This window comes from Hibiscus syriacus, unplaced genomic scaffold (assembly GCF_006381635.1).
Source record: "Hibiscus syriacus cultivar Baekdansim isolate YM2019G1 unplaced genomic scaffold, ASM638163v2 tig00109921_pilon, whole genome shotgun sequence".
Classification (NCBI taxonomy): domain Eukaryota; kingdom Viridiplantae; phylum Streptophyta; class Magnoliopsida; order Malvales; family Malvaceae; genus Hibiscus; species Hibiscus syriacus.
The window spans coordinates 118,044-260,615 of NW_024062528.1; the positions used below are offsets into that span (position 1 = coordinate 118,044).

Consider the following 142,572-nt stretch of genomic DNA (forward strand, 5'->3'; position numbering starts at 1 on the left):
AAGAAAAAAAGTACATTACAATAATTTTGTGCAGCATCAATGGGAGTATAGGACCCCACCCAAATGTACCACATAGCCAACATCCATATAATAATAATCATTAATAATATTGATTTCCTGACTTTAAGAAAGATTTGCTCATTGCTTAAATGGATAATTTGATTAGTGGTATTTCATTTAATACGTTGTTGGTTTAGAGGACTTCAATTCAAGTCCTTTTAAATCACGGACGAAAACAAGGTTTTATATTATGGATGAAATTCTAAATTTTTAAAAGAAAATACACTTACAAAATATATTATTAGCTTATTTGAGAAATTGAAAATACGATAATATTAAATATGTAATACGAGAGCTTTGTTGCCCATGTGGTCCTATGCAACATGACAATATTAGTCTATACTTATTTCGTTAAAACTTATAGACAAGAGGACAATCGTGATTCATAAAAAAAAAAAAGTGATTCAAATCTTTTTCAAACATTGAAGATAAATTTAACTCTTTTTAAAAAGTTTAAAACCAAATTTAACCTACAAAAGATTAGGGTAAATTACAAGTTTTTATCATTCAATTTTAATCTTATTCGTATTTGATCACTAAACTTTAAAAAATCAAAACTTAACTTTGAAGATTGATTTTTTCTTAATCACTCCATCATTATCTTAACAACTCAGCATGACATGACTTTTTTTATACATGTAGCTACCAAGTCAAATTTTAGAGTTAAAAAAGCTAAAATCCCTTTTTCATATTTAAAATCCCTTTTTCATATTTAAAATACATAACCTTAATTAACGTCCTTAAAAACCCAGAATTTTAAAATTTAATAATAATAAAATTATACTTTTTTTAAGTTTAATGAGTAAAACATGAATGTAAAATCGAACGAAATTTATAATTTATTCACACAATTAAAAAAAAACATGTTGGCAACATATATAAACATGATAGAGTAAACTTATCGTTATATCAATTACAATAATCCATAAAAGCTATGTTCGTAGCCATTAATTATAAAATATTTAATTATTATTTTGAAAATTTTGTATTTAATATATTAATTATATTGTAAGATTACCAGTGGGAATAAAAGATTACCAGGGGAATAAAGATTACCAGGGAATAGGATTACTGGGAATGTTGTATTTTGTGTTTGTTTGGTTTAGCAGGAATGTAAGATTACCGTGTTTGGTTAAAGGAATAAAATATTATTTGAATGTATATTTAACCAAATTGTCCTTATTATATATTTGTTTTTTAACTAGTTGGAAAATATTTATATATTTTCTTTAAAAAATTAAATTCATAATATTTATATAAATATTTTACAAAATTAAAAATATAAAAATGTTTAATGAAAGGGTAAAAAAATTTAATCCCTGAACTTCATATAAAATTTTAATTATAGAAATTTTTTTGTAAATCTAAAATAATTTAAGGATAAATTTGTAATTTAACCTTCGTAGAATTTTTATTATTCAATGATAGAAGAATGATATTTTTGAAAAAAAAAAAATTTAAGGGCATTTTAGTCCAAAACGCCGGTAATGTTATAATACCTAAGGGAAAGGAGGTAATGACATTCCAAGTAATATACTCCAAAAATATACTATTAGTAATAAAACATTACCGGAAATGAGTTTCCCGGCCAACGAAACATGAGAATGTGGGATTCCCATCCTATGAAAATCCTACAATCCTTGAACCAAACACCCCTTAAACATTTTCCAATAACAAAACCCTGAACCCCACCATAAACTGCATCACACAAAGGACGTCACCCAAATCTTTATAGCTGCGGTTTTGGTAAACTAAAACCAGACAACCTCGGGAAGGATCTTCCATTACTGTCCGGAGAATCAAATATTTGAATCAGATCCTATGTTGATTAAACTTTATAATATATATATATGAGACAATATTTATTTATATTTAGTAAAACTTTAAATTTTATATTTTAGAATTATTGTATGAGTACAAATAGACAACTAAAATTAACATGATAATATAAGAAGATATTTGCGAAAGAAAAACAAGGAAATAATTTGTAGGTATAACCCTTTAAGTTCAAGTGAATCATAACTATATATAAAACTAGAGTTGATACATTGCACGCGTCGGGGATTTTATAAACTTTTTGATGATTTATTCTATTCAATAATAATAATAATTTAATTAATTAGTAAATATATATTTTATTATTTTAGTTGAAATTTATTAAACCTAAATTTATAATAATAAGTCAGGGTTGATTAAGTATATTAAGTCGATTTATGGGTCAAATTTAAAACAATAATTTTAAACAGTTTAATATGATTACAGAGTAATATCAATTCAAAATTTTCTTATTCTATTGACAATCCACGTACATTATGGATGTAACTGTACAAATACAAATTCTTTTAAAAAAACAACATTTTATTTTTATTATTGAAACCGATTAATATGTTTTAAATTTTATGTTTCTTACATAATGTTTCTATATGAATATTTTGATGCTCTGAAATGCTATAAGTAGGGTTTTTTTCAAACTGTGATGATGGGCGTCCGGTACTTCCATTCTCCAATTATAAAAGTAAGCCCTTACTTTAAACAGCTATGGAAAATAGTATTTTCAATTTAGTTAACCCACTTGAAATAAATTATTTATAAATGTAGCAGAATGGTTGGGATAACATGAAACCAAGGGTCAATGTTCCTCTGTAAAAGTTAAAGATGATAAAATAAAATAACTAGGGCATGCATGCATGTAACATTTATTTGAAACTTTAATGGAAAAAGGCAGCCTTCCGACGTGCCTGCATGACAAATCAATATATAATAAGAAAAACGCAGTGCAATGTTCGTAGATTCACCTCCACATTTTGTATATTGCTCACCAACTCTAGATCTTCCTACAGGACCCAATTCAAGGGAGAGAGAGAAACAAAGTTAACGGAGGATGGTAATTGAAGTAATATTTTCTTTACAATTTTACGAGTATATCATATTAAAAGTATTTTACAAATAAAATCTTAAAAAGTTAACTATTTGATATATTGATCGTGGTTTAATATAATTTTATATGATGACCCTGGAATCAGGACGGGCGTACGAAATTGCCCCTCCCACCTTTGATGGTTTAATAACATTTTAGGTCATTGGTAGTTTTGAAATCATTATAATTAAGTTTTTGTTATTCCCAAAAAAATTTATATAATTGTTTTTTAGGACATTGTTAGTTTTCAATTAATGAAATTAAGCCTTTATCCTCAATTTATATGATTTAATTACTTTTTAAGACATTTGAATTTTAAATTTAATGAAACTAAACTTTTCATCTCTTAATTTTTATAATTTAATTATTTTTAGGATCCTATTTATTTTAAAGTTAAGTAATTTGACCTGCTCATGATTCAGTCCTAGCTGCATCCCTGCCTGAAATGATAAATTTCTTTCTAAGTCCATTTACTTCTTTTTGTTGAATATTTATAACTACATTTATAAATTTTTAAAATATTAATTAATATACAATAAAATTGGATTTTGAACCCTTAAATGATAAAATTTTAATCCAATCTTAAAATTATAATGTTAAAAGTTAATATAATAATAAAATTATATTTTATCATTTATAAAAAAAATCAAATTTAACCCCTAAAAAAGTTATAGTATTGCCCACAAAATCATTCGTAAACTACCAGATCCAAATGATATGCATCATTAACAAAAAAACTACCCATATGATATTCCAACTTTTAGGATATTTTCATTTTGATCACCAAGGTCATTCTCTCAATTTAGTCACTGTCATTAGATAGATTATTCATTTTAGTCACTCAAGGGTTGAATCCCTAATAATATTAATGATAAAATACTCATATAGTCACCCAACTTTAAAGTTGCTTTCATTTTGGTCTATGATAATTGAGAGGATTGTAACTATTGGGTGACCAAAATGAACAATTTCTCTAACTACAATTAAATTGAGAGGATATTTTATGATAAAAAAGAAAGCACCTAAAAGTTAGGTGGGACCATCTGTATAGTTATCCCATTATTAAAAATAAAGTTAAAAGTAAATTTATGTATCATTCCTCGAGCGTAAAAGTTAAAGTAGATTACCAAAGTTAGTCCACAAAAAAACAAAACATAGCGTGTTATTTTTAATATATAAAAAAAGATTATGAGTAAATTAAGACCGGTTTATAAAATATATGTTAATTTGTACTTACAAGAGGACAATCCGAATAATAAAAAAACCCCGCGTGGTAGAAGGAATATTTAGTCAATTAATCACGTTGTCTTTGTCGTTTAATTCACCAAATCAATTTTGTCATTTTCACTAATTAATAGTAATTTTTTATCATTAAAACACTAAATATTAAGTAGTGAAAATAATTAGTAGGTTCCAAAACAAAAGAAAATGAGGTTCGGGAGACACGATTGGCACATGGCGCAAGACCACGTCAGGAGCTTTCAAAACGACAGCCTTGGTCACCGCTTTGGACATTTATTATTGTTATTCTCACAGTTTAATAATACCAACGGTAGGGATGGCAAACGGGCGGGTCGGGTGCAGATACCTCCTCCTCCATTCTCATCTCCATACCCACATAATATTTTTCAATCGACCACCAACCCACCACCCATGATAGGTACAAATTTTTAAATTCACACCCGCCCACGCGGGTACATTCTCAAATCTATCCACACACCTACTAGCGACATACCCGTCTAGACCCGCTTGACAGCAAACTTAAGTTATACATAAGCAACAAACTTAAAAAAAACATGTCCATTAAGAAACATAATAAAATAATCCAAGGATTATCTAAGTTAAGTGTTAATATAGATCTTAAAATACTTAAAACACCATAATAAATGACATAATTAAAGTCTATAAATATAAATGACAAACACATAATATTTTTGTTCTTTGGCACAACATTCTAAAATTTCAGGCAATATTTGTGATATATAACACTTCAGTATTACAATCATCATTCTCTGTTTCCTCCAACTGAGAGCGCTCTAATTTAAATTCACTACTACTTACATATATAATAGAAAGTAAAACTAATATAAGTTAGTAACTAAACTTTAATAACATAATTAAACACAATTTTACAATTAATGTAAACTAAATAATAATATTACCTTTAATATCGGCCCAAAGTCAATTTTGAACATACATTAATGTTTCAATAGTCTCCGAATGTAGTCGACTACGATAAGGACCAATTACTCTTCCACCTATACTGAATACAAATTTTGATGGGACAGTTGAGACATAAATGCCCAAAATATCATTTGTTATTTGTTGGAGAGTTTGATAAATTATATGTTATATCTTATACAATATTAGAATTTATAAATTAGTCTCTAAAATTACACCTAAATTCATAATGGTCCAAAATTTAATAGATATTTAACTGGGCGGGCAGATGTGGGGCGGACAGATGCAGGTAAAGTCTCAAACCCATTACCCGCCCACCACCTGCTACAGGTACCACTTTTTAAATCCACATCCGCCCACTACCCGCTAAAATTATACCAATCTCCGCCCCAATTGGAGCGGATGCAGTACGGAATCCACGAAACTGTACCCGTTTGCCATCTCTAACCAACGGTTACTTGGCACTTGGCAGTTGGGGGCCACCGTGTAGGTGGTGCTGTGGGTGGTTGGCGGTGACGTGCGCCGCTGAGGGAGACGGAAGGAAACGTTAGCCCATTGGGGAAAGTGTACTGTGGTGTTGACGGTGACGGGTGAAGGAGATGCATAACGGCAAGTGGGTGCCACCGTCAGCGGTGAAGGTGGGCCCCGTGAACTCTGATCTGGTGTACGTGGGTCCCACACCGGCTTGCGGGGTTGGGCACATGTGGGTGCGGTTCGAAAAATAAAATGGGAGGAGACAGGAAAGGGCGTGTATTTAGAAATTTTTTACGAATTCTGGGTTCTTTAATGTTTGCATCCGATTTATCATATTTTCACACATTAATAAATTTTTTATTACTCGTATATTAATAATTAAATGATTAATTTAATTATATTTTTTTAAAAATATAATATGATTAAAAAATAATATTTATTCATAATTTTTAATCATTAAGAATACACACAGATATAACTATCTCAAATTTCGATTTTTAAGAAAAATAATATTTTATTTTATCACGATTTTCACTTAATAAATTTAGTTTAATCATAAAAATAAATAAGTTAAATCAATTTTAAACCTAAATCAAAGTAAGTAAATTAAAATCATTGAATTTTATTTTTCTACTATCTAATAATTAGTTATAATTTGTATATGTTTATTAATAATAATTTTAATTTAATAGTTAAATGGTTTAAAATAAAAAAGTCATAAATTATATCTATTTTTTTGTTTTAAGTCTTTAAAATATTTTTAGCCGAAACATGTTCTTAAATTATTATATATAACTATCTTAAGTAGATAAATTATTTTTAATCAAAATATGTCCTAAATTTATATTTTTGTTACTTTAAGTATTTAAATTATATTTTAACCAAGTATATATTTAATTTTGATTGATATATCAATATTTCGTTATTAAAAAAATAACCAAAGAATAATAAAATCTAAAATAGTTATATAAAATAATTTAAATTCATATTTTGAGCAAATAATATTTTAAAGTAATCAAAGTGATAATAATAATCTAGATACAATTATGGTTTCTTTAAAAGAAAAATAGTAACATCATAGTCTTGGAAAATTGTAAAAGCTTGAAAGAGGCAGCTGATCCGATGAAAGTGGTCCAATGTAGTGTAGTCCACTCCCAGTCCATCGAACTCTGAATGCGACGTGACAGTACATACTACACCGTATAGCAGCCGGCGCGGGAACCTGTGCGCCACCCCACCCCACCCCGTGCCTCCGCCGCCTAATTTTTCCGCAAACGACAACTCTACTCAATTATTAAATCAATCACCAATTCACATTTTCCAACATAAAATCTATATTTTTAAAGAAATTCCATTAATATTTTCAAAATTTGAATTTATTATTAACAATTAAATTAAATATTTGTATTTAAAATACCGAGTAAATCTTTTAAATCGAACGAAAAATTCGAGACATAAACAATACTTTTTTTTGGGGGATAAAGATGCTCCTCCTATCTTTCAAAACTTGACATTAAAATATAAAATGTCATTTAACGTAAACCCAATCTCCTCGAAATTCCACCCAACTTCAAGGGGTACTGTCGTAATATCACTACACCTTCCATCACCGTTCTTCTCCCTCTCCCCCATTAAACTACGAGTAAATAAATCGAACATTTGTTAATTTATTTTAATTATTAAGGAGAAAAATAAACAGTTTTTATGTCTAAATACTCAATTGTACTTGAATTATACTTTTTGTATTTTAATACTTTGAATTTTTATCATATTTTAATATTTAAAGTATTAATTTATTTTGATTTATCTCAAAGTTAGATATGTTGAATTAGATTGTGAGCTCGAATTTTGAAATTAAAATGATTATCTATTAATCATAGATACAATAGACATTCTATAATATTTATTATTTGAATTAGTATTATTTATGTAAATATGAATTATAAATTTATATATTTAAATTTGATTTTAGATTATAAAGTGAAAATATATTTATTAAATTTTAAATTTAATTATTCATAATTTTAATAGATTTATATTTAAATTTTTACAAATTGATACATGATTTAAAATTTTGAATTTAAATATCTTAATTTTTCATCGAATCAAGGAATACGATGTTGGATATTATTATTATCACACATTTTTAATAATTTTGATACTTTTTGTAATATATTTTTTATAATTTTTAATAATAATTTTTATAATTTATTTTATAATTTCCAAAGTTTTTAATGATTTTTATAATTTCATGCTAAAATTTATATTTTTATTATTCCTATAATTTTATATAAATTTCATGGATTTAACATATATTTTATAATTTTATGACATAAAATTTTAGGATATACAGTAAAACGTCTATAAATTAATATTTGATAAATTAATAACTTCTCTAATTTTCTCAATCTCAACTTCGCCCCATGTCTAAATTAATAATTTTATAAATTAATAAGATAATAATTTTTCGGAAGAGCTTTATATAAATTTATGGTACATTCAATATTATAAATTAATAATTCTTTACAATTTTAAATATAACTAGGACAACTTAGCAAAATACAATTATATTGTTGTTTGCTTCTTCTTAAAATTTAAATCTATACGTATTTTATCTCTAATTTTCTTTACTGCATCCAAAAATTCTAGTGTTGCATTTTGTTGCTGCTATGACTACCTCCTTTCATGTAATTGGTTGCAAATGCATTGTATCATATTCAGTTGTTGCCGAAAGGTATTTAGATGATCGCTTAAATGTGTTCGATATTATACTTTGACTAGTTTTCAAATGAAAATTTTCATCAATCCACTATTACAAATATTTTTGAGTGCATGTGGGATGATGTCTCTTATACTCACATAGTACTTTACGTATTTGATATGTCATGATTGATTTTTGAACATCTTTTAGATGTGAAACTTGGTTGATTGGTTTGATTTAGATTGACTAATTAGGAATGTTTGACGCCGTTTATATAGTGATCGATTTTCTTACTATATATGAACCTGTATAAAGTTTTAACTAGTATTATGTATTGCAATAAACTTTGTTTTTTTAAGGGTATATATTACATTTAATTAATCAAGTTGTACATAAAAATCATTTAATTAGTTAATATAATATATATGTTTTGTTTATGAAAAATAATGTAAGTTCGTTGAAATGAAAAAAAATCTCTTTAAGCAAATAAATTATTAATATCGATTAATTAATACTCCTTTAAATTAATAAAATTATGTTATATGACGTTATTAACTTATAGAGGTTTTACCGTATATCGTATTATAATTTTATAAGTTACTTATTAATTAATAATTAGAAGTTATCGTATTATTAAAATTTCTTCAATAACAAATTAATTGAATATAAATTTATAAAAAATATTATAAAAAGTTATTTCCATTTTCTGGCTCTCATTTCTTGTTTTCTTAGTAGAAAAATCTTTTTTCTTGACATTATTGTATTTAAACGAAGAACTAATTAGAGTACAAAGAAATATTTATCCTTAATAGTTCTTCAAGCTTTGTTTCTTTTTCCTTTATTGCTGCTCAGATGATGTGAAAGAAGAAGAGAGAAGAATTTAGGTAAAAATAAATAAAGAATAAATAAAATGAAAACAAATGAACAACTATTTCGTGTATTTTCTTATATATTTATTCAACAAAGACATCCTTCCTTCTTTTCCTTTTTTTTTCAAATGAAAGCGGTTTCCTTTTTGTCAACGGGCGTCTGGGTTTTTGTTTAAAAACAAATTTATGGGGTTTGGATTGTTAAGGGAAGTTAGCTGGTAATGTTTGGTTTTGTATATCTTCTTCTTCGTTTATATTTTAAATGTTTTTTTATGCCTGTTGTTTTGTCTACTTTGTTGTTTAGTTAATGAGAAGATTGATGAACCTTGAATATTAAAATCAAGGGCACTTCTGGGCTTAGGCGATCTTTATTATTATTTTATGGTTCAAAGAGTTGCAAGGGATCTGATTTTGTTTTCTTACGTTTTCTTACTATTTTCTTTGATTTTGCTGGTTTGTCGTTATGGGTTTTTGTTTATTGAAAAGAAAAGAAGGGGGAGAAAAGCATGTTGTTAGTTTGGTAATTCTGGTCGTTCTTGTTGTTTTCTTGCATTTTCTAGCCAAACAAGCATACTATTTTCTCTTTTTCTTTTGAATGTGTGTTTTAATTTTTAAAGTATTGATCTCTCTATATATTTTGTACAAATTTTGCAGGATTTGAACTTGGGGTTTGTGGCTTAAAAACGGTGCTTCCTCTTTTCTTTTTACGGTTCCGGATGTGAGATTCAATAGTCAAATCCATCTGCCAAGAAAGCTGTTGCCTGGCAATCATTTACCAACCCTGTCATCATTGTGATTTGATCATCTGTGTACGGACGCTTACACAAAAGAATCGAAGAGCTGAATTTTTGTTCTGTTTGTCTAAAGAATTGGACAAGAAAAAAAAGGTGGGAAAACTGATCTTTTGGATCCGAAATTTCTCAGTTCATTTTTTCTTATTGTTTTGTTGCTTCTCTGCTGACCTCAAGAGTTGAATCCCTAGTTATACAAAAAAAGAAGAAGCAAAACTAGTTGTGTTGATTGGATGTATTGAAGTTCACTTTCAGGGGTTGCTGTCTTTTTGCAGTAAAACAATGGTTATCTTCTTAATACGGCGCCTAAAGGACTTATTTTCTTTTCTTTTTTTCAGAGACAAAAGGCTAGCTAGTTCTTCAATTTTGCAATTAGGAAAATGGGTTTTCTTTTTCACTGGAAGGTGACCAATTATTAGGAGCTCATGTGAATTAGTGAAAAGGGTCTTGTCCTGGATGCTGGTATCTGTCTGTCTTTCTGCAGATTATCTGGAATGAAATAGTTAGCCATGTCGGTAGTACATGTCCTAGAAGCCATTATGGTGGGGGCAGATCAATAATGCAAATGTTTTGTTTTGTTCGTGCCTTTTTAAGACTTGTTGTTTTGGCTTCTACAATGGTCATTGGTTTTTGAGTGTTGAATCTGTTAAGTGAGGAAAGTTCTGTAGAAATTCTTGGTGCCAAATGAGTCGAGAACAGAAGAAGGGGAAACAGGAAAAAGGCGTCTTGAATGCGGCCGAGAAAGTTGTGGTTGCTGTTAAGGCATCGAAAGAAATTCCTAAGACTGCTCTAGTGTGGGCGTTGACCCATGTTGTTCAACCTGGAGATTGCATTACATTGCTTGTTGTTGTTCCTTCACCTGGCTCAGGTACTATGGCTTGTTCTTTTACTGGTTCTGATTCTACCTGTAATATTTTCTGTATTACTTCTCATGTTAATAGTGATTTATGTTATTTATTGAGCTTTGAAAACATTGATTACTGCACATGGTAACCTTGAACTTCACTGTCCAAGTGGTTTGGTTATACTTTGTTCCACAATTAGTGTCAGTCTGAAGAAGTTAGTGTTTCTTGTTTCCATGAGCATGTTAAGTTATATCATGGCACAGAGAAAAGTGATCAAGGCTTGAAAGGATCATAATTAGGAATGATTGTGGTGTGTAACTTGTGAAAAATCCTCTTTATCTTCATTTTCTTCTATAACCCCTGCTTGTCGGCTAAATTCTTTTACTCATTCAGGTAGAAAATGGAGTTTTCCAAGATTTGCTGGGGACTGCGCCAGTAGGAAGTCTCACGCAGGATCAAATTCAGAGCAAAAGTCTGATATCACTGATTCCTTCTCCCAAATGATTCTCCAGCTTCATGATGTTTATGATCCAAACAAGGTAAATAACTTGCTCTGGGTGCTAGTGTAGATACTGTTATATCTAAATGTCCTTGCCTGCTAATTTTTTGTTTACCAACTCAACTGCACAGATCAATGTCAAGATAAAAATTGTTTCTGGATTACCATCTGGAGCAGTGGCTTCCGAGGCCAAGCAAGCCCTTGCTAGTTGGGTTGTATTGGACAAGTAACATCCTGTTTCCTCTGTTTCTTCTTCATTTCTTTTCCTTTCCCCCTTTTTCTCTTGTGTATGATCTAAAAGGGTATATACTCACACTTTGGGTATACCCCTTCCTTTTGTCTTTGTTTCTTGGATTTTATAGGCAGCTCAAGCATGAGGAAAAACGGTGCATCGAGGAGTTGCAATGCAACATTGTGGTTATGAAGAATTCACAGGCAAAAGTTCTCCGCTTAAATTTGGTTGGATCACCCGAGAAGGAAACTGAATCTTCTCGTAAGTTAAATTCTGCGAGAGATGAAGCTTCCGAAAAGTATCCCCAAAACAAAGATGCATCATCTGGTTCTATTCAAGGGCCAGTTGTCACTCCCACTAGTAGTCCAGAGCTCGGGACATCATTTACTGCTACTGAAGCAGGAACTTCTTCAGTGTCAAGCTCTGATCCAGGCACTTCTCCATTTTTCAACTCAGAAGGGAATAAAGACCTGAAGAAGGAGGAATCATTGGCCATTAAAGAAATTGAGGATCTTAATGAATGTGGTTCAGACCCAGAGAGTGAAAATTTATCTTTATCTTCAACGAGTTTAAGGTTCCAACCATGGATAACAGAGTATCTTAATTCTCATCATCAATCTTCACATCGCCTTGAAGAAACTTCAGGAAGAGCTCATGACGGAGCTCAAGCTTCAACAACGAAAGCTTTGCTGGAGAAATTTTCGAAACTTGATAGAGAGGCTGGCATTGGAATATCAAGTTTTAGGAGTGATATTGAATTTAGTGGAAACGTAAGGGAAGCAGTTTCATTATTGAGAAATGCCCCTCCTGGCCCTCCTCCATTGTGTTCAATCTGTCAGCATAAGGCACCTGTATTTGGAAAACCACCAAGGTGGTTTACCTATGCTGAATTGGAGCTTGCAACTGGTGGGTTTTCACAAGCTAATTTCCTGGCTGAGGGTGGGTTTGGTTCTGTTCATAGAGGACTACTCCCTGATGGTCAGGCAATTGCAGTCAAGCAACATAAATTGGCTAGTTCTCAAGGAGATATTGAATTTTGCTCAGAGGTTGAAGTTCTGAGCTGTGCCCAGCACAGAAATGTTGTTATGCTGATTGGATTCTGCATTGAGGATAGAAGGCGCTTGCTGGTTTATGAGTACATATGCAATGGATCTCTGGATTCTCATCTATATGGTATTTTTTCTGTTTGGAAATTATTTTTCATGTTGATCCAATGCAACTGTGATATGTATGTGCTTATTATTGGCCTTGATCAATTAACTTGATACAGTTATCATGTCAGTCCCTTCAAAGGGTTTGCTGTGATTGCTTTAGACTTGAAAGATCATGTAATCTTTGTTTATTGAAAATGTGTCTCCGTAATTCCCTAACTGTTAGGATTTAGTGATTGAATTAGAAAAAGTGTTCTCCAATCACTTTTCCCTCTAGCCTGACTTGCCCCCCAAAAGACTGCAAGGAAAAGAAATGAAAACTCAAAAACTACTGATAGCTGAAGTTACTTGTAGCTAGGTTTAACATAATCAGAATCAAGCTTCTAGGAAGAAAAAAACTTGTCAATCTTAGATTCGCATGGTTTTGACTGTAGCATAAATTCATGTCTTTCAGGGCGTCATCGGGAACCTCTAGAATGGTCTGCACGGCAAAAGATTGCAGTAGGAGCTGCTAGAGGTCTGAGATATCTTCATGAAGAATGCAGAGTTGGCTGCATTGTGCACCGTGACATGCGTCCGAACAACATCCTCATCACCCATGATTTTGAACCTTTGGTATGCAGAGTTTGTAACTCTTTGGTTTTGAATTGGTATTTACAAGTTAAAAGATCTTCATTCATCATTTCTTGCATTAACATTAGAGAGAATCCTTTAGTTTTTCCTTTTTGTTGTAGTAAAATATTGTTTATGTGAAAACTATGAAAATGATTATTTTAAACTCCGATCTATCACCTTAAATTTTTTAAAATAGATAACAGTAGAAGCCATTAACCCAATAGTGTAACTAAACCTTCCATAGCTTTCTTGAATGGTTTTATCTGCAGGTGGTGTTCATTCAGTTTTTGTTTTTGACAGGTTGGTGATTTTGGCCTTGCAAGATGGCAACCTGATGGCGATACTGGAGTGGAAACCAGAGTGATTGGAACATTTGGGTATTATTCAAAAACTTTTCCCCCTTCTATAATTTACTTTCCCCGTATGCCATTGCAGAATTCAATAATGTTTAATGCTGTGATTAGGTATTTGGCACCAGAATATGCTCAAAGTGGCCAAATCACAGAAAAAGCCGATGTATACTCCTTTGGAGTGGTGTTAATTGAACTAGTTACTGGACGGAAAGCCGTGGACCTTAATAGGCCAAAGGGCCAGCAATGTCTAACTGAATGGGTAATCTTGAAACTCTGCTTGTATATCTTGCTACAAGATCCTAGTCTTTACTCCTATGTAATTTTAAGAAGAATTTTTAAAATAAACGGTGCCATCTTCCATAGGAATGAAAAGCCAAAACAAGATTACTTAATTCTTATGTTACGATCTTGAATAGGCACGTCCACTTTTGGAAGAATATGCCATAGATGAACTGGTGGACCCTAGATTGGAGGACCGCTATTCTGAACACGAGGTCTATTGCATGCTTCATGCTGCATCATTATGCGTAAGGCGGGATCCTCATTCTAGGCCTCGCATGTCTCAGGTAATAAGAAACATTATACCAGACGAGACATATTTTACCTGCAATATACTGCTTCCTTAGTGTTATTTTTTTATACACGATCTTTGTTGCCTTAAAATCAATTCGAACACAAAACATGGTTTGATTTTCGAAGTTGTGTTGAAATCTTTATTCAAGTAATTAATCGTCTCTGATTGTTATTTTTTATATATAGCTGTATATATTTCCGATTTAATATTTGGAATGGAAGAAAAATGGTTAGATATCATATTATGTGCTTAGAATGTAATGTATTTGGATCCAATGCCTTTTGGGTTCATGAAAAACTCTTCTTTGTTAAATCATGAGTTTTTAAGTCACTGCTGAATAAGATTTGGAAGTTTTTGTTGGTTGGTTGAATGCATTTTCGGAACAGGTGCTCCGAATTTTGGAAGGTGATGTGCTCATGAACGCGAATTACACATCGCCAAGTTATGATGTTGGCAACCGTAGTGGCCGGTTATGGACAGAGCAACAATGGCATCACAGTGGACCGCTAACAAGCAATTCATTAGACGGGTTCAGTGGAAAGCTCTCTCTCAAAGGACTAAGGCCAGGAACAAGGCGGACTTCATGTGAAGATCATTTGTAAAAGGCTCGCTTATCATATGGTAAGCTATATATGTTACATACGTGGCCTACCAAGTTTTAGCAGTATCTTTTCTCTCTTTCCAAGTTTAGGTTTTGCTTTTGTATAGAAGCAGCAGTAGTATTTTAGCATTGGAAGCAAGAGTTTTAGTGAGTTTTTGTTATTCATTTTGGAAATGCCCATTTTCAAAAGATACGGTGAATACGCCTCTAATTAAATCAATGAATCAGCTTGTAAAATTTGCGTCTTTCACTCTCTTTATGTGCTGGATATTGGTGCAATTGTAAGGCACATTATACTTTCAAAGAACCCAGATTTGCACCTAGACAGAAGATGGACCATAAAAACGATGACATGGATGTTGACCATACAGTTTAGCATGCATATGGGTTCAGGGTTTTGTTTCATAGTGCAAAGGCAGGGGAGGGACCGGTTGCTTTGAATCTTTTATTGGTGAGCAGTCCAGGGTAAAAGACTGGTTTTGCTTTCCCCATTGTTTGGTTTTTGTGTAGGAATGAAACAGGCAAAACAAACAAATAATCTGGTCTGTAGTTTTGTCTTTGCGTCAAGAAAGACGTGAAACATCCTTGTCCGTAACATGAAAACTTGCCTTGGCATTGCATTTTTTCTCATGATGACAAGTCTGAAGGTTGCAGAAAGATGGGTCATCCAGGAGGTAAAAGCAATTAAATTTGTTTTACCCTCCCTTTAATGGGGTGCTTTGACACAAGTGAAGCCAATGGGGTTGGTTGGTTTTGTTGTCTTGATGTTACCTCTGTAACATGATAATGATCCAACGTACACTTGTCTTTTTGTGTTATTTTGGTCTGGTTTTGAACAATCATATGCTTTCTTTTGTGAAATCTTAGCCATTTCATAAATTTCAGTGTAGTGTTAGCCCCATTTCCAACGTCTATGAAACCTTCAACTGCCTGTTTTCAAACTTTCATTCCAATACTACAAGTTAATCGGATTTTACCGGATTAGACCTGTTTTCTGGTTTTTCAGTTCAACATAGATGGTTGAACTACTCAACCAAATCGGCTCTTAGCTCAACTGGTTGATATTAGCATATTTAGCTATGGATATATAATTAACCACGAAATTCCACACTCAAGTCCATAGCAGCATAAGCAGAAAGTGATCATTAATGCAAAAAAGTTAACAGTTTGCCTGGTGAATAAGCTTGTATCCATTTCATAAATGCACTGAAATTTGCCTTTTGCCCTTTTTCCAGGGTTCACAACATGATTTATGAGAATAAGATTGATTTGATGAGATCAGAAATGAGAGTAGTAATAAGGTAGCCTTTACATTGATGGAAAATTAAGTCACCCTTCAAATAGTGTCACGAGACTGTGCTTTTATAAGACAACTGGGATAGTGCCCTGCTGGACCATTTTGCGCAAGTTTGCCAGCTCCATTCCCTTTTTCCTAGGGCTCCCTCATTTTGGACCTTGCATATCTACAAAACCAGTAAGATGTGTCTGGTTATCAAATGAGTCTACCGGACAATAGTATTAAAGGCAGTTATATGTATTCTATGTGCATGCCGCCTCGGTCTGATGAAGGCAACAGACTGCTCTGAAGATCTGTCAGCACTTTTGTGGCTTGTTCTATTTGCTGTGATGCAACGTGTGTGTGTGAGAGAGAGAGAGAGAGAGAGATTAACGAGATAGGGCATTAAAATACAACATTGATATTCTATAAATTGTTCAAATGATGGCCACGGAACCAACATATTGCAGGCTTAATGACCAACCAATTGCTAAAAGTGATCAAACTACTAAAGATGCATGTAAAATAATTCAGGATGTTTGGATGTTGGTTAGCAAATCCAGTTGCATAAAAGTGAACTAACCATCTTGAAATTCAAGAAGGAAAAAGATTCTGCTATAGAAGGTCTCTTATCAGAGAGAGATGCTTGCTGTTATGTTTGTAGGTTACTTGCAAAAATACATCTCAGTATTCCATAATGCAAGTATGTGTTTTTATCACCTATTTCGCTTTCTTTTCTATTTTAAGTTTTACACACTCTTTCTTACATTATGAACCAGTCTTGCAGTGTATGCTTTTCAACAAAAAAAAACTTGAGTACATTTTACATTCCAGGTTTTATAATGCTTTCAAATTTCTAATATGGTCCAAAAATACACACAATATGGGAAAAACAAAGAGTTCAATTATCCTAAAGCTAAATATGATTCATAGGAAATGGGAATCAATAAGAAAGTGTATTGTAATGAAAGGGTTATGCTGTGAATCAAGGTCTAAGAATTACAGGAATTAAGTAAGGATACCTCAAAATCAGCAAATGCAACCAGCATTCCTCCTTTAGCCCGAATCTTGAACATATTGAAACCAGGATACCTGGACCAGTAAAATGAAAATGAAATCAATTACTCTTGAACGACGGTAAGGATATGCTTAGAGGAAAAAAAATATAAAATTCAGAATTTGGTTCTAACAGAAAACATTTACAACAAATATATTACTAGCACCTAATGATTAGAACTGCAGCTTACTTAGATAGAACTTCCTTCAGTTCATATTCAGTGCAATTTGGACCTAGATTTGCTATGAACAAAGTGGAGCATGGTTGAGCACCTTCATTGATAGTCCTTTCCAACTGCTCCTGTAATAGTAATGAAATTTAGCTCAACTTAGACTTCAAGTCATTCTTTCTTGGCTACATCACGTACACTTTCTATAAAATAGCCTTGAATGCTTATCTGATGATTCATGCCGAAACCCAAATGTAAGTGGCTTACATTTAACTTACATTTGCAGCTGGTACAGAGTGTTCTGGATCCATTACCGTATCACTGCACGTCACCATACCATGAGCTAAACTTAGATATCCTATAAAAGTTAAACACAACTAATTAAAAACAAGTTTCTTCATTATTACTAGTAGTATTAAGCTTTCCACACTGGTGCTAGACATGGGGGAAACCTAAAACATTATACTTTTAATTGAAACAATAATGTATCTCCATAGAGTTTCCAACCTCTTTACAGTTTGCAATTCATCATTGTTTGAAGAATCAGCATTTTCAGCCCCAGATGGTTCTTCAGGGTCACTGTCTCCTGAAGATGGAAAATCTTGCTAACGTGAGTAGGTGATAAACGACCATGATATGAGAGCAGAGGCTCCCACATCTAGAGCCCATAGATATGCACTTCTTTGTTCTCCTTTTTAACACAATAAATAGGGAAAATGTAGAGAGGATGATTGTATGAGCTTACCATCATCACTTGATGTTTCCTGGGTATTATTAGCTGAGGCATTGGTTCTATTTTTTTTTTGTGTGGATAAAATAAGGCCTCATTAAAAACCCCCTTCTTATCCTACATGTTACAAACATAACATGAAGGACATTAGAAGGAGGAAAAGAGTGCCTCTGACTTTTATTAATTAGAACAATAATACACCTCCACACCTCAACAGCTAACAACTTCTTACAAAGCAGAAAACCATAATTCTAAAAACACAACACACCCTGATACTCCCTAAATAAGAACAACCAAGGCATAACACCTTAACCATTACACAAACCTAAAAATCAGCCTATACCAGCTTTGGCTAATTCATCCGCTTCCCAATTTGCTGCTCTCGAGATGAGCCTTGTGATAATACCCTTCCTCTCCACACTAGAAGCTATATCCCTTACCAAGGATTGAAACAAAATAGTACTAAGGTTCGGATTATTAATCCACTTCAGAGCATTAAAAGAATCCGATTCCAAAATGATCCACTGATTTGAAAAGAAATCAGCTTCAACTTCCTCAATAAGAATCAACCCTCTATTAATCGCCAAAAGCTCTGCGAGTAAGGGAGGACCTCCCCCTACCTTCTCTGAAAATGACCCAAGCACCAACCCACTGCCATCCCTAATCAAGCCACCAATTCCACCCTTATCCCAACCTTTGACCATTGCACCATCTACATTTACTTTTAAGAACCCTTCCGGAGGAGGACTCCACCTAGAAGGAAGATACCTCTTATTCAGATTGACATGTTGATCTGCTAGTTTTAAATCCCCCATCAAGGAATCGAAATGAAAATGAACATCCTTAACTGATGTTTCAAACCAAGAAACAATTCTGAAACGTGAAATGAAGAACAACAACGCTGAATCTACCTTCCCATTCTGAAAAATCACCTCATTCCTACATTTCCAAACAGACCACAACACTGCTCTTGAAATAAACTTCCATATATGAGATCGCGGCACTAGGTCATCCCAGGCAATTAAGAAATCCATCAACGAACCAGGAACCACAAAGAAAACATTCCATAACTTTAAAAACTTAGCCCACAAAACCCATACCACTTCACAGTGAAGAAACAAATGAGAGACCGACTCATTGTACTTCCTGCACATAGGGCAAACAGAGTCTTCAACCCCAGTAACTCCTCTCTTCAGCAGTTCCTCTTTCACCGCAACTCTATGATGAGCAAGTTGCCAAACAAAAGATTCCACACGTGGTGGAGCTACTCCTTTCCAAACATACCTTTCCCAATTACTTTCTAATTGATCATTACCCTGTCTATCAAAATAAGTTTTCATGCATGATTTTGCTGTAAAGCAACCCTCTCCATTTCCCAACCAAATCCAACAATCTTCCTCTACTAGAGACAAAGAAGAGCTATTCAACAGAGAGATAATTTGCAGCCACTGCTCAACCTCCCAATCCATCAAATTCCTTCTCATTTGAATATCCCAAACCCAACCCGAATCATTGAACAATATGAATTTTGCAACCTTACCCTCTTTGTTATTTGAGAGAGCAAATAACCTTGGAAACCTATATTTTAGAGGAACCGAACCCAACCAAACATCATGCCAAAACTGAATAGTTTCTCCATTTCCAGCTCTAACACACAAATTTCTCCTAAAACAGTCCCCAAATGCATCACTTGAAAAGAAGTTCTTAACAACTCCTCTCCAAATCCAGGAAGTACGAGTTGTCCAAGTATTCCGGATCATCAATGAATTAGGATCCATATTGTAAACACAACACACAACTAATTTCCACCAAGAATTTTTCTCTGTAGCAAATTTCCACACCCATTTCCCCATAAGAGCCCTGTTTAATAGCAACAGATTCGGAATCCCTAAACCCCCCAACTTCTTTGGCTTACACACCGAATCCCACTTGATCCAATGAATGTTCTTTTTATCTGATGATCCCCCCCATAGAAACGATGCCATGATAGAGTTTAGTTTGTTGAGAACACTAATAGGGATCCGAAAAATAGAAAGATAGTGAATTGGAAGAGAGCACAACACCGATTTGACCAAGACAGCCCTTCCAGCTAGAGATAAAGACTTAGCCTTCCAACCAACCAAACTATTATAAAATTTTTGTACAACCGGTTCCCACAGGGAAAAAGAATTCCTCTTGGCCCCCAATGGAAGACCTAAGTACTCCGAAGGAAAAACTACCCTTACGCACCTTATTTCCTTTGCCCATGAAACTAGTTCCTCCTCCCCCACATTAATTCCAAAAATTCTGCTCTTAGACAGATTCAACTTCAAACCCACCATCAGTTCATAAATTAAAAGCACCCTTCTAATATTCACCAAATCATGAATACAAGCCTTACTAAAAATTATTAAGTCATCCGCAAACTGCAATTGAGATAACATGAAAGAACGATCATTAGAGCCTAATTCAAAACCCGAAAACAGCCCCTTTTTCACTACTTTTACCAACATTAAATGTAGCAATTCCCCTCCCAAATTGAACAACAAAGGGGATAACGAGCAGCCCTGCCTTAGTCCTCTAATAAAGTGAATTTTCTCCGTAGGTGTGCCATTTACCAAAACTGAAATGGAAGCTGTTGAAACACACTTGTACATCCAAGAACTCCATCTAGCTCCAAACCCCATTTTACTCATTATTTTCAGCAAGATCCTCCAATCAACCAAATCAAAAGCTCTTTTGAAATCCACCTTAAAAACAACTCCCTTCAATCCTTTTTTCCTCCAACAATCAATGCCTTCATTTGCTATAAACGAGCAATCTAAAATGTGCCTCCCCGGTATAAATGCGAACTATGAAGGACTAATAACTTCATTAATGCATAAGCTTAACCTTCTAGCCAGAACTTTTGAGAGAATTTTGTAGAAACCCCCAACTAGACTAATATGCCTAAAGTCTTCAAGCCCCTCCAGATTGTCCCTCTTGGGAATAAGAGAGAGGAAAGAATAATTGGTTTCCATGTCCCATTCCTTTCCCTCATAAAATTCCTTAAAAAACAGCAGCAAAACTTTCTTCAGACTTGACCAAAACTTCTTAAAAAAGCTTAAATTCAGTCCATCTGGGCCAGGTGCTTTATTACAATCCGAATTAGCGATTACACCCCAAATTTCCTCTTCAGAAAAAGGCTTCTCGAGTGCCATACTCCGCTGATTCGAGAGCTGTAAAAAATCCTTATGAGCAAATAAGACACTTACATGGTTTACGTTTTCTCCTTGAGTTTGATCTGGCTATTTCAATATGCAAAACAGATCCTGCTTGAGGATCAAACTTCACACCCTAAATATGGTTAATCAAAAGAATCAACATAATATAAGGTCATAGAAATCTCCAAAAGCTTCAACAATTCTTTTTATGCAATTATACTCACATTTAATGCATGCATTGCTGCAATTGCAGATTGATGATTGATAAAGGTAGCAAATGCAACAACCTGCGACCATAAGATGCAGTCCCCTGCTATTTTACTTTTCCAAGTACAATTTCTCTTAAAAATGCAAACAACAACAAGCTTCCGCTCAGTAAAACACAAGTCTCGATGAGTATATAAGAGGTGAACTTAGAGATTAGCCCAGTAAGTTCATGCAGCTGTACTTAGGAGGTCGCCTCCAACAAGTCCGGGATTAGAATCCCAGCATCCCCAACCATTCTCTTATCCCCAATTTCCCAACCTTTGTACAAAAAACAAGGACTATATAAATGGGGCAGCAACATTAATATTCCCCTTTGTATATATGTTCTCAAGAAGTGTTCTTTCGTCGAAGAACCATGGAGAACAATGATGTGATCATAAAAAAAATGCTGAGTTCATAAGCATATCAAAATTGCCCAATACCATCATTAGATAGCAATAAAGATGCCACCCTTTCTTTCTACAAAATAGCTGAACATAGTTCAGATGTAAAATAAATTCAAACTGAACAGTCCCATCTAAAAAGTAGGATTTCTGGAAAAAAGAAGCAAGTAGCAAAATTAGCTATTAATAGAACGCCTAAACTTTACATTGCTTATCAAATTTTTACTAAATAACTCTAAAATTTAACTAATTGTAAATTCAAAACACCTTCATATTTCCTCAAGATAATAAATAAGAAGAGTGCTCTAAGCTCCGGGTCCTTATTACCATGTTCACTGCTACGAACGGAAATTTCTCGGAAACCAAACAGAAAGTAAAAGAATTGGCAAAAATTAGAAATGTTAATTTACCTGGTTGCCACGGCCACTGTATTTTAGTTGACAATAATCGAAGCCAGCGCGTCGTCGAAATAGGTTGTGAATCTCACGAGCCTTGACGTCGTCCGGGAGTCCCGAAATGAAGAGTGTGTTGATCAAGTTACGGTCTTGGTCAGGTTGAAGGAAATAGAGATCGAATTCGTACGGCGGCAGAGCCATTGGATTCTTATAGTGGAGACTTCTCGCGGCTATGATTTTTAGATAGCGCGGTGGCCGGCTGTGGAGACGATTAGGCTATAGAGTTTCAGCCTTTAGGGGTTTAGAACTGAAAATTGTGAAATAAAAAATTGTTTTTTTAATGTTTTCAACAAAAGTTATTTTTTTAGTAATATTGTTTCAAATTATTTTTTACTAAAATCATATCTAAATAATAATATTAATCAAAATAATATTATTTTGATAAAGACGGAATAATATCATCATTTAAAATAAAAAAATCAAAAATATAAAAAAATCAAAAATATAAAAAAATATGAATTCTATTAAAAAAAGCTGTACATTATAGGTATTGAAAATATATATTATACAAATATGAGCACAAGCTGATCCACGTGTGTATATTAATTTATATTCATAATAAAATACTAAAATAATAACATAATATTTATTTTGTCCTCCTGATTCTAAGAACTCGAATTCAAGACATTATTTTAGCAATATCAAATTACTTATCATTTAAATCAACATCTGTCGATATAACATAATAATTTTTAAATAATCATGAATAAGTTTTCACATGATCATAATTCTATCATTAAAAAAATTATAAAATAAATTTATATTATGAATGGTTAATGATGCAATCAATTTTGATATATAATTCAAATAAAATTATTATTATAAGAATTAATTACATTATATGTTCTCAAAGTATGACCTTCATTTTAAATTGATCTCTAAATTTTTAAATATTTCATTTTCATACCTAAACTATGACTATCATTCTAAATTAATCCTCAAACTTTTGAATGTTTTAATTCATCCTCAAACTATTGCATTCATTATAAATTGGTCCCTAAACTTTTTGAACATTTCAATTTCCTCCTGAACTATACATATATACTAATCACATTCCTTGTTAATAAAATCTTTAGAAGAAAACATATTATTATATGTTTGAAAAGAAATTGATTAAATTATGATTGAAACTAATGATATATTTGCATGAATTTGAAGATGAAATTGGACTATTCAAAAAGTTTGGATACCAATTTAGAAAGAGGCATATTTTAGGGATAAAATCAGAATGTTTAAAAGTTTAATTATTATTTTAGAATGAAAGACATAGTTTAAAGATGAAATTAAATAATTAAAAAAATGTAAGAATCAAGTTATAATGAGGATTTTAATTTAGAAACATATGATACAATTAACCCGTCTCACGAACCAAAACATCTCAAATGTCAATTCGCCAATTTGGCTTAAAACTTTAGCTCGTTTTATTTCGTACAATAAATATGCAAGAAACGTTAAGACACCGTATCGGTCGGGCTCTCTTTATTTAATTAATCAATGTGTTTTTTTTAATATCGAATTTGAATTTCGAGAAAATATACGAATGGTGGCCTCAGTGAATTTTATTTTCCTTTATTGTCCTAAGTTCGAACAACTGAATTTGTAAGATATTAACGATCATTCCATACTATTAAAAAAACCCCATTTAATGATAAATGTTTAGCCTCTTACATATGTAATGGCTTCAAATCCCAAATCACATGTTGCTTTTTCGACTAATGTCGGGAATTGGTGTGAAAGAAAAGAGGAAAAATACACATAAATCTTCAAGAACAAGAACCATAACCACACTGGTTCAATCTACAGTTTACTACCCCAATTGTCAATCAATTGTTCACTTAAACAATGCATGTGATTTAGAGGATCAACATCTTTCAGTTGGCACCTTGGCACCTAACAATGTTAAATTAAACAACATTCATAAAAAAATACCAAATATATAACTCAATTTAAGCCTCGAAAGAGAAAAAAGAAACCCAGAACTATGAAGATGATGATGAAGGTCCAGAAATCGAGATGGTAGTTTCTTCATCATAAAATCATCAATCTTCCTCAACGAAGCGTGGACCAAGATGACAACAGCACCGATCAAAACCGACACCAAGATATTTCTGGCGGCATCAGTTAACAGCAAGAACACAAAGGTCAAAACCCCCAACACCACGAGCAACATGCGATCGTAGGTCATCCGGTTGAAAATAACCAAGGGTTTGTCCCGTAGGAAGTACAGGACCAACCAGAGGGCCATCATGATAACAAGGACTATGAGGGAGATCAAGTGCCATAGTAGGCCGAGGAAAAGGATGAAAAGCACGATCATGGCATAGTTCATTCGGAAGTAAGCCACGTTAGTTCTAAACCTGGAAATGGATTCAGAGACGGTTCGAGGGCAGTTGATGGAGTGGATGTTGAACATGAATTTCCATGGACGTCGAGCTCTGAGGCCGTCTTTGATACGGTCTTTAGCTCGTGATAGGTATTCCGAGTGGGTTGAGGAAGTTGGGATCGTTCCACAGGTTGTCAAGAGTAAGGGAGGAACGTGATAGTGGTTAAGCAATAAAGTATTTATGAAGGGACGATGGTTTTAAATATGATATGTATTTCAGTTACTATCTTTTATTTTTTTTAGATATATCATTTTTACGAGATGCACTAATTTTACTGGTGATTTTTTAGTACTTGTTTAAATATATATTTTATATATTTCCTAAACTCCAAAAATATTCCGAACTTCAAATTAAAATTAATATATTTGCAAGTACACATACTCAAACCTACTCACAACTTCTACGTAATGACTATAACAACTATATTAACTGAGTTAAGAAACATACTGCAATCCCTTAGAAAAGTGGGTGAATTTTTTTTTTTTTTAAATCTAAATATAAAAGTGCACTCTTTTCAAAAGAAAACGGAAGAAGGATTTTTTTTAAAGCATAATTCCTAACATTGCACGTGAAATATTATTATATAATAAATTTGTGTTAATGTAATCATAGTATTATACACAAAAACAAATAAAATTAAAAGAGAAAAGACCACACCAGGTTGTAGGGACAGCAATAGTGATGGGGTTCAAAACAGAGATATTGCAGATCCTAAACAAGCAATGCAAGAGGCTGTAATGATATGACTTTTGTGTATGCCAGTTTGTTCTTGACAACGTTACGTGTATATATTTTATGTTTTGTAACTTAGAGGGTTGGCGTTTCATGGAAATAGCATATCAAATTATTTAGGTCTACTTTTTCTATCATGCATGCAAGCTAATAATGCAGGTGAATTTGACTGATTTAAAGGGGGGGGGGGAAGGAGAAACAAGACTTCGGTTTCTAGAGATATTTTCTTATAATCGGAAACATGGCAAGTAAAATAATTTTTTTTTGTAAAAGTTAAATAAAAAAATTCTTGAAACAAGTTTTCATCAATGTTATTCACTTTCCAGAAATATGAAAACGAAAATGACCCGTTTCTTGAAACTAAACGAACCCTAGATTTTATCAGTATGAACCTTGTTTTTTATTGATTTATTATTAGCAAGACTGAGAGACATTTTATGGAAATCTTAGCTTAACTAAAACAAGCTTGTATGCAAACCTAATTGGTTTATCAATGATCATACCCAGGAATTGCAATGTCAAAATCATGCCATTACTAGAGATTGCAGGAGACCTGGGAATGAGAAGGTAAAACAGAGATGGTTGATATAGTGTAGCCTACGCCTAGGATTAGGAGAATAACTTACAAACCTGATTTTCACAGGCTTGGAACTTTAGCCTAGCAGACCACATGGACTTGGCTGAAAGTCACTTCCGAGTATGTCTAAGTTTAGCCTATAAACACTTGTCTTGGGGCCAAGAGGAGAGTAACTGTCTCATCGACTTGCAGCACCTTTAAGATTTATGCATGAATATCAATTTCACACTCACATTCGGAAAGAGGGTTCTTTTTTAATTATTATTTTCTTCATGTTTGTCTAGAAGCGAATGAAACTTTACCTCATTCATCATACGTCCTCAATCTCATGTAAGGTTACTACATGTTCTTTCTTCACTTTATGGATGATGCATACCAGATCCCCCATCTGCAAACAATTAAAAACACAAATTAGTAAGAATCTTGAATAAAAAAGTAGGAATCTTCTTTAGGTGAGTGGTAAACAAAAAACAATTTTATTTAATCACCAGAATGATCCAAGGAAACTACAACTATTCATTAACTGGTATAAAAGAACTTGCAAGGAAAGCAGCGGTCCACGAATACATGTACTCATGCCTCCACTTCTACAATTACGTAAGCAATCTTATTATCATGACATTCCTAATTAAAAATTTCAGATCAGCAACAAGTTAACTCTTCAGAACTGCTAGCATCATTTTCCATATATCTTTGGTTACATGAAGGAAAGCCTTAAGAAGCAAATGGCAACTCTCTAACAATGTACATCCAACAGTCCATGCTCAAGAACACATCTTTGTAGACCAAAAGATCCTATTTTTCTTCACATTGTTAGCATGATGCAGGGGAAACATCATCCCATAAATGAGGAAACCATTTTTGGATGTGGTTTGCATCCAGCAAATTCCACCTTTCACAGACTCCATATTTAGTATAAAACAACTACTTTCTCCCATAAATACAGTACTCTAGCTATAGAACCAGAATGATTCAGACCTTGATCTCATTAAGAATAAAGATACCGCAATATACAGGCAGAGATACAAGTTTGTCACTTCCTCTAAGAGCCTGGCATCAAAATAAATCATAAAGCCAGAAAAAAATTAGCTTTTACAAATGATACATCAATCCAACAGATTTTCTCTATCTAGTTAGAGAAGCCATTCAAGTTGTTCTTAGATATCTTTGTAGATTGTTGCTTGGGCAGCTTCTTCTTTTCACTAAAATAGGGAAGAAACAACTATCCTCAGCATTGACGCTATGTGTATTCCCTTCTATACGATATATGAATTCTAAATCAACTTTAATGAATATCTTATTTGTATGAAGTGTGTATTTTCAAGTGAATCGTATCAGTCCAGAAGTATCCAACCAAATGTTCCAAATAGAACTAACATCTTCTATCATCCTTGAGCACTTAGAATAAAACGTTTCCCCTTCCAATCCAAGACCACTAGTTCCAGCACAACCAATGGAATATTTCACCACAAACTGGTACAAACAAGTGCCTGATAGCATGATCTCTCTTCGATTTTTTTTTTTGGCAAGACCTAATCCTCATACAAAGCCTTGGCAAATGACAAATGCATATCCACTAATACAGCTATATATTGATTAACCAGAGCAAGGTATAAATCTAAGGAACTCAGCAAGGATACAGGTATATCTATATAAAGCAGGAAATGTCAAATTAAGAGAATGAAATCAATGATAGTCTCAGTGAAGTTCAACTTAAAAAGAAATTGAAGATCCACGGAACACATAAAAAAGACAAAACTTGCCTAAGTACCGATCAGTAGTCAACCTCTTCCACATGGCTTCCCATCATCTTTCAAATATCTTTCCATGCCAATGAATAACAGAACTACTTGTAATTATGTAGGGGCTGCCTGGAATACGTTGACCACTGAGTAACTTTGCAGAACAAAAACAGACAGCAGAGCTGTAGAGTTGCACCAGATGATTCTATGGGCAGGAATAAAACTGCAAATGATGGCTATAAGATTTAATCAAAGGATGAATTGAAAACTTCATCCGATCAAGGAGCCAAAAGTTTTTTCTTCAAGCGCTGTGTGTTCTGAAAGGATCCATCCGTGGAAGTGGACCATTTATGCAAGTAGATTCAATAGCTGACTTAATATTCCAAAACCTAAATCCTTTTTTCTATGTATACAAAATATTCCATTGCATATGCCACCTGCTGGATAAGCTTAATACAAGAATTCCCTCAATCATAGAAAATACGATCAATCCCTATTGCTATACTTTCTTGTAATTCTGGCAAGAGTGGGAGAAAATGTTAACAACTACTGATGAGTAGTGCTACTGCAGACACAAATGTGTACATTTGGCTCACACTTCTTAGCTGGGAAAATCTGCTAAAAGTCAAAATTACTTCAACAGACCATAAGAATACTTTCTCCATCCAAATTAATACTTCTACTATCAACGTCAAAATTAATACTTTCTCCATCCAAGATACCTCGAGTCAAAATCCACTAAAAGTCAAAGTCAATTATGGTCTAGCTCTTTAGCACATTCTCAACAGACCATAAGAATAAATGCAAAGAATTACTTCAGCTCCACTTTTCCAATATATTCCCAAATGGAAGAATAACATAGAAACCCCATTCCAAGAAAGATATCTAAATAGGTCCTTGGTCACACACACCATACCATTTTCTGTTATTGCCTAAAACATTTGAACTCCAAGTTTCAAACACACCATATGGAAATGGATACCAAAGGCAGCCTACAGTAAATTTAAGACAAATGATTCTCTTCTAGGTCGCCAAATACCGAAAAGCATGTCCTCTAATTTTGCAGCAACCATACATCATTCACCACAACAGCATAAATCAAGAAATAAGAGCTAATAAAAGCAAGCGAAAGGGAAGCCCCTGAATGCTTTAAACAATGTACTTCTAGATGATGAGACCATTCTCACTATTCAACTGAATGCCTACATCACTTGAGAGAAGAACCCATTCTCACATATTTCTTTTCCAGACAAAACTCCAACTTATAACACCTTGAATTACATGCCAGAACTGCACAACTTTGAAGGAATAGCATGCAGTCAAAATTTAATTCAACTCCCAATAGTGCCCATAATGTGACCGTTGGAAGCAAGTTGAATCATATCCATCCACAGACTTCTTGCTTCCAGGTCAATACTTAAAATGCATATATTCACAACCAAAATCTACCATGACAGATGATATCCCCTCCATCTCACAAGGAAAATAATACACTCAAGATTAACAAATTGCCCTCTAATGATATCCACGAAATTATAACTATCAATTTTCAAGAGAAAAATGCCCTCCACCAAAAACGCTAATATTCAAGTGTCGCATGAGATGACCTAGAAAGTAGAAAATAAAGTAATCTACTAAGATATGGAGTTTGTTTCCAATTGGCTGTTACATTATCTTTCTGCAACAAGCAAAAACTTCATTGCGGTCTTCTATGATCTACTACCCAAGAGAAATTGTTCCGGGAGATTGTCCGAATAGGTCAAAAAGGTAGCATGTATATTAACATGTAGGTTGTAACCAAAAGCTTAATTCATGGATCGTAAATTTCAAATGGACCAAAGACAACTACCTTATTTAGGGGGCAGCATTTATACCTAAAGTAATATTAGTTATATTCAAGCAAAACGATAAATAAAATAAAACAAACGACAATAAAAAATGGTGATGAAGGATTGGACCCGATAGAAGTTGAAATTATCATATTACGATCTCATGTATATATAAAGGGTATCGCTTCCTCTACCAATGAAAAGAAAGCAACACAGAATCTTATATAAGAAGCTTAAGATGACTAACTACATATTAAGATAAAAATTACTTATGTAGCATGCACACATAGATGATGAGTTCCATGCTGGCCAATATTTTGCACTTCAGAACAGAGCAACAATTTTGCCTTTCTTCCATCAAGCAAAAACTCTCCTAGCGACGAGTATTAAGAGGCTTCTCCCAAGTCCCAGGACGAGGACCATGAAAAGGACCCTTATCAGCAGCAACCTGTACAGGAAAAACAAGTGTTTTTTTTTTTTTGATAGGAATAGTAGGCCTCACTAAAAACCCCCTTCATGATTAACGGAACTTGAAAATAGTTCCTTAATCAGCGGAAGGAGGAAAAGAGTGCCCTAGGATTTCATTAATCTTAAAACATTACAAAGTAATACAATGTCTAATCTCCCTCCAGAGATAAAAAGCCAAAAAGAACCAGCCCTTAATAGAACATAATACTCAACCAATACCAGACTTAGCTAGAACATCCGCCTCTATATTGGCTGTTCTACTAACCCATCTAATAATACCTTCATAAACACTAAGCTTTTGAATAATTTCCTTAACAACTTGAACATAAACGACAGGACAAGAACCAACATCCTTGACCCAACCAATTGCCACCTTACTATCACTCTCGATAATCAATCTCTCTTTAAATTTGTGGCGAATAGATTCATAATAAAATAACCCCTTTAGGATAGCTTTCAATTCCATCAAAGTTGGAGGTCCCGGACCAGCAGGGTCTTTGAAGGAGCCGAGAATCGAACCAGAACTATCTTTCAGAACGCCACCTAAACCACTCCTCTTCCAATCACTAGAAGTAGCCGCATCCACATTAAGTTTAATAAAACCTTCTGGAGGAGGGGACCAAGGAACCTTAGATGAAATCCGATTAGTATAAGACGAGCAAGAATCCACTAAGGACGGGTCGGCAATAAGAGCATCCTTGGAAATAGAAATCTGAGTTTCCCTAGCTAGAAACCATGAAGCAAGCCTGCACCTAGCTAGATAGAATATTTCTGCTCGATCAAACTTCCCTCCTTCAAACACTATATAATTCCTAGTTTTCCATATTGTCCATAAGACCACTCCAGGGATAAATGACCACATCAGAGAGTTGGTCTTTAGGTTAGTCCATGCTACTAGGAATTTTTTGCATCTTCATGAAAAACAGACTGAAAATTCCAATAACCCATGAATTTAGTCCATATTGGCCAAACAACCGAACATGAAAAAAATAGATGAGATGAAGACTCTTCTTCTAGATTACAAAAAGGACACATAGAATCATTTATGCCCTGAACACCTCTCTTAACCAGAGCTGTCTTCACTGCCAGCTTCTTTAAGATAACTTGCCAAAGAAAAGTCTCCACTCTTGGAGGCAGCATGCCCCTCCAAACAATAGATTTCCAAAAATTAGCTTCCTCCAAATCAGAAATACCCGAATAATATAGATTGGCACATGATTTAACATTGAAAACCCCTTCTCCATTCCCCTTCCACAACAGTCCATCAACCGCATCAGTAGAAACAGAAAATTCTGAAATAACAGCCATCAAGTTTAACCATTGTTCAAATTCCCAGTCATTCAACTCCCTTCTCAACTGGACGTTCCAAAACCAGCCCCCAGAACTGTAATCCCCAAACTGAAATAATCTTCCGGTTTTGTTCACTGCAATAGAGAATAGTCTAGGGAACATGACCCTCAAAGGATGATCCAATGCCCAATTGTCTTGCCAAAACCGAATATTCCTCCCATTGCCAATTTTGTAGCTATAATTGCTTCTGATACTACAGCCCATCGAATCAGCTTTAAAATGATTATTCACCAAAGATCTCCATATCCAAGAAGATTTAGGAGAAACCTTACTATCAAGCTGCATCAATGAAGAATCCAATTTGTATTTAGTGCAATCATTTCCCTCCAAACTGCCTTCCTCTCCATAGCAAACCTCCAAGCCCACTTTTCCAATAAAGCCCTATTCATCGTATTTAAATTAGGAACTCCCAAGCCTCCTTCAATTTTTGGTTTACAAACGTTGGACCAGCTTACCCAATGGATTTTCTTTCTCCCACCTCCTCCACCCCATAAAAAATTTGACATAATAGAGTTTAGGGTCTTGTATACTGAAGCTGGTACCTTAAATAATGACAAATAGTATATAGGAAGTGAACATAGGACTGATTTAATCAAAACCAGCCTGCCCGCCAGTGACAAAGAAGAGCCTTTCCAGCCTGCTAACCTCTTATTGAAGCTTTGAACCACTGGATCCCACAGAATGTTAGAGTTCCTGTGTGGACCAAGAGGGAGTCCCAAATATTCAGAGGGAAAATAACCCACTGAACATCCAATCGTAGTTGCCCAATCCTTAATTTCCTCTTCCCTTAAATTCACCCCAAACAATTTGCACTTCTTCAAGTTCAACTGAAGTCCAGAAATAATCTCAAACACTCGAAGCACCCTCTTCACATTCAAGATCTGTTTTTTCGACGCACCACAGAATATTATAAGGTCGTCAGCAAATTGTATATGTGTTAAATTAAAATTCTTCTCCCCATTTGTAATCATCAAACTCGAAAAGAGACCCCCTGAAACAGCTTTAAGTATCAATAAATTCAATAGTTCCCCAACTATATTAAACAACAACGGAGACAACGAACAGCCTTGACGAAGACCCTTAGCCATTGGGATTTCCTCGATTGGAACCCCATTCACCAAGACTGAAACAGTTGCTGAAGTGATGCACTTCGAAATCCACCCTATCCATCTAGAACCAAATCCCATTTCCTTCATAATTCTGAACAAAATAGGCCAGTCAAGAGTATCATATGCCTTCTTGAAATCAGCTTTAAAAACACATCCTTTTAAACCATTCTTCTTCCAAAAGTCAATCCCTTCATTGGCTATAAGGGAACAATCCAAGATTTGTCGACCGGGAATAAAAGCGAATTGACATGGACTGATCAAATCTGAAATGCAGCTCCTAAGTCTCCTTGACAGACATTTAGAGAGGATCTTGTACAAACCACCCACTAAGCTAATAGGTCTAAAATCGTCCAAACCACCAATGTTTGAAATTTTCGGAATAAGAGTGATGAAAGTGTGATTTATTCCATGTTCCCAATCCTTTCCCAAGTAAAACTTCTTAAAGAAGGTCATAATATCTTCCTTAAGTACCTGCCAAAACCTCTTGAAAAAACCCATATTAAAGCCATCGGGACCCGGAGCTTTGTTACTTCCACAAGACTTCACAACATCCCAAACTTCCTCCTCTGAAAATTCCTGCTCTAAGAACTGATTCTGCTCCAAAGAAATTCTGGAAAAATCCAGATTTAATTCATCAATTTCTAGAGTAGATCGGTTATTGTAGATCTTAAAAAAATAATCCTTCACAATGTCCTTAATAGCAATTGGGTCTTCAACTATTTCTCCTCTAAAATTAAGTGCCACCAGTGCATTCCTCTTCTTCCTAACCGTAGCACAGGAATGGAAGTATTTAGTGTTGCGATCCCCGTCTTCAATCCATTTAGATCTCGAATACTGAAACCAAATCTGCTCTTGGATCTTGTGCAGCTTCCACAATTCTGCTCTACAATTATTCAACTCAGTTAATACCTCACTATCGACAGCACCCTGCTTTTGTTGAATATCAGCCTCTATCTTCGAAATTTTCTTCTCTAACTCAGAAATCAAGTCTCCTGGATACTTATCTCTGTTTCCAGACCACTTTTTAATTGCATGTTTGGCACTCCTTAAAAGACTAAAAGCACCTGCCTTCTTCTGACTTTTCTTAGAACTCTGAATAGAAGAAATAACCATATCCTCAAAACCCTCCTCATCCATCAAATAGTTGAACATTCTAAACGGTTTTTGACCCCAGTCCACTCCTTTATTCACAAGAATTATGGCATTGTGATCTGACAATGATCTTGGTAGAAGAGACTGTGAAATGTCCGGAAATAACGCTAGAAATTGACTGTCAACCAAAAAACGATCTAATCTTACAAACGTGGGATTCTCTTGGTTATTACACCAAGTGAACCTTCCCCCATTCAAAGGAAGATCAATTAAGCCCGTATGAAGAATGAAGTCATTAAAGATCTCCATTGAGCTCCTACTTTGGCCTCTGCCCATCTTCTCATTTTCTTGTAAATAAACATTGAAGTCCCCTCCCACACAAACTGGAAAATTCTGTCCACTAAGAAAACTGCTTAATTCTTCAAAAAAATCAGCTTTCTCTTCCTCCACTGCTGGACCGTATACATTAATGAAACCACAACTGAAGTTTTTATTCCGGAATTTACCAAAGGTAGCTATAAATCTCCTACTAATAAACTGACTCTCCAACTCAAAGATATTGTCATCCCAACAACACAACAGGCCCCCCGCTGATCCAACTGAAGGAGATTCCAAAACTCCTTTAAGCTTATTAATCCCACTTCTCCTAAAGAAAGACCTCTTAAATTTTTCAGTCTTAGTTTCTTGTAACCAAAGGAAAGTAGGATTTAAGCTAGTGACTAAATTCTGAACAGCCCTCTTTTTTTCATTTTTCCCCAGACCCCTAACATTCCATGAACATATTACTAACTTTGACATCTTCATAAAGGGAACAAGGTACAAACAAAACCCTCAATCAACCAAACCTTGATTAATCCCAATCAAGCCTTTCTCTAGAGCTATGATTTTTTCCAAAAATGCTTCTTTCCCTTCCTTAAAAGATACTCCCAAAAGCTTACTAACCTCCCAAGTTTCAACAGCTTCTTTCAATAAACTCGAGAAAGCTGAGGAGGATGCTATATCAATGCTCACCTGGTCAAGAGCTTCTCGAAACAGGATCCTTCTAGCTCTCCTCTTCCTTCTAATTAACAAACCAGATTTGGGTCTTAAGCATTCACCTTCAGAACAGTAACCTTCAATCTCCCGCTCTACGGTCCCATCCCCAAGACCATTAACAGAGCTAGGAAGAAGACTCCCATCAGCAATGAGCTCTGTTGAAAAACAAATCTGATTTGCAATGCTGGAGTCCACATCCAACTTCCTCTGCCCCACCTTGGTGCCACCTTTTTCATTCGTAAAGTTCAACAAATCTCCATACCAATATCTTCTATCCCTCGACCTGCTATAGACCCTTTTGCAACTGCTCAAACTTCTAGTTTCCAGCACCTCACTCTCAGATGAGACCTTTCTTCTAGAGCGGTGTAACTGTCTCCCCCTTGAGATGTTTCCTAAATTAGTTGTAACCGGATCAACCAACCTTAAACTTTCTTCTTCAGCCTCTATTTCTGCATTAACCACCTTCTCTGTAATTGGGCTCTTCTCCAATACTTTAAACGTTTTCCTGTTTTTCCCATCTAAATTAAGGTTCTCCACAAAATCCCCAAACTTATTAACTATATATGCTGGCCCAGAAATGAAACCCGAAAAATCTTTTGACCCAGACTGCCCAGAATTTTCAGAATGGGCTTGAGACCCATCAGCCGAATAATGTTGACTTCTAATCCCCAAACCTGCAAACTCACCAACTTGTAGACTCCCAACCTTTTGACTTTCTGGCATACTACATTTAATACCTTTCCTATCTAAGGGAAGCCTTGCTAGCTGTCTATTCTCACTAACTCCTCCAGAACCACTGAACACACCCTGCTCAATCCAATTGTCCACTGACAGACGATTTTTCCTTGCTGCACCTGCCTCCCCTTCCCCATGATCTGACAACAGCCTGTCTACCTCCTCCTCAGACCTAATTTCTTCAGAAAATGCCTCATCGGAATCCTCCACCGGAAAATTACTGAAAAACGAACTTGAATACTCACTTGCTGATCCAATCTTAATACTTACTTTGAATGATCTTCCATAAGATCCAAGAGTGATCACCTCTGGAACATCAAAGGGGCTTTCCACCCTCAATAAAATTCTTGCCATTGTAAGGTCTTCTCTTTTCCTTGTACTCTCATGAATACCTACCACTTTGCCCCATCTCCCAGCCATTTTCTCAAAGAAAGATTCATTCCAGCATAACAAAGGAACCCCTATTAATTCTGTCATGCAGAAGGCCATGGGAACTCCGGCCTCATTCAGTAAAGGTTCCACTCGTTCAAACCACTGTTTTAAAACCTCTTCCTTTTGCTCCATAAATCCAGCATCTCCTCATGGGAATTGAGAACTAAAACGCAAGAGTTCCAAACATAACCCCATCTAGCAATTTGAACATCATAGCCTTCCTTAAATAAGGCATTCCGAATGAACTCAACTTGAAACGAGTATTTGATAATCCCTGTTAACGACCTCTTCACCCAATTGGCACTTTCTGATGGAATATGCATCTCCATAATGTTTTTCTTGACATTCCTCCTTTGGACATCCTCAGACAATAGTTCTTTATACCCCCTTGTAATCCCATTTGACATCAGAGCATCCCTATAAGTTCTATCGTCCCTTCTACTTCTGATAATATTTTCTCTTTCTCTTGATTTCGAAGAATCTGCAAAAATCTGACCTGAAGCCTCGTTTGAAGAAGTAAGCACCACCCTTGACCGTGAACGATCATCCTTAAATCTGGCAGGACTAACTAAGATCTTCCTTCCATCAATCACAATCCCATTTAACTCATCAACAGCCCTCCTTAAATCTTCCTCCCTCTTAAAATGAACAAAAGCAAAGGTGGAAAATCTGTACTTAGGATTTCTAATTTGATTGGGAATGAAAACTCTCATAACCGGACCATGGACTAAGAATAATTCCTTAAGAGTATGACGAGAAACCCTCCTGCTCAGATTGTCGATAAACGCCGACCAACACTCATCGGGAACTGACTTTTTTTTAAAATTCTCTCTCTCTACGTTTTTCTCTCTCTCACTCATTTTTGGCTCTATTGTCAAAGTTTCATAATTAGTTTTGGATAAAAAAAAAAAAAAAAAAAAAAAAAAAAAACAAGTGTTAATTGGGAAAAAAATCCCAACGCAATAGATTTATGGTCAAACAAATAAAACAAACAAGAAAATGAGCATAAATACCAGATGAGCCCCATATCCTTCATATGAAGCAGGAAAAGCCCCCTCTGAACTGTTGAATTTCATTCCATATGGTCCACCTTGAGCCATCAATTATCAAGACATTGAGATTAGAGGGGAGCCAAATTTAATTATGATCATTCAATTGAGCAGATCAAAAGAGTAAGGGAAAAGCCAGGAAACATCAATGCAGGTTCAATGGAATCCACAAAATGCACCTGACCATTTGAACTTCAGACTTTCAACAAGAAGGTCCCAAGTTCTAACCTTTATAGTTCTAAAAAGATGAAGGAGCAAGAAGGGGAATATAACCAGCCAGCAAATTAAGAAAAATCACTCTACTCAAGTTTGATAAAGAAACTTTAACCATATAATAAAAGTAAGATCTACCATCCACAATGGTAAGTTCTGCATGCAGCTTTTCAACTTCATGTGCCATGGAGACCATGTTCTTCTCCATTGCTTGTCTCTGCTCCATCAGCTCAATATTTGCCTTCTTTTCATAATCAATGGCATTCCTGTGAAATAAATTTCTAATTTAGCATTTAAATATATAATTGGATATATTAATGATTAGTACTGCAAGTTAAATGCTCAACAGAAGCATCCATTCGTTTGGATTTTTTTTTCTTAGAAAATAATACGGGTGAAAAAGGATGCAGGTATCTACCTCGAACGCACCAACTCCTGGTGCAGGCCATCAATTTCTGCTCTTAAAACAGATATTTGTTGATTACCAGCTTGCAGCCTGGCAATATCTTGCTTGAGAGTCTGCACTTGGCCAGCCAGTCCCTGCTTAACATTATTCAGTTTCTGAACTTCTGCACGGAGTTGCACAGCCTCCTTCTTCAATGGCTCAGTTGCACGGAGATCTGCCTCCAGCTTCAAGCCTTTATCAATGAGTCCCCTTGAGTGCAGCTCTTGTTCAGCACGAATTTCACCAATGACAAGATTCAAATGATGAATTTCATCTTTCGCAGCACCAAGCTCTTGTTGTATAGCCATTCGATCTTCTACAAGCCTGCTGTTATCACTCAAAAGCCTCCGAATCTCTGCATGCTGCATTTCAAGTTCTTCCTCCAACAATGCAGGATGAGGAGGTCGATGTGGCAGAGGTGGACCACGGTGGAAAGGTCTTTCAGGAGGAAATCCGCGCTGGTCATTGAAGGCTTCTCGACGAACGCGGTTTCTCCCAACCATTTTCAATTATTCTGGGAAAAAGTAACACAATAAAAAAATCTTTAGTAAGATTTTATGAATATTTGGTTTACTTATATATAAGATTTTATGAATATGGTACCGGTGAAAGAAATAGTATACACTAGAAGAATTTTCACACAAAAAGAATTGATCAAAACCTTCATGAAATTTTGTGGTCTACTTCCAAGAGGAAATTTATACATTAACCACACAGCAAGTGGCAACTAGATCCAAAGATGTTCTGTAGTTAATAACCAGAACAAAAGGAGCTCAACTGAGTCTAGCATGCAACTATTCAAGATAATCCAAATGAATAGTATATATGATACTGAAAATCAGAAGCACCAAAGTCCAGACCTTTAAACATTTTCCTGTTTTTAAATCAATAAGTGTGGATTATCAGATATTAATTCAACCTTCAAATTCTCTTAACTACATCTAAGGCGGAAATTTAAAAGCAAAGTCACCATTTTTAGATTGGCCCCCACCGATAGCAGGGGAAAAAAAAGAAATAAGAAGCACGGGATCCCTTAGGTTCTCATCAAATACCATCTGCAAAACACTAGAAACCATACTCCATTTAAACCAACTTGAAATTCTAATCATCTATCTCCGATTGCAATATCGAGTTCTCTTTTTGCAAGTTGTGGCAGGCAAAATCTATACATAAAATTACTTTTCAATACATACAAGCGCGAGCAAACACACACATGCATATAAATTAACAAACACAAATTAAAATATGCAAGGAATAAGTTAGAAGATGAAAATAATATATTTCATTAAGAAAATAGCTAAATAACTCGAACTCCCAACGTAAAACAGTGAAAAAAATACATTTATCTCCGTACTCGAGCAAATTGAGTGGGGGGATCTCACTACGTCTCTTTGCTTCAGAACCGTTTACCTTCACAACCAAACAGAGAATTAAGCAAAAGCTAACAACCCAAAAAAAAAGAAGAAGAAAGAAACTCTGTCTTGGAAACATCCGAGTCCTAAGTTTCAGTTAATGTTACTGAAAGAAAAACAATAAAAAGAAGATGAATTGAAACCTGGGAAAGATTAGGGTTAGTAAGAAGGAACTTGATTGAAATATAACATAACCCTTTTTTCGGGAGAGAAAATTTGTGAGGAAGAAATTAGCTTTACACCCCAAGATGAATTAAGCGAAGCTGCTCGCTTAGAGTCGGCCAGATCCATGAGAGAATTAAAATTAAAATTAACTCCATCATTAGTCATAAATTTAGATGTTATCTCATTTTGGACATTAAATTATAAAAAAATTGGTTAAAATACTAAATATTTTGAATAAATTTATATTGGTCCATTAAATAAACAATAATGTTAATGATATAGTTGTTATCCTTTTTAAAAAAATAATTATCTTTAATTTTATCGTCGTTTCGATCGTTATATTTTTGTAGTTCACTATAAAAATTAATATTTTTTTATTGTTCTAATTTTTTAAAGTATACCTCAAAATTCTCAAATTCAAGAAAGCTTGAAACTTAAACAATAATGGATTTTTATATTTTAATTTTACAAATTTTAAAGAGAGATTAAAAAAATCAATTTTAGATAGTGAGAAAATGAAGATAAGATGAAATCGTTTGGATCTATTGCGTTCGTAAAAGATACTGAAGAACCGAAAATGAAAAAAATCTAAATTTTGATGAAGTCAACGATTAAAATGAGAAAGTAGTTGTCAAGAAAATTATACATTCCACAAACCTAAAGGGAAACACAAAACATGAAATTCAGGAAACCAAACTTCCAAAACTCTAAAACAAAGTCAAAGTAAAATATATCCAGGTTTTCAGCAATGGATTATCGAGTCATAATTGCGGTATCGATTTCGCTCGGATGAATTGTTTCAGTATAGCTTTCTCTTCATCCAGCCTCTTCTTCTCCTCGGGATCTTTTGGTTTGACTTTCCTCTTCTCTTCCAATATATACTTAAAAAGTTCAAGCTGCTGGCTCTCTGGGATCGGTTCAGACGAATTCAAATGCTGTGTGATGATGGGTGGTGCGGGTAATGAGTTTTCAGTAACTTGAGTAGTGATAGTTGTAGTTGAAACAGGAGGACTCGAATCGACATCTTCTTCCGTTCCGTTCGTGTCCTTTTTCTTCGTTCTCGTGAAAAGATAAGCTGTGCATTGATCATTCAGATTTTTACCAGAGTAGAAGTAAATCATGTCTCTAAAACACCAAATTGTCAAGAGCCAACCTAAAATTTCCAGGCTTTACAAGTTTGACAGTATAAAAAAAGCTTATGTTAAAAGGTTGAGTTCAGAACAGGGGAAAGCAGCGAAAGTTGGACCACGATTCAGTGCATGAGTTTGCCGGACAAGATGAATCTATATGAACTGTTAATACAACCAGATACCAAGAGTAAAGAAGTGATACGGTCCATTCTAATTATTATGGCCCGACAACAAAAATCAATCAAGATATGATCCTCAAGCAAACAACATGCGTAGAAAAACTATTTGATCACTTGTGAACAATAGCTAGTTCTCTCTTCTATGATATCTAAAAGTAATTATCAGAACACGGAATTGTTAAAATTCCATACACCACAGATAAGCAACCTCTCATCTTACTCTCATTTAAGCGAGATTCAGGCTCCCTCTCGGTAATTATCAGAGCTGATAAAAAATAGAAAGAAAACTGAAATGAGCATGAAAGAAAAACTTTCACTGATTTGAGAACTAGGAATCCAACTTTTCCCCAAAAGTAATTGCTATATGAATGCTATCGATATTATTTACTCCTCTGTAATCACTCATTAGTTATAACTTACGACAAATTCATTTTGCAATTTATCATAGAAATGTTGATGCAGATAAGAAATCAGTCACCAGCTTTCAAACAGTCATTGCTCGTACAATGCTCGGTAAGCAGGAGACATATTGGTAATCACATCACTCGTCGTTATTGTTACAAGTCCCAAAGAATATAGAGATAATCACTCCACAATGTTCGGTACTTCAGTTTGGTAACTATGCATTTAAGAGAATACCGTAACATGGAGGTCGGATGTAAATATTTTCTAACCCTCAAGTGAGTCTGGATACCCATCAGTCCAATACACTATTCGATTGTGAATGTAACTTAAGTTAAGGATTACTCAACCATATATCCATACATATAATCAAAACTCCTCTTTTGGATGAATACCAGAAAAATCAGCTAATTTTCCCCAAAAGTTCAACTAAATATTTTAAATGGTTGAAAAACAATCTACTTGGGTCAATTGGATGAAATCATCATTGTTCTGGGGATTAAAGTGAACAATTACCCATCAAAAACAGAATCGAGAACAACAATTAAAAAGCATAAAAATTCAATATTCAACCCAAATTAAAAAGAACCCATTTGAACTACTGATCATTCAACAACTAAAACAAAGAAAGGGAATCATCACCTCCGACAGCAAAGTTGACAGCCAATAGAAGGGGCCAAAGGAACTTGTAACGCCTTGCAAACGATTCCTTTGGAGGCTGAGGTGGCGGCGGCGGCGGCTGGCCCATCGTGTATGATGCTGCTGCTGCTGCACCAGATGAATTTGAAGGAAAATCCTTTCCTTTCTGTTGAAATTGTTTCAATTGAGCTGCAGATTGTTTTTGCAATAAGAAAAGGAATCAAATTTCAAACACCCATAAACCCCTATTATTTGAGAAGCAAATGGAATTTAGATTAGTTTTGAGTTTTGTTATACCTTTCTTGGGTTTGTGGTCGTACAGCTTGGGACCCTCGCTCATTGTTGAGATTCGTTTTCCAGCGAAGCTTCGATTTTTCTGAGTTCTCCCTTACGTTTCCCTCTTTTGCTTGCGCCCATTATTATTTGATTAGCCACCCTCTTTTATTTTTGGCTTAATGTTACATGAGGTCCTCAATCTTTTAAAACAATTAGGGTAAAATACACAAATGGTCAGCCGACTACAATGTGTTGTTTTGTTGTCAGCCGACTACATAGTATTGTTTTGTTGGATCTCTAACTATTAAAAAGTACAAAATAATCTCCCAATTATAGGATGTTACTTTGTTGGGTCACTCGACTATTAAAAATTATAAAATGATCACCCGGCTATTCATATGTTCCAAACTTGTCTTTTTTTGGTTAAAAAAATTAATGACAGTCTAAGCTAAACTTTAACCTATTAATTGATATATGATATTCCTTTGAGATTTTGGGATCATATTTTATCATATCACAGTCAGTATGTTAACGTCCAACTAGGACTATCATCCTTTTTTTAACAGAAAATGACGAGTTTTGAATATATGAATAGTCAGGTGACCATTTTGTAATATTCAATAGTAGAGGAACTCAACAAAATAAAACCCTATAATCAAATGATCATTTTGTAACTTTTAATAGTCGATTGACTCAATAAGAGAATGCCCTATAATTGAGAGACCATTTGTGTACTTTACCCAGAAAATTAATATGACTTCTAAACTTAATTTACATTTAACATAATCTTTAAATTAAGGAAGTAAACTTATGACCATTTGATTAATTAAAAGCAACATTAATCATTATAATACTATATGATGTTGACATTATAGTTTTAACTATTTTACTCGTATACTTGATTATTATAGTTTCAACTCGAGTTCTAGTTCAAATTAACATTTTTCAATATTAATTAGTAAATGATAGGTTAATTAAATTTAAAAAGTATTTGAATGAAATATAATTTGAACTTGACTCAATAATAAGCAAGTTAATTTCATTTTTTAAAAAGTTTAATGTAAAAGTAATTGTCTAAACTATATCCTAAGTTAACTTTAGATGTCTAAAGAATTTTTCGTTGCATGTTTAGGTGTTTGGACTATAGCAACCGTTAAAATTACCGTTATCTAACATATGTCACTATTATAAATGTTCGAACTTATTTTTAACTGAAAATTCTTTGAATGCTTAATAATAACTTAATATATAGTTCGAGCACTTAATTTTTCATTAAAGTATTTTTGGATTAAGCAAGAATAATTTGTAAACATAAATGTTTTGATCATATCCAACTGTAAGTGTTGTTTTTATTAAAAAAAAATCTTTATTTTAAATTAAAATAACATTTTGGTACAACACAAATTATAATAAGTTTAAAATGCAAATCATAATATTTTACAAAGCAATATTGGATTTGAATTGGGTAGAGTACGGACATGTGGAATCGAAGGCAAGTCAAGTATAATGAGGGGAAAATGGATTATCAGAAAATAAAGACAATTGATGTACAAGTCTACATCTATGCTTGTTCTTCCTGCTAGTTTTACAAGTAATGACAGTTGAGCCCGAAAAACCAGAGGTGGTACTCAAAACAAATTAAAAAAAAGTGTCTACACGATTTAGACCCCTTTATGGAGACGTCTTTTCGTTGATCAGTTCCAAGGGCGGCCGCCATAACCCTTACCTCGGTCCCGAAAACCACCATGACCTGTTTCACCAGATGAACAAACTGAGTATGACAAACAATGTATTAAGATCTCAGGATTCTTTACAACATGCTATGGCAAAGAAGTCGAAGTAACATATCAAGCAATTCAATTGCGGTTCAGTTAGCTGCAATAGCTCCATTTGAAATATCTTCTATAATCACCAACCAACATAGCAAAATGTAACAATTTCTTTTATTGAAGCGATGAACAGAGAAACAATCTTGTAACATGTGGGCTGTGGCAATGCACTAGTGTTTTCTGTAACACCTTATTGAATCAAGTATCTAAACGTGCAAATGCTACTGGAACTAATTAAAATTATTCAATTTCATTGAATTTGCTTGCGCATGCATATTCCAAAAGAACAGTAAACTAACCTGACGGAGGAGGAGGCGCACCACGTCCCATCGCTGCCAATTCAGGACTGACCTTTTGCCCAGCTTCCTTAAGTATGGCAATAAGGTCTTTCGCAAATCTGGCATTTGCAGCTGTGAAGAAAGTGTAGGCAGTTCCTTTTGCCCCTGCCCTTCCTGTTCGACCAATGCGATGGACATAATCCTCAAGAGATCCCGGGAAGTCATAATTGATTACGTATTTCACATCTTTCACATCTGCCACCAACTAAATTTGATAAATAATCCAGATGATGAGGCCAGTCGCAATCTAGATATATGTGCCCATGGTCCCATGCTATTACATACATACCTAAGCCACGAGCCGCAACATCTGTTGCAGTCATTATAGGGCTCTTGCCAGCTTTAAACTCTGAAAGGACCCAATCCCTTTCAGCTTGACTTTTGTCTCCGTGAATTGAGAGAGCAGGCCAACCATCCATGCGAAGTTGCCTAGTGATCTGGTCACAGCCTTTCTTGGTATCCATGAAAATCAAAATTCTGCTGCCATCCATGATATCCTCCAGCAACTTCACTAATCTGAAACATCAACACAGATCACTAAACATCCTTAATAATATACTAAATGTTAAAATAATTATAACCCATACAAAGTGAACTGTACTCTACTTGTTATATTTCTGACTCTCTGAAACAATGTCAACGTGTTGGTGAATTGCATGGTTAGCTTTTAAATCTGCAGATCCAATTATAACCTGCACAAAAGTCCAATGGAACAATAAATTTAAGTGAATAACAGAACAATAGAAACAACAAAGTCCAACTTTAGACTAAAAATAAGATTACCACATTTGGAGAGCCAAGAATTATATTTGGCAAGATTTAAAATCTTCAAGTTGTAAAAAACATAGAGAAAGTAAACGAGATAATATGTGGAGATCATAGAAGAATCAGATAGAAAGTCAAATGTTAAAACAAAAGGCAATGGATAACATTTCCTCACAAGGGAATCTATTTAGTAAAAACCGCGAAAATTATGAAGCATCTTACTTTGTATGGATTGTAAAGGAACTGCCTTGCCAATTGTTCAACCTCCTTTGGCCATGTTGCACTCCAGTATAAAGTTTGACGATCAGGACGGATCTGAATAAAATATAAGTGCCAATCAGAGAAAGAGTAGTTGAGATAGAGGATGAAGCTGCCAATTTGCTTATATATAGAGAGAGAGAGAGGTTCTACACAATCACATATTCTTTGCTAAATATAAAGTTGGAGACTAACACCTATAATTTTGCCATTTTTAAATCATTTTTCTTCAGACAGTTGCACGACTGCATTGTACTGTAAACTGAAACAAAGAATCATTTTTCTTCTGAAGTCAACATTCTTATCATCCTAAAGAGTGACTTCCACCATATCTCTTGGATAACTCATCAGTACTATTCCCAAATTGAGTTAAAACAATGTAAATGTCATGGGCAAATGGAGGGGGTTGGGGGGAAGACCATAACAAAAGAGAAAGGCAACAACAGAGACCTGAGCAACAATTTTTTCGTATCTGAGGTTCAAATCCCATATCTAACATCCGATCTGCCTCATCCAAGACTAAATAAGTAACCCTTCGCAAATTTGTGTGATGTGAGTCCAACATATCTATAAGCCTTCCTGGTGTAGCAATAACAATCTCAACACCTGATCCAACAAACAATATTAACACCTTCACTGCCAAAAGGTTCAAGCAATTACAAGCTAAAACATAAGTGATTATTTAAACTAACAATAAACATGTCAGAAAGCATCTTAAATTGAAACCTGTGTATACGAGAGTGCAAATAGTTCTGGAACAACAAATACAGTGGAACAATCAACCCATGCATATTACAACATACCTTTCTGGAGATCACGCACTTGAGGTCCCTTTGGAACCCCACCATATATGCATGTATTCTTGATCCTTGATGATGCACCAAACTTAGCAGCTTCTTGTTGTATCTGAACCGCAAGTTCACGTGTTGGGGCTAATACTAATACAATTGGACCATCTCCATGAGCTGAAAACATATATAAAGAGGCCAATAATAATTCCCTCTGAATTACTAAAAGCAGACTGATAAAATTAAGTCGCAATGAGTGAATTTTTTTACCTAAAATTGGTTGTGCGTTCACATGAACAATTGCAGGCAATAAATAGGCAATAGTCTTCCCTGATCCAGTTTCAGCAATGCCAATGAGATCACGACCCTTCAAAGCCATTGGCCAGCCTTGAGCTTGGATGGCTGTTGGTTCAACAAACCCTGCTTTTGTAATTTCTTGCTGCACATAGTCTGGAATAAGAAAAAGAATATCAATTATAACAGAAGAATCAATAAATAGAACAGGAAATATCCAAAACACCTACAAACATAATAATTTTAATATGCTATTGTAAAATTCTCTATAACTAAGAAATACTCAAAACACTGTAAAGCTAACAACCAACCCAACCATCAAAATGATATTTTTTTTTCTCTGATATATGCAACAACTTTTGCACATCCGAAAAACACTCTTAGACTAATTAACAATCCATCATGTGGAAGCAGTAAAATATCAATGATTTAACATCTAGAAGCAACAAGAGAATATCAACAAAGATAAGGAAAATGAAGGCTTAAGATAACTCTAATTGCTAAGTCTAAACGAGCATATCAGCAAATATTGTCAAAATACAGCTGTCTAATCCAGTCATGATGCATTTCAATGTCTTTTCTGCAAGCAAAAACATATTTGAGAATCTCCAATTAATTAAGTAATAGAGGGCTTCTCCTCTATTCATCATTAGCCGAGTAAATTACAGAGCATCTAAAATGTAAAAGGGAACACAGAAAACTAGACAAGTAAACAACAAAAAGGTTAAACATTATGCAGGAGTAGTTGACTATGTTCACCATTCAATGAAACTTGGCCAATGTTAAGGTTATAAGATGATCTAGTTGCTAAAAATGCCATTTCCTTTAATGTAAACTTTTTATGCATCCCCATTCTACACAGAAAAGTGAGGGGGGAAAGGCTCTCCAGAGATTCAGTAAATTTGGCCAATAAAAGAAATAGAAACAGATGATTTAAATGGCTTAAAAGCTGAACTTATTAACAGAAACAACAAAAATTACCTGGAAATCCCACATCTGCGAAACTCTTCACAGGCTTTGGAACATCACGACCTTCAACCGTAATTTCCCTCCGCTGCCTATACTCCTCCACATCCGTCTCTGACATTGCTGCCACCGAAGGGGATTCAACATAAAAGTTCTTATCAAAAGGAGTCAACCCATCCAAATCCAACTTCCTAGGCGGTTCAGCGTTATCATAGTCCCTTCTGCTTGACAAGGACTGCACCGAACCACCACCATATGCTGAAGCGCCACCAAGCCCTGAGTCACTGTACCATCACACATAATTTAACAGAGAAGCTTCGAAGCAGCTACAAATTTAGACAGGAGACCAGATACTTCACGTATCACAAACTTAGAATATTTGCTGATGACCCAAAGTCATTGTGCTAAACTTAATGAAATGCAGCTGTTTTTTAAATTAAATTCAATCGTTTAGAGCATTTGATAGCTAAAACAACATAAATTTCATTAAAATATTTAACAGGAACAAATTATAGATATAAGAAAATACCCAACAATACCCAGAATAATAAATAACGTTAAACATATAAAAAGGTGAAAATACATTAGAAATTGAAGTGGTAAGTTCAAAAGTGTTAGTAGTTACCTTCGACGGTCACGGTAGGAGGTGGGATCGCCGGAGCGGCTATCATATCGACTCATTTTCTGTGCAATTGTTCGTGAGATTATCAGAAGCTGTTTTAACAAAAATAATAATTCGAATTTTAGCTTTGGCTTTGTTCTAATAAATGGCTTAGGGTTTTATTCGATAGAATTTTGTGCTATTTTTTTCAGTTGGGATGAAGAAGAGAAAGGGGAAAAAAGGACTTCCCTTCTTCATGCCTTGTATGTGTTAAACGTCGACGTACGGTGATCTGTTGAAATCGAAGTCCTAATCAGACCATGGATTATTTGAAAGTGAATTTAAAAAAAAAAGTACTAATTATATTCATTTAAAATATAGATTGGATTTGAATACTATTTAAGGTCTGAACCGACATGCTGTTTAAGTTCATAATTTGTTATTTTATTTTTTATATTATAATTTTTCTTGTATTATAATTATTTTGTTCCGTATGATAAAATTACATGGAAAAAAATCAACCGAACAATTTAAAATATATAAATCCCTTTACCTTTAAAATAAAATTCATAATTTTTACTTATTCGGCTAGGACCATAACAAACAATCTATATATGTATACACACACGTTACATCAACTTTAATTATTCATGGACAGACTTTTGTTTCACATAGAATTGACTAGTACGTATTAACGAACGGGTAAATTTCATATCTAAAGTTGCAGCTGCCACCAACGACTCTGCCACCTTCTTTTCCATCACAGCAACTCGGAAGCTCGCCGATTATGCCGTCGAGACACTTTTTACACTCACTGCTAGAAAGATCCCTCGTGCACTGAGTCAACCCGTAAAGCTTCTCCGATCCGTACAGCTCCGTCTCTCCACCGGCATACATTTTGGGATTGGCATAAGCTTGATTAGCCAACTCAGTGAGCAGCCCCTTGGTCTTCTCATTGAAGGCCTGGGGTTCACTCACGTTATTCAAGTTCCACATGTAGAACCTATTCCGGTTATCAATCTGGCCGAAGAACTCCACGTTCGAATACTTGAAAAGACAGTTATCGTACCAGATGATTCCACCTTTGTTGTAGGGACACCGCTTTCGTATCTCACCGCCTGCTTCGACGACACAGGTTTTACAATCTTGGCTCGACACATCTCCTCTGCAAAGTGCGAGGCCATACGCTTGGTTCGGGTAGTGGCCTACGGAACCGAGGCCGAACCCCGAGGGAGGAGCTTGAATGGAGAGATAGCCAGATAGCTTATCTAAGTTGGATTCATAAGGATCATCGGCGGAGAAATTCCCAGTGTCTGAACAAAAATGGAAGAGAGGGTCAGCCCCGAAAGCTGTTTTCAGAACAAAAGCAAGGCCTAGCAGATAAACAAAGGAGGGAATTGTTGAAGAAGACATTTTGTGATATCTATAATTTTTGAGCTTATTTGTTTGAACGTTAAGGACCATGAAAGCTGCTATTTATAGGGAAAAGTTTCCAGGTACGATTGAGGAGATTTGTAGGTTTTATGTGAGAAACTGACATTGTCAGATTTTACTGCTCTTATTAATTATGGTGATGAGAAATTTTCAAACGCCGGCGGTAACTTAATGGGGTAACTACGTAGGAGTAACATGCAGCTATATATGATTAATTCAGCTTGAAAAATACATGGTTTGACCAATATATATAGATAGATATAATAAGTGTATCAATCATGTAAGGAAGTGACTTAGTATCATCATTCTCTCACGAATGTTCCTCCACACCACGCATTTGTCAACTATATTCTTTAATTTCTCTTCTTATGTCAAATATAACAGTTCATAAACCGAATTGATCAAACCTGGATCACTATTTATTTATTGATTAAAAATATTAAATAATGATTTGAATTGAATAAGTTGCTGTGAAGAAATCAACCTTAGGTGTTGTCCCTGATCCAGTAGTTAAACATGGATACTCTCCACGTTAACATAGTTTAGTGTTGGTTAACACAATATTTAGTATAGGATGGCCTAATCTCTTAACAGTAGGTGTATAAATATTTGCGCATGCTTTCAGATGGTTCTCTGTATAATAGTATGTATGCACTTTGCCTTTGAACTTCACAAGGTGAATGTTTTGATACATACAAAAAGTAAATGGCAATATTAAAACCTACAAATATGCTTTGTCTAAAGAACTTTACAAGTTGCCTCATCTTCAATCTTCTCCAAGGAAGGGCAAGCACCCAAAGGCAATAAATGATGTGGTTATTCTCTATATATAAATATATTTGAGCCAGCTTGGAGCAAACAAAAAGTGTTCAGCACCATCTTTATCTACTCCACTGGTTTTGCACCTGTTTAACACAAGAAGATTGTTACTGTTCTTAGTATTGAATACATAGATGGTGAAAAGATAAGAACACCGAGCTGAAACTTAGGACAACAATACTCGGTCAAATTGCAGGGGTTTCTCATTCCATTTTTTTCTCTCTCTTTTATAATAAAAGGATCATTTTGTTACACAAGAGGGAAGAGATAAAATTTAATCAGTCAACAAAATGACTACCACATGAACTTTCCGATAATTCTACACCACATTAAAAGGACGATCGTTCAAAAAGAAAGCAACATTATCTACAGAAAAATGGATATTTGAGACATAACAAAGAGCTGTTCTTGCACTCTGGATTAACTTTAACTTACAGTTCATTTCCTTCAATATCATTTCTGCAGATGCACAAGTGGAAAATCCAAGCCTTAGCATGAGTTTTTCCAAACGGTTCACATTTGTAAGGTAAAGATATCCAATCTGCAAAATAGAATGATTAACAACTTAAATCAAGAGAAAAAGTTCTTAAAATTCTAAGATGAATTTTGGAGAATCAGACTCCAAAGGTACTAAATGAAATCTCACAGAAACATTTACATTTAAGCGAAAACTATTTCAATAAAATCATCATATAAACTAGCAGTGGAATTATGTCAAATCTCTAGATATACTGGATGAAACATGACATTAACCTCTTATACCACAGGTAGATCCCTTAAACCTAAATTACCGTGCAAATAATAAAAATTCCAAAATATCTTTATAAGTATAAAACAGAATGGTCTCCATATTTTTTGCATCAACAGGTCATAAATAGAAGATTCCAGACATGATAAAATTCATGTTTATGATAAATGAAATACTTTGGACCAAGCCATACGCCCATAGGCTATTGGTAGCCAGAATTTTCCTCCGAAAGAACTCCTCAAGAGCAGATCCCTTTGCCAAAACTAAAAATAACTAAATAAATCAAATACTATTTCAGAAGAAACACAATGATGTAGGGTACCGACCAGTGTTTCGAGTGAAGATGCTCTATTATAAACTGCTGCGCCAGCACGCTTTTTGGTCTTTGTTTTAGCAGAATTAACATTCCTTCCCCATCGAAGGACATCCCTGCCATCAAAACAACCAAATACCAATTATAACTTTGAAAGTATACTAAAAAAAAGCGGTTTTGCATACTCTTGTTCAAAAGGTTATGCTGCAAACATGAGATTCAAAATATCTAGATCTGTGCTGACATGCACAGCTGTATCTCGATGCCTCTCCTTAACCAACATAATAAGTAATAACTGGTTGTTGCCCCTATGATTACTAATTGTTATTATTATTTACATATATAGTTCTAGTCCAACTGTTACAAATCTTACAATACATAATATGTATCATGGAATCACTAACTGCCTTAAATGTCAACCCTTCTGTTCTCATCATTGTTTCGAAGATATAGGGTAAAAATCATTTCTCTTAAGTCTTAAAGGAGAACCATATACTTTGAGCGGTTTACTCTTGAGTTCATTTGATATGCGATTTAATAATCACATGCAGAAGGATCTACTAAAATCATCTTATCATCTGAAATTATCTAGAAATATTGCTTTCTTAAATGCATAATTAGTCCAAAGGAGGGAATATTGTTACTATAAAAAAGGGAATTGAATAGCATAAGAATGTTTATCACAAGTCATTCATATGAGGCATTTCAAATGTCTGACCTTCCTCGAAGATTTTCAACCAATCATTTTCTAGCCATATACAATTAGTTTTAGAAAACCCACCGTCTGAGGTAGATTTGGTTGCAAATTTTGTATTCATAAGAAACTGCATTACTAGATGAATACAATCAGGAAATCAATCTACACCAACCAATCCATCTATTCTAACTAGTAATCGATCAACTAGAGCATTTCTTTGTTTACAGTTGTTCCAAGTTTATAAGTTATAAAACAGCTTGAATGAAACTCAAAATGTTAAAGCCAGATATTCCAATTTTTTAAAGATTTTAGTGGGCATGCATATACATAGAAAAAAAGACTATGTTGCTCAGACACTTCATTTTTCTAGAGGTGCACATGTCCAAGTTCCAACACATTCAATTATGGGTGTGAGAATTCTCTCCAAGGATCCTTCACATACATGGCAAAAAAATTTAAAATGTAAAAAAAACACACACACACACACACCCCTTGATGCGCTTACACCCGAGTCTAAGTAATACATAAAATAGATAAAAGCTTATATATATTAAGAATATTTCCACTAACCTTTCGGTGTTTGATAAGAAACTACCATTAAGAAGGTCCAGTAGCAATGCATCCTAAGAGAATCAAAGAAACCTTAGATTATTAACATGCACAAATAACCGAATTATGCTTCAAAACATCAGTATATTTCATTAAAAAAACATCATACTTGTGCCTCGCAGCGTACTACCGATGTTACACGATCATTATATTCCTCAATACTTAGGGGAGGGTACAAAAATGTCTACGGGCATATAGCTGCAGATAACAAGAAACATTACAGACAAGACACATACAAAGATAAGGTTTTTGCCAATTAACTAACAAGTTCAAAAAGTACAGTAAAAAACCTCGTAAATGCAATCACCGATATAAGCTAACGTCGCCGCATTAAAAATCGATCGAGGCTTCTCCAATTTCGGTGGGGAGGGTAACCAACGGTCATATCCCAAATAAGTCTCATCGGAATCTACCTTTACGGGCGCTAATTCTACAGTTTTTAATTAAGAAAATGAGATAAAAACTCAAACATTCGGTCTGCACAGTGCTAAGAGACTGACAACGAAGGGATTACCTTGAGTGGGATGCTGCTTGAGGATATCGAAAACCGATGGGTCGGTTCGGGTCGGGAGGGTGATGGGCGGTGAGGGTTTAACTTTAAGATCGGGGATGGGTTTCATCTTTCGCGGTGCGTTGGGGTTGTAAGAGGGCCTTTGCTGGGTGTCCCATGAAGCGAAAACCGCCATCGGCACCGCCGTGGGAGATGGTGTCCAGGTCAGAATTGTCATTTCGCGCCGTTATCCTAAAGAGGGAAGATTTTTTAGAGGGGGTTTTAAGTGAGGGTTTAAAAAGGTCGATTTAGATAAAAATAAAAGGCAAAACACATAGAGATAACTAATATTTTAATAAAATTTTATTTTTATTCTTTATTTTTTATTGAGTTATTTTTATTATTATAAAATTATATTTTGCAAAATTATATATATTATAATATTTATTTTTATAAGTAAATTGTTTTTTTATAAAAATCGTTAATTTTATTAAAATATTCAAATTACAATAAAGGTTTACCACTACAATCATAATTAAACAAATAATAAGAATATTTTCCTAAACACAAGAAAATTAGCTATTTAAGATTACACAATGATCATATAAGAAAAAATTAAAAAAATAACCAAATAAACTCGAACAAAAGTGGATACAAACATATTTAAATATATCAACAAACAAATCACAAAAGGGGATTAAGTTATTGAAAGATTACCGAAACAAGCTGCAAATAAGAATCAAACGACGTGAACATACTATTCACGAACGCAAATCGTGTATTCAAATCCAATCTGATGATCCAAAGCATGAAAGATCAATGTGATAACAAATAAGCGTCATCTTAATCAGTCGTGACAATGTAAAATCTAACCCTTAAAAAATAATAAACGAAAATAACAACCAAATGACCGAAAACGTACCATAAAGGTAGTAGAAGACGTTCTATAAATATAGAAATATTAAAAATAATAAATAAAAACAAACAAAAATACGTTATAATAAAGCAAAAAAAACAATGAATACCAATGATCGGCAACATCATTAAAGTTGGTGTCGTTACCGATTATTAAGGTGAAGAAGAAGAAGAAAAACTAACGACAACTGAGGAAAAATAGAGAAAAACAAACCCTAAACTCTATTTTTAGAGAAGTAAGTCAAATTAAAATTTGGTATTACTCATTTTTTTATATAAATATAGAAAATATGAATATTTTTGGTCGATTATGTTATAAATATACTATTTTAAATTTGAAAATCTTTATACATTTATTCATTAATTTTTTTAATATTATCTTTATATTTTAACTATTATTATAGTATCATATGTCAACTTGTTGCATGTTATCATTTTAATGTTGTCATTCTATTTCGGTACAAATTTTTTATTAATTTATCATATACTTTTGACAATCCTCAAATTATTTTTCACACAAAATTTTCAAATATTCTTACATCAACTCATTTTATAAAAATTATTCTTATATGATTTATTTTTCTTTTGAGCCCCATCTGTAAAATGTTTTAAAGAAAAGATTTTCATGGACTTTGTTCATCTAAAATATTTGTATATGGTCCTTTTTTATCTGATTTAAGGTTACTCGTTGCAACATTGTCAAAGACATATAAATCATATAATTGTGCCCTATTAAACTCAAGTATGATACTTTAATCCAAATACATAGTATCCGAAGACTAAAATACTATATTAGATCCCCGTATTAATTTAATAGTTTTTCAAATGTTTAAAAACATTAAAATATATTTTAATTATGAAAAAATATTATCAAATGATTATATTAAGGTAGAAATAATAATAATCGTACAAAATATGTGGAGCTCTAATACAGTGAATGAATTACAAACCCCAAAATACAAGTAAGTTGCAATATATAAGTTAGTATATTACGCAAATTTGGTTAAGAATTTAAAACAATTAAAAATTAACATAAAGATAAAATTACCTTCTAATGTTTGCACAAACAATCATTTTGCACCATATTCTTTTATCAGAGCATTCTACCTCTAACGTTTTAACTTCTGATCAAAGTAGACTTTATTAGGTGAAAATCATTAATGGACTAACGTTCAATCCATATTACTAACGTGTCATATTCACGTATGTCTAATTGTAGACGTGAAACATGTCATATCGTAATTTTTTGTGATGTGTCGCATACCACATCATTATATACAATTGGCTTCTACTATTTTTTAAGAATTAAAATAAAAACATATATTTTATTTTTGTTCTCCATGTTGGTTTATTCACCTTTCGTCATACGTATAGAGTTGATTTCTTCCCATCAGACATTCAATTTGTGAAGTTGTGCACAAAAACTTTATTCAAATTAATAAAGATATATATAATAGAATAAAAAGTATCAGTCAAGCGTCACTAGTCCGACAGTTAGGATAATTACCTTCCAAATAATAGATTCGGTTTTGACTCTTTTTCATAATGTTTGTTGCAATGAAAGGGGATACCACTATTCAGTTATTTTCCAAAAAATAAAAAATAAAACATAGAAATTTTGAATATAAATTTAATTTAAATTTAATTATCCAAATAATACTTCCACAAGTGTTATTAAAGATATCATTTTTTTATTGATCTATAAAATCTATTGTGTTATAAAAAAATATAATAAGGCATAATTAAAGTGCATGTGCCTATTGAATATAAAATTTTGAAGAATAAAAATTTTGGGATTTAAGTATTTATATTCGAGTAAAGTGAAGTATATATATGGTCAATGATATACAAATTATTTATTTTCTTGTCGGTTTTCACCAGTCCAAGGAAAAGGTTCTATAAGAGGGTTGTAATGTGATCATATGACAAGACATATCTGTAGGTTTTACTAGCCATTTGTTCTTTGTTTGTACCAAAACATTGACATTTAATTCTAAAAGTAACATACAGAAACACAATTTTTCAAACACAGCATGAGAACAAGAAGAATGGTTGACAAATGAGAGGCTGATACTGAGTCAACTCATTGCATGATGGTACACTTATTGTATATTAGCAAACTTTGATTCTTCCTTATGAAATGATCATATATATATATATATATATATATATATATATATATATATATGTGTGTGTGATTTTATTATATAATTAGTTTTACACAGGTTTAAGACTGTTGAATGAGAAAAAAATAGATAGATGAGATTAACAGTAGAAAATGATAATATATTCATTGAAAAAAACAATGAGTCGATCACAGTCATCTATTTTTACTCATCAAACCATATTAAATTCAGGGGCAGATGCACTTGGCCTCCTATTATTTTGAAAAAATAGTTAAATTTAGTTCAATATGATAAGGGAAAAATAAAAAAAATAAAAAAAGTTGCATACCCATTATTTTTAAGAAAATAATATTAAAATTTGGACCCTTATTCTTAATTTTTTTAGATCCGTCAGTACCTAAATTTATATAAAATTAAAAGAATTTTACATCATGTAACCTCTCTATATATATATAATTATGAAATCTAAAACAAAACTGCCCAAGCCAAGGGCCAAAGCAGAAGTGATTATCCATGCATGAACTTCAAACAAAACCTTAATTGAATTTGATAGTAATATCGCATTGTACGTGGATTCCATTGGGAGATAATTACATTCATGTATTAAACAGCACTCCAAAGTTACCTTTTTGTGAAAATACTCTTTTTACACACCCAAAGATTAGTGATTATCCATGCGCCATGCATGTTTAACCAATCATTATAATTAATTAATTAATCTCCCTTTACAATTTGCATGACTTTTAACCCTAATTTGAACCAAAAACACACATTAATATTGTAATTCCACATTAATTCCACTACCACTGCACGAATAAGTGCATTTTTAGCTTACCCCATTAATTTATACCATTATCTTAGTGCTGACATTATGAGTAAGTAAAATTCCACTTAACCCGAAAATTTAAAAATTTTAATTCTATTTTACTTAACTCGAGTTATAATTTCATAAATTTAACTCTAGTCAAAAAAATTCATATTCAAGTAAAATAATAAAATATAATTCAAAAAAATTTAACTTAACTCAACGGGTGAATTCACGAGATAATGTTCTCGATTTTTTTTTTCACGATATGGTGCACACACGAGATTAATTGTTGGAATGGGGTGAATTATACAGTGATCATAGGACGCCATGCAATCCAGGCGATCTTGTAGGACGCCATGCAATCCAGGCGACATACGGGTTGACATACGGGGTGATATACGAGCCATACGAGCCAATGGTTCTCCCCATGCATACGAGCCATACGAGCGTTCTCCCCATGCGAGGTGGCCATACGGGGTGACATACGGGTTGACATACGAGCCATACGAGCCAATGGTTCTCCCCATGCATACGAGCCATACGAACCAATGGTTCTCCCCATGCATACGAGCCATACGAGCGTTCTCCCCATGCGAGCCATACGAGCGTTCTCCCCATGCGAGGTGGCCATGCAGCCATGCAGTGGAATAGAGAGGTCGCCATGCAGCCTAGGCGACCTTGTAGGTCGCCATGTGGTCCCGGCGACCTTGTAGGTCGCCATGTGGTCCCAGCGACCTTGTAGGTCGCCATGTAGTCCCGGCGACCTTGTAGGTCGCCATGTAGTCCCGGCGCCATTCCCATCATCCATTCCCATCATCCATTCACATGCAGCCATATATATTCCTTCACGTGCTCCCCGCTGCATGCTGCATGCCTACAGCTCCCAATGAAACCATGTGAACCATTTGAGCCATCATCCATTCACATGCAGCCATATAGATTCCTTCACATGCTCCTCGCTGCATGCTGCATGCCTACAGCTCCCAATGAAACCATGTGAACCATTTGAGCCAATGCATGAATGTGAAATAATTGGTACAATAATTGAACCATTGCTGCGTGAAATATCATAGCTGCAATTGTACAATTATTGGTGAAATAATTGAGGCAGCCGGTTGGTGAAATAATTGAGGCAGCCGGTTGGTGAAATAATTGAGGCAGCCGGTTATAAAAGAAAGAAAGAAAGGGAGAAGAGATTGCAGAAGAAAGGAAGAAGAGATTGCAGCCGAGAAAGAAAGAAAGGGAGAAAGGAAAGTAAGAAGAAGAAAGGGAGATAAGGTAAATTTTTTTATATTTAAATTAGTTTATTATTATAAATGTTTAATTTGTTAGTTTAGGGTTTAGGGTAAAACAAAAAGCAGCTAATTAGTTTGTTAGTTTAGGGTTATGTGATTGTTAGTTTAAGTTATAGTATACATAAATTAAAAATTATTTAATTAGTATATGTTTGATAGTTATATAGTTAAAAAATAATTAATTAGTTTGTTTTGTTAATAGTTAGTTATATAAAAAAATTATTTAATTAGTTTGTGTTAGTTAAATAGTTAAGTTATATTTGTTTGTTGAATTTATATTATATAAAAAATTAGTTAGTAAGTTTATTAGTAGTATATTATAATGAAAAAATAGTTTATTAGTTAGTTTTAGTTATATAGAAGAATATTTTATTAGTTGTTTAAGGGTTTAGCGTTTACGTTTAACTTATATTTTAAAAAGTTTAGTTTGTTAGTTATTAGTTTATTATATTATAAGTTATTATATTAAAGTTAGTGTTGTAAATTAGTTAGTTAGTTTATATTAGATTATATTAAATGATTTTTTAAATATTGTTGTTTAATTTTTTTACAGATTCATTACAATGGCTGACCAAATTCCACTGTTGAGGCTTGACAATGAACATATTTCAAGTCATTTGGGAATAATGGTGAATAAAATATTTGTTTAATGAATTATAATTAATAAATATTTGAATATTATTTTATGATTGTGATAATTTTTTTGAAATATTTAATTGTAGGAGGACGAGCAGCGAGTCCTTCGTCTTCGACTACATAAAGTGCCCAAGCCACACCCACTAATAGAAGAAAATTTGCAAGAGGCTGGATTTTGGTATATCACATTTGTGCGAGATTACAAGTTGGTCCCAGGTTTGATCAGTGCGTTGATTGAACGTTGGAGACCAGAAACGCACACGTTTCATTTGCCGTGTGGCGAATGCACGATAACTTTGGAGGATGTGGCAATGCAACTCGGGGTCCAAACTAATGGGATGCCGGTGGTAATGTCACATGAGTTTAATAAGGTGGAACAACTTTGCAACTTGTTTCTTGGGAAAGCGCCCGTTTAGTACCTTTTAGTACCGAATTAATGGCCTCAACAAGGTTTGTGGTCATATGTCCGTATCTCCGACCTTCATCGTATGCTTGCGACCATTTTTCCCGCGGTATTTTTGAAGCCCACTTCCAAACACGCTGATCATCGTAAAATACCTTCAAATTCTCCAATCTCTTGTCAAAATTTGGTCGACGTAGTTCGTATCCTGTTCCATAATATATTGTGTTAAACCGCAATTAAAAAAACCACGTAAAAAATACACAAATATTGAAAATAAAACTTACCCATGCTGACTATCTCGCTACGAATATGTGCGTTATGAAACTGGTCGATACTATTCTTGCCAATATGACGGATACAAAATGTCGGATATGCATACGGAGGTATCCAACGACTTCCTGGTCGTTCAATTGCCGCCAAAATACCCTTTCCTCTATCGGATATCAAGCAAACTCCATCTTCACGAACGACATATTGACGTAGATTGGTCAGAAAGAAATCCCAAGCCTCTGTTGTCTCTCCCTCAACAATGGCGAATGCAATTGGGAAGATATTTCGCTCACCATCTTGAGCAACTGCCATCAAAGTACATGCCTATATTGACCATACAACCACGTACCATCTACTTGGATCATACGTTTGCAAAATGGAAATCCTTCAATACATGCCTTGAATGCCCAAATAGTCTATGAAATATTTTCTTCCCTGGCAGAAGTTGACCTTCTTCGTCATATGCGGGCATGGTTTGAGACTTCACTATAGTTCCTGGGATAAATCGCTTCATTGCTTGTAGCAAATGTGGTAGCTCATTGTACGATGTATCCCAATCTCCATACGTCAACTTCATTGCCTTCATTTTCGCATTCCACACCTTGCCATATTTTACTTGATATCCAAATTGGCTTCGAATAGATGCAGCTAACACTGAACAAGATATCCTTGGATCCTTTTCAACCATCGCCTTCACGTATTCACATATTACATCGGAGTCCAATAGTCGGTGGTCTTGTTCGATGGAGTTTCGCAAATATGTGTGCGAACCATTGTACCTCGTGATGACCCAAACATCGTGCCTTTGATTTTTCGACACTCTGATCTTCCACTTGCACTCTGGGCCATATTTTACACACTTTGCGTATAGGGTTTTCTGGTTGGACTCTGCAACATGGACATCAACATGGCATTTGATGCAGTACTCTTTAATAGCCAGCGTAGCTTCATTTTTTCCTCTGAATTGCACCCCAACTGAAAATTCACCAGAATTATCAAATGATTCAGTCATTTGGTACGGAGGTAAATGTGGCATGTCTGGGAATTCAGGTGCCCTCATTGCATCATAATCTATCTCGTACATGTGAGGAGTAGCTTCATACGGTGTCGGAACTTCATCAATTGCACCTCCACCAAAAATATTTTCGTCGCCGCCCAAAACGGGTTCTTCAGTTTCTTCATCTTCGCTTGAATCATCATGAATTTCTCCCCATCGATTTTCAGCGTCAATATCAACAACCAATTCCGGTATGTTTCTCGTCTCATACTCTGCTGCTGTAGATGTCCCCCCGACTTCATTTACACTTTCCAATAGTGCCATAAAACTGTTCGTGAACCTATATGTCGGCTCCTCAAACTGACTATATAAAGCCATTTCAGATGGATTTTGAGCCACACCTCTTGATGACCCAGGAACATCACATATGTTACGCACATCAACAAATAATTCAATAACTGCTATATTGGTTGACTCATGTAATCCAACCATGGTTCCAATATCATCATCTTCTTCAAGTGGAACTGCAGCATATCTGATTGGGTTAGAGCATATCATAAACCTATACCTCAAACCATCAACTGCAGCTCGAATTTTTCTTTCTATCTTATGCTTCATTTCTATAAATGTGATGTCTTTTTTGAACATCATATTTATTGGTTTTTCAGACTGAAAAACTACTCCGACCTCATTTTCCATAATCTGTCCATTATAATGGACAATCGTGAAAAAGTTGTTGCTCATTTTCTCTACAAATAAAAAAATAAATTAATTTAGATTAAAAAATTAGATAAGATAATTTCATAAATTATTAAATATAATATAATATACTATTATATTAATGACCAAATAAAATTATTATTTAACTTGATTGATTGCTTACTAATAAACCTAATAATGATTTGATAATTACTATTAATCTAATGATTTGATATTTAATGATTTAATAATAATATGATTTAGTCATAATCACTAATAATTATTTATTATAAATATTTAATGATTTAGATTTGATACTAATCATTTAGTAATTATTACTAATAATAATGATTAGTTTGATAATATTTTTTTATTTTTTAAAAATATCAAACAAATTTGTTAGGTAAAACTGTCGAGATAATGTTCTCGAAATAATTATTTCGCGAGATAATGCGTTGTCCGGATTATTCATTCAATTAATTTTTACTTCTTACTAATATACACATACAATGTAAATTAAACAAAATTTTTAAAACAACACTAAATATTTTTAAACACAATATTTTTAAAACGGAAATTATCTCGCACAAATTAGTTTATATAATCTAATATAAACTTACTAACTAACTAATTTACACATACACAACAACAAAAAATGGACAACAAAAAATAATAAATTACTCACGTCTTTATGCCTTCTTCCTTTACTTTCTTTCCTGCCTTGTTTCTTTCTTCGAATCAATCTGTACGTGGGCAAATATTGTAAAATAATGTCATGTATGTGTAAACAAAATATTTATTTAAACAACAATAGCTCCCACAAATTAATTTTATATAATCTAATATATTATAATATACCTTAAACTAATAAATTATTTCTTTATTATAATATAACTTAGTTAAAATAACAAACTAATTAAGCACTAATTAATTTTTTTATAATATAACTTCAACTTCAACGAACAACCTAACAAATTAATTAATATTTTTTATATTTAATAACTTAAACTAAGAAACTAATTAACTAATTTTTTATATAATATAATATATAACTTAAACTAATAAACTAATATAATATAACTTAAACTAACAAACTAATAATTTATACTAACAAACTAATTAACTAGATTTTAGTTTTACCCTAAACCCGAAACTAACAAACTAATAATTTCATATAATAAACTAAATTAAACAATAAAAAAATTACCTCAACTATGTTTGAGCCTTTATCTTCTTTTCTTCTTCTTCCTTTTATTTCTCTCGGCAAAGTTTATATGTGCTGGTTCTGCTTGTGCTCCATATCCTTTATATAAAGCAACTGAGCGTTAACTATTGAGCATTGAATTTTTCATAGCTAAATTAACGCTGCAATAACGTAACTATAGATGCAACACATACAGCTACGGGTGCAGGAATCTCTGAGCTATGAGCTATGATGCAACGCATGCATGAAACTACAGCTACAGTACCTTGGTCGCCGAGACTCCATGGCGACCTACCTAATATTTGATGGAAGAACGGGGGACCCTTTTGAACAACCTGTTATAATAGGAAAACCTTATATCTTGAAATTAATTCATCAAGTTGATGATAAAATACATGGGCGTTCCAGTGGACATTATGCACTTGTTACACAACAACCACATAGAGGAAGGTTTTCCCACGTCCAATGCACCATCCCCTCCCCCATGCATTCCCACCCCATGCATTCCCACCCCATGCATTCCCACGTCCCATGCATCCCCTCCCCCATGCATTCCCACGTCCCATGTTGATTGCATGGCGACCTATTCCTTTGAAAATTTATCGTCACCTTTTTAAATTAATTCATCACTAAAATCTGAAAATATATATCACCCTCTTACTATTAAACCTATCAATCTGCTCCGTCAAACGTGGTAACTTTTCCTTATAAATACGAGCTTTCATGATCCTAAACGTTCAAACAAATAAGATCAAATATTATAGAAATCACAAAATGTCTTCTTCAACAATTCCCTCTTTTGTTTATCTGCTAAGCCTTGTTTTTGTTCTGCAAACAGCTTTGGGAGCTGGCCCTCTCTTCCATTTTTGTTCAGACACGGGGAATTTCTCCGCCGATGATCCTTATGAATCCAACTTAGACAAGCTATCTGGCTATCTCTCCATTCAAGCTCCTCCCTCGGGGTTCGGCCTCGGTTCCATAGGTAAATACCCGAACCAAGCGTATGGCCTCGCACTTTGCAGAGGCGACGTGTCGAGCCAAGATTGTAAAACCTGTGTCGTCGAAGCAGGCGGCGAGATACGAAAGCGATGTCCTTACAACAAAGGTGGAATCATCTGGTACGATAACTGTCTTTTCAAGTATTCGAACGTCGAGTTCTTTGGCCAGATTGATAACCGGAATAGGTTCTACATGTGGAACTTGAATAGCGTGAGTGAACTCCAGGCCTTCAATGAGAAGACCAAGGGGCTGCTCACTGAGTTGGCTAATCAAGCTTATGCCAATTCCAAAATGTATGCCGTCGGGGAGAAGGAGCTGTACGGATCGGAGAAGCTTTACGGGTTGACTCAGTGCACGAGGGATCTTTCTAGGAGTGAGTGTAAAAAGTGTCTCGACGGCATAATCGGCGAACTTCCGAGTTGCTGTGATGGAAAAGAAGGTGGTAGAGTCGTTGGTGGCAGCTGCAACTTTAGATATGAAATTTACCCTTTCGTTAATGTTTAAACCTCGATGAAACGAATACTATATGCCCATGAATAAATAAAGTCAATGTAACAAAATATATGGATAAATGAAAACAATGGATTTTCTTTGAAAAAAGAAAGGAAAAGAAAAGGATGATGCTACTTTTAATGCAATAGAGGTTTATATTATATAAATAGATAGATTAAGTTAAGGTGATTATTATAAAGTAATATATGTTCTATATACTTTCAAATTATACTTGCAAGCGCTGGTACTCGAACTCATAATCTCTAAGAACAACAATGATTCCTTTAACCACTGAGGTAAGTTGGTCTTGTTGGTTTGTATTTTATATATATATTAGTGGATTGGGGAATAACTTTTAAATTGACACATATATATTAATCACACAATTTTTTTGTATACGTGATATAAATAAAATTTTAGGGTGTGCATGATTAATAAAATAAATAATTACTTAAAGAAAATTCGAAATTTAGGATGGAAAAGTGATCACAGTAACATAGACGTGCATTCGCCATGGTTTATATAGGTGAAAGAATTAAATTATAATAAATAATAAAAATTAAATTAAATGACTTATTTTAAAAAAAATATAATTTTTTATTATATACTTTATTAAAAATAATATATTATACATAATAAATATTTTTTTAATAGTATGAGATGATTTGAAGTAATATCTGATCAACATACCATACAAACATAGTTGCTCAAATTTCAAAACCTCTAGAAGAATAATATCACTTTTAATCATTAAATACGTTAAACAAATTCACATAATAAATAAATTAAAAATCATTCAAAATACATTTATATATAGTACAAAGTTAGAATCTTAATTATTAGGTGACAAATTTTTTTTATAATACATTGTTTCAAAACATTGAGGAAATTAACGTGGGTTCAAGTGGTAAACAACTTGATATTATTTAAGTAATCTTAAGTTTAAGTTTTTGTATATGCATAAAATCTTCTTAGTAGACCCACCTTCTAAAATTAGGTGTATAATATATGTTAATTCAAATTAATTAAGACGAAGTCTTGAGAACCGATAGGATAAGAGAAAAAACATTGAGGACTATCAATTGGTAGCATATACACATACACATACACATACACATACACATACACATACACATACACATACACATACACATACACATACACATACACATACACATACACATACACATACACATACACATACACATACACATACACATACACATACACATACACATACACATACACATACACATACACATACACATACACATACACATACACATACACATACACATACACATACACATACATACACATACATATACACATACACATACACATACACATACACATACACATACACATACACATACACATACACATACACATACACATACACATACACATACACATACACATACACATACACATACACATACACATACACATACACATACACATACACATACACATATACATACACATACACATACACATACACATACACATACACATACACATACACATACACATACACATACACATACACATACACATACACATACACATACACATACACATACACATACACATACACATACACATACACATACACATACACATACACATACACATACACATACACATACACATACACATACACATACACATACACATACACATACACATACACATACACATACACATACACATACACATACACATACACATACACATACACATACACATACACATACACATACACATACACATACACATACACATACACATACACATACACATACAGTTGTCGTGTTTGACTCTTCATCTGTTTTTGGAAAATTGACATTGTGAGGACGAATTTAGGTAAAAGATAATGTATATCTTTCCATTAATATATAAAATTTTACTTTTAAGAAACCGTGAATGATAATTATATATTTTTTCATTTTTATAAATATTTTTTATACAAATACATGTTAAATCAATTATATACGTATTAACTTTGAGAATTCTTTTTTCCCTTTATTTATTTATTTTCTCTTATGTTTTAATAAATTCCTTTCCCATCAAAGACTTTACAATATTGGTATTTAATTAATTTAGATAAAATTTCAATGAATTTATATTAAAATTAATATATTATTAAATTAAACATAAAATTAAAATATTTAATTCTATTCGAAGTTATAAAAGATCACAAATAAAGTTATGCGGGTCCAGTTCTTGAACTATTTCTAGCCCATCCAAATTCAATTTGCGCCAAACAGCCCAATTTGTTGTACGTAAAAAGGGAGAGAAAGAAAGAGAGATAAGGGAAAGGATCTGTTAATGAGGGAATTTCTGGTTAGCAGCAGCCCCCCATTTGCATCCTCACACAACCTTAGCACAAACAAAAATGTCAGAGATAAGGCATGGGATTTGAGGAACAATGGCATTAACAAACAGATAACACAAAGGCCCCCTCTTCCCTGCGTTGTTATCCAAATTTAACGACGATGATAAAGAGATATGTTTTGGGATTTACGTATGGTTTTATGTTATGATAAAAATTTAGGAGGCGAGAAATTAGGTCATCAATAGGAAGTATTTAAATTATATAAAAATTTAAAATTTTCAGGAGGTACGATAGTACCTCAACACCTTTTGAGTCCATCACTGAATATGTAATTATCTTGGTCTTCCAATTAAATGTAAGTAATATTATTAATTAATAATATGTAGCAGTTACCTCTGTTTGTTTCAAACTTTCACTAATCACTTTGTTCTTTTTAAGTGAAGATGAAGGAAACCATCCGGCTAATGATAGTGAAAGCCATTGTATTAGAACCCTCCGTTTCTCTTGCAAATGGGAATGGACCCATTTGGTGGTTCAAGGCGTAAAAGGGAAGGGTATTGGACCCTTTTCGTTTCCAAAGGTGCATTCATCGCTTTGGGGCTCAACCAACCATTGTAAAAAAGCTTGGAGCTGTGGGAAAGGACATGTTTCTTGTGGGGTTCTTGGATGGTTAAAGTCCTTGACCTTAACCACTATGACATTGACGCTAATGCACATTCAGATGCACATGCATTTGGTTCGATTTGATTGCATCCCAATCAACACAAAAAATTATTGTTAGTTACTTTTGATGTCACGAGATTACGGTGATCTAAATTTTTATTTAGAAATAAAAGAATACCAAATAATTTTTTTTAGAAAATATTTAATGCGATAAACTGATACATCATTATTTCTATACATATATTGCATCACAAAATCTTTAATAGACTTTAACCTATTTAAAAATATTGTTAAAAGCAGTATGTGTCACATATTTTTAATAGACTTTAATATATGACAAGAAAATTGGGTGATCAAATTGAAAGTAAAAAGAAAAACCTTGAACAACCATATTTTTTGATAGGATATAATTAAGTGTCTAAAATGATATTTAAATTTATAAAAAATACCCGAATTTTAGAATCTAATTTTAATCATACTTAGAGGGGAGAAAAAAAACTCTAAAGAAATAAAGAGAACTTCTCCTAATAAATTATAAAATCATGATCTAAAAAAATACAAAAAAATTAATAAATCGATCAAATATATTTATTTATACTCCCACGATATTTAAAGGTCTACATATGGACACTTTTTGGCCTACATATGGACACTTTTTGGCCCACACAAATATCAAATCAGTGTTTAAATGAACTGAAATTGACCCACCAGAACAAGAGACTGAAGATAATTGAAATATGCGTGGGGCAAACTCATCCATAACTTTAAAGATTTATACAATTCGTATGGCCTCCAAAATTCCCTCTCTTTTATTTATTCCTATTTGGCATATAATTCATTCTTAAAAAGTTAATGTTATATTTCTTTTTAAAAAATTATTTTAGTTGAAAAATACAGTATACGCCATTTTAAAAAAAAACATTGTGAAATAAATCGATATTGATATATATATATATATATATATATATATATATATATCAGTTCTAGTAAAAAAAATGACACACCTACTGATACGATATTAACTAATTTGATGAACATCCAAAAATATTATTGAATCTATATCATAATAAATTTAAATAAAATATCTTAATTAATTAATTATTACTTTTATCATGAAAGGTTAGGTTGGATTAGGTAATTAGCTCCTCCAAATAAATCCCCTAAATGAGATTTTCAAGAATTATGTTAAAAAAAATTGTACGGGGATTGTAAACATTTTTTAAGGTGAGCAAATATATGTTAATAACATAAATTTTTTAAATGAGTTGGCCAAAAATAAAATTTTAGAATACATATATATATTAATACTATTTTTTTCGATAAGTGAAGTTTATTCATCAAAAGAAAGCAGCACAGCTGCTACAAGAAACATTAACAAACACTATATCAGCCCCTAATTTTGGCACAGACGCCTATTTACATCATCGACACTATTAATGTAACCCCATACAATTTAATATGAACCACCTCTCTAATACTATTTATAATAGAATCAACTGAACGAAACACTCCTCTAAAACTCCTGTGATTTCGTTCCTCCCAAATAGAGTAAACAAACCCGGTCCAAGCAAGCTTGAGTATATGAACTAAGAGGGATTTTCCCTTAAAGTGCAGAACCATCCAACGAATCTCATCATCCCAGTATCCCAGCACCTGATGCTTCAATTCACAGTCAAGCAAAACAACACACCATATCTCAGACGCAAAGGGGCATTCAAGGAATAGATGGTTGCGAGATTCTTGACCTACCCCACATAACACACATAAATTGTTGTTAACCACAATTCCAAACCTGCCTAATATGTCCTTAGTAGGAAGCCTGTCGAGCAGAACCATCCAAGCCACAAGAGAAAACTTGGGGATATGAGCAGGAAACCATATGAGTCTATGTCATGCAACCTTGTCACTTCTTTCGCGGACACTATCCCATATCCACCTGCCATTGACCTGAGATAAGCTAGCCAAATGCCTAAATAAACGCCCAGCCTCCTCCCTCAGCTTAATCAACTTGCTGAGAATCCAGCTGAAATGAGGTTTACTAACCACATACCAATAATCAACATACTTAAAACAGTAGCTCTTAATCCAAGCAATCCACAGTGACTATTCCCCCGCAAGGATACACTTAATAAACATTAGACAACATGCTTTACTCCAGTCAGCAAGCTTCCTTAAGCCCAATCCTCCCTCAGATTGAGGTGAGTACACCTGGTTCCAGCTCACTCTAGCACCCTTAGCAGAGGTGTCACTGCCTCTCCAAAATAACCTCATACAAAGCTTCTCAACATCCCTAATGACACCCTTAGGCAGTATTAATTGTCTACTATAATAACAAAACAAGCTGAACACGACAGATTTTACAAGCTGAAGCCTACACCCATAACTGAGTTTCCTGCTGGACCACTTATCAATTTTGTCCTTAATTTTCACCAGCAAGGCCGAGCAGTCCTTGCTAGTGAGCTTACGTGTGACCAAGGTCACCCCAAGGTATTTAACAGGAAGCTAACCAATCCTAAAACCAGTGGCTCTCTGAATCAGCTCAACTTTATATTCTGATATCCCACAAGTAAATAATTCAGTCTTCATAGCATTCAATCTAAGGCCAGAAATCTCATAGAACTTATCCAAGATACTAATCACCCCCATCACAGAATCCAATGATCCATGACATAACAAAAGGAGGTCATCAACAAAACAGAGGTGAGTGAGGGGATTTTTTTTTTTTGCATTTTGGATGGAATCTAAACACATTAATCCTGGCAGTAGCATCCAGCAGTGAGGAAAGTGCATTCTTCACAATCATAAAAAGATAAGGGGAAAGGGGATCACCCTGCCTAACCCCCTAGCCCCTTTAAAATACCCCACCAAACTACCATTCAAAGAAATAGAGAATCTGGGGGTAGTAATACAAGCTTTTATCCAACCACAAAACACCTCAAGCAGCCCCAAAGCTTCAAGAACATTCATCAAGAAGTCCCAACAGATTGAATCAAAAGCCTTCTGCAAGTCAATCTTAATTGTGCATCTAGGAGAAAGGTTCTTCCTAGAATATCCCCTAACTACTTCCTGAGCCAATAAGGTATTGTCAGCAATGTTACTACCCTTAACAAATGCTGATTGATTAGGGGAAATCATACCAGGAAAGAACAAAGCTAATCTAGTGACCAGGATCCTAGTGATTGTCTTATAAATCATAGAACAACAAGAAATGGGCCTAAATTCCTTGGGCATACATGCATTAGGGGATTTAGGCACTAAGACAATGGAGGTGGCATTAAAAGCAGGTAAAAGGGATGAAGATTGGAAGAAGCACCTTACAACCCCTATAAAATCATTGCTAACTATATCCCAAGTGATCTTGAAGAACCACGAGGCATAGCCATCAGGTCCAAGGCTCTTATTTTCCCCCTGCCTGAACAGTGCATCTTTGATTTCAGCATCAGTAATCACTCTAACTAGGATATCCTCAGCCCCAATAGGTAAAGAGTAATTTAGAACAGACTTTAACCAGTCAGTAGGACATCTCTTCACTATAGGATCAGCAGTACCTATAAGGCTTTTGAAAAAAATTTCCAACTCAGCTGCCATATCCTCAAAAGTTTCATGATATATCCCTCTATCATCTTTAATTACTTTGATAATGTTTCTTTTCTTGTTCAATTCCACTCTCTGATGAAAAAACTTAGTGTTCAATTCCCCCTCCTATAGCCAATGGACTTTAGCTCTCTGCTTGAAAAAACCAGATTCTGCAATTTCAAGGGATAATAATTATGCATGGATCTTATTTTCCTCATCCAACCTTTTTGGTCTACCTGATCAAGGTTATGAATTTGAATAGCTTCAAGCTCGGCTCTCTTAGCAACTACTCTGCCAACAATATCAGAGAATGAACTTCTATTGAGGTTTTTTAATAGTGGTTTCAAACATTCCAGCTTAGTAAACAAAATCAATATAGGGTCCCCCACACAGTGTCCTTGCCAAGAGTCTTTAACAACCCTCAAGAAATCCTCATTAGCAGTCCAACAATTAAAAAACTTGAATGGCTTAGGCTTGTTCACCTGAGCACTTTTCTGAGTCCAAACAGTCCCTAGGCAATGATCAGAAGGCCCTTGAGCTTTAAATTCCACAGCTGAGTCAGGAAACTCTATCAGCCATTGAGAGTTAATTAAAACTCTATCCAACTTCCTAGCCAATAAATTACTTTCTTGCTTGTTAGACCAGGTAAAAAGTGGACCTGTGAATGGATGATCATGAATTTCTAAATCCATCAGACAATCATTGAATTCCACCATATCAGAGGTACTATACAACCCCAAAACATCAAAATCTGAACTATCTTCAGCACTGATAAAAGTGTTGAAATCCCCCCCAATCAACCAAGAGGCAGAACCAATATCAACTTCCAGATACCTTAAATGCTCCCATAAACCTCTCCTGGTCTGACTATTGTTACTCCCATAAACAGCAGTAACAACAACTTTTTCACCAACCACATCACCTACAACAGAAAGGGCCTGATCACATCCCTTAAGCACAGAGAATGAAAGGCTTTTTTCCCACAGTATCCAAAGCCTACCACCCTCAGAATATTCATAATTGTTGGCAAAATCCCAATCAACAGCCAAAGAATTAACAATCCTAAGGAAATTACCACTTCTAACTCTAGTTTTCATTAAGCAAATCACATTCACACCTAACCCCTCCAATCTCCTAAATACTATACTTTGCTTGGGCCCACTATTAATAATATTTTAAGATAGTTACGTGCTCACTTTTATATACATGTGAATTTATGAGTGTTAGCAACTATTTTATATGAAAATGTGGGGTTGGAGAATTTATTTTAAAATTAATATTATATAGATAATTATTCGTTGGACAGACAATAGAATTATTTAATTTCATAAATTAAGTTAATATTTCATCAATTGTAATATTTAAAAGATAGAAGTTAAATAAATAGAACATATAACTTTATTTTCACGTATGGAATTAAACACGAAAACAATTTAACCAATCTTATTTAATTTAAAAAACGCTAGTAAACTCTCTTGTTATATGTAAACAAATATAAGATTCGTAAGGACAAATATGGGTAAATTATAGTGGAATTTGTTTTTCTTCTTAATTACATCACCAAAATTTAGAAAATAATATGATTTTATATTTTTATGTCATGTACATTTTTTTTAAGAAAATATCATATGATCTACGTAAATGTAACACTTAAACAATTATCGAGTAAGATAAAAATTATAAACGATAATATAATTAAGTATAAAAGTACTTAGGTTCAATGGCAGATTTAACAGACTGGTGAGTGGTCGCAACTGGGATTCTGATATTCTATTATATTAAAATATTACATATTTTACAATAATAGTTTATATATCATTAAATCTTTAAAATATTTTATATTTATATATTTTATCGATTAAAATTACAACACTTTGATGAGATCAATTTCGATAAAAAAGAGAGGATAATTTATATGTTTAGTATCTTAATTGTCACTTTTGTTTTATTTGATCATCTAACTATCATTTGTCTTCAAAATCATACATGATATTTTGTTTTAGTTTTATTTTGATCACTTACCGTTGTAAAGTAAACGATAATGTTGACGTGTCACCATAAGATAATACTATTTTGTCATTGAAAATTAAAAATATCACATCAGTAATTCTATTAATTTTTTAATAATATGTGACCAAAATGAAATAAAAACATACCATTAGGTATGTTTTTGAAAAAAATAGTTGGATAATCAAAATAAAACAAAATAATAGTTGAGATACTAAACATGTATTTTATCCTAAAAATAAATTAATTTAAAAAATCAATTGCTCACCCCTAGGCTCTAACTATAGTCTATAACTAAACATGTATTTTACCCTAAAAATAAATTAATTTATTTTTTAAAATTAATTTAAAAAATCAATTGCTCACCCCTAGGCTCTAACTATAGTCTATAGTGACATCTGCCTGCCCTTACCCTTACCCTTACCCTTACCCTTACCCTTACCCTCACCCTCACCCTCACCCTCACCCTGTATTTCACACAACTTGTAATTTCCCACGCGCGATGACGTCGAGTGGAAATGAGGTGAAAGAAAACAACAGAAGATAAGCTTCCATAATTCCATCAATTAAGAACCCACTATCATCGGGATTGTGTAAAGAATCTTTGTGTTTTAAAAAGAAAATGGTGTAGAAGGAAACGATAGCAGGTTTTTGTTTTACACGTACAGCCAAACACATCTTTACCTTTACCACATTTTTTTAATACTATGAAAAGAAAATGGAGGGTGAGATAAATAAGAGGGAAAAGAAGAATTTTTTAAGGCCTTCAATGGAATGCAAACGATGCTTCCTGCGTCGAGTTTACAAAAAGTGAAGCCACTGAGAGAGAGAGAGAGGCCCCAAAAGGGTCCCCACATTTCATTTTCAATCCCCGGTTCTTCAGTGTTTAAATGCAGCTGCAAACCACCTTCACTCTGTGCAAAAAAAATCAAACCTTTTTCATTTTTCTTCTGGCAAAGTAAAAAGAGCTAGTAGCGACACATTTGTAGTAGTGTGTTAGGTTTTTCAGCTTTTTTTTTTTCGAGAATAAAGTGTACAAGAAAAAGAATCAGGAAAAAAGGGGTATTGCTTTTGTGTGTAAACAGGAGTGTCATTTGATCATTTTTTAAAGTTCTATTCTTTTTTGGCCATGGCCATGGATTCCAACTCCAAGCTTCCTGTGATGCTGAATGCTTTATTGGTTGTTCTTTTATCTTCCTGGATTTGTTCAGTTTCTGCTACCGTTTCCTATGATCATAAAGCTATCACCATTAATGGCCAAAGAAGGATCCTTCTTTCTGGATCCATTCACTACCCGAGAAGCTCTCCTGAGGTAAACTCCTTTTATTTTTTATTTTCTCCAAAATGTACTTCTTGCATTTAAAGTTTCATCATCTGGATGCCTTTAAAGTTTCCTCCTTTCTGTATGCACATTTGCATGCCTGAGTATTATTCTGTTAATCTATTATGTTTTTTTGGCAGATGTGGCCAGATCTTATACAGAAGGCTAAAGAAGGAGGGCTAGATGTGATTCAGACATATGTTTTTTGGAATGGCCATGAACCTGCACCTGGCAATGTAATGAGTAAAAACACTTTTTTAAATGTTTTAAAGCTTTTGTTTTTGGTAATGAAATAAAAAAATTCTGAATTTTCTTCTAATTTTGGTTATTGTAGTATTACTTCGGAGGCAACTATGATTTGGTCAAATTTATTAAGCTGGTGAAACAAGCAGGCCTCTATGTTCATCTGAGGATTGGTCCTTATGTCTGTGCTGAGTGGAACTTTGGGTGATGCTAAAAATATCATTTTTTAAAAATAAATATAAAGAATTTCAAGATAAAGTGCAGTTCAAGCAATGACTTTTATTTATTTATTTATTTCAGGGGTTTTCCTGTTTGGCTGAAGTATGTTCCCGGTATCAGTTTCAGAACGAACAATGGACCTTTCAAGGTTAGCCAATTTCCATCCCTTCATCCAGAGTTCCAATGTATTTTTTTTATTTAATTTCTAACTGAATCTTTTAATTTACTTACTAAATTGCTACGTTGAAGGCTCAAATGCAAAGATTCACAAAAAAGATTGTGGATATTATGAAAGCTGAAAGGTTGTTTGAGTCTCAAGGGGGTCCTATTATTCTATCTCAGGTAGGCAAATTGGGAGAAAATCTTTGATCTGGAAACTACTCTTGGTTTAATTGTCAGTCCATTGGAATACAATGATGAACTAAGAAATATTGCCCTTTATAATGTTTGCTTTTGACAGATTGAGAATGAATATGGGCCCATGGAATACGAACTCGGTGCACCTGGTAAAGCTTATAGTTATTGGGCAGCTAAAATGGCTTTGGGACTAGGTACTGGTGTCCCCTGGGTCATGTGCAAGCAAGATGATGCACCGGACCCTATTGTAAGTATGCTGTACATTTTATCTTTTTTAAAACATTTTCTTGTCATATTCCGTGTTCAGTCTTAATGGATATCATACTATGTTCAATCTTCTTTAGTGGGGTTGCTAGTGACCAGTGTGTTGTTTACTTGTTGGTCATGGTTGAAATGAATTATCATCTCTCATTGCACATGGCTCAACTTTTCTCTTTCATAATCCTGTCTGTTAAAGTGTCATTATTTATTCTTTTTGGACTTTCGGTTTTCGTAGTCATATATTGATGGCTGTGTTCCGTTCACCGATTATTATTGCACACATTTGAGCATACATAGGCTGTGGTGTTGGTGAAAAATACATCATTTTTCAATGCTTCGAGATGTCAAAGCAGTAGGGTATTTCTAAGTTGATATCCAATTGCGTCGAAGCATGAGGAATAGATGTTTGATCGAACTTTTTGGTTACCAGAATAAGGTGGTCTTATCATGTATTCCGTGCATGGTGAGGTGTTCATTTGATCAACTTTTGTTTTCTTCCAACAGATAAACACCTGCAATGGTTTCTACTGTGATTACTTTTCTCCTAACAAGGCATACAAACCAAAGATGTGGACTGAAGCCTGGACAGGCTGGTAAGCTCAAGTCTGCCTTTCCGAGAGATTATCTTCTGTGGTTCGTCCATGCAATTTAATGTTGAAAATGTCTCCTATCTGATTTCTTTTTATTTTACGGTGTAGGTATACGGAGTTTGGAGGGGCAGTTCCTTACAGACCTGCTGAGGACTTGGCATTTTCAGTTGCAAGGTTTATACAAAAAGGAGGATCGTTCATTAATTATTATATGGTAACAAATTTTTTCCCCATTTACCAAGTTCAATCACCGGAAGAGTGAGTCTTATAAGCTGCTTTTTGTGTTATCAGTATCATGGAGGAACAAATTTTGGCCGAACTGCGGGGGGTCCTTTTATTGCTACTAGCTATGATTATGATGCTCCTCTTGATGAATACGGTATGCAAAAAGTGTTAATGGTGCATTTTTTAAGTTGGCTATGCATCATCTCGTTTCCATTGGCTATCTGTTCTATGCTTTCTAGAATTCATATGGAGTTTTGTTAGTAAATCGTTAGGCTTAGTTCCTTGAGATTGTTTTGAAGGAGAAACACTTCTCTTAATGCAGGACTAAAGAGGCAACCCAAGTGGGGCCATTTGAAAGATTTGCATAGAGCTATAAAGCTTTGTGAACAAGCTTTAGTAAATGGAGATCCGACCGTGATACGACTTGGAAACTTTCAAGAGGTTCAATATGACTCGTATTTCGAAGAACCTTAATCCTACTCTGAATTCGTTTGTAGGTGTAACGTACTATAAATGCCATTTGAAACATGCAGGCTCATGTATTCAAATTTAAGGCTGGAGGTTGTGCTGCCTTCCTTGCAAATTACAACCCGAGAGCTTATGCAACAGTTTCCTTTCAGAACAAGCACTACAACCTACCTCCTTGGTCTATCAGCATTCTTCCTGACTGCAGGAACACTGTGTATAACACTGCAAGGGTGAGAATAAAAGATTTGATGAACTTGAAATCAGTTTTATTCCGGTTTACGGTTTTATTCAGATTTTAACATTTATAAGAATATTTCCTCATAGGTTGGAGCCCAAGTTGCGCGGAAGAAAATGGTTCCCGTTCCCATGCACGGGGGATTCTCTTGGCAGGCATACACTGAAGGGACCGCATCTGATGCCGACAGTTCATTCACAATGGTCGGGTTGTTGGAGCAGATAAATGCATCTAGAGATGCAACCGACTATTTGTGGTACACAACAGGGTAAGTAATCAATATCAATACCTCATTTTGATTTTGCATAATCTGTCTTTACTAAATTCAGTCATCACAAAGCATTATAGAATGAGACTATTGAACTCTTCTCCTCATTGCCGGTAATTCGACTTTCTAAATTCTGATGTTCTTTGTGTGTTGTTTCCATTGCAGTGTTAAGATCGACTCCAATGAAGGATTTTTTAGGAATGGAAAATCTCCTGTTCTTACCGTCTTATCAGCTGGTCATGCTTTACATGTCTTTGTCAATGGTCAACTATCAGGTGGGATTGTTGTTTTTTTTAGACCATTTGAAGAAAGTTCACTAAAAGTCGACAAAGATCATATACATACGAAATTTTAGCTGTTTTCGCTTTATCTTTTAGACTTCTTAATGTAGGTTAAAACTACTTAAGTACAGTTAGTATCTTGTCCCCTGATATTTATTCTTTCCATTTATTATATTTTTCAGGAAGTTCATATGGAAGTCTAGAATTCCCCAAACTAACATTCAGCCAAGGTGTTAATTTGAGAGCTGGTATCAATAAAATTTCACTTCTAAGCATTGCTGTTGGGCTCCCGGTACATTCTCCCACTCAGCTCACAGCTTAATGCTGGTGGATATTGTTTACGAGTTACTGATTTTGTGGCTTCGATGCAGAATGTTGGTCCACATTTTGAGACATGGAATGCTGGTGTTCTTGGCCCGGTTACATTGAACGGTCTCAATGAGGGAAGGAAAGATCTCTCTTGGCAGAAATGGTCTTACAAGGTCTTTTACTTGTCATTAGTTTTTATTCTCCGGTTATCCTGATGTGCTAATCAGTTGATTGGTTATTTATCCCCTTGCAGATTGGACTTAGAGGAGAGGCCTTGAATCTTCATTCCGTAAGTGGTAGTTCATCGGTGGAGTGGACACAGAGGTCGTTTGTCACACGAAGGCAGCCACTTACGTGGTACAAAGTAAGTATCTCAAAACAAAACCGAATGAGTCCGCATGCATCGTTTAGTCTGCTTTTGTTGACACTCAAATTCTGCAGACAACTTTCAATGCTCCAGCTGGAAATTCTCCATTGGCTTTAGATATGAGTAGCATGGGCAAAGGCCAGATTTGGATAAATGGAAAGAGTGTCGGACGCCACTGGCCTGCATATAAAGCTTCTGGAAATTGTGGTGTCTGTAATTATGCAGGAACATTTAATGAGAAGAAATGTGGAACTAATTGTGGAGAGGCTTCTCAACGATGGTAATTAGAACAAACTAATCTGCTTTGCAGTTTCTCCGAAAATCAAGTAGTTTTCGATAAACTGACTTATGGTTGCTCATTTAATATAGGTATCATGTTCCTCGTTCGTGGTTCAATCCAACAGGGAATTTGTTGGTTGTGTTTGAGGAATTGGGTGGAGATCCAAATGGAATTTCTTTGGTACGCCGAGAAACCGACAGTGTCTGTGCTGATATCTATGAATGGCAACCGAATTTAATGAATTATCTTATGCAAGCTTCTGGTAAAGTGAACAAGCCCCTAAGGCCAAAAGTGCACTTAGAGTGCGATGCTGGGCAGAAAATCTCGGTGGTAAAGTTTGCCAGCTTCGGAACTCCGGAAGGTGTCTGCGGAAGCTACCGTGAAGGAAGCTGCCACGCGCACCACTCTTATGATGCATTTAACAGGGTATGGTACTTAAATTATTTCGTCTTCTTTTTTATAATTAATAAACCAATGACATGAACACTCTTTCCTTTTTGTTTCATTGCTTCATGAACATTGTCCTCTCTTTGTGCTTTTAGCTATGTGTTGGGCAGAACTTCTGCACGGTGACCGTAGCACCCGAGATGTTCGGAGGAGACCCGTGTCCTAGTGTCATGAAGAAACTCTCTGTGGAGGTCGTTTGCAGCTAACCAAACACATCAGAAATGCACGAAATAAACAATCATCTTCTCTAAGTCCACACTCCAAGATCGCAACCATTTGTTTCGGCTTTGTCCAGGTGAAGTTGTACAAATGAACAACACACCCCTTGGAGAAAAGCTCATTAGATTGTGAAATGACTCCGCAAAATAAACTCTTTATGTACATACACAAATGCTTGTTCCCACATGATACACAAAACCGAAGAAGCGACGGAAGCTGCACATCGAGACGATAGTATACCGAGTACATGTGCGAAGTTTTAGTAACAAGAAATCCTCTGGTTTGTACTAGTATTAAGTGTATTGAATTGTATGTTGTAATCTACATTTGTACTTCCTGGGAAGCAGTATTTGCATTGCTTTGTGGTAAGAACAGCTTGAGAAGATGATAAAGTCATGGCTTTCATGAACTCTGATGCGATTCCTTTTATATTTTATTACAACTGTGGCTTCCTTCTTCTTCAATAAATGGGAATCTGAGAATGAGATTTTCATCAAGTTGAAGAACTCGCATTTTCTGTTTTGCTTTTAATCATCCATCACATGAGGTGACAATCTTGATTAATGCATCCAACACGCTCACATGATGTCGGTGCTTAACTCATTAAAATAAAAATAAATTTTTGGTATATTAATAAAAAATTATCGAATAGTAATACTAAGAAGCGCGCGAGTTATCTGACGTCTTTAAGAAGACGTCTGAAGCATATAACGATTTTTAGTTTACTATTGACGTCTTTTAGTTTATTACTCTGCTAAACTTTACATTTTGATTACATGCAACACGGAAAAGACATTGTGTTTTTTAGGAGTTTTTCTAAAGACGTATAGTTTATACGTTTATCTACTTTTAATATAACAAGCACTCTATCTCAAAAAATAATTTCCTTTCCATAACAACTTAAATAAATTAATTTTTTTTCATCATATTATTTAAATGAATTAATTTCCATAACACGGAAAAGACATTGTGTCTTTCTTTACTTTTACTATAACAAATACTCTATTTCTAAAAATTATTTCTATAACTTAAATGAATTAATTTTTTTCCATCATATTATTTAAAGAATTTTGCCTTTCTTTTAAAAAGAATTATTGCAGTCCCTTCAAACTTTTTGCACATACTTGAGTTTTTTATCATGAAATTTCTCTTCTAAAATATTCATTTTCGACCTTATTTATTTTATGAGTAAATTACATTATTAATCATTGAATTTTGATAGTGTTTTTGTTTTTGTCATTAACTAATTTTTTTAATCATAATACTAAAATTTTAATTGTTTTAAAGTCATCAAAGCCTTACAATTATTAAAAATCATACGATGTGGTATTTTTCGTTGATGTGTGGTGATGTAGAAGGCAAAAAAAAATCTTATTCGTTTTATCTGACATGGTAATTTTTTTCTCTCCTCTTCATTTTCTTCACCGAACTTTGAATTTTTCCTTCATTTTCAATTACAGTTGAAATTATTATTTTTTAACATATTTTACGATCACTCTAAATATCGATAAACTCATCTCATCATCTTTTTACTCTATCAATTTAGATTTTCTCTAAACATCTTTAAAATCTACAAAATTCAACATAAAATCCTACCATTTTTATTTGTAAATTCGAATGGCAAGAAGCATTATTCTGAGAAGATGAATAATATATCTTGAAATTGTCTCATCGGACAAATGTTGATGAAGACCATAACATAAAACAGTCAAAGTTTTGGATGCATTTTTGTCGATTTCGATTGAATTTTGTAAAAAAAATCAAATCGAAGAAAATAAATAAGAAAGAAATGTGAATGTTTTGATACTAACTTTATCGTAAATAACGACCAATAATGAGTGATGATAAAAGGAGTTTAACATTTACTAAAACAAGGAAAAGTATAATCACATGTTCGTTAATGTTTTAATGATCCAATGATTAAAAAATGATTTTGAAAAGTTTAATGTCTAAATTGAATTTGTTTTATAGTTGAATGACAAAAGCAAAAGCACATCCAAATTCCAGTGACTGAAGCTATAGTTTATCAGTATTTCATTTTGAAACAAAACAAAATGATAATACTAGTAACAGTAATACTTACGTGTGGAATCTGCAAAGACTTGACTTTATAGTTTTCATGACGATAACCCAATCGGACGGCTAATAATTTTTTATTAATTATATTAAATTTATTAATAAATTAATTTAGATCGAATATTATAAATGTCTATTATGAATTGATCTCTCAATCCAATTTACTTGTTCTCATTTTGTTTAAATTAACTATCGCTAAATAAATTTATTAATCAATAATCTAAATCATATACTATAAATATTTATTATAAAAACAATTCACTTAATTTAATTTATTTTATTCACTATATTAATATTTAAAATTTTATTTTTACAAAATATATTTAATATTTCATCTCACCAAACTAAACTATAATGTTAATAACTTAAACCATTATGATCAATGAGACATAATCTTTAACTATTTATTTAATTGTACTTCCTTACATCAGCTTTTAATTCCACACATTGACCGCATTATCCAATCCAATTATTGATATCTTATTCATTGATCTCATTCTTTAAATTTTTATCGATTTTATTCAACGTTAAGATTATTGATATTCTTCTCATACCATCATCTATCATCGTACGACTCAGACGCGTCAATGTATCAGTCTGTCCTACTAGCGCACAATGATGTCGATTAAACCATTAATGATGATGATGTTAATCTTGTTAAATATCGTTTAATATGAAGAAATTCAATATATAATCGGCATCGATCGTACTGAGAAATTAGTTCATATAGATGTCATTTGTGGTTTAGATTTTTTTTGCTTTTATTGTAAATTTTAATATCAATAAACCTAATGTAAAATTTTTTTTTCTATTCAAATAACATAATTATTTCAAGTATTTACCAAATCATAAGTTTATATATTAATAAACATGTATTGTTTTATTATTAATCATTTAAATATTAATTATTTAAACACAAATTATGTAAATACTAATTATGAACCAAGCTTATGAAACAAAAGAATCCATTATAAGAGAAGAAAAAATATTAATTCATTAAAATAGTATAAATTATTTGAAAGAATAAAAAATTTAAATTTAAATATTTTTTAAAAATATATATTTTGTAGTTAAAATAGAAAAATATCATTTTCTAAGATTCAATGTTATGTAGGATAAATCTTTATCTTACGTGACCTGGAATGTTAGAAAATAAATGAATGTTTCTGTAATTATTATTATTTTAAATATAATTTACTTATATAATTAAAAATGTTATTATTTAGATAAAATTATCGTCTTTGGGATTATTTTTGTAATAATTAAATTCATTATATAATTAAAAATATTATTATTTACTTATATCATTATTTTTTGGGATTTATTACTATATAGAAAAAAAACACTAGCTTTTATGTATTATAGAAGTTGTCATAGGAAGGAATAAAAGCCTCTCTGTGACCAAACATCAAGCACTTTATCTCCCTTTTCTCTCAATTTCTGTGTATATCTGTGTGTCGTGATGACGCGTTTTAATAGCGGCTAAACCTTCAAAGCTTCTTCTTCATCATCGATAGTTTCCCTGTTTTACAGGAAATTATATAAATTTTCATTCCCTTCTGTTTTTAGTTTGCTTTGCACCCATCCTTTCCCAATGTTTTTATTCTTCTTCCTCCTCTCTTTCTTCCTCTCTTTCATATTCTTATTATTTTCTTTCCACTGCAAGAAACTCCATAACCAACAACAACTACAAGTACAAGAAGAGGAGGGGAACTCCCATAATGAATCTGTCCTTTTGAACGATTCAAAATCACCAGCCCGCGAAAACGAATCGACCCATTTGCCCCATTCGCTTCGTCTTGAGATCATGCCTTCCGATTCTGTAAAATGGGCTGGTTTATTTGCCGGGGAAAACCAACATAAAGGGGATGCCGGTCAATTCGGGTCGGGTCTAGATGGGGAGCCGTGTGAATCGGGTGGTGAGGAACAGAGGACGAAGAAGAAAAAGAAGAAAAGAGGGAAGAAGAAGAGATTGAATTCCAAAAGCGATGACGAAAATGGTGAAGAAAGGTGTAGCTTTTCCGAGGACGATAAGAAGATGGAAGAATCGGTTCGTGGGGGTCGGGTCAAGCCGGATCTTGTTTGCTTGTACCCTTTTACATCAACGAGTAGTGCAACACAGAGGAAGATCAAGCAACAGTATGATCAGCTTGTTAAGTGCCATGAAAACAAAGGATTAACATTGGCTCAGGTTGGTTCTTTCTTTTTTCATTTCTCTTAAGATTTTGATTTTTAATCTGTTAATTTATTTAGCAACTGATAATAAAGCTTAATCTTTTGTAGTTTGTACTAATTTTAGTTTTCAAGACTATTCCTTTTGAATGTTGCTTAAATGAACGGCTTATCTTAAAACTAAATAAAGTCATATTGTTGCTTCTAGTTTTAAGACATCTTTAAGTGCTTTTTTTAGTTCTTTAACTTATCTTTAGGCTATCTGGGGAATAATTTGGTCAAATTTGTTCTCATTTCAAGCAATAATTTAAAGTTTAAAGTTCAAATTCCTTTCCTTTGCTTGGGAGGTACGTCCATCTAATTTGGAATTGTTTATTAGTTTGTGTTATTTCTTTTCTGCAACAAGATGTTATGAAGAAAGAGCAGAGGGGGAAAGAGAATCTGGTAACTTTTGTCTGAATCAAGTTGCAAAATCATTGGAGGAAATCTAGTCACATTTCGACATAACTTGCAAACAAGTGTTTTATTGTAACTGTTAGTTAAGCCGGTCCTCAAACTATCTGGTTGATATTCCTGTCCTTTATACCACTGGCTTAAAGTTCGTTTGGTTTAGATATGAAAATAGCTTTTGATTGAGTTACAGATATTCAGGTTGATATTCCTACATTTTTCTGGTTGCGAAAAAAGAACTAGATTCTCAATTAGTTTGTGTGGAGAGTTGGAGAAGGTAGATTCTCACTTATTCCATGTACTTCTAGGTCAAGGATGAGTTAATCCCATGAATGTACTTTAAAAGATATGGTCTCAAAGAAAGTTGCTTGTACATGGTGATCATAGTGAAGTTTTAATATTTCTGTTGCATAATATAAATATAAATTATGAGGTTAGTTAAGTTCCCTTTGGATTTATTAAGAAAAACTTAAGGATTTTGGTGAAGTTTATGGATCCAAGTTCTCACTGGTAGATCATGTACTATAGGGATTCGAGAGGCAGAGCTTTCACTTGCTTGTGCAAACCTTGTCATGGAATCATTAACAGACTCGAAATTTTATTGGCCAAATGAGTATTATTTGCTCTAGAAACTATCAGGAGACAACCAGAAGATTTTGATTTTATTTAATCTATACAACTTTTCCAGCTACATATGAAAGTAAATATATTAATTTTGTAACTTGCAAATCGGTTTGAAATGTACAACTGATACATGGTGGGAATATAGAGCTATTTTATTTTTGTTATTGAGTTTTTCTGATGCACTTTTAGCTAAAGCAAGATTCAGTTGGCCAATGTCAATGAGGAATAGTAAGCTTTACACCTGGATAAAATATAAATAAATTCCCCTAGAAAATTTTAGGCTCAGTTTCTTCATTTTATCTCCCTAACCTTTTTTTCCCGGGTACCTAATTATGGAATTACTAGTAGTTTTAGTATGCCACGTTTGTAACAGACTATCCTCCCTTATGCAGGTAGGAGACTTTGCTAATTGCTTGATAGAGGCTAGGAATGAGCTGCAGCAGAAGTAAGTTCATAACTATTGTCATGTTTTACAAATCCAGATGTTTGTGTTGACTTTTCAATTGTTTTGCTTTTACCGTTGTGGTTCTTGTTTTTAGAAAAGCATGCTGCTTGCTTTTGATCTATGTAACCCCGCCTTTTTTCTTCCTTCTAAGTCCTTAACTACTTTTGTTCTGTTTGTTCTCATAATATAGAATTGATTTCTCTTTCTTTTTTCACACCTTTAAACGTAAACATTTTTTCCTGTTTTTTCCCGGTTTTTAAATTTTGATATCGCATTGGTTCCTATATTCTTTGCCTCAAGTTCCCACCATTAATCTGTTCTTTCAATGCTGGTTTTCCTATTTGATTTCCCTGCTATGACTGTACTGCAGGTCTGAGGTGATTAAACGAAAGTTTACAATAACAAGGGCTCTACTCTTCAAAGCAGACCGATCATCATTTGATCGCCTAAGGCAGCAGGTGAGCAATCATATGAGGTGAACTTATGCTTCTGGCATGAAGCGGACGTTATCATTAATTTGAATATCCTCTGATAATGGATGGATTTGCGTGTTTAGATATGCAAGCTAGAAATGGAGCAAAAGAGATTAGAAGAGGATGCATTTGTCTATAACTGGCTCCAACAGCAACTTAAATTATCACCGGCCTATAAGAAGGTACAATTCAAACCTGTATTCAAATAGTTTGTTTATTGTTAATTTTGTTAATTCTGTTGTCAGTCATAATTTTCGAGGAAAGATAGAACTTAATTGCGAATAAATTTTTTTTTTCTTCATCACTCTTCTTTCGGCAATTATTATTAGTAAACCTAGGAACATGATGTTGTGTTTCATGGAAGTTTCTTCTTTACCCTTTCCATTGCAACTTAAACAGCTATTTATAATGTCGTTTTCTCTCTTATTGCAATTAGAACAGACATTGTTGTGGTTCTAATGAGTAATGACTCTCTGTTTCCCAGATGCTAGAAGTTTGTACTTGCATAGAGTCGAAGCGCAAGTCCTGCGAGCCAATTGAAGACACAGATTCTGAATTCACTGACATCTCTTTCGAAGAGTTATTAGCTCAGGAAAAGAAGGATTCGTTTTGGTAGGTTGCTCCTCTTTTAACTCATGGTTTCTAAATTTTGTGTACACCACTTACTATTCACCTTTCTTCTTCGAATGTTCCTCGCAGGCAGAAAAATGGGAAACCAAGATTAAGCTCAAACTGATGACAGCATTTCTTTAGCCAACTCGACTGAGAAGCCCCACTTTTTGTAGTATGTATATTCGAATTATGTTTCTTTAGTTTCTGCAGCAAAATCATTGTCATAACTTCAAGTTTTACAGGCTCTCCCGTGAAAAGCTATTAGATCGTATAGAACGACAAAGCTGATTTACACGCCATGTTTTCAGCTGAAGTTCAGCCCTCAGCTAGCAGCAAACTCCCATCTTTCGAGATCTGATCATCAGCTTATTCCATCGCCGAAATCTTTATATATTGCATCAAAGTTGTCTGGCTTTAGTTGATCTAAGGAGTTTTGGTTCGAGTTAAAAGCTAATTATATAGCTCAAAACATCTGCATTCAGATGAAGATAATGAATTAGAAGGGTTGGTTTTAATGTAGATTATACAGAACTAGAAAATATTACACCATTGTTTAATATGAAGATTAGCGTTTAACAGAGTTGATCAATGCAATTCAGATGGAAGTGACTTATTATGCCATTGCAGGCACGATGGCCATGTACCTACATCTCCTTTTCATGCCATATTATGTTTAAGAAATTATTTAATTTTTTTTATTACGATATTGATTCATATTATTGGGTGTTCTAAATCATAAAACTTCAAAAGTAATGTTTTCTTCCGTACTGAATTCGGGTTCGAGCAGAATCTGGGTTTGTTTATAAAAGTCTGAATAAATAAAATCTCTTGTAACCACAAAAGAGAAAGAAACATGATTTTCAGAATTATCAGATTGAAATTTTACCCACTGTAAGAACTTTAGATAAAATTTTGTTTTTCTGTCAGCCATTGTCGTTTTCTATTAAATCGATATTATATTTATGAATATAAATCATAAAGTCATATATAAAGAGGAAATATTTAATATGAAAATTTCAGTTAATAGAATTGGAATATCTCTAATTTGTTCTCAGAAAGCAATGGTAAGCTGATCTCTAATTATTTATCGGTTTATCCGAACACTTGCAAACAAAAGCACACCATTGCATTGAAATGTGAGCTTTGCATAACATTTTACATTTCCCAAGAGTTTTAACAAGGGGCTGCATGCCTTTCACTTTCTTATCTAAGGCTAAGCCCACCAACAACATCGACAACTTATCTTCAACAGCCATGGCATTGTGCTCAACCTTCTGCCCTCGTATTCCCATCAACTTCAGAGCTAAACCCATTTCTTCTTTTACTTCAAAGCCTTTGTTTTCTCTTTCTTTCAAGGTTTACTCTTCTCAGGCCACTGATGCGTCATCCCAAGGTATTCCTTTACCTGTTTTAATGTGTGTTTTTGTATAATTTGTTTTCTTTCTTATTTGGTAGCTTTTTGTTCTTCTTTTTCTTTGAAATTGAAAAAAGCTCAATTCTTTTTATGAATATGTTGAATTGCCCTTCTCCATAAGTGCTATAGATTTCTTATAAAGATGAATTGAAAAAAGTGGTGTCTTTGCTACAAGGAAAAGTAAAAACCTTGAGAGGAATTATTTGGAAATTGAAATTCATGGATGTGATAATGGTTTTCTTATATATCAATTCTTGAGCCTCTGGAGATTTGTGTTGGATTCAGGTCCAAAGGACTATCAATTTCTCACTAAATTTTTATCTGTATAAAGTACAACTGCCACTAATTGCTTATCTAACTCTTATAGGGATTATGCTAAATGTAACAGATAAATTTACAGGCCGAGTTGGTTTTCTGGGTCTTGGAATTATGGGATCACCAATGGCACAGAATCTCATAAAAGCTGGGTATGACTTGGTTTCTCTTCTTAATCAGTACTGATAGAACCATCAAACTGAAATGAAATTCTGGTCTTAAAAGATGATGCGTTCGTTCACAACAGCGGATGATGAATCCTATGTTTTATTCCCTTGTGATCGTGTTCTCTCTTTCCTTGACATAAAGCCTTTAGCATCAATTTGAGTGGAAAAATGATTGAACTTCGTAATTTCCATTTCTTAAGCATGGACCATGATCCTAATCTAAAGTTGATGTGTGTAGAGCTTAATCTTCTGATGTGTATGTTGCAGATGTGATGTGACAGTATGGAATAGAACGAAGAGCAAATGTGATCCTCTCATCAGCCTTGGTGCAAAGTGAGTTTCGGATATGCATGCTGTGAAATTAGTTTTTCATGGCATTATCATGCCGATGATGTTAAGGAACTCCTCTAACGTTTTCTCTCTTCGTCATGACATATTGACGAATCTTTTTATATAATATGAGCTAATACCGAGTTAATTCAACATATCATTGTTGGTAGATGTGCTTAGAGGGTCAGTCACTTCCCTTGCAAGATAACCTCTTTATATTTCCTTAGTGCATACAGTGGCAATCTATGTCTATTCTTATATTTTTCTTCTGGTGATCTAGCTCTTTCTTCGAAGTTTGCGTTGTTATCGATGTTGTTTTTGACTAGAGCTTTCAAGATAACCAGATTTAATCTTTAAATTACTGAATAAGATGTGTTTTTTTGGGGTGCAGACATGGATCCTCTCCGGAGGAAGTAGCTGCAAACTGTGATGTCACATTTTCCATGCTTGCCGATCCTGAAAGTGCAGTGCGTATGTTACTGTTATAAATTACATTGTTATATTTGTTTTGCTTGAGCTATTATTAAGAACTGGGAACTCATTGTTGCTCTGTACTAGATTGATGTTGCCTGTGGGAAGAACGGAGCCGTGAGTGGAATGGGTCCGGGAAAAGGGTAACATTTCTCTCATGTTCACATTTGACAGCATTTTCTGTCAAGCCTTTTAACTGTTGATATAGTTTCACCGCCTACTTCGTTTTGTTAGTTGAAAGGTTCCCAGACTTGAATTGATAACATAAGAAATTGCATTGGCATTAACAGCTATGTAGATGTTTCAACCGTTGATGTTGCCACTGCTAAATTAATCAGTGGACATATCAAAGCAACCGGGGCATCATTTCTGGAGGTAAAATTTGCAGTCAGGCTTGTCATTTTCTAAAATGCTTGCAACTCATTCCCACCACAAATAAATTGAGTGTGGTTCAGTACTGTGATAATGTTAGAATGTATGTTAAGTAAGTTTCATTTGCTTCCTTTTCAGGCTCCGGTTTCAGGTTCGAAAAAGCCCGCGGAAGATGGACAACTGATATTCCTGACCGCGGGTAAAATGTTTTGCTTCATCTTTTAGCACGCCATATATGATGATTAATCCAATATGAAAGGAATCCCAACAATGCAACTAGAAATACTAAAATATTTGCAAATTTTGATGTTTGAATGTTATATAACTGGTTAACCATGTTCAGAATATAATCTTTTTAATCAATCACTGAGACCATGGCTTTATCTTTCAGGTGACAGAGCTTTATATGATTCAGTTGCTTCACTCTTGGACATAATGGGCAAGGTAATTGTCTTCCTTCTCAGGCACACACATTCATTACACGGTATTTCAGAACTCCTGTTGTCGAATTAAGAGTTGCAAGTGATTTTTAATATATGTGTTTCTTCCTCAGTCAAGATTTTACCTCGGGGAGGTCGGAAATGGAGCTGCTATGAAACTTGTCGTTAACATGATTATGGGAAGGTTTTGCATCGTTATTTTTTTAACCTTTAGTCTTTTTTCCCTGATGCTTGTGGTGACTAGTATGATGATAATGCTTTTCTGTTGCAACTTTTAGTATGATGGCATCATTTTCTGAAGGCATACTTCTTAGTAAGAAAGTAGGACTCGACCCGAATGTTCTAGTCGAGGTATTCCCTGAAACCCAAATGCATGAATTGATCGGATGACTGATTGTCATTTTTTTTTTACATCATCTTGTGGTATTGTAGGTGGTTTCACAGGGTGCCATTAGTGCACCAATGTTCTCAGTCAAAGGTCCACCAATGGTTAAATCCCAATATCCCACAGCCTTTCCCTTAAAGCATCAACAGAAGGTTTGTAACTTACCGAGTAAGCGACATTTTCGAGAGACCGTTATCAATTCCTGTTATAACAGAAACTAACGGTGACACAGGACCTTAGACTTGCTCTGGGATTAGCAGAATCTGTTTCCCAGTCCACTCCTATCGCAGCCGCGGCAAATGAACTGTACAAGGTTGCTAAATCATACGGCCTCAGCGACGAGGATTTTTCGGCAGTTATCGAAGCACTGAAAGCTAAATCTCACAACACTGTTTAACTTTATGTTTCTTTTTTTGTGTCATTCATGGGGTACAAAGCTGATTTAGACATGCTTTGTCATGTATGATGATATTTAGGTTAAGCTTTTCAACCCCTATTCTATTCCGCCTCCACCGATCCACGAACTCAGTTCGGACTTCCGAGATTTCTTATCCGTATAATTAATTTTAAAATAAAACTTTTGCATTTGTTGGAATTCAAACAAATCACAAAATTGATCTTAGTTATTCACTGCAAAAATAGTAAATAAAGGTAAAAATTGTTATAATTGTACTAGGACATATCTACACCATATTCTCTAATAGTGTCATAAGCATGCATCAATGCTAGGCCGGAGAAATAAGAAACAATTGCAGTATATTGAATTCACAAATTCCCAATTGTTTTAGTGCAGAAACTACTTTAGAGTTAACAGAACATGGACTTTTAACTGTGTCGGAAAACTAAGTCGAGCCAAGTCAAGCCTGCCGTATTTCGGCACCAAGTATCTTCGACTCGACATATTCCTCTCGTAATCTGTCTATATTTTCGTCTTAGTCGATTTTCACAGATGAGTAAATCTTCCTAACAAACCAGAAGCAAGCATAGAAGCCAACTGTCCCTGTCAGGACAAAAAATGCATATGATATAATTACCATGTAACCGAAGTAGAGGATGCCGGAGACCAGCTTAGTAATCTCCAACTTGGTGAAGAAGTAGAAGATTGAGTATAGGAAAAGGTAAAGTGCGGAGGAACCGACGGTCAAGTAAGATCTCCACCACCAACGATAGTCTTCACTGCACAACTGGAAGTAGCATAGCACAATTGTTATCTCGGCGCAAGTGATTATTAGAATAATGAACACTGTGAAAAGGAAGCCAAAGATGTAGTAGAACTGGTTCAGCCATATTGACGTCAAGATGAAGAAGAGCTCAATAAAAACAGCCCCAAATGGAAGAATGCCTCCAATGAGCATAGAGAAGATTGACTTCATATACCATGGCTGGTCCGGTATCACCTTAGGAATCTTGTTGGTCTTCACGGGGTCTTCAATGGCTGGCCTTTTGAAACCGAAGTAACTGCCAACAAAGACTAATGGAACCGATATACCGAAACATAAGAAAACAAGAGCAAGCATTGTCCCGAACGGCACTGCACCAGAAGATTGCTCTCCCCAAATTAGCCCATTCAGCACAAAGAACACAACAAAGAGGATACTGGGAAACATAATTGCAGTTTCCAAAGTATTTCTCTTCCACTCTGTGCCCTTAAACATTTTGTATAAACGTCCTGAAGAGTAACCGGCAAATATTCCCATGAAAACCCACAACAGAACCATAGCAGTCATAAGCCCTCCACGGTTGGAAGGAGATAGGAAACCCAGTAACGCAAATATCATCGTCACAAGCGTCATTGAAAAGATCTGGACGCCCGTACAGACGTAAACAGAGTAAATCATAATTAATTGGAGCCCTAAATACATCCGCATGAACCAGTTTCCATCCTGTTTCTTCCTGAGCCTCCTCTTGGGTTTCCAACTGATTATAGTTTGAAATATCTTTGTACAATGTTATCATCATGATCACGGCTATCATGCCCAGAGAGGAAGAGAACAAGCATCAGTGAGTTTACTATGGAGAACCAGTGGATCTGATCATCATTCATCAGAAGGTATGTGTTCCAGCGAGAAGCCCATTTGATATCACTCTCCTGCAACAAACCATGAGTTAACCAATACACTAAGACCTGTGTTGGGAAAAACGGACCGGACTGGCTGTTCAACTGAAAACCAGTGGCCCATCCAGTCTGGCACACACCCGAAAATGATGACAGGAAAAAGAAAGGAAAGACAAATACCTTGAAAGTTACATCATATGTAAACACAATCTCCTTGCCTACGTCAACTTCTTGTGGAACAGTACTAGCTTGAGTTAGATATTTGGTGTCCTTATTGCATGTTGCTATCTGGGGATTCTTCTCATCCCATTCTTTGTATTCATGATTAATGCTGTTAATCAAAGCCACAAAACAAACAATAATGACACAAGTATGCAAGTCATTTGATAACCAACAGAAAATAACCTTGATCCTAACTAGTTTCTTAAATTCCATGACAAAAGCTACAAATCAACTAATTTTGACTCTAAAAAAACTGGAAAATGAACAATAAAGTCAAGAAAATGGTGGAAAACCTTTTTGGGGTAACCTCAAACCCAACAATTCGAGTTGCATCAGTCTCAGCATCCCTGTGAAACATGACCCTGAAGCTCAAGTGATTGTTGATAAAATACTTCTCCTCCTTGGTCTATAAAGGCATAACAGTTACAATTAAAGTAAAGAACACATAAAACTTTGAAAACAATACTAGATTCCCTGACCATACCCCGGCATAATTCCCTTTGAACCCAACTTGGCAACCATGTTCACACGTTGTTGACTGACTTCCGTCTCTCCTTTGTCTAAGAACAGCGACTGGAAGATTATCGAGAATCCTATGCATCAAGTTCAGATAGTTCAACACAAACTTATTAGCAACCAAAGGGCAGGGAGGAGAGTGGCAAACAAACAAACAGTAAAAGCAGTAAGCATCTCCATGAAAAGAAAGGAACAAGGAAACATGAATCATAGGCATCATATTTGTTACTCACCTATTAACTCGATATTCATCATCAATTTTTTCCTTGAAATTCTTTGCAGATTCAGCATCAAGTTTTTTCCGACAGACTACTTTGCAAGGCTGATCCTCCCTCATTTCAAACTAAAGCAAAATGCATTATAAACAACAAAAAAGGAATTACAGATATAATCTATTAAGCTTTCCACTGAATACCACTTTTCACCAACAGCAAATACATAACACCACAAAAGGTAACAGATGCTCACGGTGTAGACGGAATTCTCTATGCGGTCACCACGTAGCACCTCCCCCAAATTTTCAGCATTGTTCACAATCTTGGCTGGTTTACAGTAGTCTAAGTAGTAATGATCATATGGTAGTTGTGTCTTTGTAGATGACAGTTTGTTCACCTTAACATAGAGGGGATCACCCTGTTCAGAGTGGAGAAAAGAACAATTTAAGGCATAAAAAATTAATAACAACAAAAGGAGACAAAAACCTAACCATTAAATATATTTATATTGCCTGTTACACAGAACCGAACTAATATAATATGATCCATGCAAAGTGAATTACACTGTGAATCTAAAACCATATCACTTTTAAGTATTTGCACATAGGTGTTGCTATTCACATGACACGATCAGGAAACACAGCGCTTATTCAGACAATAATCAAAACATATGAGTTGTGCAAGAAATTAAAATGAGCCCTGCATTTTTAGGCTCAAATAACTTCCACATTGTTTCAGGGAAAAATAGATTGATTCAATAGCTAAATATCTTGACAAAATACATTCTTAACACTCCATTATTTGTTAATGAAAACAAGATTCTCCCAGCATTGCAAGTTTAAAATTCATGAACAAACAAATGGTACTAGCATATGTATACAAAATGTTCTCTTTAATTTCACTGAATTCTTGAATAGCTTTCTTTCAGACCAAAATCCAAAACATTTAACGCAATTTCACCGAAACGAAAGTCAAATCACATCCAAAGGCATACAGAACACATTAATATCAAACCATAAAAACCCACAATCCCCATAAACAACAACAATCAAATGGAAAATCAACACAAAACATTAAAAAAGGCAAGACAAGCAAGATAAACCCATAAAGGGGAAGGGAGAAAGAGGGTACCCTTTGAAAATCACGAGGGGCAACACCAGGGAGGTAGAAGGAATGAGCAGTTGATAACAAAAGCCAAGAAACAAACAAGGAAATCTTCCATTTCGTATCCATTTTACCACTCTTCTTTTGCTCTCTAGATTGGCTTCACTAATTCAAGAGAACTGAGAGAATGGACTTGAAAAAAAAGTTGAGATGGACAACACAAGCCTTTGAAAAATGGCGCCTCATGCAAATGCAACTGTCCATTACATCTTTGTTTTGCGGTTCTTTTAACTAAAGAACCAATGAATTTATTACGTTGAATTCATGGGCTGTTCCAAAATGTAATTTTCTTCTTCTTTTGAATACTGGTTTTCTAAAGTTAGTAAGTTGCTTCAAAAACCCAGCAATTTACAACGATGAAAAAAACATGCAAATGAAGCTAACTTGGTCCACAGATTTCGATCGGATAAGCCCAGCCATCCATTATCTCGCACTCCTTTCAAATGGGTGAAATTATGGTTTTGGTACCTCTACTATACTCAATCTTTTTTTAATCATTTTTAAATATTTTTAATTTTAATATTTTTGTGTTTTTTTACTCTCAGTGATCCAATTTAATCTTTTAAATCCTTCGGATTGTCTAAATCAGATTATTGATTGATAATTAATTAAACTAAAAAAAAAAAAAAAAAATCCAACTTGTGTTAGGCTTATCTCTTAATGAGTTGTCACATATATTGGTCACTGCTAGTTAACCGAATTAGGTTCTACTCCTCTTAGTCCCCTCCCTTTTTTGCCCTAACAAACTAGGCCCATTCCTTTTAAAGTTAGTGTAATATAATATTAATAATACTCAACAAGTGTTGCAATGTAATATTAACAATGTGAATACGATATTTATTAATTGATCGAATAATTAAATAAATATATATTATCTTATTTTACATGAATTTGAATTCTAAAATTTATCTTAGAAACATAAATATATCTATTTAATAATATATATATATATATATAATGCGAATATGGTAGATATGAAATTATACACTTTAAACTTAAATAAAAATAACATTTTAAAATTTATATCATACTATTACTTGTTAATATAAAATAAAAAATTTATATTTTCAATTATTAAGTATGGCACATCAAATTGTCAACCCTAAAAGTCTAGCCGACCCCGACCTCATGGGAGGAAAAGTTGGAATCCAACCTCTTCCATTTTTTCTGTAAATTTGTTTATTAAAAATTCAATTTACTTTTAATATATATATACACACACAAGCACAAAAGAACTGTAAATTAAACAAGATATTTTAAAAGTACAAGTAAAATCATAATAATTATAAATATAATAGAAATCAATAGAAATAAAATTATTTCCTATAAAACGAATATTTTTTTAATTTTAAAATTTAAATCTCTACCACCTACTATAAATAAAACACGTATCAATGAAATAAACCACATGAATACATAAATATTTTATTACACTATTGTCAACTTCTGATCCAAATCCTGCCAAAATTATCCTTTCTTGATCCTATAAATAGATAAGTTGTCAACTTCTGATCCATCTCAACTCCTCCATGCTGGCTCACTCTACCTTGTTACTGTTCTTTGTTCTCTTTGTTGGCCATGGATCTTCAAGCTTCACGCCCCGTTGTTGAATCTTCTGCTTCTGCAAATCAACCTTACAGAACTGGCTTTCATTTTCAACTTCCCAAGAACTGGATTAATGGTATAAATCCGAGTTAAAATGACCATTTTTAAATGTGTTCTTTGCTTTTCTTTGTATTACTAACCATTTTTCCCTTTTGTTTTAATGTCATTTGACAAATGGGTACCTATGATGAACAGATCCTAATGGTTAGTACTTCCTTTTATTGTACTTATTGTGTTTTGCTTGATGATTTCTTCTGTGATTCTAAACTAGTTGCATGATTTGCAGGAGTTATGGTTTACAAGGGAGTTTACCACTTGTTCTACCAATACAATCCGAATGGTGCAGTGGTGGAGGGCATCAAAATTTGGGGTCACTCTACATCAAATGATCTTGTGAATTGGACCCCTCATGAACCAGCCATCTATCCATCTGAGCCATATGATACCAATGGTTGCTGGTCTGGTTCAGCCACTATCCTCCTTGATGACAAACCAGCAATTCTCTACACCGGAGTCGACTCCCAAAACAGACAAGTCCAGAATCTAGCCTTCCCCAAGAACTTATCCGACCCTTACCTTGTAGAATGGATCAAATCGGATAAAAACCCCGTGATGCAACCTACCATCAAGAATCGTATCAATGCGAGTTCATTCAGGGATCCCACGACTGCATGGCTAGGCCCTGATGTCCAATGGAGGGTCATCGTTGGAAGCAAAGTGGACCGCCGGGGCTTAGCCATCCTTTACAAAAGCAAAGACTTTGTGAACTGGTTTCGATCCGAGACCCCGTTGCATTCTGCTAACGACACCGGGATGTGGGAATGTCCCGATTTTTTCCCTGTTCTAGTTGTGGGACAAAATGGTGTCGACACCTCACTTAATGGCCCTTTTTTCAAGCATGTGCTTAAGGTCAGCTTAGATGAGACCGGGCATGACTTGTATACGATCGGCTCATATGATAACATCAAGGACATATATACACCGGACAAGATATCTGTCGAGGGCGATTTGGGGTCGAGATACGACTATGGCAAGTATTATGCTTCCAAGTCTTTCTTCGACTGTGTCAAGAATCAAAGAATCTTGACGGCTTGGATTAATGAATCATCGAGTGTGGCTGATGATGTTAAGAAAGGATGGTCAGGTGTTCACGTAAGTCTTGGTTTAGTTATTGCTTGTTCCCCAAGTAACATTTACTGCAAAGTCTATAATCAAAGTCTCTAATTTCGCAGGCAATTCCTAGGAAATTTTGGCTGGCTGAAAATGGCAAACAATTGGTGCAATGGCCAATATCCGAACTACAAAAGCTACGTGCAAACCACATCAGCCTGGCTAACAAATTGCTCGAGGGAGGATCAGTTATCAAAGTTTCCGTTGTTACTGCTGCACAGGTGACTCGATTTCACTAACGAAAAAACCAGACAATGCATTTTCGGTTTCGCCACGTCTCCCGTACTCATTCTTCTACTTGTTATGTTCATATCTGTGCAGGCAGATGTTGAGGTTTCATTTGAGATAAAAGATCTCGACAATGCTGAAGTGCTAGAACCAAGCTGGACCAACCCACGCTTCCTATGCAGCCAAAAGGGTGCATCCGTTAAATCAAGCCTCGGACCGTTCGGGTTACTCGTTTTGGCTTCCGATGACCTGAAAGAGAACACGGCGGTATTCTTCAGAATATTCAAGGGTAACAACAGTTATGTGGTGCTAATGTGCAGCGACCAATCCAGTTCATCCTTAAATCAAGATAATGACAAGACAACATATGGAGCTTTCTTGGATGTGGATATTCGACAACAAAAGTTGTCATTGAGGAGCTTGGTGAGTTAAATCTTTTGACTTGGAGAGCTTAATTTGAACTTTCAAGTATCCGTTTTAAACCATTTTGTTTTGTTTTGAACAGATGGATCATTCTATTGTGGAGAGCTTTGGTGGAGGCGGCAAAGCATGCATAACATCAAGGGTTTATCCCACATTGGCAATTAACGAGGCAGCTCATTTGTATGCTTTCAACAATGGAACTCAGTCCCTTAACATTGCAGCGTTGAATGCTTGGACCATGAACACAGCTAATATCAACTGATATTTCCATCGAATTAAGGATGACATTTTGATATAATAATTTGTCGATGCAATAAAGAGAGATGCATGGAGGGAAATAAACTTGTTATTCCAAATCATTTCTGAAATAAATAAAACTAATAATTCAATCCATCTTATTTATATTTAAGGGTAATATTAACATCAATGTAGTAAATCTCGAGTTTTTTTTTTCATATATCATTTGAATTTATTGTAATTTTTTAAATAATTTATATTATAATATTGATTATTTTCATTTTAGTTTTATTCACTTTTAATCATCAATTTTTAAAATTTATGTTTTGATCACTTATATTGTCGATTTATTACTTTTTTATCACTAGATTTTTAGTTTTTGTTAGTATGATGACATGAAATTATATAGTAAATTTTTTTTTTTAATTTGACTACTAAACTTTAGATAGAATATAAATTTGACCCATGAATTTTTTACCTTTAAGCTTTAGATAAGATATCAAATTGACCCCTAAATTCGATCAAAGTCTTCAACTATCATCTGCCACTGTCGACGACGTCTATTAGACCCCAAAATATCTAATTACTCTTTTTTTAATGTCATAAGCGTAATTTTTTTTTTGGATAATAAATTATATTCCATCCAAAAAAACCGCAGCTTAGCTGCTACAAAATGAACTGTCACAAACTAAAACAGTTCACAGTTTATGTACAAGAATCTATTACCATCATCTACTCTATGTAAACTTAGGCTATACAATTTTGCTTTCACTGCCTCCTTAATTCTTTTTACAATTACCTCACTTGAGCTTGAGATGTCTCTAAAATGCCTATAGTTACGCTCTTCCCAAATATAATACAAAAAACAGTCCAAGCAAGTTTTAGAATCCGTACCCGAAAAGTTTTGCCCTTCAGGTTTCCAACCATCCAGCTAAGGCACTGATCCCAGGTAAGCAGCACAACGAGTACCACAAAGGCTTAGAACAGTGTTCCAAACATCCATATCAAAAGGACAAGCAACAAATAAGTGATCCCTTGATTCAGAGTCCGAACCACATACCAAACAAGCAGCATCAACAGCTAAACCAAAACGGGAAAGCCTGTCTTTAATTGACAGCCGATCGAGGATGGCCATCCACGAGATTAAGGAGAATTTGGGAATATGAGACGGGAAGCGGATAAGCTTATGCCAACTCACCTTCTCCCTTCTAACTCTAATACAGTCCCAAACCCATAAGCGTAATTTTAATATCTGTTTTACCGAGAGAAAAATATATCCTAAATTCAATAAATTTAGCTCACCGAAAGTACATTGGACCAAAACAACCGGCATATATTCCATTTTCTCAATTGTCACTGTTTTTTAAGGCGAAGTTCACAAATGGTATCTCACTGGGGTGTTACTTTTTTTCGTCTACCAATTATTAAAAGTTATAAAATGATCTACCGATTATAGGATGTTACTTTGTTGAGTCCTCTGACTATTAAAAGTTACGAAATGGTTACCCAACTATTCATATGTTCCAATTTTTTAGTTAAAAAATTGACAGTCGCATGAGTTGGACGTTAATATGTGTATTGGAATACGATAAAATCTGATCTTAGAATCGTTTAAGCTGTATTTTATGGATCAAATGTCTGTTTACATTATGCTGTAAACGCCATCGAGCCGGTGTTTAAAATATTATATTGTCAAGTCAGTACTTGAAATCAACGACTGTGCTAGTAAGCATTATTAAAATATGATTTTGGGGGCATTTGGTAAATAACTTTTTGAAGAGCTTTTAGTTTATTTGAGTATAAATAACTTATCGGTAGTTAAACCCTTCATTTTTAGTGTTTGGTAAACAACTTTTTGAAATATTATATTACTAACCCCAAAGTTAATCCTTTGTTTTCATGGCACTAGGCACTTAACAAGTTGATCATACTGTTGCTTGATCTTCCTCTGCGTTGCATTACTCATTGAAGTAAACGGGTACAAACAAACAAGATCCGGATTTACCCGATAACCCGGACCCCACGACCCGATTCTTCCCTCTTCTTATCGTCCTCGGAAATGTTACACCTTTGGCCATTTGGGTTATTAAGAGAATACTTAATATCCCATATGCCCCTAAGTTTTATTTATTTTTAATATTGATATGATATTATTTTACGATGACATGTTAATAATTATTAATTTTTTAATAATGAATGATAAAACGAAATTAAAATCTAACATATGATTTAAAAAAGAAACATATATTATCTTACGGTAAACTAATTAATTTAAGGGTAAAGTATAGTAATGGTCACTGAACATTTCTGAAGCTTGCATTTAGGTCCCCCAACTTTTAAAACTTGCAATACAGTTCCCAAACATTTATTCCGTTTGCAATATGGTCCCCCAACTTAAACCACCGTTACAAAATTAGGTTAAATTATATAAACGGTCATTGAACTTTTCAGGCACTTGAATTTAGGTCCCCCAACTTTTAAAACTTGCAAAACAGTCCTCAATTTCATTCTAAACCCCAATTTCCAAATTAATTCAATTTCATTCTAAACCCTAAATTCCAAAATAATTCAATTAAATTCTAAACCCCAAATTCTAAAATACTTCAATTTAAGGTTTAGAAAATAAATTTATTAATTATTTCAAATAAACACATATTGATATAATATATAATTTATAAAAATTCAGAATATTATTTTACCAGGTCATATTGAACCTAGATCCACCTATTTATAATAACATTTCAATAGAAAGACGTTTCAAAATATTTTAAAAATATATATTATTTTTTACTAAACACGTGACTTTATGGAATTATGAAAGTGGCGTTGTCTTGATGGAATAATTTTTGTCAATGCGTTAAGTGAATTTGTAAAACATTTGACAGAAAAATATAAACACGTGACAAGGTTGGCCTCTTTGATGGCTGCAATGATGTATACGTGAGCGGAAAAAGTTCAGTAGGAAATCTGTACTGAAGTGAAGATAGTCTTCTCTGGCCTACTACACGAATCTTTAACGAAATTTTTGTGATTAACTCCTCAATTGTGATGTTTCTCTTCAAGGTTAAGGGGATATAATGATCTGACTCAAAATAACCCCCTCTTCAGCTTCCTTAATTAGTCCATCATACAAAACAACAGCAGAAAGACGACTCATTTTCAGAGAATTTGAGAATTTAGATCAATACCTAAATAATATACATTATAAAAAATAAAAATTAATATAAATTCATAATAACTTTAAAATAAAAATAAATTTAAATATTAACATTAATTATAAAAAATATTACCATATCGCTAAAATATCTGGAGATATGATCAATATTCAATCGCAACAGCATTTCGTTTTTCATTATAACTGTAGACAAAACAATATAATTAGCAAAAAAAATTAATAATTCTAAATAAATAATAATTATAAATATTATTTTAATAAAAAAATAATATTACATAAATATTAAATAAAAATAATAACTATTTAAAAAATACTAACATAAAATAAATTTCTTACCACTAAAAACAAATTTAAAACTCAAATAGTTGGAGAATTTGAGTTATATAAGAGAGGAGAATATGATTTTGGTGTGAAGAATGAGGGAGGGTTGAGGGGGTTTATATAGGGGAGGATGAGGGGTAGTTAGGAAAAACGGATGGGGGCATTTATGGTATTTAATTGAAGGCGCGTCCCCGGGGATGCGGGTCCCACACGTGGCAGTCGAGCTAGCGAAAGGCGCGTCCCCGGGGATGCGCCTTCCACACGTGGCATCCAACTCAGCGAAAACACAGGTAAAGCGCGTCCCCGGGGACGCGCCTTTGTCAGCTCAGCAGAAAGGATGCTACTTCAAAAATATTAGTCAAACGGTGTCAGAAAGGAATATTAAAGAAAATTGATGTCAGTTATGTCAAATAACCCACGTATACTCAAAGACGTTTGACTTTGACTATTTTAAATAAAAAAACAAAGGATATTTCTCCATGAAATTTCCCGTGACTTGGTAAGGTCTTCATATTCTAGGACTAAACAATGAAATTCTTACGATATTACTTGTTTTATTTTTTTATTGAAAATTACAAATGTTTGTATTGAATAAATAAATTAAATTGTATTCGTAATGACAAGATTTTAACTTATATATATATATATATATATATATATATATTAAAATATGTAATATTTTTTAATATCTTAATACTAATTGATCTAACAAATTATGGGTTTAAAAGTCAAAGATTCATATTTTTTTTGCCATTTTCACATTCTTGTTTCAAGTTCAACAAAATTAAATCTTTAAGCAATTGATTATGATTCTATAATCAAATATATCATTTATATATAATTTAATGATATCGGCTTTTATTAGAGCTTGTAATTTTAATTTTGTTTGATTCCATTAAAATTGTGATACAATCTATTTGGTGAATAAATAAATAAAGCTAAAAATAGAGATTTATGATAGATATTATATAATTAAATTAAATTAAATTTATACGTTCATACAATTAACCAAAAATATGGAACTAAATTTACATGTATGGAATCCTCTTATATTTATCATGGACATAGTGATTTTTTTGGTATAATGTATTTTTATTTACTTATCTTTGGACATTTATTGGTAAGACCTAGAATCCATAAATTGGATCTGAATCTGATCCATCAGCTCCAATGGTTTTTATGTCAATAGAAAAGGGATCTAAACTGTAAGGAAATTATATTTATAATTATTTAAATCAATTTCCCCTGAATTTTCCTAAAACGTCACTATAAATAGAGCGGCTTCCTCCTCTGTTCTACCCATCTGCTTAAACACAACATTCCCATTAGCCAAAACAAACACACAGAAGTAGCCACGAGACAAAATGGTTGCCAAAGTCTACATTGTGTAAGAATTCTAATCTTGTTTCTTCGTGGTTTTTCCGATTTGAATCCAAACTGGAATCTGCTATGCTTCTCGTCTTTGCTCCGTTTTCTTTTTTTCCTTTTTCTCTTCTGCGTGATTCTGTATTTTTCTTTTATGACAATGAAGACTAGGAACAAGACGTAGAATCAACAGACCACAAAAACACGGTAGAAAAGATTGGCTCAAATTTCTTATTAGTCCCTGTACTATGCATTTGACCATCTTTAGTCCCTCTCATATTAAGTGTCTAGATTAGGATTAAAGTCTAAGATTCAAAAAGCACAAGGACTATAATTAACTAATTTAGAATACACGGTTTAATTGGCTATTGTTGCAGTTACTATTCCATGTATGGACATGTTGAGAAGCTGGCCCAAGAGATTAAGAAAGGAGCCGACTCTGTTGAGGGAGTAGAAGCCAAAATTTGGCAGGTTTGATTATCTTCACTATATTTTACAAGATATGTCTATTTCGAGTTCGGATCATTTGGAGTTCAATCATTTTCGAAATCGGTTCGAATTTTTTATTCGAGTCAGACCTGATAGGTATAAATAAAAGAGAAAATATCTCAGTGACCGAAAATGTCTTATAATAACGATTTTAACTATTTTTTTTTGGATTTGCCAAAATGACCAACAAAATCGTAATGTAATCTTAAATTCGCAACGCGAACTCCAACTTCGCAACTCAATTTCCAAATTCGCGTTGCGATTTTCCATTTCGCGTTGCGATAGTCCAAAATCGCAACGCGATTTGCATATTGACATTGCGACAGTCCAAAATCGCAACGCGATTTGCAGATTCGTATTACGATAGTAAAATCGCACGGTAAAACGACTGGGTATGTATTTGTTTCTTAAGAATTTTCTCTAAAAGATAGTATCCGCGCGGACGTGTCAAACACGTATTACCACGACCACAACCCGACCCGACCAAGACGGCGGCGGCGTACGAGTCCCCCTTGTTCTCTTTCACTCAACAAGAAAGTGGGAAATCCAAGCCTTAAATACCCATTCCCAATAGTGTTTCCAATACTATGTGGGATTGAGCATTACCAACACTTGTTTCCAATTCTTTCTTGTTTCATTTTGGGATCCGATTCTGCCATCATTTTGTTTGACAAATGGTAATGGAGAGGCAATCGAGTTGGCTTGGATCAGTTGAATCTAAACATTGGCTTGTTTTAGATTTGATTTGTTGCAAATTGTTTTTTGTTATCGTCTTAAGCTTCATGTGATTGGAAAAAGCAAACAGACTTAAGGTTTTGGACTATCGTAATGCGAATCTGAAAATCGCATTGCGATTTTGGACTATCGCAATGCGAATCTGCAAATCGCAATGCAAATCGCAACGCGAAATGGAAAATCGCGTTGCGATTTTGGACTATCGCAATGTGAATCTGAAAATCTTCGCAATACGAATCTGCAAATCGCAACGCGAAATGGAAAATCGCGTTGCGATTTTATCGCCGACTGATCGCATTATCAATGCGAATGCAAATCGCGTTGATTTTGGACTATCGCAACGCGAATTTAGAAACTGAGTTGCGAAGTTGGAGTTTGCGTTGCGAATTTAAGATCGCATTGCGATTTTGTTGGTCATTTTAGCAAATCCAAAAAATGTTGGTTAAAATCGTATATTATAAGACTTTTTGGTCGATGTTATTTTCTAAATAAAAATGATAACTATGGGTTTGTTACAATGATGACCATGGACAGGTACAAGAAACTGCCGGAGGAAGTTCTCGGAAAAATGCATGCACCACCGAAGTCAGACGCCCCATCATTACGCCGGACGAGCTCTCCGAGGCCGATGGTGTGCTTTTTGGCTTCCCTACTCGATCGGTATGATGCCTGCTCAGTTCAAAGCCTTCTTGGACCAACTGGTGGTCTATGGAGAACACAAGTCCTTGCCGGAAAACCAGCCGGACTTTTCTACAGCACCGGCGGCCAAGGAAGTGGACAAGACTACCGCGTGAGTAAATTGCAAAGTATCAAAATCAGTAACTGTAGTATAATTTGTGATTGTGAACATTTTTGTTTTGGCAGGCTAACTGCAATCACTCAACTTGTTCACCATGGTATGCTTTTTCTTGCCGGAAAACCAGCCGGACTTTTCTACAGCACCGGCGGCCAAGGAAGTGGACAAGACTACCGCGTGAGTAAATTTGCAAAGTATCAAAATCAGTAACTGTAGTATAATTTGTGATTGTGAACATTTTTGTTTTGGCAGGCTAACTGCAATCACTCAACTTGTTCACCATGGTATGCTTTTTGTGCCCATCGGATATTCGTTCGGTGCCGGTATGTTCGAGATGGAGCAAGTGAAAGGTGGAAGCCCTTACGGTGCCGGAACTTACGCCGGGATGGCTCGAGACAGCCGACTGAGCTCGAGCTAGCTCAGGCTTTCCACCAGGGGAAGTATTTTGCTGGCTTTGCGAAGAAGCTCAAGGGAACAGCTTGACGATATATCACTTATCAAATTACTATACTTTCAGCTTTATATTACGTGTTTGTTTGTATTCATCATTTTTATTTTACTTGTTCGAAATCATAAAATAAAATATAAACTTACATTGTTTCTTCAAATGTTGATGTAACCATACTGCCATGGAAGGCTATTATATGGATTGCAAAATTATATTCAAAGGAACGAAAAGAAAGACCCTTCCTCAATGGGGAAGAAGGAATTTGTAAATAAGATAACAAATGTTTGAGATTTCCTTCGATTAGGAAACAATAAAAAGTGATATATTCATCATCATCACAAGATTCATATACTTATTAACATACAAAATATTGAGAAATAATTTGGGAAATTAAAATTTTAAAATGTTAGGCGAAATAATTTTAAATTTGAGAATTTTAATTTTAATTTAAAATGAAAAACGGAAATCAAATTCGGTTAAGGAAAATTTGTTGACTCATAAATTCAATCTTTTAAAATATTCGATAATTTTAAATTGGATCTAAGTTAAGTAATTGAGTCGGTTTTTTTTAAACATACCTATATGTCACACTTCAACATGACATAAAATTGAATAAATTAATTAAATTATTTTAAATTAAAATTAAAATGATAATAGATAGAGAGTTAATGGTCTAATTATTATTATATTGGATTATATCATATTGTTATTATTATTATATATATATATTTAACTCAACAATTAAAATTAATGATAATTGATTAAAATAAAATAATTACACCTAATAGTTACATGATTAAAAAAAACATAAAAATAAGATAAAAGGTACCCGAGACCCCTATACTTTTGAAAAAAACTAACGTGGCTCTCGTATTATTTTTTCACCTAATATGTGACTCTCTAACTTATAAAATAAATACAATGTGACCCTTTGACCAATATTTTTCGTCGATGACCATTACAATACTGATGTGGTAATTGACGGTACTGATGTGGCAATTCACGATGTTGTCGTGGTTATACATGATGTCTAATGACGTAACAAATGAACTAAATTGTTTATTGATCTTGTTCGAGGGCTAATTGGGTTATTTTTTAAAAGTTCAAAGTTTTATTAATTTTTTAAAAATAAAAATTATTTTAAATTTTAAATATAAAATATTCAATAAAAATTAAAAAAATACTAAAAATAAATATTAAATTACTAAAATTAAATATATATATAGATATATATATATATATTAAAATACTAAAACTATTTAAAAAATTATTTTTTTGAATATACATCATAACTATAAAAGATAATTTATAAATTAAAAATATAAATATTTTAAGAAGATATATCATAGTTATAAAATGATAGTTATAAGTCTCAGTTAATTCAAATTTAATATTATGCATAATATATATATTTAAAATTATGTTTATTTTTTAATACTTTACAAATTATATTTAATTTATAATATATATTTAATTTTTAATAGTAGTTTAGTATTTTTAATATATATATTTAATTTTTTAGTGATTTAGTTTTATTTTTAGTATTTATTTTTTGAATATTGAATATTTTTGTATTTAAAATTTAAACAAATTTTTTTATTAAAAAAATTAAAATAAGACATGGAACTTTTTAAAAAACCAATTTGATCCTCGAGACCAAAAAAGCAATTAGTCCATTGTTATGTCACACTGCAGACAATCTTGTCAACACCGTAACGATCAACGATGAAAAACGTGTGGTCAAAAGATCACATTTATTTTATTTTATGAATTAGAGGGTTATATTAGATAAAAATAATACGACGATCACATTAATTTTTTTTAAAAGGACAAGGGTCTCAAGTGACTTTTGCCTAAAAATAAATGATATATAAATAGTTAGTTTCACTTTTTTATTTCCAAAGCTTTAGTAGAAAAGAGAAAAAGAGGTCGAAAATTAAAGTAAAAAAGAAATGGTAGCTTTGTCAATGGTTCCATTTTGGGCACAGTTCGATCCACGCCTCCTTTGACGAGTTTCGCTCCTTACAGACGCCAAATATCAATAAAAAACTCTCAATTTCAATTGCAAGGAACGGGTTCTTTCCATTCAGGAGGTTTCTTCAAGCTTGCCTTCAATCTAGTACGTATTTTCTAACTAATCTCTAATTTCTTTATTATGCCTGATTCCTCTATATAATACGTTTCTGGGATTAGTATCCAATTAAATGGTTATCTTTTCTAGGTATTAGTTTTCATTGGTTTTGTTTGTAATAAGATGGGATTTGTTATTTCTTAGGATTGATGTTTTAGTAGTGGATAAGCTATGCAAATTTAGGCTCTTTGGATAATTGGTCATATGTTGCTATCTCTTGAATGTGGTATTATCTTGTTTGGATTCTGTAGAATGACAGTGGGGAAGCATGGTGGATCGATTACTCGACTAATCTTGATAAAAGATTAGTTATTCTTAGTGATAGACTGCTGATGAGGCTAATGATTTTATTTTTCTATTGCTTGGCACCTTATAGATTAGTTATTCTTAGTGACAGTTCCTTGAATACAGGTTTTGCTACTGAGGGCATTAGCCAGAAGTCATCTACGCAGCAATCGGAGATAATTTTTATAGGGACAGGAACTAGTGAAGGCATTCCTCGCGTTAGCTGCCTAACTGACCCTTTAAAGAAGTGCCCGGTATACTGGCCATCTGAACTGATCGCTTAATCATAAGTAGCTTTCCCTTGCATTCTTTGTATTTCCTTGAAACTTCTGCTTTGATTGTTTGAAGACAGGCACTGATTTCTGGTTTTCACAGGTTTGCATCAAAGCAGCAGAGCCTGATAACAAAAACCGGAGACGTAATACAGGCTTACTTGTCCGATATTCTAAGCCTTCTGGAAGATGCAACATTTTAATAGATGCTGGAAAGTAAGTGAAGTGAAGGTTACTTTAATGAAAGGAAGTGTTCCTTTAGAAGTTAATTGTAAAAGTTATTATTGGAAATGCTACCAATTCCGGGGAATTTGTGATCTAACCATATTCCCTTTGGCTCCAGATTGTTTACTGTTCTCACAATTATTTAAATGCAAGCATTTGACTGTTGCTACTTCGAAAGTGTTAGTGTTACAGTTAACATGTAAAAGGAAATATTCAAAAAAGCCAATTGATTGTTTTCTTTTAGCCAAAATAATGGGCAGTTGAAGCTTTCAAGTGAAAAGCATTATAGGTTAACAATGCCTAAATTGGGTTATAACCTTTTCAAAATTTGGTGCATGTATTTTGTTTTTGCCTTAAGTAGACAACATAATCAATCAAAGATTCTTTCTCATTAGTGCTAAAATTGTTCCTGGTAAATCACAGATAACATTTCTGGCTTATTCAATGCCTAATGCTTAATGACTGCTGAAATTGTTGCTAGCTTATTCAATCCCTAGATAAAATTATCCGGTATAGTTTCTCATCCGTGACTTTGTTTTGTAGGTTTTTCTACCACAGTGCTCTTCAATGGTTCCCAGAATTCGGGTTAGTTTTTAGTGTTTCTCTTTCTTAAAATTTTATCATATCTAACTCTTAAGATATTAACACTAGAGTGCGAATTTCTAGCCTTTGTGGTGTTCATTTTTGGTTTTGGGAATATGATCTAAATGTGTTATATCTTATTCTTTTCCTGCTTCAATGGCTGGGATATAATATGGGGATAGACCTTGTTTATTAAGCCTCTTTTCCCCATTCTGATGGAGTTAATATTTGATAGTAGATTATTATGATGATCATCAATACGCTTCCGTGGCCTCTTTCTATGCATCTTCACAATACTAGTGCATATGACTTGATATTTTTGTGTTTTTTTTAATTTACCTCCCTCCCACCTTTGTAGTCCCATACACCTTATTGGCTGTGACACAGAACTTTTGTATCCGTCAATTAGTAGCTTCACAGTAATTGTATTTTGAACTGTTGATTTTGGAGTCTTGTGATATTACAATACGTCCCCTTATACAGTAGGCACGTCGAACCAGCTAGTTTGATTTTTTTCATGTTCCCATCAGACTCTGTTTGCATTTTACAGTCCAGGAATGCAGTTAAAATTTGTGTTATTATTGTTGGTTTTACACATAAATGTAAATGTTTTCTCATTTCTGTCTTAACTAGAATTAAGCCTTTTAAAACAAAGTGTACCGACATATGATTTCGTGAATATCGTAAGCATTCACTCATTTCAGAGTTCATTTTGATGCTCCCTTAAATGTTCGTTTCTGATTATCTTATGGTATATATGTCGGCTGTCATGTATTTTCCCTGTTGTAACTGGTTGCATTTCTGTCAGGATAAGAACAATTGATGCAGTTATAATTTCTCATTCTCATGCTGATGCAATTGGAGGTCTCTGACATGAACACTTTCTAATGTTACTCCTTAAGATATTCCTATAATGATGTATTAAGTTTTGCCTTTTCCCCCCTTTCCTTTTTACAGAAACCCGCATTTTCTAACATAAATTTTGTCTTAATGTTTCCCAGGTCTTGATGATCTACGTGATTGGACGAACAACGTGCAGCCAACTATCCCAATTTATGTTGCAATGCGTGATTTTGAGGTCCAAAAATCCAGTTCTACCTTTTTCTGCTATATTACATATGAATATGTGATGGTCATTTAGATATATGTTTGCCTGTGTCTGGTAATAAGCCATGTTATTGGAAATATCCTGCATTTTTACGAGTAAAATGTGGAAAATTATCACCGGTTCATTGATGTTCAGCATAATTGTATAATATCTTCCTTAACAATTTCAGGTGATGCAAAAGACTCATTATTATTTGGTAGATACAAGTGTGATTATACGGGTGCTGCAGTCTCAAAGCTGCAATTCAATATCATACGTGAAGAACCTTTTGTCGTTCATGATTTACAGGTGAATTTCTTTGTTCAATATGCATTCCAATAACTGGAATAAAGGGTTTAAATTAATTTTGACTGTAGAAAAGTGAATCAGGCCCCATAGACAGATTATATGTGTATTTGTCTCTCTTAGCATTATGACGTAAAAGAAAGGAAAAAAGGCGATTGAACAGTTTAGGGTCAAATTGAGTTTTTTTTGCTACATTCATACACAGTTGCTGAAACATGCTTAATAATCTATTTAACAAGTACGAGTACCTCAATATATGGAATTAAGACACCAGCTCCTTCAACATTAATACATATCAGGTCATCCCTGGTCATAACTTGTGTTCTCTGTCCAAATTTGTGTCAGATTACACCTTTACCAGTGTGGCATGGTCAAGGTTATCGCTCACTAGGTTTTCGTTTTGGTGATATTTGTTACATCAGGTAATACTTTTATGTGTTAAAAAAACATTAGAAGTGTTTACTTTTCCAGTTGTCAGCAAGGCATTATTCATCTGATAATTACATTGCAGTGATGTCAGCGATATACCCGATGAAACTTATCCTCTTTTGGAAAACTGTGATATCCTCATTCTGGTCATCTCTCTCTCTCTCTCTCTGTATATATATATATATATATATATATATGTATGTATGTATGTATATATATATATATGTATGTGTGTGATGTTGATACACAAAAATTAACATCCGATTTCATGAATGCACTTCCGGGATACTTAAGCCCATATGTAAAATTTTCCCTCAGGATGCTTTGAGGCCGGATCGATCTTCATCGACACATTTTGGACTTCCAAGGGTATTTGCCTGAACATCTTCTGGGAAGAAACTTACAACATTAGAACTCTGAAACTTACACTTGTGTTTCTTGTATTTTATATTCAGGCTTTGGAGGAAGTACGGAAGATCAAGCCGAAGAGGACACTCTTTACTGGTATCTCTATAGTTTCAGGCCTTTGTCACTGCAACTCAATTTCATCCATGTAAATTGTTCCATTTAGGATTAAATTCTTATGATCGCATGCTTTACTGTTGTGGTTTTATGAAGGCATGATGCATCTGATGGACCATGAAAAAGTGAGTGAATACCTGGAAAACCTGAAGCAAACTGAGGGTCTCCATGTACAACTTAGCTACGATGGATTGCGTGTACCGGTAACACTCTAGTTTTATTATATACGAGTCTGCCGTCGTCTTATTGGTGAGAACTCGTGTTCCATAATCTGCAGGTGAAATATTGAATGAGCTAACATCACATAACATTTATTATGGGGCTGCATTCTGCAGATTCCCCCCATATAGCTTTTTCTTCTTCTTATTGAGTCCCAATCTCCATTTTTTTTATATGCACTTCGATGATCTTGATCTTGATATTTGGTTTCACCTTTTGTTTTTTGACAATCAATGTCTCGTAGCTCGTTAAAAATGAATTTTTTGCAACAAATTCCTTGATGACCGATGTGTTAGTCTGATGTGTATCAAGTTTAATTCCGAACTCAAAATTTAATTTGAACTTAATTCACTCCACTTTCGATTTTGATATAAGATAAAATCATATATATTTTTAGGGTCACATTTTTTTTTATTAAAAACATTTTAAATATTTTTTAAAAAAAAATTAATTTATGAGATGTCAAAAGGAATTTTGCTGCCTCTCCATGACAGCGAACTCAGATAGAAGGAAATCTTAAGACGCGTATCTTGCACGGCTATGTCAAACTCACATCTAATCATTAGGGATGTTTAAAATCGAGTTTAAATATCGGGTACACGTATTATTGGCCCATGTCCTTCCCTCTTAAGTCGGGTATCCGTAACTTGGATAGACGTAACATTTAAGTACCTGCATTTACGAGTTACGGGTATTTGATTCATATTTTTTAAAATTATATTATTTTTCAAAAAAAATACATAGAAAAAATTAAAATTTTAAAGGTCTATAATATATAATCTATCCATAAAATATAAAAATTTAAATTATATAAGTAAAATATTAAACTTATTAAAAATAAAATTAAAAAAAATACAATTAAATTTAAAATATTTTGAAGTTAACAGAAATAATTTAGATTAGTAGTATGAAACAATTTAAAAAATTACTAATTTAGATTGTTATGGTGAAATAATTTAGAATGTTAAGGTGAAATAATTTAGGAATTAGAAATATAGTATCTAATATAAAATAATATATATATATATATATATATATATAAAAGAAATTGTGTATCGGGTCAGCGGGTACCTGGTTAAAGAATATATTGAGACTCGGACTTGACCCATATACTCTGAAAAAATAGCAGGTCAGGTATTCGACCCAAAAAATCATATATTTCTATTATAAATATTCAATATTTCTATTATAAATATTCGATATTTCTATTATAATATTCAATTTTTATGTGTTGTTGAAAAGTATTATAGTTAGGGATGAGTATTTGATTGAAATTTTTTAACTTATTTTAGTTGATAATTATTATACTAATTAAATTTCAAAATTTTAATATATATATATATATATATATATAATTTTTTTCTCTTTGGTTCCAAGACTTTGCTTTGATTAATCCGAATCAACCCGTATTATATACCTGACATTGGTAGATGAGTCTCCCAACAAAGATTTTCTATGTAATGATACTAATAATTTGCCCACGTTCATGACTGAATATAAGCTATTGCTATATAATTATCCTTGTCGATTGATTCAAATTTAAGAACACACATACATTAATTATTGTGGTCTTTTATAGAAAAGGGATTATTGTCATTTTACTCATGCATGCATACATATATTTTATATATCATGGGTATAAGCAAGTTGGGTAGGCTTAAGAATTAGAGTTTAGTTCATTGACCATATAACTAATTCTAATTAAATTATAGTTAGGCATAATTGGTTAGATTTATTTGGATGAGATTTTTCATTCAAAATGATAAAAATAAAATTTTTATTTTTATTTGAAACCTCTACTATTGTAAAATTTTGATTGAGTTGGCGTATGTCAATGGATCAATCATGCAAAATATAAAACATTCTATAAAATTCAACACCTATTTTCGTTTTCTTTTTATTAAATCTAATAATTTTATTAATAATGACTTATAACCACATAAAAATAACATAAATGATGTTTGGGAAAAAATGAAATAGATATATACTTCCATTGGTAGAAGAAATTGAGAAACATTAAAGCTTTGTTAATGGCAAGTAGACAATTAAAGAGGATTAATTTAATGGGGGTGAGAAAAGAACAAAGGGGAAAAAAAGACAGAAAGTGCAACGTCAGAGCTTAGCCACCGTGGGGTTCCTCTTATTTGGTTCTCGTCTTTCTTGCAGGATTCCATTACAAACTCATCATCTTCTCCATCTCATCCACACTTCTCTCTCAGTTTCATGAGCTGAAAATCCTTTTTGTTTATCGTTTCTTCTTAATCTGCTCATATATAGTTTGTTTAGCGGAAGATATGATTAAATAAAAGATTACATCTTCAACAACCAGTAGAAACAACAGGAACATGTCTAATTTGTCATCTGTTTCAGGCGGAGCAAGTGTTTCTTCAAGGAACAGTGCCGGCGGCGGTGGCGCCAACCATCAACAACCTCAATCTCAGCCGGTGAAGAGAAAGAGGAACCAACCGGGAAATCCAGACCCGGATGCAGAAGTGGTGGCCTTTTCACCCAAAACACTGATGGCAACAAACAGATTCGTCTGTGACATCTGCAACAAAGGGTTCCAAAGAGACCAGAGCCTCCAGCTTCACCGGAGAGGCCATAACTTGCCATGGAAGTTAAAGCAAAGAACAAGTGATGAAGTGAAGAAGAAGATGGTATATGTATGTCCGGAAACTACCTGTGTTCATCACGACCCATCGAGGGCACTCAGCGACTTGACCGGAATCAAGAAGCATTGCTCAAGGAAGCACGGTGAGAAGAAGTGGAAATGTGAAAAATGCTCCAAGAAGTACGCGGTTCAATCGGACTGGAAAGCTCATTCCAAGATTTGTGGCACTAGGGAATATAGATGTGATTGTGGTACAATCTTCTCAAGGTAAAAACACAATAAAAATCATATATATATTGATGAATTGAGTGTTTGTGGAAATTTTATCTGCAAATTTTGTTCCAGGAGGGATAGTTTCATTACTCACAGAGCATTCTGTGATGCATTAGCAGAGGAGAATTCAAGAACAATCATGGGAACATCTCATTTACAAGTACCCCAAGAACAACAACAGAGGTTCAGTGATGTTCCTCCATGGCTGGCTACTCAACCAATGTTATGGACCGGTCTTTCTTCATCGTCTTCATCGATATTCTCCCCGAGTTTCGATGAAAAACTCTCTCAACAGTACTTTCCCCGCACATGTTAGCCACTGCATTGCTTCAGAAAGCAGCTCAGATGGGTGCGACTGTGAGCAGCAAGACTGGCTCATCATCCACACCAGTATCAGCAGCTTGCACTATGAGACAACCCCACCAACCAACTCACGTGTCTGCTGATTTCGATGGATTTATCCAACCATGTGATGATGAACATGCGGCAAGCTCAGGTGCTCCTCCTCTTCATCATCATCCTTCACTTCTTCAAGAAATGATGAACTCTCTATCTTCTTCTGCCACTGGATTCGACGCCGCATCGTTTGATGACATTGCATTTAGTGGGGTTTTGAATGAGAAGAACAAGAATGGCTCTGGAAACAATGTTCACCGTGAAAGTAGTGGCGGTGGTGCTCATGGTCAAGGCTTGACAAGAGATTTTCTGGGTCTTAATGCTTTCTCCAATGGCGATTTTATCAACATCGCCGATGTTAGTAACTCCATGAACACTTCCCAGTCACAAAACCATGGCAATTTTAGGGTAATATAGAAGACACTTTTCGAATACTTTTTTTCCCTCAAATTTTATATCTAACAATATTATTACTTCGATTTTAAATAGAGTTAGTAAACGAATTAAACATTCAATGAATAATTTGATTGGAAATTTATTTATATTTGTTTATTTTTAAACGAACGAACATTAAAAAGATTTTCTATTTATTTAATTAAATGAATGAATACAAATAAATGACTCTTTCGTTCATTTATGTTCGTAAATGTTCTATAATACATTTGTTTATATTAGTTCAAAATTATTCACATATATTCGTTTATGCTCGGTAATATGAAGTTGTAGCTTATATTAATGAATTTTATGTGGTTATTATTGTTGTGATTTATGTTCATTTATCATTTTAAAGAATGAACATGAACGGACACGAACAATCTATATTCTTTGACGAACGATCACGAAAAAAAATTGTTCATTGTGTGGTTATTGTTGTTGTGATTTATGTTCGTTTACGTTCGTTGTGTTCTTTTATCATTTTAACAAATGAACATGTTCTTTAACGAACGATCACGAGAGAAAAATTGTTCGTTTAATTGTTCGAATTCTTCATTTGTTTGATTAAAGTAAAACAAACGAACGTAAATATACTCTCGTTTGTATTCGTTCATAGACTCTGTTTTGAATTAACACTATACATATGAAAAGTAAGGGTGTGCAAAAATACCCAACCCGTTGTGACGCCGACCCGAACATAAAAAAACCGGGTAATTTTCTAAAAAAAATTACTCAGCCAGGTCGGGGCCGAGTAATAAAATTGAATTTTTCTGGGTACTCGGTTACCAGAGTAGCCGGTTAGGGATTTTTTTAGGGTAAACTACCTATTTGGTTACTTATATATTATCTAATTTATGTTTTGGTCACTCGATTGTTATTTAGGGTAAACTATCTATTTGGTCACTTATATATTATCTAATTTATGTTTTGGCACTCCATTATTATTTAGGGTAAACTACCTATTTGGTCACTTATATATTATCTAATTTATGTTTTGGTCACTCGATTATTTTATTTCAAAATTATACCTAACGTTACGTTTTGATTATGTTTTGGTCACCTATATTTAAAAATGAACAATGATGCTAACATGATATTTTTTTTAATTATGTTTGGATGTTGGACTAACATTTTTTAATTATGTTTGGATGTTGGACTAACATTTTTTAATTATGTTTGGATATTGAACTATGTAATTCGAAGTTTCGAACATTTAAATTTGTATGTGTTTTTTTAATTAATAATTTGAAAAAAATCCGGTATCTAAGTACCTGCAAAATCCGGGTATCGATTACCAGGTACCCACAACATCCGAGTCAGGACGAAAAATCAATTACACGGATTTGCACACCCTAATGAAAAGCATTACATATGTGCATTTAAATTTTAGGACAAAATTGATTAATTTATACAGAATTAATTGAGTTTTTATTATATAATTTGAATAAAACTATTAATATATAAAATTAATTATTATAAGGCAACCCCACTGATCAAATTCACAATTCCACTGATCACTTTTATAATGTGAAGGCAAAGACCGGGCATTGTAAATAAACTGAAGGTGGACCCCAACTCTTCTTTCTCTACATTTTGTTGTTTGATGTATAAATCATGTGAATATCAATGTTCACATATGATTGATTCCATTTTGTACTTGGCATATATCATATGATTGTTCCAATCCTATATACAATGGGCACATAAAATTGGGAAGCCTTCACTATCCTATACACAATGAGGGAACCAAGCTTTGTTCTTGCTAAAGTACTGGGAATACAAGTATTTAGTTACAAAAGTGGACAATACATATCGAAAATACATGTCGAAAATACAATCTAAAGAGAAGGAACGTGTGTAATACATATCGAAAATACATATTTGTGCAAATACAGGAAAACATTTTTAACTTTCATACAGAAATAAATGATATTTTTTAAAATGTTTTTTTAAATAATTTAAAAATATATTATTCACATAAATTTTTCAAAAAGTTCAGTGGCAAAACATCTATTTATCCAAAGATGTTTTTTTTTTTGGGGGGGGATTCAATTTTTAAAGGCGTATCCCATTATAACACGTGGCAGAATGCAATTGGAGAAAAATGGTTAAAGGGCCCGTAGCGAGAGGGCCCCCATATCTATGTCGAACTGTGCGCCGGCAATGGCGGCAAAGGGAGGGAGGTAGCCGTAGCCGTAGCCGTAGCCAGCCATTGAAGCAAACACGATGGAGCCAAACACAGCAGGAGGAAACTCGACTATGATCCCAAGCATCCCATCCCACAGTAACTTATCTACTCCCACAAATCAAGAACAACAACAACATCAAGTGGAGCAGAATCAGAATCACCACTCACTAGCTTCTCATTTCTTCATAAAAAAAGGGTTTTGATTTTTATTCTGTGTTTGTTGCAGTTGGTGGAGAGTTTGGGTGATGCAATTGATAATGGAACTCGTGATCAACATTCTGATGCTTTGGTTTGTTTGGGTTTATTTCTTTATTTTCAAATTTGGTTTTAGTGTTTATTTTGTAGATTATTTGATTTTTTTTTATTTTCTTAGTGTGATTTTGGAAAGATAAATGAACTGAACAATCATTTTGAGAAGTGCCAGCAGCTTTTAAACTCCATTAGTGCATCACTTAGTGCCAAAGACATGGTAAATTACCCAATTTTTTTAATGTGCTGAACAATCTTGTTTTGGTTTCAATGATTTATAGTGTCTGCTTATATATCATAACATGCTAGGGGTTGAATGTTGATGACGTCTGCAAAATGTCTCAATTTTCAGTTCTTTCCCTACTGAGAATGTTGTCTACTCTTCGTTTGTTTAATCTTGTTTCCGACACATTTTCGGCCATAGATATCGGGATAATACTAAACTCGAACTATTCGAAAAAGCTTAAGAAAGCGTAAAGCATACCCGTGTCGATACGACCGAGTTGGGATACCATAGATGCTAGACTCTTAAGTCTTAACATGTGTTGGCATTTTAGTGTTCCTTTCTATAACTTGAAATTTTTTTGGATGTTGGATTTGCAGACCGTTGAAGGACAAAACCGAAAGCAAGAGAAAAGTGAACAATTACTAAATCAAAGGAGGTAAGTAGTTGGTTTCTGTATTTGTATTTTCAGCTGCAATCTAAGTTCTCCAAGTGTTCAATGTGTAAAATTTGTTCTACTTCCAAATTCAAGGGATTTGATTGCCAACTTTAGAAGCACTGTTGAAGACCTTGTTAAGACTGAGCCATAGTTCACAGGTAAGAAAATGGATACAAAACAATTTGCAGTTAAATACTCGCTATAAATCGAAAACGGTTCGACTATGAATTGATTGTAAACAATCTTTGATTCAAAAAATACAGTTTGCATGAGCTATAATTTTAACAGTGCATTGCTTTTGTGTTTTGTGCAAAAGGAATAAGAAAAAGAGTGTTTACTCTTAATAGATAGTGTTATAGTGTTCTAGGGAGCGCGTATCGCGCAGGGGAAGATGCCGAACTATGTAAATGCTCGTATTTATGTTCCATTAGCTCAATGGAAGCAAAACGAATCTTTCCGTCGAACGAGTTTTCGAGTAATGAACACTAAAACCGGACCATGGCGACAAGTACCTACCCATCTATTGGAGAACTTTGCTGCTACAATAGTGTTTGTTGTCACTGATGCACTTATCCTATGATAGAATTGCTTGCTTATGCTGTTCTTGTATGATGCTTCTTTCAACCTCCAGATGTGCTTTCTTCTTTGATTCTTTCGACTGATGATTGTTCGGCTTTGCTGCATTCAGGTCGAGTGCTCTCTGTTCAAATCCGAAGGATCGAACGGAATCCAGAGAACCTGCAGTCATGGAATTAGATCATATTCATCTCTTTGTTTCGCAATTCGAGAACTCTTAATGCCATGTTCCAATGCAATCTTTCCATTTTCCTTTTCTCCTTTTGGTACCATTGATGCTCATGTATAGGACTGAATCTAAATGTCTGGGTGTGGCAACTGGATGTTCATAAAAATTTCTAGTGAAAGTTCAAATAAGATTGATAGAACTTTGTTCATGTATTGAATTCGAGTTCGAGCATATCGAATGCCACCTCTTTAAAACGAGTTAATTGAATCCGAAATCGAAGTTAAAAATAGTTAGAACAATGAAAATCTATTTTAAGTTACTAAATGTTTTGAAGTTAACAGAAATTTGTTGAACTGATACTTCACTTCCTTGACCCTTTCTCCTACATATACCAACATGTCCTTCATTCCATTAATTTCTCTCCATCTCTTGTTTTCCCTCCTTTCCTCCAGAAATAAACACTTCCCTTTTTAAAAAAATTAAAAACATACAAAAGAAAAACTGCACCATCGCCGGCGGCAACGCATCCGATATCTCATCCTTTCAATCGAATCAACAACAAAAGAGAAAGAGATCCCTCCACAAGAAAAACATGAGCATTTCAAGAACCGGTAGTAGCAATACGGCGCAAGCTTGCGCTGCGTGTAAATACCAACGTAGGAAGTGTGCATCGGACTGCATCCTCGCCCCGTATTTCCCTCATGATCGACAACGACAATTCCAGAACGCGCATAAGTTGTTCGGCGTGAGCAACATAAAGAAGATCATCAAGAACCTCAACCCTCCAGACAAGGACATCTCCATGCGCACGATCGTGTTCCAATCCGACGCGCGTGCGAACGACCCTGTCGGAGGGTGTTACATGATCATACAAGAACTCCAACGACAAATCGAATACAACCAGGCCGAGCTCGACCTAGTTTACCATCAACTAGCCATATGCCGAGCACAGGCCGCCCAACAACAACCACCACAACAACATCATAACGATTTAACCCTAGGGTGTGACATAATCAATCCACGCGATCCACTGAACTCGTATAACTCGAATTATTACTACGTTCAAGAACCTCACGACGACCTATTCACGGTGGACAACGACGAAGACGACAACCAACACCAACAACAACATCAGTTGCATGAAAAGTACGATAATTCATGGGACATACATGAATCGACGACAGCTTTGTCGACGTTGAACATCAAGCAGAGTTTTATTAAACAATGTGACAACGAAGTAGTACATGATGATAATAATGATGACGATGGAGTTAAGCATGGTTATGGGATACCATGTGAAAGGCACAACGAGATGAAGTTTGAGAAGGAAGATATAGTTGAAAGGAGGTTTGTGCCATCGACACAGTTAGTTATGTCATCTTAATAATAATAATTTTTAATTATGAAAGAGTGATGATTATACGATTAAGAGAGAAAAAAATAAATGACAGTCACATAAAAAAATGTTTTTGATATGTTATATGGGTGTCTATATTTTGCTTTCTTGTCTCCATGTAATTTGATCATTTGAAATAATTCTTTTCCAGGTTTAATATTCTGTTAAAGTCCCTAAGATCAGACAAATTAAATCATCTCCATTTTTATTTAATTAATTTTAAAATCAGATAAATTAAATTTAAATACTGGAATTAGTATTAGCAGAATGAGCTATCAAGTTGTTGACGACAACATGCATAAGATGGCGTTTTAGGACTAATCAGTATTCGACAAAAAGAAAGAGCAATTAATTTGATATCCATATTTTCACTATCTCCTACATGTTAGCCACTACTTCTCCTATTAAATATAATATTTCCTTCACGTAAACAACCTATCAACATCACAATTATAATTTTATATTCTTTAACCACCATTAATTAATTATTGATTATATATATATATATATATATATATATATATATATATATATATATATATATATATATATATTATCCTAAATCTAATTACCTACAAATAAAATCTTTTAAAATAAATTATGTATTTAGTCACTCAATTATTTTTATAATTTTGTTATGGTTGTCCAACTAATTTTTTAAATCATATCTAATTTTACGTTTTGATTTGTTACTGTCAAACAATTAATAATAAATGTATCACCATAAAATAATATCATATCATCATTTAAAGAAGTTGTCATACCAATAGTTCTATTTATTTTCTAGTGTTGAATAATCAAAACATAACATTAAATATAATTTATAAAATTAATTAAATATTTAAATCAAAACTGTAAAAATAGATGAATGACTGGATAATGTATTTTACCCAATCATTTAAGTAGTAGGGAGGGATGTACATGAGTTGGGTTGACTAGGGTTTTCGGTTAACTAAATCTGACCAAAAAAAATATACACTCATTTGATTAGACTCAGGTTAAGAGAGACTTCACTCGACTTAAATTCGATCAATCTTTTTAAGATAAATTTCAAACTCGATCTGCCTTGCGATAAATATTTTATAAAAAAATATTATTTTTATTCAATAAAAATATAATAATAATACTTGACTTGAGGGCTGTAGAGTCTTCCACCATCCAGAAAACACCGAGAATGGGACCCTTATACTTCACAATCACCCACCACAATAAATGTCCACTCCTTTGGAATCTCCTACCGACACTAATATTTCTATAAATTATGCCAAAATATCTTAATTATTTTTGCAATATATATGTAGAGATAATTCATTTATGTTATATAAATATTCACCGCGTAATATATTTAAGTCTGACAAATACCTTTTTAATCTAATTAATTAAGAGGAGAAATGAATTTGAAGGCTTGTTTTTCATATTCGGGTAATGACATGACAACCACTATAAATTAATTGTAAAACACTTTGAAAATACCGAACTTGGAATTTAAGTAAAGCCAATGAATTATTACAATTTCAGTCAATAAAGCATACATTTTATTAGGGTAAAGTCCCCCTTTGCCCTACTTTCCATTCATACCTGACATTTCCCATGCTTTTTCATGGACACTAATTATTTCACTTTTTGCATGTGAAAAATAAATGATAGAAAAAGGGGAATTTCAGGAATAACTGACATGGGTGAACTGGAATAATTTTTTATTAATTGATTTGATATTATCATAATAAAATTTAATTTTTATAAAATAAATTTTAATTTAATGTCATGATTTTAATATTCAATCTATGAAATAAAGAGATAAGAATAAGTATATAAATAGATTTTCAAATGATTATTCAAAAGAAAAGATTTGCAATTGAACAACGAGTAAAAACGAAACAAAACAAAGCCAAAAATATATTTAAAAAGTATATGTAATCCTATCATTAGGATCAATCACAAAATTTACAAAAACATATAATCACCCCAAAATAATGATGAACACAAAATTAATGAAAAATAAAACAAACATCAAGCCTTCGTTTCTTCTTTGTTTTCTCATCAGAAAGTCCATTTCCAGATCTTGATCCTCAAATCAACCTTACACTTGGCATTAGAAGTTGAAGCTGTTGCTGCAGATTTCCCCTTGGGAGCAGTAGCTTTAATCCCTTCACAAACAACCCTAACCCCAACCTTTGGCGTCTTCAAAGCTCCCATCTTTGCTTTCACTTTGGTGTCAAGCTTCATCTTCAATGGCAGACCCTTCTTGTTCTTCAAACCAGCCTTTAACTTCCCGGCTGAACCATCATCGAGTTCTTGGTTGTTGCTAGTTATGGCGGCTTTCAAATGGGTCGTGTTCTTCGTTCCATGCACGAAGGAACTGAACCTGCCGTCGCCTATTTCGATGCCGTCGTTCGTGGTGAGCGATACGGTGATGGGGTCGTAAATGTACACGAGTCTTTTGTTCGGGTTTTTGGCTACTACGTTGAGGTTGATGTTGGTGGTGAGTTTTGAAGACGATGTTATATTGAGGGTTGAGATTTTGAGGGAGGAGACTGTGAAAGTAGGGCGGTGGGGACGGTAAAGGACGTATAGGATAGCGGTGGCTATGGCGGCGAGGAGGAGAATTACGAGGATAGCTACGGTGGTCCAGAGGCAACAAGCACAACAACATGAACGACGGTGGCGCTTGGTTTGGGGTCGGTATAGAGGGCGGGCCGCTCCATAGCGTTGAGCTTTAGTTGGCGGAAAGTAAGGGTTTGCGGCGGCGTTTGTTGATTGTTTGGATGAAGGGTATACTCTGTCTGTCATGGTGTGGGGAGGAAGACAGAAAAAGGAAAATAAAAGGTGTTTTGTTCTGGCGTCCAAAGAGAAAATGGTTGTCTGTCGGCTTTTCTTTCTTTATGTACTTAACAGGTTGGATCGAGCAAAGATATCAAGGTAAATTATACCACTAGTCACTCATCTATTATATCTTTTCAAATTTGATCATCAAATTATTTTATTTAATAAAATCATCATTTTGTGAACATAGCTTATACAAAGTACATACATACACGATGTTGTTTTCATCATGATTGAGCGTTCTCAGTCGTCGTCGTCAATTTCTGTTTTATTGGATGCTGACCAAGAAAGCGACTTTGATGATCGAAGATCAATTTATGTATATTGTGTTTTTCATGCTATGCATCTATTGTCTTGGAGTTTGAAGAAACAACAGGATGTTTCTCGTTCAACAATGACTGAAGTTGAGTAGCGAAGTTTAGTTGATGCTACGTCTAAACTTCTTTAGATGAAGTATGTACTTAGTGATATGCATGTCTTTCTCGATACAACACCTACGATACGGTGTGATAATTCTAGCATTGTTGCGATGGCTGCGAATCCTGTATTGCATGCGAAATCGAACCATGTACACTTTGTTCGTGAAAGATACATGACTCAATCGCTGAAAGAAACAGAGCGTGGAACCTTAAATCTATGATTATATGGCACCAAAAACATCAAAACAAGCTCATACTTAAGCCTAATATCCCAAAACATTTCCTCTTTCTTTCCTTGTTTTTCAGTTCCTCATCAATATTGGCACCAACCATTAGCAGAGCAGAGTCAACAAGAACAGTCCATCATATATAAGTAAACACCACAATTCAAAAGGCAAAAGCTAAAGTTAGTTCTCTACATATAAATATCGCATTCATTTCCTAGTGCTACTACGACGGCGAAGAACAAACGCCGGTGCTCAGTGCTTCCTTACACGTGAGCAACCTTCCCTAGTCTTCGTCTCAAAATCTTGACTCCCATGTACCTGCATTGATCGAAAAATCGATAAGAAAATAAGTGTACCCTTGCCCTACCACTTTTGTACATAGTTAACGTGCTTTTTCAATGCTTACCTGCCCATCATCAAGACAGTGCCCTGAGGGTTAGTCCCAGGGGATTCACTAAATGTGGACCCGTCGATGATTCGGAGTCTTCTGGTTCCGAGAACTTTGTGGTCATGGTTCACCACTTTTCCGACATGACACCCTCCATGGTAATGCCAAATTGTGATCACTGTGTCTTTGCAGAACTGTTCTAGGGACTTTGTGTCATTAGTATGCTTTGGTATGAGGTTAATGTTCGCCCTGACACTCATGTTAAGAAGCTTCTCCATGGTCGGTTTGTCGCATTTCGCGAAGTTTGTGAACCGGTCCGATTGTATAACCTTGGCAGCCATCCGGATCCCATTTACGCATCGTTGTAGGTCGCGAGGGTGGCCAAAGTAGTTGAAGGTAACAGAAGGGTTGTCGTCGACGTTCGTGTTGACCAAGTTGAGGTGGCCTGTGGAAAGTGGCATTGCAATCTTCTCTAAAATGAAACCTCCTTTGAATGCCTCATGTGGAATGCCTTTTTTTCTTTTGATGAATGCTTCAATGGCTTCTGTTGTTCTTTGCTTCGGAGGTAACGTCGAGAGTTGCCCGATTTCCGCGGACAAGATCCCATGATGGCAACGAATGCTATCTTGGGACTGTCCGAATCCGCTGCTAGCTTCGATGTAAACTCCCATCTTGGTAATGCCAACAGTTTGTATAAGAGATTGTTCCACGGGACGTGTCATCGGGACAAAAACCGAGTTCATCGGGTTATCAGCCATACCTTTGCCAACAAACTCATTGTGCAACACCATCGAAATGTTCAACCTCTCGAGTTCGGCTTTCGGTCCAACACCGCTAAGCATCAGCAACTGAGGAGTCCCAATTGCACCGCACGATAAAATCACTTCGCTCCTCCGATCATTCGTCAGAAACGCCTGATGTTGGTTACCATTCTCATCCTTGAACATCACTCCCATCGCCTTAGGTCTCTTCCCCGTTTTATCGAACAAGACTCTTTGGACCGTGGCATATACCAAAACAGTGAGCATTTTCGGGTTAGCAGAAGCGAGAAGCTCGGCTGCGGTATGTCGACGACCAAAGCGGTCGAAAATGGTGCCCCCAATTTTAGTTCCATAGACATGATCGTAGGTGAATCCATTATAAGGGGAGACCCCAACATCTACAAGACCATCCTTGAAGGCATCTTGCCATTGTGCAAGTTTAGGCTGGTGTATTATTTGTCTCTCCACCCATGGATATGACTCATTCACTAGCCTTGCATTCCACTTTACTCTTTTAATAAAACTGCAACATCCAACAATAAAAAAAATTGATTCTCCTTTTTAGTCCATGTTCGAATCTCAATATAAATAATATATTTTATTCCCAGGAACGGGCTAGCAGTAGCAGTTACACTTTAAAAAATTTAAATTTTCATCTAATTTAAATATTTTCAATAAATATTTTATTTTCTTCTCTTTAAAATTTTATAAATTTATTGCTTAACATAAAATTCAACACTCACCCCTATTTATACCTTAACTTTTTGGTAAACATTTTATTCAAAAAATCCTAGAAAAGAAAAAGAGGGGTGCCCTAATAAAGTCATAATCCTAATGAGGTGGACCAAATGTGTAGGGCAAATAAGGAAGTCCACGTAAGCGGTACGGAAACTAAAAAAAAGATGGCTTTATTAAGAAATTAGTCCCTAAACTATATCCATTTTCAAATAACTACTTAAGGTTTTTTTGTGTCAAAAGTGATACTTAAACCATCATTTCATCCTATTTTATCCCTCTAAAAACATATTATGTGTCACATTCTTATTAACTAGTACTTTTTTTGTAAATTGAGACAATTAATAGTTTTAAGTACCACTTTTGATCGAGAAAATTTCGGGTACCGATTTGAAAATTGAAGCACAATAAGGGTTAATTTACTAATAAAGCCAAAAAAAAGTAAATGAAAATAATACTTAGGGTCCATTTGTTTCACGTAAAACATTTTTCGAAAAATGTTTTCCTCACATTTTAGTGTTTGGTTGGAGGAAAACATATTGGTTAACGTAAAACATTTTCCTGATTAACAGAATTTTCTTTGTATGTTCTGGAAAATAAATTACAGTTTAATTTTTCGTAATTCATTTTCTGAACTTTTCATTTCAAAGTATAAATACTCAAAATAATATTATTTTATAAATTTAGTATTAATATTTAGTATCATTTTAATAAAATATTAATTATTAACATATTTAAAATATATTTACTAATATTTTTAATAATATAATATAATAATATTATTACAATAATATACTCAATTATATTATAATAATATATGATACTATTATATTCTTATTTTAATAATATATAATAAATTATTAATAAAATTTATATTATTTATTAATTTCTTAAAAATAATATTATTGAATTATTAATAGTGAATACTTTTATTTATTTATTTAATATTAATATAATAGTCTAATAATATTATAAAAATTCCTTAAAATATATTTATTAATAATTTTAAAATATAATATAAATTTTTTATTTTTATAGATATTCAATATAATTTATCATATTTTTATTTTAATAGAATATACAAGAGTTAATATTTTTATTTATAAAATTATAGAAATAATATTTTAATAATAATATTGGCATAAATAGTATTAAATAAATTATTCTAATATTTTTAAAATAATAATATTAAGTTTTTATAATAAAAAATATTTTCCAAAAATATTTTTAATTTATTTTATGTAAAATATTTTATGAAAAAAAATTCAGTGAAATAACGTACTCTTATATTTAAGGAGGAGAACTTCATTAACAAGGAAGGTGGGTGGATCATAAATGTTCTCGTTACTTTTACGATTCATCAGAAAACCCTAATTAATTGTTCTTGATAAGCGAATTACCCCAAATTTATACATAGGGGGACCCTACGAAAACTTAATAAATGCTTGGTTGTGGACGATACATATATTGATTTTAATGTTCCACATGACCACCATCTTTGTACAATTAAGACCCTTTTTGTATTTTTGTTCTATAATTTATATAAAATTGTGGATGTTAAGATTCAAATTTCGTATATAAAAAACATAAAACAAAACATTTTAAAAACATATTGATGGTTGAAAGTGATTGTAATATAGAAGAAGGTAAAGCAAGAATCACATTGAGGATAAACTTAACATACTCGGAATTAGCTCTGGTGTAGAAGCCAGCATTGATGCAAGTGCCACCACCCAAAACCCTAGCCCTAGCATTAATGACACCGTCGGTCGAGACAAACGGTTGGGAAGCGGAGGTCGGGGAAGTGTCAGCCAAGGCGATGTGGAAGTTGCTGAGGAAGGAGACGTTGGCATTTGAGAAGGGAACTCCACCTCTCTCCAACACCAACACGCTGAAGTTTCGAGACAGTGTCGCTGCTAAGGGACACCCCGCCGTGCCACCTCCGACGATTATGTAGTCGTACGAAACCTCGTCGGTGTTTGATGACGAGAACGACGACGACGATAAAAACGAACTCGCCCTTTTGATGAATGGGTACCGAAATTCGTAGAAATCCGTCGCACCTGAATTAATTTAGCAGCAATTTTCATATAGTTATTGAAGATATTAGTGACATTACACTTCGTCACTAAACTATTTGTTTCGTAATTAATTGAAAATATGGCAAAAGAAAGAAATCAAAGAACAAATGTAAACAAGGCATTCCAAGATTCTGTTCCGCGTATATATATATGTGTTTATAAAAAGTGAGGGAAAAAAGAAAGAGATGAGAGGAGGAAGAGACCTTGAAGAGAAGAGAGAGTGTTAAGCCAAAAAAGCAGACAAATAAAAAGCTTGGGTGCCCCAACAAAAGCAGCCATGGAAAGGCAACAGCAGAAGAACAAAACTCACAGAGCACACACAAATATAAAATAATAAGCTTCCAGAGAAAACCAAGTTCCTCCTATGTGGCTTGCACTGGTTGGCCTTGTTTTGCGTGTCTTATCACTCACACACATACATATATATATATATGTATATACACACAAAAATATATAGCCCATAGCTTCAACCATCAAAAGCTGATCAATGATGCATATATATATTTATATATATATACAGTATAACTAAGCAAATACAGCAGAGGTTATATAATTGAGATAAAATAAAAAAAAAAGATGGGTATTTGATTGCATTGTATCGAACAAGGAAAGCAGCTATCCACTGTATTTAAGATCACTGAAGCAATGGGTAGCTGGTGGTGTAAGTCATTAATGGTGAAATGAATGCCGCAGTTGGAGTAGGAGACCTTTGAGGTGTTTAAATTCTCATTCTATTAATCTCTATGCCAACTCATTTTCCCTTTCTTTTTGCTTTTCCTTTTTTCTTCCTCTACCATCTTCAAGCTTTAATATATAACAGCCATTCCAAAGGCCAAGATAGACAAATCTTTTGAATGTGATCGCATTTATATTGAGATTAATGTTTAAACCCTTGACATGAGGATAATAATATTGCAAAATCGTATTGTTTTTGTTGCATTCTCTTTATAATAAAAATATTAAATTAATGAATATAAAGAACGATCTCAATGATAAAAAGAATATTGTTCTTTCTAAATAATTTTTAGTTTAAACATTTTTGTTTATATGCGTATGCGTATGCGTATGCGTATGCGTATGCGTATGCGTATGCGTATGTATGTGTGACTGATGAATGGATGTTAATGAATTTGGTAGCCAAAGGAGTGGAGGATGATATGATGATCACAAGTCAAATCTTTCATGGTAGTAAGCTTACACGCATGATCACCAAATCAAAACAAAAGTTGATTAGCTTTAAAAACCAAGTGTTTCCCCATCAGCAGGTTCGAATGTGCTGTCCTTATTAGGATAACATTTATGATATAAAGGACTTGGATTTTAACATTACCAAGGGTATTTTTCCTAAACTAAAAACGTGTATTTGTATTAAATTAGTCCTGCTTAAAGGTCCCGAATCCAGCATATAATTCCAAATAAACACTCCCAAATCTCTTCAACTTTAGCAAAATACCATGGTTTCTTTAAATTCCTTACATTCCAGTCCTTCATTAACAACATTCAGCAAAAGAGGTATCAGTGGTTTGTTGTATGTGAGCTTGAACTACGTTTGTCAACAGCTTATCATTAACCGGAAGCCACAGAGACATGCGCACACGCTGCGGGCCCTGAACACTCCATACCAAATGCCAATAGTCGTCTACCATGAGTAGGAGTGAGTATTTGATTCAATCGAGTCAAATAATTTTTTCTAAGTTAATCAAATTAATTAATCTTATTTTAAGATTTAAACTTTATTTGAATTTTTTTTCAAGTCAAGTTAAATTTTTAAATTTCTATTCAAATTTAATTGTAAAATTTATAATATTATAGTGTGGATTGACCCAACTTAACGACTTTGTCTAACCATATAAGATATACATATATATATATATATATATATTTTTCTTATATTTTTTCATATTTCAATTTTATTTAATAAGTTAAATGTCATCTAAAATTATAAAATGTAATTTTTAAAGAAAGTATTTTGGAAGACAAAAAAGGTATTAATGAGAGTATAAAAAATCAATAAACAATTAGAAGAAAGATTTTTTTAAAAAAACACACAGTAAAAAGTAAATGGAATAAAATAGAAAGTTAAGAGATTAAATTGTAAAAAAATGTTGTTTAAAATATAAATTGAAGTTATATAGATATTCAATAGGAGTTGAAGTTATATATATATATTCTGCAGTGTTATAGGAGTATGTGATTCAAATAGGGTAAACTATACCGTTTTAATTTTTTTTACCAAAACAACGTTGTTTGCATCTATATAACAACCCATTTATAATGTCGTTAGTGAAAGCTAAGTGACAAAAATCCAATATATTAAGTTTAGTGATGAAACTGAAAAGATTTAAAGTACAATGAGTAAAATAGGAGAGAGAGTAAAGTTCAGTTACCAAATTTATAATTTACCCATTCAAATTTGACAAAAATATAATGACAAAAGAATTAAAGGCATGAGAAACTAGGGATGGATACTTGAGTTAGTCAAGTTAACGATTCATATTTCATCTTTCAAACTTTATTTAAATTTTCTTCAAGTTGAGCCGAATGTATGAAATTCAAGTGGAGTTAATGTTTTGAATTTTACTCACCTCTAATGTTATATTCTCAAACAGGACCATCAATGCACCGTAAGCCAATTCAACGAGATTTTTTTATAGCCTGAGATGGTTATAATGTAGTATCTATTTATAATGTTTCTTAATCATTAAAAATACGCATACACTCTACATACGTCGATATTCAAACACATAACTTCAAAGAAAAAGACACTCCCTTTAATTATAGAGATCACTCGATCGATTCATTCAACATAATTTTTTAACTCTCCAAACAAAATTAAAAAATCGTAATGTGTTTTATTTATTTATTTATTTTTACTTTTTAAATATAAAAAGAGGGGTAGTTGAATTTATGAAACCCATAGTCTATACCATTAATTTCAGTCGCAGAATCAAAATAGACCATTGGCTTATTACATTCAACCATTTGACAGTTCGCTCGTCATCAACCTCAACCCATTTCGGTGTCGTAAGCAATATATGCTTCAATTATATTATTCTAACAATAGTATAATTCTTAAATATATATAATTATTTAAATAAATTAAATGCACCCGTATTAAATATAACCATATCCGACAATAGAATAACACATATGATGCATGAAAACAGCTGCACATATCCAGCTGTAAAAATATGTTTATGAAACGAAAATTCAAACCACATAGTACACAAATGTCAACCATGCAAGTCTTATTTTTATCTGTTTTTAGTTCAGCAACGACATGTTTCATGCTTGCATGTTGCACTCCAACGAACAACAGACTAAAGTGCAGTAGTTCGATCTCATTTTCTTTTTATCTTTCATATATATCAATTTTATTATTTTATGTTATCTCTCACGGTAATATCATCTTTAAGGTTTAAACTCAAACTCTATGTTAACGCATCCGTAGAGGAAAATCTCAAATTCCAAAACTATGCAATAATAATTTTACTAAAATATTATTTCATCTACAGTAATTATACGAATAGATTAAATTTAACCCCCGAATTCAGATGAGATGGTTCTTCTTTTTCAACTACCGAGTAGGGAAATGGGTGGAAGGTACCATAAACCATTAAAGATGGAGTAATTACAAGGCTACCAATTGAAAGGCCAAAGGCTTAAAGAAACCTGTGAGTAATTAATATTTGAGCCGATGACCGTACGGTGTGTTGTGTGCAGTAAATATTTAGGCATGTCAAGAAAGTTTAATACAAGGCTAAAAAAACACTTAAAATGTTATTTTTTACCGAAATATTAATATCAGGCGCTACTTAAAATGTTATTTTTATACCGAAAATATTAATATCAGAAATATTCATTTTAAGTAATAAAATAATATTTTCGATAAAAAAATAACATTTACAATAATATATTTTCGTAACCTTATAATAGGTTGTTGTACAGTAAAACTACCCAAATATTTAGCCTTACGTACACATGTAAAAATGCCAAAATTCAGTGGCATCCAGCATACCAATATTACGGCTATGGATAAAATTAAAATTTAATCCGGTTAATTTCTGTAGTCATTTTCAAAAAATAATATGATTTTTTTATTCATAAAATTAAATTGCGATCTTCTTTATACGGCGCGATAGCTAAGTTCCATTATATCTATCTCTGTATGGCATCTTCAGCATAATCTATGGCGTCTTGTAGGCTTAGCTGCAACTGTACTTTCTTCTTTTATATAGAGCTGCTTTTGTGTGAATCATGCATGTAGAAATTACAGGTTTCCACCCAATGAAAAATATTTGAACGTTAATTTCTCAAAGTTTTCAGGATTATATATATATAACTACGACTTTTTGATGTGATCACGGACAAATCCACATAATATGCAATATATTATCTGATAATTATATATATTTCATCTATGAACTTATAAATAGTGATCATTATTAGAGGTTTGATACAAATATTACGGATTAATATATAAGTGATCATACAAGATTGATAAGAGGGTCTCTTTCTCTCGAACTCCCTCTATATATCTTAATATTGACGACTGTTCATATTTGTCTTCAATTCATCTGTTTTATTCTTCTCCTTCACGAAATTACCGACTACAACTTTTCATCCAAATCAAAATAGATGAAACGTCTAAAGTGGTCACAACCTCAATTTTTACATCAACAAATTTAATTCGATTAGTTCATACAGTTATCTTTAGGAAATAATCTTAGTATAGATCATATTCGATTTATTTCTCTTGTTAGTAGTTTTTATTTGGCCCAAAAAATTAGACTTCTGAATTAATTTATTAACTTATTAATGTAGCAGTTATAATTTGGTTTAATCCTACTCCAATTATGAAATGATTATGAGCTTAAAGGCTCGCACATGAGCTTGCTTAGGTCTAATAGTCTAAAGAGTTGCACTAAATATGTGACCTAATTAGGTGGACCAATTAGGTTAATTTAGATTCAATTATAACATCTTTTAGTAGTCTATCGATAATGTACTGATGTAGATATTAGCATTATTGATAAATATGTGATAAGGGAAAATAATAATATTATTCAATTAGATATTTCAAAGCTTTGTAATTGATCGATTAAGCATATTCGATTATGTGCAGGGATTGCAATAGAACGGGGCAAGGGGTAAGTTGTCTCATTCGTATCTATCTTACGTTTGTATAACACTACAATTACCCAGAAATTTACTGAAATTTCCCAATTAAGCCATCACAAATAAATTCTGATTAGTATTCTATATTTATCTCGATATTGGATAATAAAACTTACTAATTTAATATATTTGAGATTAATTCATTTCCTCCAAAGGATATAACTTTAAATCATGTGTAGTTAAAGTTAAAGCATATCCTTTCACGTAAAATGTTGATGATGCATGTGACTAAATTATATTTTGATGAATAGGAATGATAATAATAATTTTTCGAATGATCTACGATGATTATAAGACGGTATAAATAAATTTTTCGAATGATCTAGGATGATTATAAGACGGTATTAAAATAATTTTCAATCATTGATAATTATTATACATATACTCTGAAGACACAACATCTCGAATATGAAATCTCTAATGAGAACAATATTTGCTTTAACCACTAAGGTCGTTCAATAAATTCGATGAGTAGTAATAATTAAAGAATAGAAATGAAAAAATATATATATTATATATTGTAGGTAAAATGTCAATATGTGGTATACCTACTAATTTCTACTTCACATTAATATATCATTAATTACTTGGTGAAGGGTGTAACATATACATGATGCTGCCCTTCCAAATATTCGAGTAAACTTGAAGGACTGGTTTTATTATTATTATTATTATTATTAATTTATAGGGATTATACGATAATGTTAGTCCATTATTTTTTAATTTATTGATAAAATATATATATTCTACATATGTAACTATTCTAACTCAAAATTTATAACTAATATAATATATATATTTTTATCACCGATGTCTATTAATGAATTCACTCGAAGGATTATTGAAAACTCTACCATTATTTAAATACAAACACAACAATTAAGATTGATTTTGAGATACAACCAACACAATGATGACTCCATACCAAGGCATTTATACGTATATAAATATAAATTAAACATGTGATTAATGGATTTAAATATAAATATTTTTAATTTATTTTTTATTGTTTGTTAATTATTATTTTTAAAATGTATATTTTCACATAAAATATTTTTATTTATACACATGATAAAATTTTAATAAAAATATAGTGATGTGTACTTTTTATTATTTTAAAAAATTACATAATAGTTTTATTTATTTTATTTTCAACCATACACATTAAATAAAAATATATAATTTTTTTAAGGAAAAAAAATATGCTGAACTATTCATAAATAGAAAGGCACCCCCACCTTTTAAAGGGAACGTGAGGAGTGCAACCCCATTACCCCATATCTCTATGTTTTGCAGTTGTGGGTCATGCAACCCCACAATTAAGATTATAAATAAATAATTCATAAAACATATTTTAGTTTAATAAATTAAACAATTAATGCAACAAGTAGTTAGATAATACAATGTACTAAACCACATATGCTTACTTTAATAATGTTTTAAATATGAAAATCCAAATATTTTTACTCTAACTAGTTTTGGTATAATTGTTATATTTAACCTTCTTAATGTAGCTTTTGAAAATGCAAGAGAAATTTATATAAATTTTTATGTTACATGTATAAATTTGATGATTATAAGGTAATATTTGTTCAGAATCTTTCTTAACTATTGACAACATACACATGTCTTACAAATATGACTCCTTGAATTCGAATCTTTTAGCAAAAATAACAATTTTCTTTTATCATTAAGATCACTTGATAAATTCTCAGGGACCTAAAATTAAATCATTAATAAAAATATAAAAAATCTAAATTATATGAAAAGATGAGGTCGGATTTAAAGAGTTTTGAAGTGTTTATTTGAAAATTTAAACGTTGAAAAGAATTATTTCCATAATACATGTAACATATATATAAACTAATATTATTGGACGATCATTAGAATAAAATTGAGCATCATAATATCAAATTTTTAGATGAATTTTTATCTTTTTAAGTGATTTTTAAATAATATATGAATATTTTGATACTGCGACAATTATCCGACAACAATAATTGAAGGAATTAAAGATTCTTTTATAACATAAGTTAAAATTTAGTATTAAGTTTTTAATTGTATGAGATAATTTGTATAACAAAGTAATATATATATATATATATATATATATATATATTTAAAAATAATAATATATTAATAACACAAGTCTTACAAACAACTATTTAAACCCAAATCATTTTAAAGAGAATGATGGGTACCTAACTATAAGTTCTATTTCTTTTTAGTACCTAATAATAATATATTATAAACAACTTGTTAAAATTATATATAAATTAAATTTTAGTGAATAATGGTGAATTTAAATAAAAAAGGATAAATTATACCTTTAAAATCTATTTAAACCCACCTTTTTTTCGTTTTGGTATCTCACCGTTAAAAATTTAGCGGAACCATTACAACATAATAATTTTTATGGGTAAATTTCATCAATCACTCAACTATCTTCTAACTCTTATTTTGGTTACTGAAGTTTAATTTTTTTTAATTTGATTACTTAAATTTTAAAATACTCCTAATTTAATCACTATAACTTTCAAATTTAATTTTTTATTTTTATTATACATTAATAAAATAATAATAATAAATAGAATGTCACAAAAATTATTAATAAGATATATTAGAGGGATTAAAACATGAGCAATTTGAAAGTTGAGTAGTTAAATTGACAATTTTTAAACTTTATTGATCAAAATAGGAGTGAAAAATAGTTAAGTGATATATGATACAAATTACCCGTAAAAATGCATGCAGCAGTTCCATTACGTTTTCAGTGACGGAACTAAAATGAAATAAAAAGAAAATGTTAGGTATTTTTTTGAAATAAATTAAAGTTTAGGTATTAAAATGAAATAAAAATTATAGTTTGGCTATTAAAAATATAGTTTAACCTAAAAAACTGCATCCTCCATCTAAGCAAAACACTGTTCCTTCTTTCCCAGTTCCCACAACCCTCAATTATTATTATTAGTGTTCTCTCTCTCTATCTGATCTTAAAGGCCATTTGATTTATTTTCTTCATAAAATTCCCCCATATTTCATCTCTTTTCCTCAGTCTCTTGTTAGACCCTGTCTATCCTGCAATCTTATTTATCTACCCATACTTCATCCCTGCTTTTTTTAACCAAATCCATTGTGTAATCTCTTCTTCTTTTAGGGTTTAGATTCCATCATTATTGTTAAATTCCAAAAAGAAATGACAACTACGAAGAAAAACATGTTACCCTCTGGTTTGGTTAACAATCTCCAGGAAGTTCTTAGCAGAAAAGGAGGGAACTTCAAGAACGACAAAAGAGACGAGCATAAAAAATTTGAGGCTGCTGGTGATTCTACTGAGACTTCTACTTCCGCTAGTGATGAAAACGACAGCTCGAAGCCTGTCGTTTTGGTTACCAATGGGGAAGGGATTGATTCCCTTGGCCTTGCTTATCTCGTTCAGGCTTTGGTCGGGTCTGGCCTCTACAATGTCCATGTTTGCGCTCCTCAATCGTGGGTTTCATTTCATTCCTTGAAAATTCGCTAATTTTCTGATTTCTTGTTTGTTTTGGCTTAATTCTTTGCATTTTATCATCTGGATCCTCTCGGGTTTTTTATTTTTTTTGCTTTATTACCGGAATAGGAAACTATGCAAACTTTATTCCATTTCATACCTACTCTTTTATTTTGTGTGCCTCTTAATTCATATATGGAAATGTCGGTTATATCAAACTTTGCTTGTTCTGCCTTTTCTTTTCTTCTTTTTTTAAATTTAGTAATTTGGATGTGTAGTCTGAATGTATTTAATTCCTGCCTTTTTTGGGTATTGAATTTTGTGATTTGCTGTGATTTATTAGTTTCTGAATGGTTGCTTTAGGGATAAATCTGTTTCGGGTCATTCGGTGACCGTCCGAGAAACAATTACTGTTACTCCATCAGAAATTGAAGGTGCCACTGCTTATGAAGTTTCAGGTGTGATTGGATTTTTTCCATTTATGTTAATTCAATTTCCAGCCAAATTTTGAAATATCTCAGTTTTCTTTGATTTCGAGTATGAAACCATATTACTGTAGTGATCCCAATATAGTGTCAGAACCATCATTTATATGATGAAATTTGGCTTTAAGAATGAATATTTAGGACCTTAATTTGTTACCTTTTATTTTCAAATATGTTTGCAAACTTGTGTTTCTGTGGATCCAATATTGGTTTGAGCTAATTTTGATAATAATCGGCTTTGATGGCGGTTCTCTGCTTTCAGGAACTACCGTAGATTGTGTATCCTTAGCGTTGTCCGGGGCATTGTTCTCGTGGTCAAAGCCTCTGCTGGTATGGCTTTCATTTTGTTGTCGAGGAATTAAAGTGTCGATTTTGTTTTGAACATCGACTGACTACTATATTTTTCGTAAAATATCCAGGTAATTAGTGGAATTAACCGGGGATCAAGCTGTGGTCATCACATGTAATTCTTCAGTCTTTGAACATGCTTGCACGATAACATTGTTGGCTTTGACTTTATCAAACTACTACCCGCTTGATTGATTATTATAAAATGAATACATTTAAGGTTCTCTTTGAATCTTCATCTTCTAATGAGCTTTGCATGGATTCATGCATGTGTTATTGTAGCATTATCTTGTTATTTTACTATTAATCTTTTTTTTTTTTTTGCTTGTATTTGAATGCTTAGTATATTTGTGATGTGTGGCATACCAGGTTTTACTCTGGTGTTGTTGCTGGAGCCAGAGAAGCATTAATTTGTGGTGTACCATCTTTGTCGATATCACTGAACTGGTGACTTGCATCCTTGCTTATGGGGATTTAGTTTCTACCAGTTTTCTTCTCACTTCATAATTGAACGTTTTTTCAACTGCTGGATACTATCGCAGGAAGAAGGAAGAAAGCCAAGATAGTGATTTTAAGAATGCAGTTACTGTTACTTTACCTTTAGTAGCTGCAGCCATCAGAGACATCGAAAAGGGTGTTTTCCCCAAAAGTTGCTTTCTAAATATAGAAATTCCCACGTCTCCTTCAACAAACAAGGTTTGTATTCCTTATTTTAGCAACATAAATAAATATGATTTTCATGATGATGATGTGATGTATACGGATGTCTATCATGTTTAAACAGGATATAATACTGTTTTTGTTTGAGTTACGGTTATACCCTAAGTTGAATATGTGGGTATCATTGCTTCCTTGACATGCCCTTTTAGAATGTTGTTTATATTAAACTTTTTGAGGCAAATCACATTACATTACACCGAAGATTGTAGTTGATGTTGATGACAATTTTCTTATGGTGGGTGTTGAGACAGTTCTCGTTTTTTGGACTGCCCTCATGCTAATATTAGGAGGCACATGATTTTAGGGCTAATAGATATTATCTTTCCTTATTTCTTATAGGAATTAACCTGTTCCATTGATTCATATCCAGTTGTTCGTTATAGCATGAATTTGTGTCAGAACTATAATAGTACTACTGATACCAGGCTAAAATTATTGAGGCAATCTTGGAATTGTATGTATAATATCCCTTTTGGAAATTCTCTATCTCTTCCTCCAATTTCTTAGATTTAGAGACCAGAGTAAGAGTATGGTTTACTTCCAAAATTATAATGGAATGGTGAAGTTTCATTCTTTTTAAATCATGTCAATGTGTTGGATGTTTCTAAAACCTGCATTAATGAAGGTTGTCATGCAAGGGTCATGCCTTATCTTCTTAACGGAATTGACATTCTTAGAAAGAACCATGGTAATATACAATTTGGTAGGAAGTTTCAGGCCATACTCTTTATTGTTCAATTAGAAGTTTCCCTTGATGCAATTTCCCTTTTAAAAGATCTGCTGGCAACTGGCTGACTGAAATTGTTTTGGAAAATGTGAAGCTTTAAATCACCTCAGGGACAAAGCTTCCTCGTTGTTGTATGTAATATAGAGAAGTATATTTACGCTATATTTACTTAACTATGCAGTCTTGGGTTTTGGATTCAGTACGGTATATCTATTGAATTATATCCAAATAGTCATATTACCTTGCACGCTCTTTCCTTTGGACTTAAGCTTTTGAACAGTCTAACATTACTTATGCATGAATTATGCTGGTCGGAACTTGTGCCTTGTTGACTTCATAAAATATTCCAGTTGGATGATGCTTCATACGGTCGATATTCTCTTTTGTTGTAATTTATTAACTTATTACGATCTTTATATTGCTGATATTTACCTGCTTTTTTTTTTTTGTTCTGATGGGATAACTCTTACCTCATGATTGCATCTACCAATTCTTTCGTCCTTCATGTATTAGTTGTGTATTCGTTCATATGTGGCAGGGTTTTAAATTGACCATGCAAAGTATGTGGAGATCTGCACCAAACTGGCTTGCTGTTTCAGCTAATCGGCATCCTTCTTCTGCTGCTCATTTCATGTCTAATCAACAAAGCCTTGGGCTTCAACTTGCACAGCTTAGCCGAGATGCATCTGCTGCTGTAAGTTTATTTTTCCAGTTATTTAGCATCATTTCTTTATATTAATCTCTTTGTATGGTATCTGTCACTAGCCACAAACTATAATGCATGCGTATTTTCTTTAGGGTGCTGCTCATCGCATTAGCACGCGGAGGCAGAATGTGGAGGTAGAGTCAGTTGGGGCTGTTAAATCTGATAATAAAGTGAAAAAGTTTTTTCGGCTGGAGGTATGTAAAATTATTGCCCTAGTAGTTGTGAATCTGAGAAGTAGAAATCCTTTATTATCTTCTTTTCTAAATATTTTATGATTTCATTTATACATTTGAACATTGCCATAAAATCAGGTCGTGTATGCATCTAAAAAGCTTAAAAGCTATGCTTAACTAACTATTCCATTATTATTCTTCCTTATCCTTGGAAACCTTTTTTCAATGCTGCTCCTAAACTTTAGCTTATTTTTTGTTACAGTCAACTATAATTGACCGGATTATATTTGTATTTTGCAGTTTATAAATAAAGAAGAGGAAAATGCAGATGAGGATTTGGATTTCAAGGCCCTTGACAACGGATTCGTAAGTTAAAACCCTATTGTTTTACCGAAAGTCGAAGGGTTGATCTCCATAATGAAATCGACCTATACAAATACAAAACGATTCCTGTAAGTGACTAATTCATTACTTTGCTTGAAATTATGAAATTACAGGTTGCAGTAACTCCTATATCGCTTTGTCCACAAATCGAGTCGGACATTCTAACCGCCGCATCAGATTGGATCTCCGGTGTGTTTATGGCGGATTAATAGACCCTAAATTCTTAAAAGTTTGTCGAATTTGTATACAACTGCAAGAGGCATTACAATTTAGTCATCAAAATTTTTTCAAGGGGTTTTGAAAGATCATAAATTTGGGTCTGTGTGTCTGTTTTTGTTGTAGTTGTTTGTTAATACAAGGAAATAGCTTGGTCTAAAATTAAATGACCTTCTACTTCCCACAAACTGTTGTATTTTGTCTGGTTTCTTAGATGGTGTTCGATGTTTTTAGTCCTAAAAGGAATATTGATGTTTCTTCATACAGGATGTTGTGTCCATGGCCATCCCTTGTTTGTTTTGAACTTCTATCTGCATATTCGGAGTTATGAAAATATTCATGTCGAGTCGGAGCGTGTCTTTATTTGAATTAATGTTTTTTCATCAATTGAATGTAAATTTAAATATTTTTTTTAGAAAATTACATATATCGAATCTGGGGGTTTGAAGATTTGCATGGAGGGTTCTGAATTATTTACTGTCAAGACCAAAAGGCAGTAACAAAAGGCTTTAAAAGTCCCCTACTATGTGCTTACAACTTACGGTTTACATTTAAAAAAAAAAGTGGAGTATAGAAATGAAGATAATTGTAGAGTGTTGTTTTGTTGAGTCTTCAATTTTTAAAAGTTATAAAACAGTCTTTTAATTATATGATATTGTTTTGTTGAGTCTCCTAATTATTAAAAGTTATAAAATGACCATTTGATTATTCATATATTTCAAATTCATATTTTTCCATTTAAAAATTGACGACAGATTGAGTTGAACGTTAGCATATGGATTGAGATATGATAGTTGTATGACATTTTGAGATCAGATTTTAACATATCTCAATTAGTAGGTTAACGTTAAACTTAAATTGTCCTAAAAATTTTAATGGAAAATGACGAGTTTAAAATGAATGAACAATCAGATGATTATTTTATAACTTTTAATGACCGGGGACTCAACAAAATAACGTCCTCTAACTGGGGGACCATTTATCTTTAAAAAAGAGAGCTTGCTGTTTACTACCTCTGCCTTTCATGACATCGGTCTCAGTCCAGATTTCCTGAAATAATGCCAACCTTGTGCGTAATTTTTTAAAATACATATATGGGGACATTGAATTAATTATGTATATTTATTAAAATTTTCGAAATCGAATCGGATGCAATAAACAATATCTGAGACCATTCTCAGATTGAGGGGCGGAACTAAATGGACTTAGGGAGGAGTTTTGCCCTAATTTATTTAAAAAAAAAAGCTCGTTTTCATATATTTATTAAAATTTCTGTAGGTCTAGTAAAATAATATATTATGTCATTTAAACAATGTATGAAATTCAAATTTTAATATCACAAATAAAACAAGTTAACTGAAAGAGTCACGTACGTAATAAGATCTTACAGTATCTGAATTTGTACTAATCAATCAATTGATCATATATTGAAGTGATTATAAAGAAGAGTTCATTTTCAAATTTTACAACCAGTTTTTATATTTTATTTAAAATTTTATTAAAAACTTCTAATATATATTAAACTCATTTTCATGAAAATTAATATAATACACAACATTAAGTAAAAAATATGAGTCAAACAGTATCTATCAATGCACGTTACCTTGTACTCATCAAGCGCAAGAGGATATATAAAAGAGAAAATAATTTCAGTGACCAAAAATCCTAGATAATATACGATTTTGATTAATTTTGTTTGGATTTGCGAAAATGACCAACAAAATCGCAATGCGATCTCCACTATCGTAAATTCGCGTTGCATTTCGCGTTGCGATAGTTGAAAATCGCGTTGCGATAGTTGAAAATCGCGTTACGGTTTTCCATTTCGCGTTGCGATAGTCTACAGTTGTCGTTGCGATTTTCCAAATTCGTTGCGATTTTCTAAATTCGTTGCGATAGTCTATAGTTGTTGTTGCTGTATACATTATACACATAATATCAATGGCGAACCTATATGGCCCACGAGGTAACAGTTGCATACCCATTTTCCTTAAAAAAATACCAACACTTAATATACTATATTAAAACTTAAAAATTTTGCACACCCTTTTTATTTTTATTTTGATTTTTCTACACATTTTTTAGTTAAAATTTGTGCTCTTTTTCTGCACACTTTATTTTGTAGTTGAAATTTGTGCTCGGAAACTGTCAATATATTCCATATTTTTAATTAAAAACTAATTAAAATAATATATATCATTTAAAAACCTTTCATTTCAACTATTATTAATACTAAAGCTTCTGTTTTGCGTTCAAACCCACATACTCCAACCCCACTGCTACTCAATTATTATTTCTCAGTCTTTTGTTTGTGTTTAAACCACTCGTCACGACGCCGTTCACCGGAGATTTTCCGGTGAACTTCCTCAATCAAGTCGTCAGTAAGTTGTTGCTCATTTATTTTGGACCCCCATTTTTTAATTCCTGGATCCACCACTGCATAATATATGGGTTAATATTTGCTCATGGTATATATAATTTGAAAACATATCCGAGTTTATAATATCTAAATTATGAGATATCAATCGAACAAAAACTTGTACTGAAACCGAGAAAACTTGGAATGCAATGGACCTTTAATATGTTTATATAATTACCAGTTACTATATATGTTATAGTCTGCACATTGATCTTCAGAATTCTCAGCCATTCCTAAAAAACAAAATCAATCACATAAAATTGTATAAATATGAACTATTTTCCCACTGTTTTAATGCCCCCTCCACCTACACATTATGATAGAAACTACAAAGAGAAAGCTATATATATATATATATATATATATAGAGAGAGAGAGAGAGAGAGAGAAAAGTGGTATAGGAGAAATTTATATGTGAAATCAATAGCCTACATAGTATTTATTTATGCAACATCATCAAGGTAGCATTATCCTCACTAAATTTCTGAATTAGTCACACTTAGGTTTTGGTTTTCTTTACATACATTTACATATATAGATATAGATATCGTATGCATACATATATATAATATCAAGAAAACGATTGCTTTTATAGAGAAAATACCATAGGACTGATGAATCTGCAACGACTAAGGCTCCCAACTGGTTGAAGGAAGATTAGGGTTTGTCAAATACTGCCCGGCACCGGTTAAGGCTGATAAGGAAGACGAAGATGAAGACGAACGCATCGATGTGACAATGTTATCGACATTGTACTCCACCTGCATCTCATGTGCGTTGGGGAAACAAGACGAGAGTCTCGAGACGAGTGGGTCAATGTTGTTCTCTAGTGAAACCGACGTATGTGGGATGTTGCAGATCATGTTACCTTCGAGGATTTCACAGAGTTTGGGCACTGTCGGAGAAGGAACCATTAAGGAGTTATCGTAGCCGTTGTTAGGACTCGTAAGCTTGTCGCTAACGAATACGCCGTCTTGATTTTGATGATCTTCGAGGTCGTGTTGAGGTGCAAACGGCAATGTCCACGAAACGTCGAAGGAAGGCGCATTCGAATGCAGTGGCGGCGGCAGTGGTGGGAGCATAGGGAAATGATGGTGAACCAAATCCACGTTAAAGCTACT

At 33.6% G+C, this 142,572-nt stretch overlaps 16 protein-coding genes and 7 pseudogenes across 29 annotated transcripts in view; 12 read left to right on the top strand and 11 right to left on the bottom strand.

The window, feature by feature from the left end:
- The first annotated feature begins 9,296 nt into the window (after positions 1–9,296).
- Positions 9,297–15,095, top strand: LOC120210251 (inactive protein kinase SELMODRAFT_444075-like). Of its 4 annotated transcripts, none has more exons than XM_039209017.1 (11): positions 9,297–9,420; positions 9,857–10,089; positions 10,478–10,861; positions 11,232–11,377; positions 11,469–11,563; positions 11,700–12,742; positions 13,175–13,335; positions 13,636–13,712; positions 13,800–13,947; positions 14,105–14,254; positions 14,649–15,095. In XM_039209017.1, the coding sequence occupies exons 3-11, from the start codon at positions 10,678–10,680 to the stop codon at positions 14,862–14,864; spliced, it is 2,220 nt and encodes a 739-aa protein (XP_039064948.1). In that variant the 5' UTR covers positions 9,297–9,420; positions 9,857–10,089; positions 10,478–10,677; the 3' UTR covers positions 14,865–15,095. The 4 variants fall into 4 exon arrangements, with proteins under 4 accessions (XP_039064948.1, XP_039064949.1, XP_039064950.1 ...); XM_039209018.1 differs by having other exon boundaries at positions 9,401–9,420; positions 9,857–9,888; XM_039209019.1 differs by lacking the exons at positions 9,297–9,420; positions 9,857–10,089 and having other exon boundaries at positions 10,374–10,861; positions 11,700–12,170; positions 12,222–12,742.
- Positions 15,096–24,361: 9,266 nt separating this feature from the next.
- On the bottom strand, positions 24,362–27,575 carry LOC120210235 (annotated as a pseudogene).
- LOC120210253 (protein FLX-like 3) lies at positions 25,837–39,245 on the bottom strand. 6 transcript variants are annotated; one of them, XR_005524491.1, is made up of 8 exons: positions 39,130–39,245; positions 38,915–38,984; positions 37,548–38,088; positions 37,268–37,395; positions 36,881–36,957; positions 29,916–30,094; positions 26,378–26,463; positions 25,838–26,270 (listed from the first exon to the last, which is right to left on the bottom strand). XR_005524491.1 is itself a non-coding variant. In XM_039209020.1 (6 exons), exons 3-6 carry the CDS (start codon positions 38,075–38,077, stop codon positions 30,020–30,022), a joined length of 810 nt encoding a protein of 269 aa, XP_039064951.1. In that variant the 5' UTR covers positions 38,078–38,088; positions 38,915–38,984; positions 39,130–39,245; the 3' UTR covers positions 29,772–30,019. The 6 variants fall into 6 exon arrangements, 1 of the variants encoding a protein (XP_039064951.1); XR_005524488.1 differs by having other exon boundaries at positions 25,837–26,463; positions 38,929–38,984; XR_005524487.1 differs by having other exon boundaries at positions 25,837–26,463.
- A 536-nt stretch (positions 39,246–39,781) lies between these two features.
- On the bottom strand, positions 39,782–41,926 carry LOC120210257. The gene is made up of 3 exons (XM_039209022.1): positions 41,799–41,926; positions 41,505–41,690; positions 39,782–40,226 (listed from the first exon to the last, which is right to left on the bottom strand). The coding sequence occupies exons 1-3, from the start codon at positions 41,839–41,841 to the stop codon at positions 39,913–39,915; spliced, it is 543 nt and encodes a 180-aa protein (XP_039064953.1). The 5' UTR covers positions 41,842–41,926; the 3' UTR covers positions 39,782–39,912.
- A 1,345-nt stretch (positions 41,927–43,271) lies between these two features.
- Positions 43,272–47,827, bottom strand: LOC120210252 (annotated as a pseudogene).
- A 439-nt stretch (positions 47,828–48,266) lies between these two features.
- On the bottom strand, positions 48,267–49,045 carry LOC120210255 (cysteine-rich repeat secretory protein 38-like). Its single transcript, XM_039209021.1, has one exon. It carries the CDS (start codon positions 49,027–49,029, stop codon positions 48,298–48,300), a length of 732 nt encoding a protein of 243 aa, XP_039064952.1. The 5' UTR covers positions 49,030–49,045; the 3' UTR covers positions 48,267–48,297.
- Positions 49,046–49,715: 670 nt separating this feature from the next.
- On the bottom strand, positions 49,716–52,995 carry LOC120210256 (annotated as a pseudogene).
- A 9,842-nt stretch (positions 52,996–62,837) lies between these two features.
- LOC120210259 (cysteine-rich repeat secretory protein 38-like) lies at positions 62,838–79,719 on the top strand. The gene is made up of 2 exons (XM_039209024.1): positions 62,838–63,629; positions 79,708–79,719. Exon 1 carries the CDS (start codon positions 62,854–62,856, stop codon positions 63,580–63,582), a length of 729 nt encoding a protein of 242 aa, XP_039064955.1. The 5' UTR covers positions 62,838–62,853; the 3' UTR covers positions 63,583–63,629; positions 79,708–79,719.
- Positions 67,912–71,247, bottom strand: LOC120210236. The gene is made up of 6 exons (XM_039208999.1): positions 70,387–71,247; positions 69,435–70,276; positions 68,709–68,897; positions 68,511–68,597; positions 68,133–68,393; positions 67,912–67,930 (listed from the first exon to the last, which is right to left on the bottom strand). Exons 1-6 carry the CDS (start codon positions 71,245–71,247, stop codon positions 67,912–67,914), a joined length of 2,259 nt encoding a protein of 752 aa, XP_039064930.1.
- Positions 73,167–78,358, top strand: LOC120210258 (beta-galactosidase 1-like). Its single transcript, XM_039209023.1, has 19 exons — positions 73,167–73,469; positions 73,619–73,714; positions 73,813–73,925; positions 74,022–74,088; positions 74,190–74,282; positions 74,401–74,544; positions 75,063–75,151; positions 75,257–75,362; positions 75,440–75,527; positions 75,696–75,814; positions 75,907–76,071; positions 76,166–76,344; positions 76,510–76,619; positions 76,808–76,917; positions 76,997–77,107; positions 77,188–77,298; positions 77,376–77,581; positions 77,671–78,007; positions 78,124–78,358. Exons 1-19 carry the CDS (start codon positions 73,287–73,289, stop codon positions 78,232–78,234), a joined length of 2,538 nt encoding a protein of 845 aa, XP_039064954.1. The 5' UTR covers positions 73,167–73,286; the 3' UTR covers positions 78,235–78,358.
- Positions 79,720–81,762: 2,043 nt separating the features above from the next.
- On the top strand, positions 81,763–85,454 carry LOC120210265. 5 transcript variants are annotated; one of them, XM_039209028.1, is made up of 7 exons: positions 81,770–82,514; positions 83,962–84,014; positions 84,385–84,472; positions 84,571–84,669; positions 84,972–85,099; positions 85,187–85,271; positions 85,342–85,454. In XM_039209028.1, the coding sequence occupies exons 1-6, from the start codon at positions 81,918–81,920 to the stop codon at positions 85,221–85,223; spliced, it is 1,002 nt and encodes a 333-aa protein (XP_039064959.1). In that variant the 5' UTR covers positions 81,770–81,917; the 3' UTR covers positions 85,224–85,271; positions 85,342–85,454. The 5 variants fall into 5 exon arrangements, 4 of the variants coding, with proteins under 4 accessions (XP_039064960.1, XP_039064959.1, XP_039064958.1 ...); XR_005524492.1 differs by adding an exon at positions 84,826–84,835 and having other exon boundaries at positions 81,771–82,514; positions 85,187–85,454; XM_039209029.1 differs by having other exon boundaries at positions 81,763–82,518; positions 83,966–84,014; positions 85,187–85,454.
- A 737-nt stretch (positions 85,455–86,191) lies between these two features.
- Positions 86,192–89,578, top strand: LOC120210262 (glyoxylate/succinic semialdehyde reductase 2, chloroplastic). Its single transcript, XM_039209026.1, has 12 exons — positions 86,192–86,492; positions 86,902–86,980; positions 87,263–87,328; positions 87,717–87,792; positions 87,884–87,939; positions 88,087–88,171; positions 88,307–88,367; positions 88,560–88,612; positions 88,722–88,792; positions 88,887–88,959; positions 89,041–89,145; positions 89,226–89,578. Exons 1-12 carry the CDS (start codon positions 86,288–86,290, stop codon positions 89,388–89,390), a joined length of 1,095 nt encoding a protein of 364 aa, XP_039064957.1. The 5' UTR covers positions 86,192–86,287; the 3' UTR covers positions 89,391–89,578.
- A 74-nt stretch (positions 89,579–89,652) lies between these two features.
- Positions 89,653–99,484, bottom strand: LOC120210260 (annotated as a pseudogene).
- LOC120210261 (beta-fructofuranosidase, insoluble isoenzyme CWINV1-like) lies at positions 94,716–96,958 on the top strand. The gene is made up of 6 exons (XM_039209025.1): positions 94,716–94,847; positions 94,967–94,975; positions 95,058–95,923; positions 96,004–96,162; positions 96,263–96,592; positions 96,675–96,958. The coding sequence occupies exons 1-6, from the start codon at positions 94,745–94,747 to the stop codon at positions 96,852–96,854; spliced, it is 1,647 nt and encodes a 548-aa protein (XP_039064956.1). The 5' UTR covers positions 94,716–94,744; the 3' UTR covers positions 96,855–96,958.
- A 2,193-nt stretch (positions 99,485–101,677) lies between the features above and the next one.
- LOC120210266 lies at positions 101,678–104,274 on the top strand (annotated as a pseudogene).
- Positions 104,275–106,110: 1,836 nt separating this feature from the next.
- Positions 106,111–110,351, top strand: LOC120210264 (annotated as a pseudogene).
- A 2,047-nt stretch (positions 110,352–112,398) lies between these two features.
- Positions 112,399–113,913, top strand: LOC120210237 (annotated as a pseudogene).
- A 2,209-nt stretch (positions 113,914–116,122) lies between these two features.
- Positions 116,123–117,835, top strand: LOC120210240 (mediator of RNA polymerase II transcription subunit 9-like). Its single transcript, XM_039209001.1, has 6 exons — positions 116,123–116,303; positions 116,336–116,408; positions 116,508–116,588; positions 116,972–117,030; positions 117,124–117,188; positions 117,719–117,835. The coding sequence occupies exons 1-5, from the start codon at positions 116,158–116,160 to the stop codon at positions 117,179–117,181; spliced, it is 417 nt and encodes a 138-aa protein (XP_039064932.1). The 5' UTR covers positions 116,123–116,157; the 3' UTR covers positions 117,182–117,188; positions 117,719–117,835.
- A 532-nt stretch (positions 117,836–118,367) lies between these two features.
- Positions 118,368–119,231, top strand: LOC120210239 (LOB domain-containing protein 22-like). Its single transcript, XM_039209000.1, has one exon. It carries the CDS (start codon positions 118,368–118,370, stop codon positions 119,157–119,159), a length of 792 nt encoding a protein of 263 aa, XP_039064931.1. The 3' UTR covers positions 119,160–119,231.
- Positions 119,232–121,130: 1,899 nt separating this feature from the next.
- Positions 121,131–122,039, bottom strand: LOC120210267 (NDR1/HIN1-like protein 13). Its single transcript, XM_039209032.1, has one exon. It carries the CDS (start codon positions 121,959–121,961, stop codon positions 121,212–121,214), a length of 750 nt encoding a protein of 249 aa, XP_039064963.1. The 5' UTR covers positions 121,962–122,039; the 3' UTR covers positions 121,131–121,211.
- Positions 122,040–122,717: 678 nt separating this feature from the next.
- LOC120210268 (protein HOTHEAD-like) lies at positions 122,718–128,487 on the bottom strand. The gene is made up of 5 exons (XM_039209033.1): positions 128,466–128,487; positions 126,809–127,004; positions 126,209–126,587; positions 123,047–124,312; positions 122,718–122,958 (listed from the first exon to the last, which is right to left on the bottom strand). The coding sequence occupies exons 2-5, from the start codon at positions 126,882–126,884 to the stop codon at positions 122,904–122,906; spliced, it is 1,776 nt and encodes a 591-aa protein (XP_039064964.1). The 5' UTR covers positions 126,885–127,004; positions 128,466–128,487; the 3' UTR covers positions 122,718–122,903.
- Positions 128,488–134,830: 6,343 nt separating this feature from the next.
- On the top strand, positions 134,831–139,268 carry LOC120210269 (5'-nucleotidase SurE-like). Of its 2 annotated transcripts, XM_039209034.1 has the most exons (10): positions 134,831–135,272; positions 135,637–135,731; positions 136,021–136,088; positions 136,178–136,221; positions 136,476–136,553; positions 136,649–136,802; positions 138,092–138,247; positions 138,352–138,453; positions 138,733–138,798; positions 138,930–139,268. In XM_039209034.1, the coding sequence occupies exons 1-10, from the start codon at positions 134,980–134,982 to the stop codon at positions 139,023–139,025; spliced, it is 1,152 nt and encodes a 383-aa protein (XP_039064965.1). In that variant the 5' UTR covers positions 134,831–134,979; the 3' UTR covers positions 139,026–139,268. The 2 variants fall into 2 exon arrangements, with proteins under 2 accessions (XP_039064965.1, XP_039064966.1); XM_039209035.1 differs by lacking the exon at positions 138,352–138,453 and having other exon boundaries at positions 134,832–135,272.
- A 2,786-nt stretch (positions 139,269–142,054) lies between these two features.
- Positions 142,055–142,572, bottom strand: part of LOC120210224 (transcription factor MYB26-like) — a 1,318-nt gene continuing 800 nt past the window's right edge. The window contains exon 3 of the mRNA XM_039208995.1: positions 142,055–142,572. This exon is cut by the window's right edge and continues 298 nt beyond it. Within this exon, the coding sequence (XP_039064926.1) occupies positions 142,081–142,572 (492 nt within the window). The 3' untranslated portion in view covers positions 142,055–142,080.

Bases quoted from the DNA above. Each gene is read 5' to 3' on its own strand.
- LOC120210267 (XM_039209032.1), bottom strand. From the start codon at position 121,961: ATGACAGACAGAGTATACCCTTCATCCAAACAATCAACAAACGCCGCC.
- LOC120210259 (XM_039209024.1), top strand. From the start codon at position 62,854: ATGTCTTCTTCAACAATTCCCTCTTTTGTTTATCTGCTAAGCCTTGTT.
- LOC120210253 (XM_039209020.1), bottom strand. From the start codon at position 38,077: ATGGTTGGGAGAAACCGCGTTCGTCGAGAAGCCTTCAATGACCAGCGC. The intron at 37,396-37,547 runs GTAGATACCTGC...TTTATTTCACAG, and splicing joins CAGGAGTTGGTGCGTTCGAG to GAATGCCATTGATTATGAAA. The intron at 36,958-37,267 runs GTAGATCTTACT...TGATGGCTCAAG, and splicing joins AGAACTTACCATTGTGGATG to GTGGACCATATGGAATGAAA.
- LOC120210255 (XM_039209021.1), bottom strand. From the start codon at position 49,029: ATGTCTTCTTCAACAATTCCCTCCTTTGTTTATCTGCTAGGCCTTGCT.
- LOC120210268 (XM_039209033.1), bottom strand. From the start codon at position 126,884: ATGGCTGCTTTTGTTGGGGCACCCAAGCTTTTTATTTGTCTGCTTTTT. The intron at 126,588-126,808 runs GTCTCTTCCTCC...AAATTAATTCAG, and splicing joins CACTCTCTCTTCTCTTCAAG to GTGCGACGGATTTCTACGAA. The intron at 122,959-123,046 runs GTAAGCATTGAA...CGATCAATGCAG, and splicing joins ACTGTCTTGATGATGGGCAG to GTACATGGGAGTCAAGATTT.
- LOC120210239 (XM_039209000.1), top strand. From the start codon at position 118,368: ATGAGCATTTCAAGAACCGGTAGTAGCAATACGGCGCAAGCTTGCGCT.
- LOC120210269 (XM_039209034.1), top strand. From the start codon at position 134,980: ATGACAACTACGAAGAAAAACATGTTACCCTCTGGTTTGGTTAACAAT. The intron at 136,803-138,091 runs GTTTGTATTCCT...CATATGTGGCAG, and splicing joins CGTCTCCTTCAACAAACAAG to GGTTTTAAATTGACCATGCA. The intron at 138,454-138,732 runs GTATGTAAAATT...TGTATTTTGCAG, and splicing joins AAAAGTTTTTTCGGCTGGAG to TTTATAAATAAAGAAGAGGA.
- LOC120210261 (XM_039209025.1), top strand. From the start codon at position 94,745: ATGGATCTTCAAGCTTCACGCCCCGTTGTTGAATCTTCTGCTTCTGCA. The intron at 95,924-96,003 runs GTAAGTCTTGGT...CTAATTTCGCAG, and splicing joins AAGGATGGTCAGGTGTTCAC to GCAATTCCTAGGAAATTTTG. The intron at 96,163-96,262 runs GTGACTCGATTT...ATATCTGTGCAG, and splicing joins CCGTTGTTACTGCTGCACAG to GCAGATGTTGAGGTTTCATT.
- LOC120210251 (XM_039209017.1), top strand. From the start codon at position 10,678: ATGAGTCGAGAACAGAAGAAGGGGAAACAGGAAAAAGGCGTCTTGAAT. The intron at 10,862-11,231 runs GTACTATGGCTT...TTACTCATTCAG, and splicing joins TGTTCCTTCACCTGGCTCAG to GTAGAAAATGGAGTTTTCCA. The intron at 11,378-11,468 runs GTAAATAACTTG...TCAACTGCACAG, and splicing joins ATGTTTATGATCCAAACAAG to ATCAATGTCAAGATAAAAAT.
- LOC120210240 (XM_039209001.1), top strand. From the start codon at position 116,158: ATGGAGCCAAACACAGCAGGAGGAAACTCGACTATGATCCCAAGCATC. The intron at 116,589-116,971 runs GTAAATTACCCA...TTGGATTTGCAG, and splicing joins CACTTAGTGCCAAAGACATG to ACCGTTGAAGGACAAAACCG. The intron at 117,031-117,123 runs GTAAGTAGTTGG...TCCAAATTCAAG, and splicing joins CAATTACTAAATCAAAGGAG to GGATTTGATTGCCAACTTTA.
- LOC120210258 (XM_039209023.1), top strand. From the start codon at position 73,287: ATGGCCATGGATTCCAACTCCAAGCTTCCTGTGATGCTGAATGCTTTA. The intron at 75,152-75,256 runs GTAAGCTCAAGT...TTTACGGTGTAG, and splicing joins ACTGAAGCCTGGACAGGCTG to GTATACGGAGTTTGGAGGGG. The intron at 77,108-77,187 runs GTCTTTTACTTG...ATCCCCTTGCAG, and splicing joins GGCAGAAATGGTCTTACAAG to ATTGGACTTAGAGGAGAGGC.
- LOC120210265 (XM_039209029.1), top strand. From the start codon at position 81,918: ATGTTTTTATTCTTCTTCCTCCTCTCTTTCTTCCTCTCTTTCATATTC. The intron at 84,473-84,570 runs GTGAGCAATCAT...TTGCGTGTTTAG, and splicing joins TTGATCGCCTAAGGCAGCAG to ATATGCAAGCTAGAAATGGA. The intron at 85,100-85,186 runs GTAGGTTGCTCC...TGTTCCTCGCAG, and splicing joins GAAAAGAAGGATTCGTTTTG to GCAGAAAAATGGGAAACCAA.
- LOC120210262 (XM_039209026.1), top strand. From the start codon at position 86,288: ATGCCTTTCACTTTCTTATCTAAGGCTAAGCCCACCAACAACATCGAC. The intron at 86,981-87,262 runs GTATGACTTGGT...TGTATGTTGCAG, and splicing joins CAGAATCTCATAAAAGCTGG to ATGTGATGTGACAGTATGGA. The intron at 87,940-88,086 runs GTAACATTTCTC...TGGCATTAACAG, and splicing joins GGAATGGGTCCGGGAAAAGG to CTATGTAGATGTTTCAACCG.
- LOC120210236 (XM_039208999.1), bottom strand. From the start codon at position 71,247: ATGAAAACTAGAGTTAGAAGTGGTAATTTCCTTAGGATTGTTAATTCT. The intron at 70,277-70,386 runs GTAGACCAAAAA...CATTGGCTATAG, and splicing joins AAATTCATAACCTTGATCAG to GAGGGGGAATTGAACACTAA. The intron at 68,394-68,510 runs GTGGATATGGGA...TCTGCTCGACAG, and splicing joins TTATCTCAGGTCAATGGCAG to GCTTCCTACTAAGGACATAT.
- LOC120210257 (XM_039209022.1), bottom strand. From the start codon at position 41,841: ATGAGCGAGGGTCCCAAGCTGTACGACCACAAACCCAAGAAAG. The intron at 41,691-41,798 runs GTATAACAAAAC...AACAATCTGCAG, and splicing joins CGACCACAAACCCAAGAAAG to CTCAATTGAAACAATTTCAA. The intron at 40,227-41,504 runs GTGATGATTCCC...ATCAATGCACAG, and splicing joins TGTCAACTTTGCTGTCGGAG to CTTATCTTTTCACGAGAACG.